At 40.2% G+C, this 126,483-nt stretch overlaps 1 protein-coding gene across 1 annotated transcript; it reads left to right on the top strand.

Annotated features, from left to right (window-relative positions):
- Positions 1 to 18,825: 18,825 nt before the first annotated feature.
- LOC307044632 (uncharacterized protein) lies at positions 18,826 to 101,699 on the top strand (the record flags this gene model as incomplete). The annotated part of the gene is made up of 3 exons (XM_079689943.1): positions 18,826 to 19,180; positions 86,045 to 86,170; positions 101,599 to 101,699. The coding sequence occupies 3 exons, from the start codon at positions 18,826 to 18,828 to the stop codon at positions 101,697 to 101,699; spliced, it is 582 nt and encodes a 193-aa protein (XP_079546069.1).
- Between the last annotated feature and the right edge of the window lie 24,784 nt (positions 101,700 to 126,483).

Genomic DNA, 126,483 nt, shown 5'->3' with positions numbered 1-126,483 from the left:
TGTCTCTGAAATGTAATGAGTTACACTACTTTTTAGTTACACAGCCTGACTTTTTGTGTTGGGGGTGCCCGACTTTTTTTTTTCTCCAAAGGGGGGGGGCCTGACAGAAAAAGTTTGAGAACCACTGGCCTAACCCCACTCTACTTGTTTAGATATACCTGGGCAGGCTTTGTTTTGCCGTAGTATCCTGCCACCTGCGGGCTGCAGAGGGGCGGCGTAGTTTCGGGCGACGAAGACTGCTGTTCCGGGGGCGAGGGTGGCGAGTCAGGCGGGAGTAAGCTAGTGTCCACAACGGAGGGTAACGTGATGTCCCCATCTGACCTGTTGCTACTGTCTGCAGTAGATGCAGTGTTGCTGGCGTGGCGTTTAGTGATGGTTGCTTTAACCATTTTCGTATAAATGATTATCCACAGATGTGTGTTCATGGGCGTAGGAAGCATCCTGAATGTGGGGGGGACATTTTAAAATAAAAATATAGATTTCCTGTATTCTGGTGCATTTTAACAGGTGGTTTGATACTTTTATGTGGCTATACTAGCATGGGGAAAATGATGGGTACTAGGGGCGTACCCGTACCGAAATTATTCGGTACAGGCCCCTTCGGTTCAGTACCGAACGAATATAACGTTAAACGTAAAAAATGTAAAACGTGAAAAACTTTTTGGAAGTAATCTCAGGTGAAAAAGTTCAGACCGAGCCAAAGCTATTACAAACGCCAAATATCCTTATGTTACTAGGCTGTGTCTGCTACCTCTGTTCTCCACAGCAGGAGACATTGTTAGTGCCAGCAGATCTGACCTTTCGGCAAGCAAGTTCATTTTTCTTTAAAAAAACATGAAAATACAATGACAAGCAAGTCATAATGTCAAGCTGGCTGCTTAGGTACTAGTACAGTAAAGTTCAAATACAGATTATTTCAGTTAATCGAAATGCTGCACCTAATGTTTATTTTTATTATATTTTGTATTTATTTGAGTGAATAAATTAGCAGGGGTAGACATTAAGGGTAAAAAGTCACTGGTCCTCCGGGCCGGTGGAATTGTATTATCACTGGCCCCACCATTGTAACCACTGGCCCGGAGCATTCGTCCAAACTAAATCGACTAATAATGAAGAAAATTAACACATTTGTTGCAATAGTAATTTATGCACTAACTACATTACTAATACAACATTTGAATCATCAGTTCTTCCTCATTTTCCAGAATTGTTCAGATTTGGTTTATTAAAATAATGATATTGTGGTCATTCTTAAAAAATGTCTGCTATTATTATGAGTATTATTATTTGTATAATGCACTTTCTGCATTCCTGTCATTAGGAGTTAGAAATGTAATGGCTATGTAATTGATTTGATCAGAACCCTCATTATCCTAAACTGCTGGGACATTTCCCTATAGCCAATACCTTTATATTTTCTACTCTTCACTTACTTGTCAGCATAGGTCGGCATTGATGTACAGAGCCAACAGAAGACCTTGTTTATATTGGCATCATATTGAGAGGTGCAGCCAGTGACGCGTCCTAAAACCAGGAAGTAAGCCGCTGGTTCCCTCGTCAAAAAAAAATGGGATTTCTCCACAGGGTTTTGGAAAATAGCTGGAAATAAGGTCTGTGGAAAACAAACCTGTTTGATAAATGCACGTTTCTCTCCCTCTTCTTCTCATACTCCCTGTCACTCTCCTTTAACTGCTCCGGTGACTTTCTTTTATTTGAAGATTGATTTTTGCCCGGCGCTTGGCCGGTTACCGCTGGTATTAAAAACCTTTTGGCGAATGGTTAGGTGGCGCGATAGTCTGTAGTGAAGAAGGAGCGCGCTCCCGCTCACGGGAGCCTGCTCGCGCTGCGCGCTGCGCTCCGCAGCAAACAGCTGTTTGCTTTTCACCCAACAACGACAACCGCCTCACAAAACGCTATGTTGTAGCGTTAATAAACGAAACAATTTAACTAAATTGGTCAAAATACCAATACCACAGGACCATTTTTTTTTTTTAAACCAATATTTTTAGTGGCCCGAGCGGGCAATTGGAAAGTACGTTATGCTGGCCCGTGGTGTCTAAAAAGTGCTTCCGGGCCAGCGGGCCATTTATAATGTCGAGCCCTGTTTAACATAATGAATTGTGCTACTTTTAAAGCAAGCAACGATGTTTTCAAATCTGTAATCAAAGAGGTCCGCAAAAACGCTATCGACCAATCAGATTGCTTGATTTGACTTGTCAGTTTTATAAATATATTAAAATTTCTTCCGTTACGAAACAAACTTACAAATCATAAAATGGAAACATTTAAGATTAACCTCGACCTCCGGGGGGGGGTCTTACTCAGTGCTTGAATTGGGCCGGTACTCACTGGTACGCAGTACCGGCACTTCTGATTTTTACCCATGTGGTACCGGCACTTCTTACTGAGTACCGGTGTCGGTACCAGATGTGTTCGGGGTACCATATGTGTTCGGGGGCCGTCTCTTACCAATGACGACACGCATTGTACGCATTGTGATTGGCTGTACGGTAATTTACACAGGGGTGCTCGGGGGCAAATCACATCTACAGATCATGACGAACCGAATTTAATTATTCCTATGCTCCTAGCGTGTGAAAATGTTTGTGAAAAACATGTTAAAAAAACATGAAAACGGAGCAATGGCTGTACGCCATTGGCTGTACGGCAACTCAAGAGGATCATCATACACGGTCAAATTCCGAACATTTAAACATAGCCTACACTTCATTCTTTACTTTGTCCGTTATTATATGTAGAAGATGAACTACCTCTCTGAAAGGTCCCAATGTGTTCATTTTGATGGGCTGTCTTCTGAGTGGTTAAACATCACTAAAGATTTTCTGACTTCTGACTGCTTTGGATATAATTACACCACAATAAGGTTTTACTATCACAGTGCACTGAGATTTGTGACAAACTGTAAAGCACTTACGCATCACTGTACACTGTAAACCAAGGCGGTTTTGCCATCACTTACTGTACTGAGGCTCAGTCACTGGTACATTTTCATTTAGAAAAGCCATGTTGGATAAAGTACCATCTTATATCTGCTCCCTGATCTCTCAGCAAATTGAAAGTACTTATTGCCTGAGATCTCATGCTGTGGTTTTATTAAATGTGCCAAGTGCTAGGACTGTCTTAGGGAAGAAAGCTTTTAGATATGCAGCTCCACTAACTTGGAACAGTCTGCAAAAAGAATGTAAAATTACCAAGCTGGTACCACTACATGTTTTTAAAGCTCGGTTGGATGCTCCACAGTCAGATGCTGTTGGTACCTGTACATGTGGATAGATATGTAAATTATAATCCCTGTATTTTTTGCTGTATGATGTCCTTTTGTTGTTCTGTTGTTTATGTTTTTATGTCTTCATGTGGAACCTACTGCTGCAGGTCTCCCTTGAAAAATAGATCATTGATCTCAATGGGATTTTACCTGGATAAATAAAGGTTTTGAATTGAATGTCGAGCATTAACTGCAAGTCACTCAAATGCATAAACTGGAGAATAATTATGTTACAAGTGTTACAGAAAACATATCCAAGTGTAACAAACATCCAGTATTAACCTTACTGTTTTTTTACTAACAGTAACCAACTAATAATTTTCATGAAGTGCATATTTATTCCAAACTCACAATATATATATATATATATGTAATAAAACATAATGCACAATGGTACACAGTATCCAAACTCTTTAGGCACTGGTCAGAGGCATTCATGTAAAGCAGATCACCAGAATCCAATACTGGTAAAAACGTTGCAGAGATCAAATGTTTCCTTGTCTGAAAGGAGAAACCTAATTTTAAAACAACATTTTCAGTGTGTGACTTGAAAGATAAGTTCTGATCAATAATAAAACCTAGATATGTGTATGTAGTGGCCCTTTCAATGTCAATGTCAGTCCCTTGAACAGTACAAATGTTGGGGAGAAAATAAGTAAACTTTTTGCGATTTGAGAATATCATGAGTTTGGAGTTGTCTGCATTTAATACTAACTTGAGTTGAGATAAATGGGATGGAATAACATCAAAGGCAGACTGGAGGAAATCAAGACTTGCTCTATAGAAGAGGATGAACAATAAATAACAGTATCATCTGCATAAAAATGGAAAGCAGCATTTGAAAGATTATTCGAGATTATTTACATACAGTATATGGTGAAATTATTGGTCCTAATATGGAACCTTGGCGCACACCCTTTCAAATCAAATCAATCAAATCAAGTTTTATTTATATAGCACATTTATAAACGATTTTTGGTCGAGCCAAAGTGCTGTACAAATAATAAAAAATACCCTACAGTAAAGACATTTTACAGCTAATACAACAGCAGTTTGTTCAGAATATCAGTATGAGAAGAAAACGACACCCTTTGTCCTTAGACCCTCACATCGTACAAGGAAAAACTTCAAGAGAAAACCCACAGTTTAAAGGGAAAAATGGGAGAAACCTCGGGGAGAGCAACAGAAGAGGGATCCCTCTCCCAGGACGGACAGACGTGCAATAGATGCCGTGTGTAAATCGAGGAGATAATACATTTGCAACATAGGTAGACCGAATGTTAGGAAATGCATGCGTCTATAATAATAGGATGAATCCACGAAGATGTCAACAATCCTGTGGGAGCCTTCAGGGAGGCAGCACGACGAGACCCAGGCAGGACCGCAGAGACAGGTTCAGCCACGACCCGAAGTCCACGACTTAATCCAGGACTCAGGATAGAGGATCCAGGATGCGGGACCACAGCAAGAGGATCAGCCTCGACTCAAGATCACATCAAGACACAAAAGAAGAAAAATTTGGCTGGGTTAATCGGAACATGAGAATACACAGATTCAGACAGACAGAAGGAAGAACAACCACTCCCTTTGGAGTGATTTTTTTTAAATATTGAAGTTAAATGCATCAATCTGGTGCACTTTGAGAGCAAAATGAAGAGATATATGGATACCTCTCAACATACATATGAAACAACTGTAAACAGATTTACTTTGTCTTTATGGATTCGATTGTGGACTTGATTGTGATTGCTGCACATTATCCCTTACTTAATAAATACTTTTTTTGCTAATCTATTATATAGAAAAGTATATCATATTGATATATAATATATAATTTATTGATAATATATAATATAATCAAATATAACAATCAAAACGAAATAAGTAGTATTAAGTATTAGGGCTAAGAAAATATTGTACATGTGAAATAGTTGTATGTATTGATTTAAATTGACATGCATACGCTAAGAAAAATAGTCCGTTGTTACTGTTTGAACTAACGTACCAACGGCACTGAACATATTACATATTACCTACCATATTACGTTTTATACTTCTTACCTTCGATTTCTCTTGTTCTTCTCCTCATTCGTCTTTGTTTTTCTTCAAGTTTTATTGTATTTCTTCAAGTTTTTATCTTGTTGGTCGAATGCACTTAAGCGTCAGCTAAATACAATGTAATGTAATGATCAAAAAACCCCTCTATACTCTAGACGGCGTGGGTAAATTACCGTACAGCCAATCACAATGCGTGACGTCATTACGTCGTGACGTCGTGACGTCACTGGTAAGAGACGGACCCCGAACACATATGGTACCCCGAACACATCTGGTACCGACACCGGCAAGGTGCCAGTGCTCAGTAAAATGCCGGGACTCAGCCGCCGGCGGCACGTCATGACAACAAATATGCGCAGCCGGCAAATATGCCCAGCCGGCGGCATTTCATGACGCATCTATGACGCACCGCAGCGATAGACTAGAGCAGAAAAGACATCACATAACGTTAGCATTTCGAAAATGTTAGCGTGGCTTAATAATAGTGCGAAAAGACAGCGGTTGTCGCCGGACAAGGATTCCCTCTCTCCTTTCCTGCTGAAAGATGGTGAGTGTACACAGGGACGAGGAGTCATTTTACCAGCCGCCAGTAGGAGTCAGGCTTTACTTTCTTTTATATCCATAAAGAAAAGGTAGATCTATTTACAGTTGTTTCATTATGGACGTTGAGAGGTATCCATATATATCTTCCTTTTGCTCCCAAAGTGTACCAGATTGATGCAACTAACTTCAATATTTTTAAAAAATCTTCCCGGGGGAGCATGCCCCCGGACCCCCCTAGGGTGTCAGGTCCACTCCCCATTTATAAAAATAGCACTTTACCACTGCAGCCCTTCTAATCTCAGATACAACCTGAGTCATTTGGTTACGTACAGTGAGCCTATCTAAAATATACAGTAAAGAGACAAACCCACCAGCATTATAGAATATACTATATGACTTTGAGCCAGATACTTTTTTTTTGGCTGTATAAATAAATTGACTTGAAACAGTTGCTGATTTAGAGTACTGGCACCTTTTTTATTCCAATTCAAGCACTGGTCTTACTATAATATGGAGGAGTGGATTGAGCAGTGCCTATCTCCAGAAAAAAAAAAAGCACCTAAACTACGACATGCAGAGCTACGTGAAGAGCAGGTAGACCAACTGGAAAAGTACCACCATTCAAAAGCTTTCTGATGCGGGTCTTGAAATAAAGCAGAGAAATTATGACCGTTAGTGGCAACAGGTGCGAAAGCTCTCTCCAGAGCGACTGGAAACCCAATCTCGGGGACCGGAGAAAGTGGAGCAATATTCTCGCCACGCCAAGCAACAGCCTCGAACATCCCCAACCTATACAAGTGACCACGTAAGCCATGCTACTGATGCCGGACAGTTTTTCAGTGGATGCACAATAAACAGCAACATACACATTAATGCAAATAAACAGCCAAATAATGGATCAACGCTCTCTGTCTAATATGTTCGCTCGCTGTTAGTGTTGTTGCATAGCAACCACCTTGCACTATGTTTTGTGCAGAAGGCAACGGAGGGACTATTTTATTTTGAACATCATTATTTACTAATAAAAAATATTTAAATTAGAGTGTGTGATTTACTCAATGAGAATGGGGGAGAGACGGGCCGGCAGCAACACACGACAAAGAATTTCCGAAACTAAACAAAGTGTTTTTATTTATTTATTAAAATTATAACTACAATCCGAAAAAACAGGGGAAGCCTCGCTTCCCTTGGCCTCCAGGAGAAAACGCCACTGCCTCAGAGGTGATGTTCTTGAAGAAGCGCTGCAGTTCCGTGTCATGTTCATCTGAAGCTGCATGTGCTGCTGCTGAGCTGGAGATGTGACAGAGAGACTGACGAGGGGCGTGTGCAAAACCAATCCTTCCGCTTCGCGTCGGGCCGAACCACGCCCCTTAGCTGTGATATAATGAGCATATACCACGGCCTGTCGTGAGCTATTGCTTAAATATATAATAACTTATATTTTGTTTTTCTTGTTATGCTGCAGCAACACAAACATTTCCCAAATTGGGATCAATACAGTAATATCTTAATTAATTAAGAAATATAACTATTATAATTAGTGTAGCAGCTGACACCTATTTTCAATATGGATTAATCTACCATTTATTTCTTTAGTTCAATTTTCATCTATAAAATGTCAAAATAGTGAAAATGTTCACGATACTTATCAAAGTGCAAGGTTATATCTTTAGATGTTTTGTTTTAGCCTATGTACTGTATGTCTTAATGCTCTTACAGTATATGTGACGGTGTGACTTCCATGAAACTAATATTTTATATCTTCCCAACAGACGAGCTGACAGGAAACCTAACACTCTAACAACCACAACATTGCAAAGGCGAGTAAATGTAAATTAAAAACAATTCACAATTTTTTTATTTCTTCTTCCTTGCAGTGAGGTGAAGCTGACCTTGCACTTGGTGCCAGTAAGGATGTTCCTCATGCAGGCTGAATGTTTCTCCTTCCTTACTGACACAGAAGCCCTTGATTTGCAATGCTTCACTAATTATCATTTCCCTGGCTCCGTAGGGACACTTTACCTCCAGCACAGCGGAAGACCCTACCAGACCATCTGGAGATGCCCCCAACAATCCTGATAGGGAGAGCCACAAATCTGACTCATGGACCTGCATCTGGGTTGCAGTGGTGAATGCCCTGACGCCCTCACATTCATTCATAGTCCCCCACTGTACAGACAAAACACCATCAAGGGCCTGTTGTTGCCCTAGCACCCTGGCAATAAAGGAAGCAGTCACACGCTTTGACCTCAGGACAGCTCCAAAGTTGCTGGCAGTCAACCTTCCTTTCCTGAACAAATGCCAGTTTGGGTTGGTTCGCTGACCAGTGGTAGCCACCTGAATTGCCCTTTGTTGCTCTTCAGACAATGACATGCTTGCCACAATTGCCTCAGGTCCCTGATGCCCAACAGATTTGATAATTTCAGGAACAGTAAGTGTTTCCAAGCTGTAGTGTTCCTCTTCTGGCTCGGGGGAGAGAAGCCAAGAAATTCCTGAAAACCTGCCCCCGAGTCTGTCCCTCAGCCAGTCACGATCTTCGGAGGTGGGCTCTCTTGTCAGCGGGTTAAATTGGTTATTGGTTTCAACAGTCACATTAAAACAGTTACTAAATCAGCTTACTATCACCTAAAGAACATATCTAGGATTAAAAGACTAATGTCACAGCAGGATTTGGAAAAACGTGTCCATGCTTTTATCTTCAGTAGACTGGACTAGTGCAATGGTGTCTTCACAGGTCTCACTAAAAAATCTATTAGAAAGCTGCAGCTGATTCAGAACACTGCTGCTCGAGTCCTCACTAACACTAAGAAAGTGGATCACATCGCTCCAGTTCGGAAGTCTTTACACTGATTCCTCACTAACACTAAGAAAGTGGATCACATCGCTCCAGTTCTGAAGTCTTTACACTGGCTTCCTGTGTGTCAAAGAATAGATTTCAAAATACTGCTGCTGTTTAAAAAGCACTGAATGGTTTAGGACCAAAATGCATTTCTGACCTCCTGCTAAATTATGAACCATCCAGATCTCTCAGGTCTTCAGGGACCCCAGAGTCAGAACTAAACATGGTAAAGCAGCGTTCAGTTATTATGCTCCAAATATCTGGAACACACTCCCAGAAACCTGCAGGTCCGCTGCAACTCTTACTACTTTTAAATCCAGGCTGAAGACTTTTCTTTTTGTCGCTGCTTTTAATTGAACTATTCATATCTTAGACTGCACTGTAACTTTTATCCATGTATTTTTTCTTTTAATGTTTATTTTATTAGCTTTTCTTTTTAATGACTGATTTTAAATGCCATTTTCTTAATGTCTTTCATTTTTTGTAAAGCACTTTGAATGGCCTTGTGTTGAAAAGTGCTATATAAATAAACTTGCCTTGCCTTGCCTAATAAAGATTTGATGTGACACATACAATTGATTTGTTGATGGGAATTCATGTGAATAAATTAACTCTAGGTTAACGGTACTCTTGCTATCACTACTCACCGACACTATAAACCTTGTCCCTCATGCTAGCCCTGACAACACCGGTAAGTACACCTTCATCTAGGCTGCACTGTTACGTGTCCTGACTTGTAGTGGTTCTCTCCTCTATCTACACTCTTCTTGTCATCTTTGTAAAACGATATCAGACTGGTAATTGACACAGCCATGACTTCTAGTTCAATTCAGTGTGGCTAAAATGAAAAGCTTTGTTAAAATATGCAAGCACGCGAAAGTCAAATTCAGCTTTATTGTCAAAAATTCTACATGTGTTATACACCCAGAAATATCGAAATATCGTTTCCCACAGTGTGACATGTAAAACAAAACAAAAAGGGCCTAGATAAACGTGGTATACATTAAACAAAACAAAAAGGGCCTAGATAACCGGGGTATACAGTTTAAAATGTTAATATATTTAAAGTGTTCAAAGTGCAGTTTCAGTGCAAGTCAATTGAAACGATCTTAAGTTGGCGTGACGTTGAAGTCGTGCGACCCTGCTGCTGTACTGGATTGTAGTTCGTTTATAGCATAACGTTAGCATTTCGCTTTTGGCGACTAGATTTATGATTCAAAAATTATAAAAGTAGGGTTGACATGTGGAGATTATCCGGCTGAACAAAACGTGATCCCTCTCTTAAATGTGTGTCACCACAGACCTTATTTCGAGCTATTTTCCAAAATCCTATGGAGAATTTGCCTTGGTTTTTCACGAAGGAACCGGAAGAATTTTACTTCCGGGTTTTACGACGCGTCACTGCGGTTCTCTATAGTAGAAGTACTATAGAGTGGAATGCTGTAAACAGCATCCACATTAATAAAGAATTGAAGTACTATAGTGGAATGCTGTAAACAGCATTCACACTAATAAGGGGAAGAATAAACATTTGAAGTAATATAGTGGAATTCTGTAAACAGCATTCACACTAATAATTTTTTTAGTAAGAGTAGATGATGTAAAATACAACATGTAGTTGTGTTGCAGATTTTTCCAGAATGATGAGGGTAAAAATCCCTTGCTGCTTCCTAATCCAGCACACTCGATGTCATTGTCTGGAATCATGGCAGACGCTTTTGCTCAGGATGAGGATTAAACCCAATCCGCCATGAAGGAAGTGTGTGTGTGTGTGTGTGTGTGTGTGTGTGTGTGTGTGTGTGTGTGTGTGTGTGTGTGTGTGTGTGTGTGTGTGTGTGTGTGTGTGTGTGTGTGTGTGTGTGTGTGTGTGTGTGTGTGTGTGTGTGTGTGTGTGTGTGTATGTGTGGTTTTTAGTGTGGGTGTAATCTGGGAGCTCTGCCACACTGCCTTCTTTCTCTGACATGACAATATAGCTCTCCTGTTTCCTTTCTCCCTGCGATGACATCATTACTCAACTCAGTGCGAGGGTAAGTAGTGACCTAAGAACCTGAGGGATTTTCGCAAAGACTTTATGCATGAATCTTCACTGCAGTCAGATAACGTGTTCCACAGTTATGAAAATATGACGGATACATTTCAATCTCGATTGCTGTTTAGGGCGTTCCAGTTGTTCTGGGAAGAGGGAATATCTGAGTTCCCAGTCGGATATTTCGACTGTGAGGTGGGAGATCATCATTCAAAATGGAGTCTCTGCATATTATGAACACTTTGATAATACAACATTTGTAGCTCTTCTGTGCCACATTAAATCCACTGTACATATGGTACTGCTTATATTCTGTCAGTGGATATGTTGCTACGTAGTTTGTATCAGTGTTGTAGTCAAGTCACCAATTCACGAGTCCAAGTCACTCTCGAGTCACCACACTTCGAGTCCGAGTCCAAGTCCGAGTCACCTAGGGAGAGTCGTAGTCTAGTCCGAGTCCAAGTCCGAGTCACACAAGGAGTGTCCGAGTCGAGTCACCATTACCTGTGTTCGAGTCCAAGTCCGAGTCATCCAAGGAGTGTCCGAGTCGAGTCCGAGTCATCATTACCTCTGTTCGAGTCCGAGTCCAAGTCCGAGTCACCTAAGAAGAGTCCAAGTCAAGTCAGTGTCACAAGTCTTCATGTATTAATCTTCGTGGATATATGTGTTGAAATGTAGCTGCTGCTCTACATTGCTTTTATCCTGTCATGTTATACTAATCTGTCTATTTAACTGCTGTGAAGCGAGTTTGGCTACAATTCTTGTAATAGGTGCTATTGTGGTGCCGAGAGATGGGAGTCGGAGGCGGGGTATCGAAGCTACAAGCTAGACTTTTATTTAGCATCGGAACACACATGTAAACTACTTCATGGACGGGAAGCGAAGAACGGCGGAAACAGGAAGTCCGGCTCACTAAAATGTCAGTGCGGAACAATACCCCAACCCATAGATCCGCGGCTGAATAATGTCAATCACCACACTATACAAATATAAAGCTTATTACTAATATTAATATTATTATTATTATTATTATTATATAAATAAACTATATTTAAAATGAGTTACCTTTTAGAGAAGTGATTATAGTTGTATGCCAATATTTTCCTATGTTAAAGTTTTCGTTTTGCACTTTTATTTTGATAGTAATAAGATCGGGACTCTTATTTTGAAGGAACTTTTACCGGTTAAATCGGTTTACTGATAAAGATTTAGCCCCAGGAAGCACATGGCTAGTTAGCATGCGAAAGGACGTCATTCTGCATCTTAAGTAGCCATGTGCTTTCGTGTTATCGGCTGAATCTTTATTTATTGATTAGATCACGTCACTCTGATGATAGTTTTCAAGACAGCCATGTCTGAACTCGATCCTAAGAGTAATGTGTTACAGAGCCTTCTCTTCAATATTGTTTCCACATAACGAGCATTTTGCGCTGCTCCTTTCCAATGTGGAAGCAGAATGTGCGAAAGCATACAGCAGGATGCGCGGTGTGTCTCTAGACATCTTTAGACTGGAATAGCGGGGCCCAGTACTGAACTCGCCTCGCAGGTGCACAAGCATGGACAGAGGACATCAGACTCCAGAGAAAACTTGCTCGAGTCCAAGTCTGAGTCTTCATTACCTGTGTTCGAGTCCAAGTCCGAGTCACCCAAGGAGTGTCCGAGTCGAGTCCGAGTCCAAGTCATCATTATCTGTGTTCGAGTCCGAGTCCGAGTCCAAGTCATCGTGCGTGAGAATTCACGAGTCCAAGTCCGATTCGCGTCAATCAGTGCGCGAGTCCGAGTCGAGTCACGAGTCCCGAAAATCGGAACTCGAGTCCGACTCGAGTCCGAGTCCAGGACTCAAGTACTCCATCTCTGGTTTGTATTAACAAAATAAAAAATAAAGCATAGTTATCAACCGCTAGTGCTAACATTGGCTAGCCCGAGGTGTTTGCTAAAGCTGTAAACAGGCGAACAGCTTTCTTGCGGGCGGAAATCTTTTTCCAACTTGTGCTCCTGGAACGCAGTCATCTCAAATGTGATGTCATTCCCAGTTCCGACTTCCGAGATACTATAGAGTGGCGAAGTCACGCCCATCGACTTCCGGTCCATGGGACCTTATTTCGGAAAAATAATGTATTGAAGTCAATGGAGAGAGAAAACGTATCTTTCGATCCCGTTTGAATTGTGCCATGAATTACACATAGGCTATGATGTTTGTCAATCTTAAAAAATAATTTCCATGTCAAAAAAGTCAGTTTGTCGTAAAACTGTTGAAATATAAGACTATGAAAAATACGCAACTAGAAAGACTACAAATTCCAGAGTCGCGTAAGTGATGTCACAATTGTTTTCCTCCACTAAGAGATTGCTAAAATCAACGCCATATAGATATAATCTATCTCTATGGCGCAGGCTAAAATAAGATAACTTTAACAAGATGCCTGTGTGCTAAGTACCAGGTTGTTATCATACCAGCAATGGGTCTTGCTCGTTCTTTCGCTTCCCGTCAGATGAAAGGACCAGGAGTGGCTGGATCAAGTTAGCTACCTAGCTAGTAGCTAGCACGTTAGTTAGCATTACAGCCTTGTCATTTTTATTTGCATTAATATGAAGTAACATTAAGTAACCCAAAATGTTAAACAGTAAGAGTAGTAGTCATATTTTGTGAACCCTTTGAAGAGTATTGTCACCGGTGTGATCATTCTATAATACACAATTTAAGCCCGGGGGAGAAATGTTAACGCTAGCATCAGCGATCGCCGATCTTTTGTACTTCATGCTATCTGCACAAATGGTTGACATTAAACATTAAAAAGACCAGGCAGTTCAGAGAGAATCAAAGGAAGGCAGGCAGGCAGCTTTGCATGACATTCTTCTGGACGTGTTTCATTGTGGTGATAGTGAGGGTAGTCAATCGTTTTGTTGACAAGACAGTAGTGACGGCCATCTTGGTGACGTGTTTTGTTGTGAGAGTCTGCGAGACCAGAGATGTAGTTCATTAAGCGTTTCAGACAAATAAATGTGTTACTTCACAGTTTTACGACACATTTTTATCTTTTAAATTGACAAACATCATAGGTGTAATTTGTGGCACAATTCAAACGGGATCGAAAGATAATCTTTCTCTCTCCATTGACTTCAATACATAATTTTTTCGAAATAAGGTCCCATGGAGCTCCCCCGGAAGGGGAGGGACTTCACCACTCTTTGTTAATGCACTAATAATAATAACTTTCTCCTTAATTCCCTTTTACTTGTTCCTTTCTCTGCTGTGCTTCTTGAATAAAAACATCCATCTAATGTGTCATTATAGAGAGGTCAGAGGCCTCTTTTTAGATCCAGCAGTAGTGTATTATTGTGATGCATAACAGTTTACTAGAATACTTTTAGAACTTTTTATGTTTTGTGTAAATATTTCAAATTTTGAAGAGGGATTACAATATCAGACTCTGACTCCGCCTCTGACTCCCTTTCATAGGCTCTACACTATATTATAAAACAGGGGTATTCAACTAAAATGCATCGAGGTCCAGTTAGAGAAAATCTCCCCATGCAAAGTTCCGGAACATCAAAATGTCTAACTTGCTTCATGAATTAGTGTGATATATATTGAAGTAGCCTGTAGCTTTATCAACGTCTGCATGTAATCAACAACTGGCTGCCAATCAAATAAAGAAAGTAAAATTCAAAAACAACAATATTTATTGTCAATTAACATTGAACTCTACAGATATACAGTAAAATACTGTGGACATGTGTAATGTTCCTCTCGGGCTGCATTTAAAAATAAAATAGAGAAAATAAATAAAATAGCTTTTGAAAATATGTGCATCTTAAAAGTGTTTAATTTTAGATAAATAAAATAAAGTGTAGCAGCAGCTTGAGTTTCCCTTTTTCTTTGTTAACCGTTTCACATCATGACTTAACAGTTTTATACGATTATAGAACAATATCAGTCTTTACATATCATAACAATTGAACAGTTTTAAAGTTTCTCTTTCTTTCCCTCTTATATTGCAGTCCCTCACTCACTTTTTTTAAATTCAGTGCGAGAATTGAGCTTGAGCTTGTCCTGCCAGGAGTTTGTAAACCTGGGCTGAAATGGTGTCAGGGCCATTCTCATACACATGCAGGTGCTCATTGGTTACAGTGATGCAAACACAGGTATGGTGAAAAAAGAGAGAACTATTCAAAGCAGAAAAAAAACAGCGTAATATACCACCTGACAAAGGCCTGTGCTATAATGCTTCAATTAACTGGCTATTCTTTATAATATACTCAGATCAATAGGAGACAGAGATGTTAAGTTATAAATCAAGGGTTTCTATTATTATTTACAGCAGGGGTGGGGAACCTTTTTCCTTTCAATTTTTACAACATCCTCCGAGGGTCGTACAAATTATTGAACTCAGCCTCTGCTTAAAAAAACTAAAATCACAGCCCATTCATTTAGCCTTTCTTTCATGCTGTGCAAAGAAAAAGCAACCTCTTAATCCAGAGATCTCACCATTACTCACGTATGCATGCACGTGCACGGTTGTGGCATGACCACCAAAACAGAAAGATATGGACACAAGATGTGTGCAAATATATTTAGTATCCTATCCATGTGAACATGATTTAAGTGGGTGGGGGGGACCTAACCTCCTCTAGGAGGGTCCGGGGACATGCTCCCCCGGGAAGATTTTTTTTAAATATTGAAGTTGAAAGCATCAATCTGGTGCACTTTGAGAGCAAAATTAAGAGATCTATGGATTCATCTTTCAACAGCCATATGAAACAGAACACAGATTTTTCTTTTTGGATATTTTACAAATCACTCCCCTTTTAAACTCTATTCTTGTTATTTTTAACAACTTTTTTGTTACTGTCATATAGTATTTTATTCCTGTTTTTTATTTAGTCTCATTAATAACTATAATGATCATATCAAGGTGTGCCTGAACCTAACTGAGCTGAGGTTATTTGAGCCTCTCAGGAGAGAGCTCTCTTCCACCTGGTTGTAGAAAAGCTCTTTAAATTCGTTAGCATAGCTAGCTAACCAGATACTAATAACAACAGATCGCCACTGTGCTTACAACTAAAGACACAGCCACGCAAACACTGCGGCATGGCTCCTTATGGCTACTGCAATATTTGAAGAGCTCGAGCGGCGTTGGTGCTCTCCGTCAGCAATCATTTCAGACGAGACACATACCACGCGAAGACACGTTACGCTCGTGTTGTGTTCAAGGAACCTGTCCTTGGCCAGGAAAAACAGGTACACGCTTGTTTAATTATTTTTGCGGTCTAGATTTCTTCTTCTTTTTTTTGAAGAAGTTGGACTGACGGACGGAACTGGGGCTGTGTACAGCGAGGAACAAAGGAGCGAACCGGACGTAAAACGTTAAAGGTCTCCTGATTTAGTTTGTGAATGAATGCTTATTAGAGTTTCGGCTGGAGAGTGCGTGCGGACCTGTCGGTCAGATAACAGGCGTGTGTAAGTCCTGCATCTGTATGATACAAATGTGTGTAAAATGATACCGGGCGCTGTAATCACTGATCTGGTTACGTTATTACATTGACCACCACACCCCCCCCCACCCCAAAAGAAAGGACGTATTATTGTCTTCCCCTCATTTTTTTCCCACGCCACGCTACTGATAGGCATATAGAAAATGTATTTCATTTAAATGTTTTTCAATGCTGCTTCACTGATACAGGAAGGATTGGTTTTGCCCACGCCCCTCGTCAGTCTCTCTGTCACATCTCCAGCTCAGCAGCAGCACATGCAGCTTCAGATGAACATGACACGGAACTCCAGCGCTTCTTCAAGAACATCACCTCTGAGGCAGTGGCGTTTTCTCCTGGAGGCCAAGGGAAGCCAGGCTTCCCCTGTTTTTTCGGATTGTAGTTATAATTTTAATAAATAAATAAAAACACTTTGTTTAGTTTCGGAAATTCTTTGTCGTGTGTTGCTGCCGGCCCGTCTCTCTCCCATTCTCATTGAGTATTTTAGAAAGAGTGAAACAGCGCCCCTCTAGATGTTATGGTAAAACAGTAGATTGCACTTTCTGTTGCGAGAGGAGGCCAGCCGAAATTGGCTTCCCTTGGTGAAAAAAAATGGAGGGATTGACCAATCAGACAAGGCGCACGTCATGCCCCTGCCCACCTGTGATTAGTCAGGGCCAGCGCTGGTCAGGGCCATGCCAAGGGAAGCCAGCCGCCGCTGGCCGCTTACCTCACAATCCAATCAAATCACATCAATTTAGTGTTGCAGTGACGCGTCATAAAACCCGGAAGTAAGCTGCGCTCGGTTTCCCTCATGGATTTATATGACAAATCGACAAAAAAAGCAATGGGATTTCTCCATAGGATTTTGGAAAAATAGCTCGAAATAAGGTCAGTGGAAAACTAACCTGTTAGATAAATGCATGTTTTGTTCAGCCGGATAATATCCACATGTCTACCCTACTTTTATAATTTTCGAATCATAAATCTAATCGATAGAAGATAGATAGTGTCACTGCACCACTCTCACCGCCGTTAGAAAGTAGCAAACAACTGAAGCAAGTGCAATTATGGAGGGTTGGGATTTGGAGTATTTAATCAAAAATAATTGTACTAAACTTCTGCTACAGCAGCAACAACAAATGCAATCTGATGACAGGCCAATGCTCAAACTGGAGCTGTGTACAGCAAGGAAAAAAGGCGCTAATCGGACGTAAAACGTTAAAAGTCTCCTGATTTAGTTTGTGAATGAATGCTTATTAGAGTTTCGGCTGGAGAGTGCGTGCGGTCTATGGTGCGGACCCGTCGGTCACATGCGTGTGTAAGTCTTGCATCTGTATGATACAAATGTGTGTAAAATGAACCGGGTGCTGTAATCACTCAACTGGTTACGTTATTACATTGACCACCACACCCCCGACCTAAAATAATGGACGTGTTATTGGCTTCCCCTAATTTTTTCCCCACGCTACTGCTCAGAGAACCACACTCCTAGCGGATTGCTTTGGCCAGGGAGCCCGACCCTCTGCCACCAAATTAGTGATGTGTCGGTCGCGAACGAGCCGATTCTTTTGAACGGCTCTTTGGTATGAACGAGGGGAACCGAGTCGTACTTGGTGAGAGCCGTTCTTGTTATCGTTCAATTGTTAGTCCGCACTCACTGCCTGCCAAAATCCACTCGCCTGTTAAAAAGCTTGATTTTGTTCCCCAAACGTATTCTGTGAAGACCCGCCCCTACTCTGATTAGTAGGTTTCAGCAGGAGGAGTGAGATGGGGTGGGTCTTAACGGAATACGCGAGAGAGAGAAGTCATAACAAGTGGTAGGCTACAGGACAGGTAGACGACGTGTTTTTCGGATGGAAAATTAGCCAAAGGCGAAAACGCAGCAGCATTTTGATGCACTTCAACCAAAAAAGCGCACCATTTGTAAAGGCAAAATATCCTTTAAAGCAGGGCCAACAAATGATCTCCATCGCCACTTAAAAACACAGTATCTAATATTAAGAGTTGCGTGAATTTCATTCAAGGCAAGGCAACTTTATTTACTTAACAAATACGGAGGGTAAATTCAAAGTAGTACATTCACGGACATGAATGACATGGATATGGCGCCACCTTGTGTCGTGTTTACAAAGCAGATTATTGACATTAGGTCTGGCAATACAGTCAATCATTATCCTGGTGATTATTTCACAGACAAACCAAGTAACCCCGCCAAAAAAAACGGCTCTTTTGAACGGCTCTTTTGAACGGCTCTTTGAAAGGAACGGAGCCATAAGATCCGGCTCCCTTCAAAGAGCCATAAATCCCATCACTACACCAAATACGGTGGAAGCACTGTGGGAAGGCAGTTATGCTCAACCACTTCACGCTGCGTCAAACGCCTCACAGTTAGCTACAAATCGGAAATGGGAAATTCTAAATAAAATCATATAGGCTTCCATTGTCTATACAGCAATTTAATGAAAGTATGTATAGACGGTAAAGTACAAATACCTTCGACATAAATAACTTTCTATCTATCAACCATTTTTGCTGTAGCTGGTCACGTTTTGCTAGCTGGAGTTTTATTTTGAAATATGACACCGGACGTTTTAGCGTATGCACACTGTTAAACTTTACAAATCCATCGACAAGCCAGTCATATCTTCCCTCGTCGAGGAACTTCAGTGCCCATACAGCACCTCACTGTGTCTCTTCCTCTCGCTTCAGTTTCTCGTACCTTTGCACCACCACCGGGGTTTCCGCCGGAACGCTCGCCGAAAGAAGAGCGACATGGCCCGCGTGGTGGTTGAAGGGATGCCGGAGACGGCCGCCGGAGGAGGAGGGATGCTGAACCTACGGAAAAGCAAAGCCAGGCGGAGAAAGCGAAAGGAGTTGTTCGCCATCCAGATGTGCTTTGCCGGGGTAATGCTCGGGCTTGTCTTAGGGCTCAAGTCTGTGGCTCAGAAAGCAGGTAAGGGGCAGTTTAGACTTCCTTGTCTCCTATTGTCAATTAAAATTAATGTTTATTTTGTTAAGAGGACAGCGTTTATTCGAAGTTTTGGCAAGCAGGAACAACAGGCAGTTTGGAGGCAAACGAAACATACTGTCATGGTTATATTTAAGCATTTCTGATAATCTTTTGTGCTTTTTGTGACATTCAACATTCCTACAACAACACATTATGCCAAAATATAAAATATAGGCCTACAGACAAGGTTTCAATATAACTAATGTAAAAATATATCTGACTTTTTTTAAATCAAGGAATGGTTGTAGGCTGTAACATGTGGTTTTATGAACACGGGCACACAAATAAACAAATGCAATTGGGTACTAAATATAGTACAACCTATACACTTATAATTGAATAGGCTGTCACATGCATTAAGAAAATAAAGACCCCAATAGGATTAGTATAGATAGGCCTGTATCAGATTTTTTGTTAGGGTACACTACAGCTTTATGGGTATCAGTGCAAACATTTACAACCACTGTAAAGAACGAAACAACAACATGCCTTCTTCTTGCAGCTCAACATCTGTAACTAATAATCCCCTGGAAATGGTAATGTTGTCTCTGCTGCTCTGTGAATTACTTAACAGAAATCCACAGCTGGGTCATTCTACAGAAACGGTGGAAGTACTGTCACTTACTTTTGCAGACACCAAAATACATGACGTTGACCTAATACTCACATTCATTATATATGTTGAATAAATAGAGATTGTCTTTGCTATGGTACTAAATAAAAAATAAATAAAAAATGGTTTTATACGTACATTGCAATTTAAAAAAAAAAAAAAAAAAAAAAAAAGCCAAGTTCAAGGAACTGACTTGTCACTTTGATCATACATGGAAGTGGAGCCTATAGTTTTAATAAAAAAAAAAGAAAAGTTCAATAAATAAACCTGACACATTGCAGCCATTTTGTTAAAACGGTAGTGTTTTCTCCAAATTGTCACTGGTGTTACCGTCACTGGTGTTACTCTTCTACCTGGTAACACGTAACACCAGTGACATTCCTATACAAATAAGCTTTGTATAATGTATAAAAATAATAAAAATACTTTAAGCTCTACTTGTTGTGGATTCATCAAGTTAAGAGTTAGTTATTGCTATTTAACAGGTTTTAGATGTTTTTAGAAGGAATATATTTCAGCAGATTTGTATCACCCAGATTCCACCTTTTCTGTAGAATGACTCAGCTACAGTAAGCAGAGGCAGCTGATGGGCTGGATATGAATTTGTTGTACGTACGCCGGCAGCTTATTTTGAGAACACTGGTGACATTGACTCAATGTCAAGCTTGAGGGCAATATTCTTAACTGGAATTATCATTCTAACCGCTTATCACCTCAAGCTGGGATCTTCATATCCACTGGGTTATCAGTATTCATCTTATCATAATGGAGGTGTCAGTTATAGGGCTGCACAATTAATCAAAATGTAATCGAAAAAAATACGGACTAGGGCAACATCCAATTCCCAGAAAGTGCAATATGGGTGCAAACATTATTGATAATATTCTATGTAAAATGTTTTGTTTCTGCAAAGAATGTGTGGCCTAAACAGTATTCTAAACTTAATACAAAAACCATTGTTTTGTTACAGACCCACACCATTATCATTATTATATTTTTTCAATGATAATGGGAGTTATATTTCAAAAATGGTAATTCCCTCTAATCTAATATTCACATCACATTTGTACTATCAGTCAAAATAATCACAATTGGTTATTTTTTCCCAATTATGCAGCCCTAGTCAGTTATAACATTTAAGTAGTATAAAATAGTATGCGCCAATAATTTAGTGTCTTTGTCAGCTGCTGGGTTTTTACTAAAAATAACCAGTGGTGTCATCAGGATGTGAATGAAACAATTATTATAGCTGTATAGAATCATATTAAGGACCAGGGTCTTCTTGTCCACCTTTCAAAACACATTGTTGTTAACCTCTAGGAGTAGTACCAGAGGGATAGCATATATGTTAGGATTTTCTACTGTTAGTGCTAATGTTACTGTTGATTGCTCACTGACTGACTTTTCTTGATAATGTTCTGCTGACCATAAGGATTTTTGGGCACCGTATTATGTTCTCAGCAAGGGCACGAATCATCCTCTCGATTGACGTCTATGATTTAGAAAAGTTCATGGTATAAAAGGAGTCAGCAAGGTGCAAACATTTGAAAGATTGCAATGAAAAACAATTATCATTCTTCCATTATTTCATTATATTTAGTTGACTTCACTTATTGAACTTTTTTTTAAGCAGATTCAATTTAAGTTAACTTAAGTCATCTCAGCATGAAACCAGTGCTGCACAATTTGTTAAAAATAAGTTATTGCGATTCTTTTTGACTTTTTTGTATTGCGATTTTGATCATATTTAGATTTATTGTGAAACCCTCATGAGAACTAGGGATGTTAAAAAATGCGAGTAAGAGGACCTTGATATAAAATGTTCCCTGGTTTGCAAAATGATTTTTGAACATTTTATTTCAAACTTGATGTTTTTAGATTGCAACCCCAAATATAATCTAGTTTCAGTCAAGGTTTGCCCTTTTTGATTAAATTATGATTGATAACATTCCTCTAAGTAAAAGCGGATACTGCCTCAGCCAGAAAATTGACAAATAATTTCAGCGCCAAACTGAATGTCAGAACAATTTAACGTCAACGATGACCTTGCCTGAGAAACGTGTTCTGAGTTGCTAATTGACCAGGACCTCTTCTCATGTTGAGTTGCCCTACGGCCGCACTAAGGTTTTCAGGGTCTTGGACACACAAACAACCACTCTTTCTAAGGTGTGTGTGTGATCCTCATAGCTTCGCTTTCCCCCATGGCTCTGTGCACAAACACGTGGATGTGCACCCAACTTTCCACCCTTTCCTCCATCTGTCCTTATTTCACCACCATCCCTCTAAGCTCATGCATTCATCTACCTCTCACCTCCTGGAAAAACACAAGGTACAAGCTAAACCCAGGACAAAAGCACTAAAGGAAGGAGGATTACCCATATGAGCAAACACATGTTACTATCATCTGGAGGTTTTAATATCAGTGACCCTTGCTACTCAAGCCAAAGACCCTCCATCATCCATCTGTGAGAAATCTAAAAGATGTATGTACCAGCCAGACACATGGTCATACTATAGAGAAGCCACTAATGGCTGTTTGGTATATCTGGTATACAGCATTAGTCTCCAGATGATCTCATTACATAATATAAAGCTTGGTGGGTCCCCTTTTCCTTGCACGCTAGAGCACAGAGTGGGAGGGGGTATAGAGCGGCCGAGCACAGAAGGAGCACTTTGCGCTGACGAAGCCTCGGGACTCAGAGCCAAATTAGACAAAAAGGAAAAGAGACAAGAGTGGAGAAAAACGTGGATGGGGGGTTGTGATATGAAGAGGGAAAGTGGGAGCAAGCTAGGACATTGTCAGTGATGGGGAGGAGCTGAGACAGGACGGAGGAGTAAAGTACGATGAAGATGGTGAGATCGGTCAGAAATAAGAAGAGAAGAAATGTCCATGTTGAGATCAATGAAGTGGGAATGGGAGGTGGAAATGAGTAAGGAAAAAATAGGAGAGAGGATCGAGAGATGTCAAGTAATATGACCACTAGCGTTATCTAGGAATGACATCCCCTTTTTTTGAGACATAATAAAACCCGGAAATTAGTTAGCATTGTAGCACTCCCTGTTCCCAAGTCTTGAACTCAATGGATTTTGAATGAGTTTTTGGTTAGATGTCTGAAATAGAGTCTGTGGTCAAACCTAATTTTAGAGGTCTTGGCATTTTAGTTTGGGACCTAAAAAACATTAGTCGCCTTTAGCTCACCAGTGGTGACCTGAACTGAGGTCATGTGACCTTAATATATAGCCTAACGTTAGATATTTAGTTATATTTATTATATTAATGCTTTAAAAATGCTAAAATTGGGGTTAGTATGTGGACTTTATCCTGCTGAACAAAACGCGGAAGTATCGTGAACATGTTCTGCAACATTCCAAAATCCAATGGAAAAATATTCGTCAGTAAATGTTGCCAGTGGGCAGATTCTAACATCGACCACCAATGGACTAATTCTCCTCCCTCAGTGGTACATTATAATGTGTGATGGAATGGATTATTAATTATTTAAGTTAACTTGAATTAAAGTGTTTGCCAGATGAGATGGCTGATTGTGAAATGTGGCATAGATGAGATGGCTGATTGTGAAATGTGGCATAAATGTTCAACCAAATACATTACCAAGTAAAGTATTTAATATCAGCAAAAATAATACTTACTAAAAGAAGCATGTACAGTATGTGTGTATGATGAGTAGGCTATACTATACAGATGTAGCACTGAATTTTTGCCAAAGACCAGTATAGAGGAATGTTAAGCCCTCCCACTATTTTCCAAGAGGGCGTTGCCAGATTTTCAATTTCAGGTTTTAACCAGGAGATGGCGCTTCATTCACAAATACAGAAAGACAAGTTTCATGGACTTTCAGTTGTGTTTTGAAGAGCATTTGAACACATCAATATTTTAGATCAACTAAAGTATATCTAATCTTGTAATTCAATAATATATAGTCTTTATATATTAAATAATCATAATTATAATGTAAATGTTTACATTACACTTCTTTATTTGTTATGCTCATACTTTAACCTTTACAATAGTTTGCTTTAATATGCAGTATATTTTTGTGTTTGCTTCCTCCTGTTCCCTTTCGGACACATACTGTATGATTTATTATTATTATTAATATGAAGATATTATTAAGATAAGATAAGATGTTACTTTATTGATTGAACATTTTAGTTTAGAATGTGCTGTCCCACGGTAATTCAGAAGGCTCACAGGTCACATTCCGACCATTATTTAAAACAATAGGTGCTTTCACACCATCTACAGTTTGATTTGTATAGAGGGAGCTCTGTCAGTTTTCGAATGACCCATTTGCTTTCGGGGAGCCCTATTTTTCAGAGCACATCCTGCTACTAAATATGTCACACCCACGCTCTGTTGACTGGCGCAGCAGCGCGGATGCGATCAATTGCTATAAAAACACTCTTCTACTAATACAGACGGTGTCACTATGCCGGCGGATGTGGCCGTTGTTGAAGCCTCTTCAGGCTCTGCATCGGCAGGCCTCTCCCTCGGTATGGAGCTGTCAAACTCGACCCTAACGCCGCTTACAGCCGGCCAACTAAAAGTTGTTTTCCGTTCACGTTGTCATTTTTTGACTCCTTCGCTTCTTTGCTTGTGAATCCAAAAGCTGTGACGCTTGGCTGTTTTCGTTTTGCCATATTTTTTTATTACACAGCCAGAGTTAAAAATATATCAATATGAACATTTCAAATACCGCGCCGGCATCACCGCCATAACCGCCATAACCGTAGCAACGTAAGTAAGAATGCAGTGCCGCCACGTACAGATGGCAACACCCAGACATATTCACAAATATAAAACAAATATTCAGAAACTGTAATGAACAATAACTATTATTTATTTCAAGAACTGTTATTTACAGAAACTCAACATTTCTAATCTGTGTGACACAAATATGCACGATTGTTTTGGGCTCCCCCTATTTATCTCAAAGTCAGCCTTCTGGGGAGCTCCCTCCCTCTTCGGGGGAGCCAAGCTCCCCCTAGCTCCCCCCCATTTCGAACAGTGTCTGTGGCTGAATGGCTAGCGATTAGGTGCGGCGCATTTATCATAGGTGATCAGAGCTAACTGCCTGCCGTCAGATTTCATTTAAAAAACAGATCTGATTTTAAGACTATTTCTGCGCTCATAAAGAATGATAAGAATAAGAATAATGCGTATTGAACTGGTTTAATTAATTAGTGAGTTTATTTAACGCTAGAACCGCCAATCGGGTCAATTTGTGTGATGTGTGTTGTGTGTGTGCAATGTAACTTTTTTTCAATAAAAAAGTCCGTGACTTTTCCTGAAAGTGTGTTATGTAGCACCCTATGTTGTTAAAAATTGCATTCTAATAGCGGGATTTGACGGGTTTAGGTAGGCCTATACAAAAACCTCTGGCGGTTCTAGTGTTAAGGTAATTAGGTACAGTAGAAGCCCTTTTTTATCAGTAATGAATTTAGCAGTTGAACATAAAAGTAAACTAACTGAGGGTCACTTGCAATGACAGTGTTGTGTCTAACTGTAAGCTTGTCACTCAGAGTAACCTACCGTTAATTTAGCTGCTGGAGAAGAAAGATCAAGGGGGGAGGGGGGGAGAGCTGTGGTTGATGGGCCATTAGTTGTGTAAATACACAGCTGAGAGCTGCCGTTTCATTCAGACTGTTTTAAAAAACTGTAACAATGGACTATTTTTCTTAGCGGATGCATGTCAATTTAAATCAATACATACAACTATTTTTTAAATCAATACATACAACTATTTTTTAAATCAATAAAAACATTTTCTAGATCCATAAAAGCATTTCAATTAATATTGGGAGTCATGTCGTTACTTTGTTGAGAATGTGGCCGTGTAATAAGCGGGATAATTTGCAGCGACTTGTTCCTTATGGGGAAAATAACACCCGTCATGTGTGTGTAGAGGTGTGTGTGGTTAAAACACTTTCATGAAGTGAAGGAATTTCCTTCTATAAAACAGCTGTGGGCAGCAGTGAGTGTCACGGACATGAATTGATAGATCAAGGCAGACTGGTGCACACACTCTCCTGTCCTGCCAGGCGACACGCCCGTTCTAAGCCGTGTCCCTCACTCCTCACATCCCAAGCATCCCCACAAGTGTATTATGTTGTTACATCATTTCAGATGTTATGTTTCAGTTGTGCTCTGTCTATTTTCAGTGATGCAAATTTGTCACCTTTCGGCGAAATTCGCCGTTTTGAATCCAAAATAAGTCGTTTGTGTGATTCATGTAGATCTGCAATACAAATATTTTTGGGGTATGGGGGGGGCTGGGACCCGGAGTAATCTGCGGCCGTGAGCTGTTATGTGCCATCATGACACGCATGGTGTTCTTTTTTTATATATTATAATGAAGTACGAGCTGTGTGCTCGAGTCTTCCTGCCTGTCGGCTCTGCTCATGGATGTATAATAAGGCTCTGCTGCTCCGAAATGATGGTCTAGTTTCAGCAGCTACATTACCTACGGGTGCGTTCGTTAATATTAACTGTGCGTCCGGAGTCACTGTGGCACAGACTGGACCGCTGGTGAAAAGCTGTTAGAACGGGCTGTTCAGGTGTTCAGAGCAGAGCTCCCTGTCAGAGCGGCGATGTGAACTGAAACGTTTTTCTGTGGCAATATTATTTAAGGAATCGTTGAGCTAGCTAGCTAGCATACATTGTCACTATCTGCTAACGTTAGCTTGAGCCTTCTATTTCTAATAGTTTTTTTCATAGGCTATAAACAGAGGTGGTATAAGTATATATATATTGTACTTGAGTAAAAGTAGAAGTACTCAGATCTTGTACTTGAGTAAAAGTAGAAGTACTCAGATCTTGTACTTGAGTAAAAGTAGAAGCACACAGATCTTGTACTAGAGTAAAAGTAGAAGTACTCAAATCTTGTACTTGAGTAAAAGTAGAAGCACACAGATCTTGTACTAGAGTAAAAGTAGAAGGACTCAAATCTTGTACTTGAGTAAAAGTAGAAGCACTCAGGTCTTGTACTTGAGTAAAAGTAGAAGCACACAGATCTTGTACTAGAGTAAAAGTAGAAGTACTCAGATCTTGTACTTGAGTAAAAGTAATAGTCCCAGAGTGTAGGAATACTCTGTTACAGTAAAAGTCCTGCATTCAAAATGTTCCTCAAGTAAAAGTAGAAAAGTATTATCATCAAAATATAGTGAAAGTAGCGACAGTAAAAGTAGTCATTGTGCAGATTGGTCCATTTCAGAATAATAGATATGATATGTTTTATAATGATTGATCATGAAAGTGTTCTCAAAGCTGGTAAAGGTGCAGCTAGTTTGAATGACTTTGTATACTGCAGGGTAGCTTGTGGATTTACTCCAGGTGGAACTAAAGTCTGATTTAACACTTGATTATATTTCACTTAATTAATCCAGATCTGTGAAGTAACTAAAGGTATTAAATACATGTAGTGGAGTCAAAGTACACCATGTACCTCTGAACTGTAGTGGAGTAGAAGAACAAAGTAGCAAAACATTGAAATACTTAAATAAAGTACAAGTATCTCAAAATTGTGCTCAAGTATAGTACTTGTTGAGTTTATGAACTTAGTTACTTTACACCATGTGGCTATAAAGATAAAAAGACTTAAGCCTTGCACAGAGGCACGAAAATACATTTTCAAAATGCTCAACAGTGCTGCCAAAATTATAAACTGACTGCTCCACAATTTAAAATAAATGCTTTTATATATTTCTATTAGATGTGACTCTTTGGCGTTTCTGTTATTATTAACACTGCTGCTTTAGTTGTTCTGACTGCTAAAATCCTCTGTCATTCCGTGGGGTGGGGGAGCCGGGGGCTCGGATCCTTGTCACCTTTTTCATACCTGATGAGTTTGCATCCCTGTATGTTAAAAAGCCTCAGTCACCTTAATTCATGTAATAAAAACATCTCAGGTCTGTAACACTTAGGGGTGCACCGAATGGGAAATTCTTGGCCGAAACCGATACCGAAAATAGGAAACAGTTGGCCGAAAACCGAATGCCGAAAGGCCGAAAATGATTAATAGAAATATATATAATGTATACATTTTTTACCAATGTTGTTCAGCTTCCTGATTATGGAAAAAGACATGATTATGGCAAAACTTAACTTAAATAATAATCACTAGTATGGGTCAATAAAACATTTATTCAGCACTTTTGAATGCATACAGTACACTAATTCCAAGTCAAGTCCATTTTCTTTTCTCTGTAGGATAACTACAACAAAGTGCATTCAGAACAAAGCCAAGGTGCTTTAAAACTGCATAAACATCTAGGCCAGTAGGCCTACAACAAAATAGTGTAAATAAAGACTGTAACAGCAAGGCTTCAACAACAACAAATGCACCTATAAGTGCATGCATACAAATGTGCAAAATGGATAAATGCACATGAATGTAACTATTTACAAATTAAATTACAATTGAATTTCAAGAATCTAAATAAGGCTGTCTGTCCTCATAAGCAAAGTAGTACACATTGTATAAAGATACATAAAGTGAAAACTGGATACAAAATCCACAATCAATTACAAATTAAATTACAATTTCAAGAATCTGCAAATAAGGTGGTCTGTCCTCATGAGCAATGTAAACAACATTGTATCATTTAGATAACGAAAGTACAATACATTGAACACTGTGCTGCTGTCATTTCCCCCTAATGATAACCTGAGAGGGTGAATTATAACTCACAATGAAAATTGTTCAGGAAAGTGGGTATAGACTAGACATGTAGAAATAGATAAGCTTATGATAAACCAGCCTTGTCTACTTATTAAGGAAAAGTGGGAGGTTCTTTTTAATGAACATTAGCTTCTCTGCTTTATCAGCCATAAGTCTGTTCCTCTTCTCATCAAGCACATGAGAGGCAGCGCTGAACAGTCTCTCGCTGTCAGTGCTTGTGATTTGATCTTACTCCGCATATTTGTCCGGGTGTTTTGATTTCAAGTGGTGGAGTAATCCCGAAGTGGTGAAAGTCTTTGCAGTTACACCCCCTCGAGAAATGTCAGCTGAACACGTTTTACAAATCGCAATCCGCGCCTCTTTCTCTGATATTTTTAAATATCTCCAAGCGCCAGACATGTTGGCTGTGAGCCAGCCGCGAGCATGGTCGCGCGCCGTGCTTGTCGCTGCGTTTTGATTACGTCATCACAACAACACGTTAGCTTACAAACGTAACCCTGTTCTCTGACATTCGGTGATATTTTTTCGGTGCTAAAACCCTTTCGGCCGAAAGCCGAAAGAGCCTTTTTTTTTTCCGGCCGAATATTCGGTGCATCCCTACACTCAAAGCTAAATGTGCAATACCATGTTCAGCTATGTTACTATTTATAATGTTATTGTTGTTACATCAGAAGATGTACATATTGAAATGATTTCTTAACTTACAGTAGGCTATTTTTTACAATGTGTGTTGGAAGGATTTATTAAATTACAATGAATATTGTCATTGTTGAAGGCTTTTAGAGAAGGGTGAACTATAAGCCTGAATTACATAACATTTTATACCTAAAAACATAAAAGCCACAATAAATAAATCACAATTATTCTAGTTATTTTTACCTCCCGTATTGCTTTCAACCCACCAGCTTTTATGGTGTTGTTACGTCACTAACTGTAAGCTTGTCACATACAGTCTATGGTCACTCAGAGTAACCTACTGTTAATTTAGCTGCTGGAGAAGAAAGAAAGGGGGGGAGAGAGCTGTGGTTGATGGGCCATTAGTTGTGTAAATACACAGCTGAGAGCTGCCGTTTCATTCAGACTGTTTAAAAAATGGTAACAACGGACTATTTTTCTTAGCGGATGCATGTCAATTTAAATCAATACATACAACTATTTTTTAAATCAATAAAAACATTTTCTAAATCCATAAAAGCATTTCAATTAATATTGGGAGTCATGTCGTTACTTTGTTGAGAATGTGGCCATGTAATAAGCGGGATAATTTGCAGCGACTTGTTCCTTATGGGGAAAATAACACCCTTCATCCAGGTGAGGATCCCTCCGCTACACTTTGGGATCCTGATCGACCTACGAAGCTCCATTAAAATATACATATTTTTGGTGAATTACTGAGTTTAGGCACGTTAATAACGTTTTAATGAAGTTGAATACAGTATATTCATATGTGTCAGTGATTTCATGTCAATTCGGCGAACATAAACATAAATGATCGTGGTGAAGATGACGATTAAATTAGGATTAAAAATCGATAGCCGGGCTGCATTTCCTCCCGTTCGTTTTTTTCGAATAACAACATTATTTTGTTAAATAACAACATGGCGATGTTTTGTAAATGATTACATGTCTCTTATTTAGCACAGTAGTATGATATCCGTGACATATGGATCTTAACAAAGTTCCGCTGTACATCCAGCATACTGTATCTCACTTTATTTCACATGAGCTCCAGTGTGGATCCCACTGCACCCCCTGGTGGATCAATGATCCATTGCAGCTGGCTTCATTATAATTACATTTATCTATCACGGGGTCGGTCTCAAGTCAAGCTGGAGGTTTTCCCTTGAGCGAGGGCAGATCACGTACCAATCACGGCCCTCGCGTTTCAAATTGTCTGAAATGAATCGCTACATCTGTAGGTCTCAAGGGTGTGTCCTAACAATTGAGGATGTTAACGTGAAGTGTGACAAACTACACTTGATAGTGAAATCAGCAACTTTTTAAATATGTAAATGCAATATGTGGTTAAGTTAGCACAGGCATTTAGATTTAGAGAAGTTGCATTTCCCTCTTTCTCTGTGTTGAAATAGTCCTTAACATTATTATAATACACATTAAGGCTGCATTACAGTATTAATTCGAAGACCTCATTTTGGGGTTTATCACTACAAACAAACATTATAAAAAGTATTTGCACTTCTCCCAAAACGTCATTAATACATAATGGAAATAAATTGTTAGATGTTGAATGTAGTCACAAATGTATAGTTCCATGCCCAGTATAAAGCAGTGTCCACAATCCAGTACAGATACCAAACACTTTAGTTTTAGATACCAAGCTCCATTAAAGTCTCACAATCAATGTGCTTATGATGTAAGGTTAGGGTTAGAAAAGCTATATGTAGCACCTTTATTAACGTAATTTTCGGACTATAAGCCACGCCTTTTTTCACATTTTTCTACGCTGCGCCTTATATAACAGTGCGGCTAATCTATGGATTTTTACAGCTAACGGCCACTAGGGAACCTCCTAAATCTATGGATTTTACAGGTTACAGTCCACCACCTTTAACTTTATGGGTTCTATGGCCGGTCCGCGCCCCCCCAAGCGGCGGGCTCCAGCAGGAAAAGCTGGAGGCCGGAAAAGAGTGAGACAGGTAGCGCGCAAAAGTAAAAGTGGAACCGAGAGTGGTACGAGAGACAGAACGAGAGCAAGACAGACAGACATTACGAGAGCCAGACAGTTTGTCCCCGTACCACTGGTTGAAAACCACTGCTAGAGATCACTGCCGGTACGTGCGCTGGGAGCTCACCGTTTAAGTTTGAAAGTTGAAAAGTTTGTCTGTCTGAAACGCTATGTGATACAGTACAGTTTACACAGCACATGTTCTGTAGTTACTATTGAACTAAATGCTAACACTTGAATACGTTATGCAAATATGCAACTTGTTTGTTGAAATGTTAATAAATGGGAGCTTCCTCAAACAGCCATCTCTTTCCCGACAATCCCCTCTGTGCACGAATCCTTACATATGGTAATTAAACATTAAAACACCTGCGGCTTATAGTCCAGTGCGGCTTATATATGTACACATCATTCAATTTAGCTGCTGCGGCTTATATTCAGGTGCGCCTTATAGTCCGAAAATTACGGTATATTGATTCTATTAGCTGTTTTTTGGGCTTGTATGACACTCAAACCAGAGACATATCTGTTGTTACACCAAGTCCCTCTTTGCTTTCTCTACTCTTCTACTCTCATACCTAAGCTGGCATTAACAAAGACACAAACACTGAACTTCCAGAAACAGGACTGTGTCTAATTCAGCTGGATCTGGGTCATCCTGTGTGAAGAGAGAGCCACATTCCCCCAGTGTGACACAAACAACCTCTCTCACCTATTGCCATGCATCCATTTCTCCCTCCTCCGTCTACTCTCTCATTTACTCTGCTCTCAACCAGTCCTCTCCTCTTCATTTCAATGGCACTTAGGTATATCCCCCTCTAGCAGATTATATTCCCTTTTAGAGGTGCAGCTACGAGGTATGGTTCTGGCCCAGCTGAAAGTTAGCATTGCAAGAGCTCCTTTGACTAAAATCAATGGGATAATTTCGACTGGATTTCAAAATATACAGTATATAAAATAAGGCAACACACATTCATGGTTTTATGACTTTTAAAGCATAAATGCAATCGCCAGATGTAAGATAACAACGGTCCGCCATATACTGTTAGATTTGACCAAATCCAGGTCGAAAATATTTGAAAATAACTTTAAGCTATGAAGGAACTACATTGTGGTCGCATTACTTCATGTAACAGTCACTTAGCTAAAGTCGGCTTATGTTCGGTGTGATGATGTTTTATTGTTTCAATTAGACACTTGTTAGCAACCGCTTTTTTAAGACAAAGTCAAATCTTCCGACATTCACCAGTGGGGTATTTTTCTGAAATGTTATGTCGTATTGACCAGTGCAGCTTTATCCTATAAGACCTTGAGCTGTCAATCAATCAAATAATTTTGTACTTAGGAAATAATGCACCTGTGTGATTATAATTTAAATTGTGTGTGTAAATGTACAAATAGTCACACATTTCAGGTATAGACAGATTATTTTCTCCACTTTGCTGTGAGTGACTTTGCTGAGCATGGAGGAAGTGACCTTCACCTGCGCAGAATGTTATAGTTGCACATCAAGGTTACCACAAACAAACATAGCCTTTAAAGAGCGTTAACATTTCTCACTTGAAAGAAAAATATAGACACCATTGTTCTTTGCACTGCTGTGAAATGAACAGCTCCATGACACACAGCAAGTATGTGTGTGTGTGATAAACGAAACAGTTAGAAAATGAGGTGCAAATGGCTCACTGGTGTTCATCAGGGACTACAATATATGGATTTCTCTCCCTCTCTTCTTCCCTCATTTGCTTTGTATTACTTGTGCTTCATTCTCCTCTCTTTTCTCATTCTGCCTGCTCTCTACACCCCTCTCCATCCGATGGTCGTGCAGCACTTCATTATAGAAGCGCGCTTTGTGGAAGCGAGTCCTAGCTCGGATAGATGGCTTTGTGTTGCTGAGCACCTACAGACTCTCTCTGGATTAGGATCCTGAGAATAATATTGTCAATTTGTTACTAATGATGGACAAGAGTATATAGACCCTTGTTGTAGTGGCTACATCATAAAGTAATACAACTGAAAATTAACCAAAAAATAAAGCTGGGAAAAGATCACTTTAGTGGAGTGGTGAAGGGATGACATATTTTTCTAGGCCGACCAGGAAATTAGCATTGCACTTGTTCAATTTTTGGAGAAAATAACAGCTCCTTGGCAAACAGAGGATAATGATACTTACAGGTTTAGTTTGAATGATAATCAAACCAAAAAATGCCACTTTTGTAAATTCTTCAAGGTGGAAATTCTATCACTAGAAGTGTTAAGTTAATATTTAGCTGTAAAACACAGACACCGCTAAACTAAAGGTGTTTAAAACCCCTAAGGCTTCAAAATTCGGAACCGAAATGCTCAAATGCTAACTAATTTGAACCACTTTTAACTTTTTAGCAGTTAACAAAATACATATACAGCTCTTGTATAGTTGTGAAAGGCAAGAAAGACCAAAGATATAATACAATAGATCTTAAAAGTAAGAAGCTAAAGTAAAAATGTGTGCATTGTACTGCAATATATAACATGTATATAATAAGGGTGTAACGGTTCACAGCATTCACGGTCCGGTATGTACCTCGGTTTTGGGGTCACGGTTCGGTACGGGTTCGGTACAACAAGAAAAAGTTCATTGTCTTTCTGGTCGGAGACAGTGTCCAAGATCACATATGAAATGAAATTGAAAGCAGGTTGGAGCCACTAAAGACAATCATGTCTCCGCCTTATAAGTCTTTACTGAACTGCTGTCTATAGTGTGTATTGACTTTGACCGTCTAGTCATTGTTGGTGATTTTAACATCCATGTTGACAACCCCCAGGACAGAGGGGCTAATGAACTGTTTTGTGTTCTTGATAACTATGGACTGACTCAGCATGTGACGGAGCCCACGCACAATAAGGGGCACACTCTGGACTTAATTATCTCAAAGGGTCTTAATATCTCTAAGGTTGTGGTGACTGATGTTGCACTCTCTGATCATTCCTGTGTTTTCCTTGAGAGCTCTATTTCTGTTCACACAAAAGTTCAAAAATACCTCATTCACACCAACGGTGTTTCACGGCCGGTTCGGAGCTTTAGCTTGAAAAGCACCGGGTTTTCCTCTTCACACCGCAGCGGCGCAGCCTCTTAGCTCCGGAATCCGGTTCATTTCGACCAAAAAATTGTCCGACCAGAGAAAAAGCACCATATACGTCACGCTTATGTCAAGGTGGGGGCAGGGGCAGGGGCGGGATCAACTCCTGAACAACAACAAAAAGCCGGCGTTTTATCCAGTTTGTACACAACGATGGAGAAACTTAACAAGCAGCAGTGGTCCACTGAAGAGACCAGCTACCTACTGGGAATCTGGTCTTCCGAAGAGGTACAGAGGAAGCTGGAGCACAATCGGCCATTGTTGTTGTTGTCGGTGTCAGCTGTGAGGGGTCTCCGCGCGGTTTGGCTTTATGAAGCAGGCACGCAAACGGTTACGTCATGACGCAAACGATGACGCAATGACGCAGCACCAGTCGGACTCTGGGCAGTGTGAAAAGAGCCGGAGCTAAACCGAAGAACCGTTTCTGAACCTGAAAAGCTCTAGCACGGAGCTTGAACCGGAGTTGCGTTGGTGTGAAGGAGGTAAAAGAGGTAACCACAAAGCGATATTTAACTGAAAATACGAGAGAAATGTTTACTCAGAATGTTTCTTCCACACTTGCCCCTGCTAACATCTCAGTAAATTATCTAGTAAATCATTTTAATTCAAAAATTTAAAATGTTATAGATGCCATTGCTCCAACTAGGGTAAAGGAAGTGACTGGGAAGAAAATATCTCCATGTAGAAAGGCCATGACCGTGAGAACAGAGAAAAAAGAGAGTCGAAAAGCTGAACGTAGGTGGCGAAAAACAAATCTCCAGGTGCACTTTGAAAGCTATAAAGAGAGACTTGGCCTTTATAATTTGGAATTCAAATTTCCCCGACAGTCTTTCTTCTCTGGTATCATTGCCAAAAACAAAAACAACGCACGTGCCTTGTTTGCTACCGTCGACAGACTAACTAACCCCCCGAGTGTCAGTAGCCTCGGAGTTTCTATCCACCAGGGCGTGCAATGAATTTGCCTCCTTCTTCACTGACAAAATTCAGAAAATCAGACAAGCAGTCAGTGCCTCTGTATCAGGTACAGCAGATGTGTTGTCCCTGTGTCCACTTAAAATCAATTCAAACACCATGACACAATTCCATCAGATTAATGATAAAAACCTAGAGGACATTATTCAACTTCTGAAATCCTCCTCCTGCTGCCTTGATATTATTCCAACAGAGTTTTTCAAAAATGTTTTTCCTTGCATGCCCTCTGATCTACTTCATATAGTAAACAAGTCTCTTTACTCAGGTGTTTTTCCACAGGCCCTGAAAACTGCAGTCATTAAACCGCTCTTAAAAAAGCATAATCTAGACGCTTCAGTAATAAACAATTACAGGCCCATATCAAACCTCCCATTTCTAGGAAAAATCATTTAAAAAAGTAGTTTTTCAACAGTTGAGTAATTTCTTGCATTTAAATAACTGTTTGGATGTGTTCCAGTCAGGTTTTCGCCCAAACCACAGCACTGAGACTGCTCTTGTAAAGGTCTTCAATGACATCCACTTAAACACAGACAGTGACAGAACTTCAGTGTTAGTATTATTAGATCTCAGTGCTGCGTTTGACACTGTTTACCTCAAAATATTACTAGACCGACTAGAAAACTAGGTGGGACTTTCATCAACAGTACAACATTGGGTCGAATCCTACTTAAAGGACAGAAACAACTTTGTTTCTATAGGTAAATACAAATCTGAGTTGACAAATATGACATGTGGGGTTCCTCAAGGCTCCATCTTGGGGCCTCTTCTCTTTAACATCTACATGCTACCACTGGCTCAGATAATGAAAAACAACAAAATAAGTTACCATAGCTATGCGGATGACACACAAATGTACGTAACAATTTCACCAGGAGACTGCACCAATTCAAACACTGAGTAAGTGCATTGAACAAATCAATGACTGGATGTGTCAGAACTTTCTCCAATTTAAAAAAAAAAAGAAAAAAAAAAAGATAAAACTGAGGTAATGGTTTTTGGAGCCAAGGCAGAACGTATAAAAGTTAGCGCTGAGCTTCAGTCTGCAATGTTCAAAACAACAGATAAAGCCAGAAATCTAGGTGTAGTCATGGACTCTGACCTGAGTTTCAACAGTCACATTAAAACAGTTACTAAATCAGCCTACTATCACCTAAAGAACATATCTAGGATTAAAAGACTAATGTCACAGCAGGATTTGGAAAAACTTGTCCATGCTTTTATCATCAGTAGACTCGACTACTGTAAAGGTGTCTTTTCAGGTCTCACTAAAAAATCCATTGGAAAGCTGCAGCTAATTCAGAACGCCGCTGCTCGAGCCCTCACTAACACTAAGAAAGTGGATCACATCACTCCTGTTCTGAAATCTTTACACTGGCTTTCTGTGTGTCAAATAATAGATTTCAAAATACTGCTGCTGGTTTATAAAGCTTTGAATGGTTTAGGCCCAAAATAAATTTCTGATCTACTGCTAAATTATGAACCATCCAGATCTCTCAGGTCTTCAGGGACTGGTCAGCTTTCTGTCCCCAGAGTCAGAACTACACATGGTAAAGCAGCGTTTAGTTATTCTGTTCCAAATATTTGGAACAAACTCCCAGAAACCTGCAGGTCCGCTGCAACTCTTATTACTTTTAAATCCAGGCTGAAGACTTATCTTTTTGTCGCTACTTTTAATTGAAACTGAGCTGTTGTGTTCATCAGTAAAGTGGAACTTCTGTGTGAGCTATTCATATCTTAAACTGCACTGTAACTTTTTATTCATGTACTTTTTAGTCATTTATTTTTTCTTTTAATGTTTCTTTTATTATCTTTTCTTTTTAATGACTGTTTTGAAATGCCTTTGTCTCAATGTCTATCATTCTTGTAAAGCACCTTGAATTGCCTTGTGTTGAAAGGTGCATATGTATATAGATAAACTTGCCTTGCCTTATATCTTTTTGTCAGAAGTAAATTCATTGTAAGTTTTGATTTCCTGTCCAGTTCAGTTGTATATTGTGGTTGTAGCATTCTGTAGCTGAAGGTGCTTCTGTGCGTGACTGACATTTACCCCTAGAATCCACAGAGTCAGTCTGCGCCACGTTACGGCCGCGTTATGGCCGCGTTACGGCCGCGTTACGGCTGCGTTACGGCTGCGCCGCAGTGTCCGCAAGGATCGTGGCCACTCTAGTCAATGGGTGCTATTCCACCAGACGCGCCGTGTTACGGCTCAGAAGCGTCCCAGAAGCGTTGCGGCGCTGGGATCCGCTAAAAATAGGATTGAAGTCTATTTTTCGACGCACCGCGAGGCATTGCAGCAAGTGGACCGGTCAGAGCATCCGGTCCATCCCCAAAATAAACTAATTTGCAGACCCTATCCCTCCGTAGTCTTTCAAGTAGGAGGAGGAATGCCAGCGTTCTCCTCCGGTTTATAGGCACTGTGTAAATTATATATATAGAATAATGATGATGATGAATGCATTTTTTTACCACTAAAATACAGCAACACATCTTTGATTCATGTCGTTTATAACTGGGATATTACAATTATTATTATTAACTTTGTCTGTACAAAGTAGCCTGTCCAAAATAATATGCCCAAATCAACAAAAACTGCAAGCCGGCAGGAAAGACGCTCCGCTTCTGAAATGCTTCTGAAACGCGCCCGGTAGGGTATGACGCCGGACCGAAACCGCGGCGCAGCCGTAACGCGCTGCAGACGGACCCGGTGGAAACTAGGGGTTAGAGATGCTAAGTGTCATTGTTCATGAGGCTTACTGACTGCTGTGGATTTCTACACTTTGGAGCACAAATGTCCATACAAAATAGGAAGCCAAGCCAAATTACACTGAAGATATATACAACTGCAACAAAAGTAACAAACACAATGCAATATTCTTTTCAATTTCAAAGAACACAAAATGGGTTGGATACATTAACAAATAACTATAAAACAACAATACTGTAGAATAACAAAATGAAGGTTGGGCCCAATATGGTGGCGCGCTAGACAGAGTTGTTTCTCTCTCCTCCGCACAATCTTACTAATCCTGATATAAAACCAACAAACTACGACAAAGTGAGCAATATAGTTGCTAAAGAAGACCCTGATGCCCCCAAAAAAATCCGTTAGAGGTCGCGGAAAAGGAAAAGCCCAATCTAAAATAGATTTTGGCCCGTCCATACAGGGTGAAGAACCTACAGCTAATGCTAACACAATGGCAGATGGGAATGTTGGGAACGCCGAAGATGAAGTAACTAGAAACTTGCCAATTCTCAAGGCTATCAAAGACCTAAAAACAGACTTCTCCATCAGACAGGATGGAGTATTGGCTGCAATTGCTGGAATGAGGAAGGAGGTTGGAGAATGTATGGAACGTGTTAACAATGCAGAGTTGCGCATTTTTGGCACAAAGGACACCATCATCCACCTACAGGCTAAGGTACAGAATCTCAAGAGTAAAAATAAAGTCATGGAGGACAAAGTTATCGACTTGGAAGCAAGGTCCAGAAGTTCTAACCTAAGGCTGGTAAATATGCCGGAAAAAGCGGAAGGCGACGACGCCTGCTTATTTCTGGAAAAGTGGATCCCGGAGGCCCTTGACATCCCCTCGCTAAACTCGAAGCTAACCCTGGTACGCGCACACAGAATTGGTCAGAGAAGCGATCCAAATGTCCCCCCGAGGACACTGATCATGAAATTCCTGAATGACAGAGACAAGATGACGGTGCTGAAAGCGGTCAGAGCTAAAAAGCTACTATTCTACAAAGATAGGCCGGTCCGGTTCTACCCAGACCTGGCGGCCGGGATACACAAGAAGCAGAAGGAATTCAACTTCGTGAGGCACAAACTTCGCACCATGGGGATTCGATACGGCATGCTTTTTCCTGCCAAATTGCTGGTGACACATAAAGACAAAACACAAACTTTCGAGACTCCAGCAGACGTAGAGGCCTTTATCAGGCAAACCGAGGAGGAGGTGCCGGGTCGAACAGGGCTATGAGGCCAAAGAAATCGCTAGCTTGCCAGAATAGCTCCCGTTAGCGTACGGGCTACAAGGAACGGAACATTTAAAAACGGCCACCTTTTCTTTGTTGCTACATTCTGATTTGAGTTGAGCAAGGTAATCGCTAAAATACTGAATATTTCTATACTTTCTATATTATTTTTAGGGCCGGGACTTTAACGCGTTAATTAAGATGAATTAATTACACAAAAATTAACGCGTTAAAAAAATTAACGCATTTTAATCGCACTTATTTTTGCACCGCGGAACGTTTCTCACTGGATGAGTTTCAGGGGTACCGATTATTCTGGAGCACCAACTAACGTTCATGACTTCAGACAACAACAAACCACAGTGAACAATAGTCAAACATGAACGAAGAAGCTGATGAGACCGCTTTGGTTGGCCCCGTGGATGGGACATTTTGTTTAAAAAAAACAGACGGATGGAAGCGTCGATAAGAGCACGGTTGTTTGCAAATTATGCAAAAAGGAATTCGCATATCACCGCAGCACATCAACCTCAAGTATCACCTCAATGCAAAACATATAGCAGTTAGCGTGGAAGCTAGCGTGGACGTTAGCCCGACTCGGAGTACAAGGACCCACACCCAATTCGGGTTGATCAAACAGTGGCCTATGCAACAGAGAGATTTTATTTTTCATCAGGATATTGGAAGAATAGGAGGGATTGAGGTCAATCACTGGCACTTTTTTATTTTATTTTAAATGGTACACTTTATGTTGAACTATTTATTATGTTGTTGGTGCAACTGGCACTTTATGTTGAACTGTTTATTGTTTTGGCCAAGGTTATTGAGAGAGTTGGACTGAAATTGATAAGATTTTTTAAATCAACTGTTGGTAAATCAACAAAGTCTGTTATGGCCTCTGAAGCAACAGAGAGATGTTTTCTAATAGTCAGGGTTTCCAATGTTCTGAATGTACTTGAAAGTATTGTGTTTTACTTAAAAAACAAAGTGTTATCGTTTACAGAAGGTCTACAGGCTACCTGAATCTCTGAAATGTACTATATTCCTAAATATGCTATTGCTACACTTTATGGCAAAAATTGCACTTTTCTGTTGGTCTTGGTTAAGTACCACCTTGAAAAAAATAAACAATGTTTTGTTGCTTAAGCTTATGTATTCAGTCATTATTCAATGGTATACTAAAATCCATGTGAAAAAAATTGCTTCTCACCGTTCTCAGGTCAAATATTTATGTGATTAAAAATGCTATGGTTCATTTGGGAAAGGACACCAGCCGAGCTCCCAGACTGGGGGCTAACGCTACAGATAGCTAAAGGCTAAGTTACTCTTTGATATCTCTTTGTTTTTGCTTCACCTCAATGCAGGTAGCCGTTAGGCATATAACTGTGACAACTTTATTTATGTTTAAAGGGTTATGCACACGTTGCAACGGTATAATCACTCGAATGATTGGGAAAACATTACGTTAGTAAAGTTCTAGCTGAACATCGGTTATTTGATTGTCAATGTATTCCTGTTTTTCTAATACTCATAAAACATACTCCCGAATTGATTACTTTTTAGTTTCTGCAAGTTTGGTATGCAAAGTTAAGGATTGTATGTATGACAGTATTCTGATTTCGGATCATGCCCCGAATAGTATTGTGTATGTAGACCCAGGGCTGTTGAGGGATCCTCCCAAATGGGAATTCCAGCACAAATGGTTACAGGACTCAGACCTAATAGCCTTTGTGGGAAAACAAATTGATCTATATTTTACGCTTAATACCTCTGAAACTTCTGCAAGTACCAGGTGGGAAGCGTTGAAGGCTTATATTAGGGGTCAGATTATTAACTTTACGAGCTCCAAATCTAAAAAAGCCAAACAAAAAATACTATTATTAGAGTCCAAAATTAAAGCCATGGAAAACACCTATTTTAGAAATCCCTGTCCTAAATTACATCAAGAATGGTTACTATTAAGAGCACAATATAATGAAATGTCAGCCTTTAAAGCAGCAGCTAATTTACTGAAGCTTAAACAATTCATCTTTGATCAAGGGGAAAAGTCAGGTAAAATCCTGGCATGGCTTATAAAACAAATTCAAATTGAAAGAACTATCACTGTGCTGAATAACGACAAGGGGGAGACCGTTGCAGACCCTGTGGCAATGAATGGGGCTTTCAGGGATTATTATGAAAGATTATACAGCTGAGGGGACACTGCTCCAGAGTCCATTCTTAGATAGCCTCACAATTCCCAAATTATCGGATGAGGAAAGTTTGAAATTAGAGAATGTATTGTCTTCGGAGGAGATCTCTGAGGCTGTGAAGAGCATGAAATCGGGGAAAGCAGCAGGACCGGATGGCCTTCCCATTGATATCTATAAAAAATTTGAAGCAAAATTAAAGGCACCCCTTTTGGAAATGTTTATTGAATCTATTCAAAATGGAATACTACCTCCCACCCTGAGAGGGGCGCTGATCACACTCTTGACAAAACCTGGGAAATCAAATGACAAGTGTGAAAATATGCGCCCTATAAGCCTCCTAAACTCAGACTTGAAGATACTTTGTAAGATCTTGGCAAGAAGACTGGAAGGCCTGCTGCCGGAAATTATTAAAGAGGATCAAAATGGGTTCATGGTTGGCCGTCAGGGATTTCACAATGTGAGACGGGTTTTGAACATTCTACATGACCAAAGGGGGGCGCCGGATACAGCTCTCTTGGCATTAGATGCTGAAAAAGCTTTTGACAGGGTGGAATGGTCCTATTTGTTTGAACTTCTTGACCGCTTTGGCTTTGGGGAGAATTTTTGTAATTGGGTAAAACTTTTATACAACGACCGGTATGCAGAAATAATGACCAATCATATCAAAGCCGATAAGGATCGGTAGGGGCTGTAGACAAGGTTGTCCTCTATCCCCCCTTCTTTTTTTAATTGCAATTGAACCATTTGCTATTGCTGTGAAAGAGCACACAATGATTTCAGGAATACATGTGACAGGGTTTGACCATCGAATAGCTCTTTACGCTGATGACGTGATTCTCTTCCTTAGAAATCTGGAGAATTCTATACCGGCCCTTATGGATCTGATTAAAGGGTTTAACCATATATCGGGTTACAAAGTAAATAATTCAAAATCCTCCATCATGCTCCTTAACTCGGAGGAAAGATCTAACCCACCCAAACATGTTGGCCATTTTAGAACAGTAAATACTTTCACTTTCTTGGGTATTCAGATTGTTCCCAAATTGGAAGATATTGTGAACTCTAACTATAATCCGACTATAGCGTCAATTTCCAAATCAGTTGATAGATGGTCAAACCTTCCGATCTCTCTAATTGGTAGAATTAATATACTCAAGATGAATGTTCTCCCCAAGCTGTTATATTTATTTCAAAACATCCCCCTGCCACCCCCACCAGATTTTTTTCCTAGAATGAAGAAAATGTTTAGTAATTTTATATGGAATAACAGACGCCCCAGGCTCCGTTTGTCTCTCTTGTACTTGCCTTATGATAGAGGAGGATTACAGTTCCCTAACATGTAGTGGTACTACTGGGCAGCTCAGCTGAGAACATTGATGTTTTATTACACAGAGGAGAGGACTCCGGCATGGAGGGATATTGAGTCTTGCTCCTTAAAGCTCCCACTTCCCACTTATCTATATTCTGACAAACCTAAAAACCTTAAAAAAAACTACACCTAACCCTATAGTTAAAAATATGATTGGTGTCTGGCAGGAAGTAAACAAATATATGAACGAACCTTCTTCTCTCTCCTGGTTCAGCCCGATCTGGGGAAATACTCTTTTTGCGCCAGGGAATTCCGGTTCCGGTTTTAGACTATGGGCTGAAAAGGGGGTGGGACAGTTAAAAGACACTTTGGAAGTGATAATGGAAAGTTTTTATCATTTGAGGAACTTTTCAGTAAATACGATATCCCTCGTAAACATTTTTTTAAATATTTGCAACTCAGGAGCTTTGTAGGACCGAACCAGGATCGACTCATGCTGGCCCCTCCTCTGTCCATATTGGAGAAAGTTTTAATTAAAAAAAAAAGGGAAGGGTATCATATCTGAATTCTATGATCTCCTGCTGGCGTTCTCCTCAGAATCTTCGAACTCAAGACCTAATGCCTGGAAAAATGACTTACAGGAAAATCTAACATTGGAACAGTGGAGCACAGCTTGTAAGGCGGCCCAAACACAGACGGGTAATACGCGTCTAAAGCTTCTGCAATACAAGTGGCTAATGAAACTGTATATTACACCAGAGAAACTGAATAAATGTAACGCTAATATCCCAGACACGTGCACCAGATGTGGGGAAGGAAAACGCACACTGTTCCATTGTCTATGGGTATGTCCAAGAATAAAGGAATTCTGGGAAGAGGTTAGGGTAACAGTACAGAATATTTTGGTGATCAGCTTAAAGCTGGAACCAAAAATGTTCCTCCTTGGCCTACTGTATATCCGGAGGGACATAACATACAACGTTATAAACAAGTTTTTATAGATATATGTTTATTACAAGCAAAAAGAGTGATTGCCTTAACATGGAAAAAGTTGGGCAAACCAAGTATTGCACAGTGGTTTAGGGAACTTTCTTTATGTCTGCCTTTAGAAAAAATCACTTACATTCTCAAAGACAAACAAGAACTGTTCCAGAAGGTCTGGGGACATTTTATAGAGTATACCAAGAACAACAACCCATCTCAATTTCTGAACGAACCTGGGGCAGGATAATGCTATAATATGCTATAATATGTTAAAATGTAAATTACTGTAATATCCTCTGTAGAAATACGGTCCTATTGCTGGAAAACTGGATGGTTGCCAATGTATTAGTGCCCTTGTTGTATGTACCAATTTAATTTAATGTTGTTATTTTTCTTTAATGTAAAGTAAAGTAGTTGTCCTGTGTATATATGTATTGCTTTTGGCTCTATGTCTTCGTCCTATGTATGTGATTTTTTGTAAGCTGAAAATCAATAAACATATTGATAAAAAAAAAGAATAACAAAATGAATGCAGTGAATAAACCGAAATACACGTGTTGAAGCGGTTCGCTGCTGATTACTACGCAGATTTAGACATTACAGCAAGAGTGGCTGATATGGATCAAATCCTCCCTATAGATGGATGGATGGATAAATGCTGATATATACATTTTCACAGAAGAAAAGATTTATCTAAATTATTGAAACAATACACTATATGAAATGTACAGAATAATAACATTTAGACATATGGCACTAACATTAAAATATGTGCAAAGTAGCTGTTTTATTAAATAAAAAGTAAATCCAGGTATAGTAGTGTAATTACAGTATGTGCAATTCAACTAAACAATTATTCATCAATTAATCAGGAATCCATCGTTGGATGGATGGATGGATTTTTAACAGTCATTGCAATTGATCAAAAAAAATGTTAAAAATATAATAAAGGAAAACATATGCGTATCGTATCCACGATATTGAAAGAATACACAATATAAAATAAATAACTAATTGTGCAAAGTAGCTATTTTAAAATTCCAATTGGATCCTGTGAGATGGTGTAAGTACAATTCTAAAAGTATATGCATATTGTTCAGGGTTATTTTATTTATTTTCAGGGTTCAGCGAGGACACTTGGTGTAGGCGTTCTGCTGCTGTGACACAGTCAGGGTAAAAGGATCTAATAGATGGTGTGTGTTTTCTTAAAGGAATTATTTGAGAGATCATTATGGGAAAAGTTACTGAGAGTTGTGAAAAACATTGTTCAAGCTGCCCAAACTCTACCATTCGAGAGTCTTTACATCTTTTTCTTTTACATTTAATTATGTATTTCCTGTGAGTTAATTAACTAACTCTGTTCATACAGAAACACATTCACTAGGGGTGTAACAGTTCACAAACATTTCGGTCCGGTACGTACCTTGGTTTTTAGGTCACGGTTCGGTTCGGTACGTTTTCGGTACAGCAGAAAAAAATTATCACAAAACATAAAATATATATATTTTTATTATTATTAAACTGTGAATAATCTATTCACTCAAATAAATACAAAATATAATAAAATAAACATTAAGGTGCAGCATTTCAATGAATTGAAATAATCTTTATTTGAACTTTACTGTACTAGTACTCACAAAACCCTAGTTACCAGTACCCTAGTTTTTAATTATTATTAAACTGTGAATATTCACTCAAATAAATACAAAATATAATAAAATAAACATTAACGTGCAGCATTTCAATGAACTGAAATAATCTGTATTTGAACTGTATGTACTATTACCTAAGCAGCCAGTTTGACATTATGACTTGCTTGTCATTATATTTTCATGTTTTTTAAAGAAAAATGAACTTTTCCACATTGCTTGCCAAAAGGGCAGATCTGCTGGCACTAACAATGTCTCCTGCTGTGGAGAACATCCTCTCGCTAGGGACAGAGGTAGCAGATACAGCCAGGTAGCGCTTTGCTAACATGGCAACATAAGGATATTTGGTGTTTGTAATAGCTTTGGCTCGGTCTGAACTTTTTGCGAGTGGTGGAGGCTTAAATGCTAGTGGGAGTTGGGTTTGCACTTCAGTCTTTTGGTATCGGTGATTTTCACGTTCGGGTGATGCCTTTTCAAATGAGTGTGCAAGTTTGATGTATTGCCAGCCGCGTAACCAATTTTAATTGAACAATGCCGACAAACAGCTTTGGTTCGGTCCACCTGTCTTTGTCAGTCATCCTTGTACGTAACTGCGAAACCAAAATGTCCCCAAACCGGAGACTTCAATGATGTTGGAGGATTTTCGAGTTCAACTTTATCTGCGTTCGCCATTTCGACAGTTCCTCAAATTACTGACTAAATTTGAACGCATCCCTGTGACCAGCTCTCACAGTATGCCTCTCGTCCAATAAAATGACTTGCTCGCTCTATGACGCGTTGAACTCAATGTGAGCAAATTACTCTGAACAAAATTCTCCCACACCTCAACGCTCCTCCGCTCACTTCACTGGCTTCCAGTAACTGCTAGAATCCACTTCAAGACAATGGTACTTGCGTACCATGCTGTGAATGGATCTGGCCCTTCTACATCCAGGACATGGTTAAACTGTACATCCCAGCAGGTGCATTCCGCTCTGCATCGGCCAAACGGCTCGCTACACACGCACTGCGAGGGGGACCCAAGTTCCAATCTGCAAAAACAGGACAGCAGAAAGCCTACACATCTTCCGGCGCACACTGAAAAACTCATCTCTTTCGACTCCACTTCGAGCGATAGAATTACTAACAAAGAATTACTAACAAAGCACTTACTGTATATACTAACCAAGGACTGGCTTATCTAAAGCCAGTTGAGTAGCACTTGAAATGTTTTGTCTCTATGAAACCTGATGTACTTATATGATTCAAGTTTGTATCTTCCTGGTCGAATGCACTTATTGCAAGTCGCTTTGGATAAAAGCGTCAGCTAAACGCAATGTAATGTAATTTCCAACACATCTCTAAGCGGTTGACCAATCACAAACGAGCCAGCCAGCTAACCATTCAGAGCAGACTGGGCTTTGGTTTCAGACAGAGGGTGAAAAGAGGTGCTGCAGCACAGGCAGTATGAGAAAGATAGAGCTTTTGAACATTAAAGCGTGGAGACATACAGATATGAACCTGAAAATTACAACAATATGACCTCTTTAAAATGTTGTTTTACTGTTCATTGGCTCCACTTCGTAGCATAATGACTGATATTTAAAAAATATACCTTGCTGCATTTAGAAAAAAACATTTACATTTCTTCAAAAACAGCATCCTGCTGTGTTTAGAAGTGCAGATGAGGGACTGAAAATGTTGCTAACTGTAAAACTAAAACATTTAGCTGAAAGATGCTAAAACGTGGTGAAGAGCTGGAGGAACTGCAGATTCCATGCACATAATAATCTGTATTCCCTTCTAATGTAATAGAACTATTCTCTACTTACAGTTTTAGGTGAAGTAGACTACAAGTACAAGCACTTCACACACATATATAAATCACAGGCATCTCGCAAATAATGAGGTTATGATAAGGTTTTGGTTGATTCCAAGTCACTGCCCATGTTTAATTAAAGCCCGGAGATGAATAATTAATCGAAAGCACAGCAGATCCACTATGTAACAGAGTAAATTACACTTTGAACTGTGGGGGAAAAGTTTGGATGACAAGCTATAGAGCAGTATGGGATCATGTGGTTGATGCCATACCTCTCTGCTGGGTGTATGGACACTGTGAGCAGCATCATTTCATTTTGAGTTCATATTGTGAGAAGTGGTTGGAAGAAATGGTCAGGATAGAAGTTAACCCTAAACCTAACCCTGTGATATGCTATGATATAACCCTAACCCTAACCTTGGGACAATATCTTATACTAAATCCTCCAGTACAGTAGGTTGCAGTAACACTATCAATCCGCTATGAAAAGACAAAACTATTGGAGGAAGCTGAAGGAAGGGGACGCTGAAATGATTAAAAGAAGAAACATAAATAGCCTGTAGAGTGGTGAAGGAATATGCCCTACGTTAATATGTGCAGATAATCCTGCTGAACAAAATGTTTCTTGCTTTTTGCAGTGTCGAATTCCAAAAATTCCATTGCTTTGAGTCGAGGTATTCCTATTGAAGTATCAGATTTGTATTGACTTTGCTTACATCGGTAACATTGTATCAGTTGAGCCCATGTATCAAGAAACATTTTCAGTTGTCTGAGGAGAAAAGATGAACACTTCTATTACTTATTAAATTACACCATAGTATGATATGTGAAAGTATAATATAGAAGTGTATAGTTTGGCATAGTATAGTCTGTGATAGTTCAATGTTTAGTATGGTTTAACCAGTTGAGCCCCAAGCCTGTTTTTCAGGCCTCAGGCTAAAAAATGACATTCTCAGAACAATTGACTATAATATCTTCACTTCTAAAAGGGGTACATTTAATAATATTTTTTCTCAAAGCAATTGTAAACCTGTGTGTTTGATGTGAGTTGGATGTTGAAAAGTATTTTCAAGTAAATTCAGATTGAACACAGTAAAAAAATGTAAATTATAGTGTCCGTCCAAAAAAAACAACATTACTTATAGTGAAAACCACCCTTGAATGATGGGATAGTAGACTAAAAGCTTTATGAATCCAAACTATAACATATAAGTATCCTGTATCAAGATTGATGGAAAACAAGTGACATTTTACCTTTTTAGAGAGATTTAGAAAAAACAAAACACTTCTGGGGTAATTTGGGTGCATTTTCCATATGTCTGGCCCCCCTCGGTCTATTTTGATGATTGACACCTCTTTTTAAACATAAGAGCCAATAGAATCGAGGGGAAGTTCCTAAAATCCATCTAAACATTACCCATTGGTGAATGAGTGATGCATAGCCAGAATTCCCAAAACCGGAAGCTGTCATACACTCTTGTCGCAGCTAATATGAAATCTCCGTTATTGACATAAAAAGGAATGATGGTTTATCAGTAATCATTTCAAAATGACAGACACATTTGATTAACCTATGGATTAACCTTCAGCAGCGTTTTCATCGTTTTGATTCCATTGAACACAACTTTTGATCAGAAAACAACAAAGGTAAGACGTTTTTAGTCGTTTTGGCTCTGTAAAGCTAATTTATTTGTTGTTTGTTGTTGTTTTGCCACAAGTTCTGATTGCTCAGTGATGATACTTATATGTCTGGAATCTGTGGAATCTCAGCTTGATAATCGATATCTTGTTTGTGCAGATCCGATAAGTAATAAGGGTATTTTAACATGAGTTCTGTGCTAAGTGTGTTAGCATTTCTTCGCTCAGGGCTAATTCAGAGCCTTTGTTATTACCCTTTTGTTTCATTTGGCTAAAAATTGTTGATATTGTCTGAAAGCTGAGTTTCTTCCCGTTAAGTGAGTATGACACATTCATAGTTTATTAAATGTTAAGAAGCCCTCAGACGCTGTTTCTTGCAAGATGTTGCCCCCGGTACCGGGGGCATGGGGCTTAACTGGATAATGAAGTATAGGGTAGGATAGGGATGGGTATTAACAAATACTGATGGCAGCACCGTTTGTCCAGCACCTTATCGGTATCCCGATACTGACCAGTGAGTTACAGGTATTAATTTATTAGGGATCGACCGATATGGGTTTTTCAAGGCCGATACCGATACCGATTATTAGTAATCAAGGAGACCGATAACCGATATTTGGAACCGATATACATTTGCAGTAAAATCAGAAAATCTTGGTGTCAAAATGTAGAATAACAGAACTTCTATGAAATGCCTTTTTATGTTTAATGAACTTTTCAACATTTTAAAACTGGTTTCCTCACTGTTAGCCTGAGTAAAGTAAATTAAGAAAAAAAAAAAAAACTACTAAAAGTTGTTCTGAACTTCTGATATTTGAGTCTCACTCATTTAGTAGTCCCAATTCAGCAGCACCAGATTGTGGTGCAGAAAGCAGAGTTGCTGCAAGGCTCCACTAGCAGCCGTCACAGTCCCAGTCGTCCCAGCGTGTCACAGTTTCTCCACTGCGAGACGCTACCCGCTCTTCAGTGTTGATTGACACTTCAGTAATAGCCTATCAGATAGCGCTGTGGGCGGGACATTGCTCGTGAACAGTGGTGACTGCAGCCAGAGAAACGGCCGCATCAGAGCCAAAGTCGTATCGGCAATTTGATTAAAAAAAAGGCCGATACCGATAATCTGTAAAATGCGGAATATCGGCCTCGATAATCGGCCAGGCAGATAATCTGTCGACCCCTATAATTTATAACAGGTTCTCAATACCCATCCCTAGGTATATGAAATTGTCCCATAATATTCAAAAGTAAACATGGAATGCCCTTCTTCAATTGTCATGTTTTGTCCCAGCAATAATATGTTTGTGTCCAAAGATATTCATTTTACAGTGACACTAAAACAAGAAAAAGCAGCATAATGAACCTCACCTGGAGAGTTTGAGATATATATAAGGTGTGTTTCTGTATGTGTCACAGTGTCCCCAATTTGTTAACAACAGCTTAATCTCTCACCCTCAGGAGCCTTTTCTCACATTTTCATAATTGCATCATATGGTTACACACACACACACACACACACACACACACACACACACACACACACACACACACACACACACACACACACACACACACACACACACACACACACACACACACACACACACACACACACACACACACACACACACACACACACACACACACACACACACACACACACACACAGTCATCCCATAGTTATGATGAATGGACAAATCCAAGCAAGGGTCACTGAGTGTGTCTGTGGGCCCTTTACTGTATTAGATCAAGCTGTGATGAAATATTAGGAGCTATTTTCTATCTCTCACTCTCTATCCCATCGCTCCATTTCTCCCCAAATACGCCCCAGCTAATTCATCACCCAGCTCAAAGCCTATTTTTGTTCCCGCCATGTGTATTCTGGGATCTTCGCACTGCTCAGAGAGAAAGATGAAAAGAGGGAAGAGTTAAAGAGCGGGGTCCATCCCTGAGAAGTGGTGCCATGGTATAAGATTCTGTAGACCTGCTGTCTTTTTTACGCCTTACTTTATCACTTGATATTCTCCTCACTTGCTTCTTTCCACATTTGTAATTACTTTTGGGCAGTATAACAAACTAGGTGTTTTCAACTTTTTTTGAAAATACCTAAAATGAGAAGCAGACTACATCATAACTATAGGCAAATGAAATGATGTTGTCCCAATCTTTTTTCATTGTTGTAAGGTGTTGATCACAGTAAATCCTACTAACTGTAGTGTTGTCGGTCTTTGCAGAGACAAAAATTATCGGTAAAATTGTCTCGTGTTCATAAAAATACAGTGTCTCATCCACCCACATTTATAATATGAATACGGACTTCTTATTATCATCGAATATATTAGGGATCAATCAAAGAGTGTTTACATAGGATGCATACTATCAACATCAATGATGTATAACATTTAGAGTCTAAGACATAAAACTGTGTCGCAGGGGAACAAAAAGTCCTCATTAAGCATTTATTTGAGGAGCTTGGCAAAGACGTGCCATACCTCTCACCGGCCCTCTACATTCTGCCTTTCTATTCAGAGTCCCTCCATCCACATTATAAATGTAACAGACCTGCTGCTTTCCCCAAAGGCTACAAGTATAAGTCTGGCGGTAAACCTTTTCATTTATTTGCATTCAATTGATACAATTGAAGGAAGAAAAAGCTTGCAAATCCTCTGTCAACAGCTAGTTGAGGCTGTACATACAAACAGCAGCGTATTTTCGCTAGCTGAATGCTATCAGCATGCTTACAAGATCTCATCTCATTAAGATGACACCTAAAAAGTTAAGCAGGTATCTTTTTTGAGTGGATAACGTTTGCTATATTAGCATGAAAGTAGTGCATGTGATTTTGGTTGTTGTATTTACAGTAGTACAAATACAGAGGTTTTGACCTAAACTTAGGTAAACAAGGGATCACCAATGTTGTTACAAAAAATCCTGGGTGGAACATAAATGTTGTATCAGTGGTTTTAGCAATCCAACCAATAGTTGTTAAGATATTTATCTCCGAACCAAATATGTCAACTTCATTTTGGGGCAACATGAAAAGCCGGGTGATCACTGTAGTCATTAGGATACATCGTCTGGGAACCATGAATGTCTCTATAAAGTTCTGTGCCAGTTCCTCAAGAAGATGTTTAGATATTTAGCAAGTTGAAAACTTTGACCTGTGTTAAAAGGTCATCCTAGTATTGCAGTATGATTCCTAATCCGAGGACCATATCTGGATACAATTTCACTGCAATCTTTCATGTATTTGTGAAGATATTTCAATCTGGACAAAGTGGTGAATAGACCAACGTTGCCATCCCTAAACCCTGGACTCTAGCATGGATAAAACCTTAAAAATAAAAATGGTAAACTTTAGGTAAATCCAATCAAGTTTACGCTTGCTTTGTATTTTCTTGTGGACATTGTTCTAATTCAATAATCAACATCCTTTAACATTTCTTCAGGAAGATAAACCTCTTTCAGCCCACAGCAGCCTAAACACTGCAATTTACTGTTATACTGTGTATATATTTTACCCCTCTCAGACTAAAGACACGTAAAACAAGTGTTTAATCCAACTTCATTTATTTCTGAATGATTTAATTTGCTCTTGTTGATGAATGTGAAGCTGACAATTGAGCGGCCCGACCAAGCAAGGAGGCAGAGGCAGAACGTCCAAAAATACAACCCGGTGTGGGCATTTATTAAATGATCACAATGACACACAGCCTCAATCCTGCTGTTGTTTCCCTGAGCACAGCCTCCAGGATCTCACACACACTCCCTCCAAACAGAAAAACCCCAGAGCCTAAATGCCCAACCCAATCAACCCAACAGGACACAGGTGAGGGGGGAGGAGACAACACAGGGCACCAGGTGCACACAATCAACGGCAACAGACATGGGGAAAGGGGAACACATTTCAAAATAAAATACAATAAACACTACATCAATAAATAGTATAAATTGTATAAAAATGTGCACATACAGTATGCAAGGCCCAAAGCCATCAGTCCACAGTGACGAAGTTACCTTCGTCACAATGAAACAGTGAGATTTGTGATTGAGCTATCCTTCACTGATTTGCCTGCAAGGCCCGGACCAATGCAAACACAATCACAGTTAGACCCTCCAGAAAAACGCGGGCAAAAATCCTTGATTATGCGGGCTAAAATCCTTGATTATGCGATTAAACATGCAGGGTTTTTATGTGATTTTATGCGGTGAAATTGCGGGAAGTTGCGAAATATGCGGAAAGTTGCGAAATATGCTAAATATGCGGGAAAAAAGAATAACAATTTTTTTAAATATTGGGCTGTCTTATTTATTCTCTCTCACACACAACCTGCCACTAACGTTTAACCCCTTTACTATTCAATTAAACAAATTCAATGTTTATTTATTGTAAAAGCAATTGGGCTATTTTAATCTCACACACACACACACCCCCCCTACCCCACACACACACACACACACACACTTCTCCGCCTCATTCTGTTTTCATTTACTCGTTCGTTATCTGACCAGCTTCAATCTTGTAGGCTACTCGCCTCATTTCTTGTAGCCCTCGAAAGGGTTTTGGAGGTTGATGCCTCGGTGAATGTGAGTTGTTTGGCTTTCTTGTCCGCAGCAGCAGAAAGCATTTTCGAATATTTGAATGAATCAAAGTGGGTCGTCACGTCGATTTTCTCTTATGCTCCAACACACAGTTGCACGGGGTGCAGAATAGTTTCCCCCCACTTTTTGCCCGGTCTTTAGTAGAAATGTTCGTCGGTAAATGAGATGGATTAGATTTTTTCATCTTGGTGTTTTCTCTATCGTGTGAGCTCCACACGTTCACTCTATACAGTGTTGTTTACATTCTGTGATGCGCGAGCTGATGACGTCACGTCAAGACGAGTTAACTTTTCTTTTTCTCAACTTTGTGTGGAAAAATGCGGGGATTATGCGGCCTTTTGATAAATATGCGGCCTTTTAAAAATCTGCGCCATTTTGCTGATTATGCGGTAAATTCTGCGATCGCAGAATCGCGTTTTTCTGGAGGGTCTACACAGTGCTGTTCACCTACTCTTAGCACAGCCAGAGGAACTCAATATGCTTTTAATTACTCTGGTCAAATTGAACATACTCTCAGGTGACTTTGAATGAGATGTGTCTGTGTGCAGATGTGTGTTGAAACAGTTGGAGAGAAGCTTATGATGGTATTAATTAGAAAAGCGTATTTGAAAAGACAAATGTGCTCAGGATATTTATCTCCTCGCTGGAAAGATAATGAGTGGAGCTGTTGACTTATCTGCCTCTTCATTCAGAAAAGTCGCTTTTTTCATTAGATAGGGTGTCTGGCTGCCAGAAGGCAATCAGTTAACGTCTTGCTTGATAAAAAGTTGGATCGGCTCTACAAAACATTATATTCTAAGACATTTTTAAGCTTTTCATCTCAAACCTCTTGTTAGCCACTGACAATGCACCATCCACAATGCACCATTTTTGGATAATGTAAGCAGATACTCCCTGATTACATAACTATCTTGTCTAAAGTCTTTTCTGCATTTGATCAACAGCTTTCACTGAGTGTGTGTTTTGTCCAGTCTTCTTTTCCTCTGAAGCTCATACATTATTTGTGCAGGAGCATTCATGCAGCAAGTCTTCGTAGAGGCACTACAAATCTGGTCAGGTTATGGACCTGGACTTTTCTTGCTTCACGTGCGCTTGATTGACAAAGGGATCATGGCACTTATGTTATACATTCACAAAGTGTGACATCAGTAGCATCCTGGTGATATCATGTGGGTTATTGTATGTGACATGTGTATTGGGTGAGCTGCTCATGCAAAGAGACATGGATCTGCTATGGGCCAGAAAGAAAGAGTGGATTTAGTTCAATTGGCTGGAGGAAAGGTCAGTGAAGTTAAATTAAATTGAATCAGAATGAAGATTATTATATGTCCCTAATTTCTCTTCAAGCATTAGTGTTTTATAAATAAGAAACAGGACTTTCTTCAAAAATGCCACTTGGATAATGTTGCCTCATTATTTTCGGTCCTTTTTGTATCTTTGATGTTTTTGTCTTTGGCTTTACTGAAAAGGATAAGCCTGTTTTTGTTGTTACTTCTTTCTACAGTTACATGAAGATAACATATTCTTTGAAAAGCTTAACAATAGATTCCTGGTCCTGTTATCCTTTCAACCGTCTGCAAAGGAATTCCTTCAATAACTGTACACCGCTCAAATGTTCTGCTTCACTAAGGAACATTTTACAATAGAAGGCAAATGGAAGATATATTTTGATTGCACTATAGAAATGTGGACATACGGTGTATGGCCTACTACTGTGGCAAAACCATTATGTACTTTAAATACCAACAGTATGTCTAATCACCTGATTGCTTTTTGTAGTACACTATGGCCATGTGGCATTTCCTCAACAATAAAACGGCTTTGCGTTTTTAACTGTTTCTATGACAGTAATATCACATATGAAGGAATATCATCACCCCAAAGCTTTTTATTATGCATGAATGGGCTTTAGCACTCTCAAAGCAAGGAGGACGATCCATGAACGGAGATAAAAGTATAATGCTGATTCGCAGTAACATTCAGTGTCCGCTTGCCCGATCAGCTTAAACTAATAGGTTATTCGGTAGTTGTTATGATACTATAGTGTAGTTTCCATCTGAAAAATACATATAAAACAAGTGTCCAGCACTTTTCTGAAAAGTTGAAATATCTTTAGCTCAAAGCACTTGGATCGGCTGCACAACAAAGGCGGACTGCTCATAAAGAAGGCACTAGTTGCAGTGTGTTGAGGTGACCTCATGCGACGACATATACTCTGTTCCCATTGAGAACGAGAAAAGACGCTGACTTTCAGAAAAAGGTACTATTTGGTAAACAGGCCCTAATAGATCTTGGGGATGTTTTAATGTTTGTTGAATGCTGTACAGTATGTAAAAACCCCTGACACACATTTGTGATATTGGGCTAAATAGTAAAAATTATTGATAAAATGATTTGGAAGTGGAGTTACTCCCCTGGCACTTGGTTACACACTGCTCAGGACTGGTTAAATGTAGTGATGGATACATAGTCTCAAATATTTTTGTTGGAGCTTATATTGTTTTTATGCATTTCTGTTTCATATCGCTTTAAAATGTTGTCTTAGTTTCGGAGCCTTTCATTATGAGCATTAATATATCTGTGTCATTTAATAATAATAATAATACATTTTATATCAAAGCGCCTTTCATAGCCCCAAAGGACACCATATGATGTGATAAGGAAAGCTGTCTCAAGCTGTTATTTAAAACATTGAATGAATTACGTACCTTGTTCAATCCAACCCCTCAACTTGCAATATATAACCAATTATACAAAAAATAATAATGCCTCTCAGCCAAAAACTGAGAAATGTTTTTCACAGACCCAGAAAACCAGACAAGAAAATATTGAACTCTATCCAAATCAATTTTGAACTTAGAGAAAACTGTTAGAAATCAATAATACAACTTAAAAAAAAAATAAAAATAATAATAATTGGCTGACAAGATAATTGTGCTTCAAATCGTCCATATTGGCAGATGCCTGGGACTTTATGTATGTGAGAAAACTAAACAACTGACAGTCTCCCTGCCTCTGAACCTCCTGCCTGGGTAGCATCTACAGACAGAGAGAGAGATGAGAGTGAAGCACGATGGGAACAATGTGAGATGACAGCGCTCTAACACACTCACAGCAGACGCCTGACACTTTCAGCTAAAGACACCATTAACAGTGTGTCACATTCGTTAAGTAACAGTAATAGAAACCTTGTGTGAGCTTTGAATGTATTGATTGCCATATGTTTAACCCATGAGTATACAGTATATTAGGGCTGCACGATTTTGGGAAAAAGTCTAATTGCGATTTTTCTGACAAATATTGCGATTCGATTTGCGATATTTGTTTTTAAGCGACCCAACGGAAGTTTATTGTAAAATGCGGCCATATCTCCGGCTAGGAAGGTTGTATCAACGTGCTCCCGTCTCTAGCACCCCCGCAGCCCGAGCTACAAGTGAAAGAACTAAACTGACATGAAACTTCCGTTGGGTTGCTTTTAAAGTCAAGCTTCAGTTTAAGATTCACCCTGTAATAGAAACATGTGATGGAGCATTACTAACCTGACTCAGATGGTGTGTTTCACCGAACCATCTAGGAAAGCTCCATTGGAAGCCATTTGGAAAAGGGCAGTCACTTTCAAAAATACTTGGCAGGTGATTGGATCAATCTGTCTATCACCTTCTATGATGGGCCACTTCTGATTGGTTAAAAATGGCTGGTACATGTGGAGCACAGCTCTTCTGATTGGTGTGGATGACTGACACACAAGAAAAAAAAAGTACTTTTTTTTTTTTTTTTTTAAAACATCACAGGCTTTGCGATTTCATAATTGCATCATTTCATAATTGCATCATTTCAAATCGCGATTTCGATTTAAAATCGATTAGCGTTCAGCCCTAGTATATATACAATTATACATATGTTCAAGGTTCAAGGCTTTTATTGGTCATACGTACATAGCTACAGTGTAGTTATGACGATGAAAATCTTAGGTCACAGGCCTCCTCCAACAGTGCAACAGAAAAAATAGTGCAAGTAGATACAAAAAGTGAAAAGTGAAATATATATGTTATATGTTGTACATCCAAGATGAAAAAAATAACTAGCATCATTGTCAAAATAACATAGGAAAGTATTGAGCTTGCAGCAAGTTACAACACTATTGCATTGTACAGATGTAGCACTTCATTTCAGACTCCAGCTTACAGCTTCCTGCCTACAACCTGCCTAAGACCAGTATAGAGGAATGTTAAGCCCTCCCACTATTTTCCAAGAGGGCGTTGCCAGATTTTCAATTTCAGGTTTTAACCAGGAGATGGCGCTTCATTCACAAATACAGAAAAACAAGTTTCATGGACTTTCAGTTGTGTTTTGAAGAGCATTTGAACACATCAATATTTTAGATCAACTAAAGTATATCTAATCTTGTAATTCAATAATATATAGTCTTTAATAATCATAATAATAATGTAAATGTTTACATTACACTTCTTTATTTGTTATGCTCATACTTTTCCCTTTACAATCGTTTGCTTTAATATGCAGTATATTTTTTTTGTATATTTTTGTGTTTACTTCCTCCTGCTCCCTTTCGGACACATACTGTATGATTTATTATTATTATTAATATGAAGATATTATTAAGATAAGATAAGATGTTTTAGTTTAGAATGTGCTGTCCAACGGTAATTCAGAAGGCTCACAGGTCACATTCCGACCATTATTTAAAACAATAAGTGCTTTCACACCTTCTACAGTTTGATTTGTATAGAGGGAGCTCTGTGGCTGAATGGCCAGCGATTAGGTGTGGCACATTTATCATAGGTGATCAGAGCTAACTGCCTGCCGTCAGATTTCATTTAAAAAACAGATCTGACTTTAAGACTATTTCTGCGCTCATAAAGAATGATAAGAATAATGCGTATTGAACTGGTTTCATTAATTAGTGAGTTTATTTAACACTAGAACCGCCAATCGGGTCAATTTGTGTGATGTGTGTTGTGTGTGCAATGTAAAAAAAATGCAATAAAATATGAAAGTCTCCCAGTCCGTGACTTTTCCTGAAAGTGTGTTATGTAGCACCCTATGTCTTTAAAAATTGCATTCTAATAGCGGGATTTGACGGGTTTTGGTAGGCCTATACAAAAACCTCAGGCGGTTTTAGTGTTAAGGTAATTAGGTACAGTAGAAGCCCTTTTTTTATCAGTAAGGAATTTAGCAGTTGAACATAAAAGTCAACTAACTGAGGGTCACTTGCAATGACAGTGTTGTGTCTAACTGTAAGATTGTCACTCAGAGTAACCTAAAGTTAATTTAGCTGCTGGAGAAGAAAGATCAGGGGGGAGGGGGGGAGAAAGTTGCGGTTGATGGGCCATTAGTTATGTAAATACACAGCTGAGAGTTGCCGTTTCATTCAGACTGCGCTTTGGGATCCTGATCTGCCGACGAGGCTCCATTAAAATATAAATATTTTTTGTGAATTACTGAGTTTAGGCACGTTAAAAACTTTTTAATGAAGTGTGTGTGTGTGTGTGTGTGTGTGTGTGTGTGTGTGTGTGTGTGTGTGTGTGTGTGTGTGTGTGTGTGTGTGTGTGTGTGTGTGTGTGTGTGTGTGTGTGTGTGTGTGTGTGTGTGTGTGTGTGTGTGTGTGTGTGTGTGTGTGTGTGTGTGTGTGTGTGTGTGTGTGTGTGTGTGTGGTCATTTCAGATGTTATGTTTCAGTTGTGCTCAGTGATGCAAACTTGTCACCTTTCGGCGAAATTCGCCGTTTTGAATCCAAAATAGGTCGTTTGTGTGATTCATGTAGATCTGCAATACAAATATTTTCGGGGTATGGGGGGGTCTGGGACCCGGAGTAATCTGCGGCCGTGAGCTGTTATGTGCCATCATGACACGCATGGTGTTCTTTTTTTATATATTATAATGAAGTGCGAGCTGTGTGCTCGAGTCTTCCTACCTGTCTGCTCTGCTCATGGATGTATAATAAGGCTCTGCTGCTCCGAGATGATGGTCTAGCTTCAGCAGCTACATTACCTACGGGTGCGTTCGTTAATATTAACTGTGCGTCCGGAGTCACTGTGGCACAGACTGTACCGCTGGTGAACAGCTGTTAGAACGGGCCATTCAGGTGTTCAGAGCAGAGCTCCCTGTCGGAGCGGCAGAGCGTGATGTGAACTGAAAAGTTTTTCTGTGGCAATATTATTTAAGGAATCGTTGACCTAGCTAGCTAGCATACATTGTCACTATCTGCTAACGTTAGCTTTAGCCTTCTATTTCTAATAGTTTTTTTCATAGGCTATAAACAGAGGTGGTATATATATATATATATATATATATATATATATATATATATATATATATATATATTGTACTTGAGTAAAAGTAGAAGCACTCAGGTCTTGTACTTGAGTAAAAGTAGAAGCACACAGATCTTGTACTAGAGTAAAAGTAGAAGTACTCAGGTGTTTTACTTGAGTAAAAGTAGAAGTACCCAGGTGTTGTACTTGAGTCAATGAAGTACTCAGATCTTGTACTTGAGTAAAAGTAATAGTACCAGAGTGTAGGAATACTCTGTTACAGTAAAAGTCCTGCATTCAAAATGTTCCTCAAGTAAAAGTAGAAAAGTATTATCATCAAAATATAGTGAAAGTAGCGACAGTAAAAGTAGTCATTGTGCAGATTGGTCCATTTCAGAATAACATATATGATATGTTTTATAATGATTGATCATGAAAGTGTTCTCAAAGCTGGTAAAGGTGCAGCTAGTTTGAATGACTTTGTATACTGTATACTAGCTTGTGGATTTACTCCAGGTGGAACTAAAGTCTGATTTAACACTTGATTACATTTCACATCATTCATCCACATCTGTAAAGTAACTAAAGGTATTAAATACATGTAGGGGAGTAGAAGTACACCATGTACCTCTGAACTGTAGTGGAGTAGAAGAACAAAGTAGCAAAACATTGAAATACTTAAATAAAGTACAAGTATCTCAAAATTGTGTCCAAGTATAGTACTTGTTGAGTTTATGAACTTAATTACTTTACACCATGTGGCTATAAAGATAGAAAGACTAAGCCTTGCACAGAGGCATGAAAATACATTTTCAAAATGCTCAACAGTGCTGCCAAAATTATAAACTGACTGCTACACAATTAAAATAAATGCTTTTATATATTTATATTAGATGTGACTCACATACAGTGTCACATACAGTCTATGGTCACTCAGAGTAACCTACAGTTAATTTAGCTGCTGGAGAAGAAAGATCAGGGGGGGAGGGGGGAGAGAGCTGCCGTTTCATTCACACTGTTTAAAAAACGGTAACAACGGACTATTTTTCTTAGCGGATGCATGTCAATTTAAATCAATACATACAACTATTTTTTAAATCAATAAAAACATTTTCTAAATCCATAAAAGTATTTACATTAATATTGGGAGTCATGTCGTTACTTTATTAAGAATGTGGCCATGTAATAAGCGGGATAATTTGCAGCGACTTGTTCCTTATGGGGAAAATAACACCCGTCATGCAGATCAGGATCCCTCCGCTACGCTTTGGGATCCTGATCTGCCGACGAGGATCCATTAAAATATAAATATTTTTAGTGAATTACTGAGTTTACGCACGTTAATAACGTTTTAATGAAGTTGAATACAGTATATTCATATGTGTCAGTGATTTCATGTCAATTCGGAGAACATAAACAGAAATGATCGTGGTGAAGATGATGATTAAATTAGGATTAAAAATCGAGAGCCGGGCTGCATTTCCTCCCGTTCAATTTTTTTCGACTAAACAACATTATTTTGTTAAATAACAACATGGTGATGTTTTGTAAATGATTACATGTCTCTTATTTAGCACAGAGTATGATATCCGTGACATATGGATCTTAACAAAGTTCCGCTGTACATCCAGCGTACTGTATCTGACTTTATTTCACATGAGCTCCAGTGTGGAACCCCACTGCACCCCCTGGTGGATCAATGATCCATTGCAGCTGGCTTCATTATAATTACATTTATCTATGACGGGGGCGGTCTCAAGTCAAGCTGGAGGTTTTCCCTTGAGCGAGGGCAGATTACGTACCAATCACGGCCCTCGCCTTTCAAACTGTCTGAAATGAATCGCTACATCTGTATGTACTGCACATACTGTAAGCAGTGATATTGCTATTGCACAACAGTGTTGGTGTGTGTGATGGTCTACAAGGCACTGTGCTGATTCTAGAGCCCGGTAGATCATTCAAATTTGTACCACTAATAGTCATATTGATTTATTGACAGGCAATCGCAAGGCTTAGCTGGTGCGTGTGTGTCTGCGGTGTGTCACATGCATTGAGTGGAAGTCACTCAGCACTTGTAGAAAGAATGTTTCCGAATGTCTGTTCCGTGTAAAAGTACAATTCGCAAAAGCACATTGACTATTTGGAAAAATCCTGTTATGGCAGCATGGACTGATGCTCTGTGATGTATCTTAGGGACAATGTGCAGCGTGCAGGGGATTAATGAGAGGATAACAGCGACCCACCCAACATTATCCTGCTTATAAGTAGGATACTTACTAAATAAACCAACCATTTGATTTACAATACATTGCATTTAGCTGACGCTTTATCCAAAGCGACTTACAATAAGTACATTCGACCAGGAAGATACAACCTTGAAGAAAACAGAATTATATAAGTACATCAGGTTTCATAGAGCCAAACATTCCAAGTGCCTCTCAACTGGCTATAGATAAGCCAGTCCTTTATTAGTATATAAGTGCAGCGAGGGTGCAGCGAGCCGTTTGGCTGATGCAGAGCCAAGTTCACGTGCTGGGGTGTACAGTTTAACCATGTCCTGGATGTAGGAAGGGCCAGATCCATTCGCAGCATGGTATGCAAGTACCAATGTTTTGAAGTGGATTCTAGCAATTACTGGAAGCCAGTGAAGTGAGCGGAGGAGCGGAGTGGTGTGGGAACATTTTGGAAGGTCGAAGACCAGACGAGCAGCTGCATTCTGGATGAGCTGCAGAGGTCAGATGGCACATGCAGGTAGACCAGCCAGGAGGGAGTTGCAGTAGTCTAGGCGTGAGATGACGAGAGCCTGGACCAGAACCTGCGCTGTTTTCTGGGACAGCTTGGGACGTATCCTCCTGATGTTGTAAAGCGTGTATCTGCAGCAGCGGGTTGTAGCAGCGATGTTTGCAGTGAAGGACAGTTTGTTTTCTAGGATCACACCCAGATTCCTTGCAGTCTGAGTCGGGGAAACAACAGAGGTGCCGATGTTGATTGTCAGGTCAAGAGTGGGACAATATTTTCCCGGAAGGAAAAGCAGTTCAGTCTTGTCAAGGTTGAGCTTGAGGTGATGAGCAGATATCCACTGAGAGATGTCAGCTAGACAAGCAGAGATGCGTGCGACGACCTGGGTCTCTGAGCGGGGAAAGGACATAATTAGTTGGGTGTCATCAGCGTAGCAGTGGTATTAAAAACCATGCGGGCTAATGACTGATCCGAGCGAGTTTGTGTGAAAGGAGAAGAGGAGAGGACCAAGAACAGAGCCCTGAGGGACCCCTGTAGTTAATTGACAAGGGTCGGACTCGGACACTCTCCAAGTTACCCTGTAGGTACGGTCTTTGAGGTATGAGGTGAGGAGGGAAAGTGCAGTGCCTGAAACTCCAAGTCTTTGGAGAGTGCAACGGAGGATCTGATGGTTCACCGTGTTGAATGCAGCAGACAGGTCCAAAAGGATGATGACAGAGGAGAGGGATGCTGCTTTAGCAGTGTGCAGTTCCTCAGAGGCAGCAAGGAGATACTGATAAATCAATTCTGATTTAAAAACCATTAACTTAGTTCAAAAGATGGTCTGTTCTATGGCGTACCATGACTGGAACTACGGGGACCCCTACGTTACTTAAAATGTCGGCAGCACTGATCAAGGTGTTTTATAACTGTCCAAGTCTGTTCACACTTTATTTTCCATTAATCAGTCTTCCGGTTAGTGTTTACTTCCTGCCTGTCTTCTTCTATTGATTTCTCTGAAGTCCATCGCTCTGTCTTTTAAACTCTTTCCTTCTCTTATGCTCTTTTTTTCTCTTTACTGGGGACTGTTAAATCCAACTTATAACACAAACCCAATATATAATACAGTATTCAAATAGTATTCCATGTTGCTTTTTGTTAAGATATCAGATGTAAAACTAGTCTAGTTTTTCGTCCACTTAAGATGTTAAATTGACCGGTCTTCTTTCAGTGGATTGATGACCTTAAAGTAGAGTGTCCTTAGCAGTGGTCTGCTATCAAGAAATAACAGATCTCTGAATCTCCAAATTGACCAATGAGAATCAAAGTATTTAACCAAACTTTGCAATAATGGGGCATGAACCATATGTCTCTTAAATAATAAAATCCTCACTTTGCCTTGATATTTGACGTCAACATTTCCTCTAAAGGAGAACATTGGCTCATGCCAGCGCAATGTATTCTGCAGCTGATTACAACCTACCAATTGTTTCCTATTATTTTAACCTTCTTATCAATACATACTTACTTTTTTTTAAAGGATTAATTTAGTGTATTACAACTTGGGTTTAATTTTAGGAGCTGTGTGAATCATTTCAGCTGATAACACTGAACTCCAAAAAGTCGTGCTCTAGAAACAAAAAATGAGTGCACTTGAAATCCTTCCTGGGTAATAATGCAATCAAAGTTTGTATTTGTTTGCCTGTTTGGCCTGGCTTATTGTATATCTCAGGATAAACATTTTTTTAATTAAAAAAGCCATGAACAGTAGTCAATTTATTATGAAAATCAACTATTATGTAACCTTGCTAATTCACTGGATGTATTTATGTAAATACAACCCAACATAGTGGCTTTGATGATCTGCTGAGTCATCCCCTCCTCTGTCCATCTCTCACATTAGCTCAACATTTAACATGACTGTAAAACCTTCTAAAGAGAAGTATTTACAGTCAGCTGCAAAGTGTGGCAAATCATCTTCACTCATACACACGTGTAGACACAAGAGTGCAGCATGTAGTCTAACCTTTCGAGCAGTATTAGCTTTGATTGTTTTAGATTATCCAGTATTTCTTTGTCAGAGGACTGTTTGTTGATGGTTCAGTGGATATCGGTTGCTGATTTTAGCTAATGCAATTTGAAATGGTTATCACTCTGGGTTATTGGCATCTGGGGTAAAATACAGGTAATTTAGCGTTACTTAAGGAGTGAAATAAAGAACTGGTTCACTTGCCACAGCCGTTACATCCATCAGTCAAACTGTCCTTTTCAGCCTTATTTCCTTTTTGTTATGATATGCATAGTAGATCTGAAGAGCCTGGAATACATTTACTTTAGTGTTGCTAAAAAAAATTGAGTATTGATGTTCTTTTGGCTGGCCATAACCATGATGACATTAGATACAGATTTGTGGTGATTTTGGTGATCTTTTAACCTTTCATCTGAAATCTTCATCAGGCACAGATTTATACTGGACCAACATCGAGGTCTGGTTCATAAAAAAATATCAAAAACTAATGGACTAATGTATGATTGCATTTGTGTTCAACAGAAGATGAACCCTTTCCAATTTGGACAATCTGTTAGCTTTAAATATGACCTATTATTATGTTTGGTGTTTTCCCTTTCCTATGGTGTGTTATATAGGAAGGTAGTATATAGGGAGGTCTCTCCCACACACTCCCCCCCCCTGCCTGAAACACTTCACTGGGGTTCTTTGTTTACTTCCGTAAGATATTGATTAATAACCACCTGCGCTTCTATTGGATAGCGCTCCAACACATTATACATGATAGGCTAAGGGACAGGACATTTCCATCACATCTCTTATGGGTTGGCCAATCACAACAGAGCCGGCCAGCTAAGCAATCGGAACAGACTGGGCTATTGGTTTCAGACAGAGGGTGAAGAGAGGCAGTATGAGAAAATGAACACCAATATGAACCCGAAATGAGCATATGTCCTCTTTAACCTTGCTTCACCATGAAACCAATTTTGCATTAAGGTGCAGAAAATAGCCTATTTCATATCCCTCTCCGCCCAAACCTATTTTATGCAGAGACACCATGGTCCTTCCTCTTGCTGCAACCTTAGTAGAAAATAACCCTTTCGATTGCTTTAGTAGATCAATGGCCTCTATGTTTTGGATTTTCTTTTTTAAATTAGTGCAACATTATATTATGTGTTACCCATCTAGAAGACTTTTTATTATAATTTTTTTTCTATTCATTCAGCATTACATGTTCTTTTCGGACTTAATCTCTGAATAATATTAGTTGCCAGTGTTTCCCCTAGGATGGAGTCATAGCAGCGGTGCTAAGGCACGTGGGCCCAGCATAATGTGAGCGTGGAGCGCGTGGCATTTTTTAGTGTGTGTGAGTGCGAAGTGTGCCCCGCCAATTTGTTTCTATGTGTCTGCCAGCACAAGAAAGGCTCTTGAGGCCTAGTACCAGGGCCGGTTCCAGTCAATTATGCTGCCCTAGGTGAGATTTTATATATAAAGAATAAATGAAAAATCTCTACAAAAGACAAATACACTACAAAAACAGAAACTTATTGACATAGGTAATATACATCAAAATGGCTTCAAATGTATTCAGTTTTGTATGAACATGTTTTAATTGGGAGGTGTACGTCACATCTCTCGGGGGGTCCGGGGGTATGCCCCCCCGGGAAGATTTTTTGAAATAGTCAAAGTAAAATGCTTCAATCTGGTGAACTTTGAGCAGAATTACTAGAGACCTGATCTCGGGGGTACAACTTTAAACACCCATATGAAAAAGATCGGTTTACATTTTAATAATCAAATAAGTATGTGAACATAACCAATAACCTACCATAGCCAATAACAAATAAATGTAACTTATTTTATTTTTGTTGTTCATTTATATCTTATTTTACCCAGTTAACATTTATTTATTTATGCATATTTTTGTATCTCTCCAATTTTAAACGATATTTTTGGTTTACTGTCCTATAGTATACATTGGAATGATTTCAAACCTGTTTTTATTTATCCTAATAATTATAAAGGAGTCCCTTGGAAATATGTTTTTACATAATTTGTGGTCAAAACGTTTGAGACCCACTGAGATAACTTAGACTAAAATTAACTATCTAAACATTCAGAGAGTCCTTTACTTCACTGAGCCTCTCAGTCTTACAGGACAGCTCTCCTCCACCCTGGTTGTAGAAACATCTACTTCTTATATCCGTTAGGGCAGCTAGCACCAGATTCTAATAACAACAGCGCCGGTACCGGTGCGCCCTCTCTCTCTCTCTCTCCCTCGCTCGCTCTCTCGCTCCCACACTCGCACTTTGGCTGTGAGCAGCGGGCGCCTGATAAGCCAACATCCCCCACTTTCATCACTTACAGCGCCCATCGTACAGGGCAAATGAAAATTGTAACCGGGGTGAAAAGGGTGTTACATTTACTTAATTATGAATGTTGTTACATCAAGGCCGAAAATTAGGATGAGCAACAACGGTCAAAAATGTTTTTTCCCCTCCCAGAGCTACCAGCGCAGCTTCCCCCAGATTTGGCGACCGCCTATGCCAAAAATCGGCCCTGCCTAGTACATACAGTGGCAATGTCTCAAGATTTAGCAAAATTACACCTTTATTGAACATACAGTCACATAAATACTACAAATCCACATAACAAACAATAAAAAATGAAAAAGGGCACTTATTATTATTTTAATAAATACAAAAAAAGTTAAAAAGAATATATACAGCGGGGCAAAAAAGTATTTACCGTAATTTTCGGACTATAAGCCGCGCCTTTTTTCCCATTTTTCGACCCTGCGGCTTATATAACGGTGCGGCTAATCTATGGATTTTTACAGCTAACGGCTACTAGGGGACCTCCTAAATCTATGGATTTTAAGGTTACAGTCCACCACCTTTAACTCTATGGGCTCTATGGCCGGTCCGCGCCCCCCACCTTTAAGCGGCGGGCTCCAGCAGGAAAAGCTGGAGGCCGGAAAAGAGTGAGACAGGTAGCGTGCAAAAGTAAAAGTGGAACCGAGAGTGGTACGAGAGACAGAACGAGAGCAAGACAGACAGACATTACGAGAGCGAGACAGTTTGTGCAAAGGAAGTTTTCATGCACAAACCCTCATTATGGAAAACAAACGTAGAAATGCATATGATGCAGATTTAAGTTAAAGGCAGTCAATCTGGCAGTAAAAGAAGGAAATAGAGCTCCTGCACGTACCCTTGGCATCAATGAGTCAATGGTGAGACGTTGGAGACGCCAGCGGGAAGAACTGTCTCAATGCAAAAAGTCAAAAAAAGCTTTCAGAGGTAATAAAAGCAGATGGCCCGAACTTGAAGACTTTCTTGAAGATTGGGTGAACACACAGAGAGCAGACGGCCGAGGTGTTTCCCCCGTGCAGATCCGACTGAAGGCCAAAACAGTCGCCACAGAAATGAAAATTGAAAATGTTAGAGATGGACCATCCTGGTGTTTCAGATTTATGAGACGTAAGGGACTGTCCATCAGGGCGCGGACGACTGTGTGACAGTAACTCCCTCCCGACTACCAGGAAAAAATAACAAACTTCGGCGAATTCACATAAAGAAAGATAGAGGAATATTCCATCAGACCGGACCAGATCATAAATATGGATGAATTGCCTTTGACGTTTGAACTGCCTCTCTCTAGGACTGTTAACAAGAAAGGTGAATCGTCCATCACGTTGAGACCCACTGGCCACGAGAGAACGAATTTCACTTGTGTTCTTGGCTGCACAGCATCTGGATTAAAGCTTCCGCCAATGGTGATTTTTAAGCGGATTACAATGCCAAAAGAAAAGATCCCGAACGGCATCTCCTTTAAAGTCAACAAGAAAGGGTGGATGATGGAAAGCGTAATGAAGGAGTGGCTGAATGAGTGCTACGTCAAGCGCCCTGGAGGATTCTTTCGCCAAAAAAAAGCTTTGCTTGTTTTGGACAGCATGAGGGCCCATATAACAGATTCTGTGAAAGCAGCCATCAAGAGCACAAACTCAATTCCAGCTGTGATTCCTGGGGGCACAAAGAAGCATCTGCGGCCACTCGACATCAGTGTCAATCGTGCGTTCAAAGTGGCACTACGCGTTCAGTGGGAGGCGTGGATGACTAGCGGCGATAAATCATTCACCAAAACTGGTCGCATGCGAAAAGCAACTTTCGCTCAAGTTTGCGAGTGGATCCTGACAGCGTGGAGGAGTGTCAAAACATCCACGATCACCAAGGGGTTCTGAAAGGCTGGACTGCTGCGTGATGAAGAGGAGGACGCCGCCACAGCTGAGGCCCTTTACAGGCTGTTCGATTCCGACAGTGACGAAGAGGAGTTTGTTGGTTTTGAGAGCGACAACGAAGGAGAGAGGAGAGTGGCTGACAAAGCCACCCTGAGCCTGTTCGTTTCCGACACTGAAGATGAGGACTTTGGTGGTTTTAGTACGCAGGAAGAAGACGAAGATGAGGATTAATGACTTGACTTTTCTGGTTACAGCCGTGTACTGCACCTTAGGCTAAAAGATGAAGACGAGGATTAATGACTTTTCTGGTAGGCTGATTACCGTATATTTTAAGCAGCCGCGTTACTGCAACTTTAGGCTTACGCGCTTACTGTCGTGTTACAAGTACTTTATTTTGCACTTTTAAAAAAACACATTTAATTTAGCCATAGATATTGCCTCGTCAAGCGCTGTAAGCTTTGTTTTTTGTTATGGTACTACATTAGGCTATAATGTAGATCAGTGGTTTTCGACCTTTTTCATGCCAAGGACCCCTAAATTGATACACATTTGGCCGCGGACCCCCAATTGAAAATATTTTGTGCCAGGGACCCCCAGAAGCAAAGATATTAGTTAATTTTCTCTAGCTGCCGCTATGAGCTTGTTGAGCTTGTTAGAGCTTCAAAAATAGCCAAAGCTAAGTGGGTAAATGATTGTGACGCTATTAACTAATTTTGCTGGGGAACCCCTAGCACTCCCTCAAGGACCACTGGTGGTCCCCGTACCACTGGTTGAAAACCACTGCTGTAGATCACTGCCGGTACGTGCGCTGGGAGCGCACCGTTTAAGTTTGAAAGTTGAAAAGTTTGTGTGTCTGAAACACTATGTGATACAGTACAGTTTACACAGCACTGTACATGTTCTGTAGCTACTATTGCACTAAATGGTAACACTTTAATACGTTATGCAAATATGCAACTTGTTTGTTGAAATGTTAATAAATGGGAGCTTCCTCAAGCAGCCATCTCTTTCCCTACAATCCCCTCTGTGCACGAACCCTTACATATGGTAATTAAACATTAAAACACCTGCGGCTTATAGTCCAGTGCGGCTTATATATGTACACATCATTCAATTTAGCTGCTGCGGCTTATATTCAGGTGCGCCTTATAGTCCGAAAATTACGGTAGTCAGCCACCAATTGTGCAAGTACTCCCACTTAAAAAGATGAGAGAGGCCTGTAATTGTCATCCTAGGTACAAAATGAGAAAACAAATCCAGAAAATCACATTGTCTGATTTTAAAGAATTTATTTGCAAATTATGGTGGAAAATAAGTATTTGGTCAATAACAAAAGTTCATCTCAATACTTTGTTATATACCCTTTGTTGGCAATGACAGAGATCAAACGTTTTCTGTAAGTCTTCACAAGGTTTTCACACACTGTTGCTGGTATTTTAGCCCATTCCTCCATGCAGATCTCCTCTAGAGCAGTGATGTTTTGGGGCTGTCGCTGGGCAACACGGACTTTCAACTCCCTCCAAAGATTTTCTATGGGGTTGAGATCTGGAGACTGGCTAGGCCACTCCAGGACCTTGAAATGCTTCTTGCGAAGCCACTCCTTCGTTGCCCGGGCGGTGTGTTTGGGATCATTGTCATGCTGAAAGACCCAGCAACGTTTCATCTTCAATGCCCTTGCTGATGGAAGGAGGTTGTCACTCAAAATCTCACGATACATGGCCCCATTCATTCTTTCCTTTACACGGATCAGTCGTCCTGGTCCCTTTGCAGAAAAACAGCCCCAAAGCATGATGTTTCCACCCCCATGTTTCACATTAGGTATGGTGTTCTTTGGATGCAACTCAGCATTCTTTCTCCTCCAAACACGTCTAGTTGAGTTTTTACCAAAAAGTTCTATTTTGGTTTCATCTGACCATATGACATTCTCCCAATCCTTTTCTGGATCATCTAAATGCTCTCTAGCAAACTTCAGACGGGCCTGGACATGTACTGGTTTAAGCAGGGGGACACGTCTGGCACTGCAGGATTTGAGTCCCTGGCGGCGTAGCCTTTGTTACTTTGGTCCCAGCTCTCTGCAGGTCATTGACTAGGTCCCCCTGTGTGGTTCTGGGATCTTTGCTCACCGTTCTTGTGATCATTTTGACCCCACGGGGTGAGATCTTGCGTGGAGCCCCAGATCGAGGGAGATTATCAGTGGTCTTGTATGTCTTCATTTTCCAATAGCTCCCACAGTTGATTTCTTCACACCAAGCGGCTTACCTATTGCAGATTCAGTCTTCCCAGCCTGGTGCAGGTCTACAATTTTGTTTCTGGTGTCCTTTGACAGCTCTTTGGTCTTGGCCATAGTGGAGTTTGGAGTGTGACTGTTTGAGGTTGTGGACAGGTGTCTTTTATACTGATAACGATTTCAAACAGGTGCCATTAATACAGTTAACAAGTGGAGGACAGAGGAGGCTCTTAAAGAAGAAGTTGCAGGTCTGTGAGAGCCAGAAATCTTGTTTGTTTGTAGGTGACCAAAGACTTATTTTCCACCATAATTTGCAAATAAATTCTTTAAAAATCAGACAATGTGATTTTCTAGATTTTTTTTTCTTTCTCATTTTGTCTCTCATAGCTAAGGTATACCTAGGATGAAAATTACAGGCCTCTCATCTTTTTAAGTGGGAGAACTTGCACAATTGGTGGCTGACTAAATACTTTTTTTCCCCACTGTATATATATATTTTTTGGGGTTCCTCGCTGGGGCCCCCTAGCAGCGGCGCGCATATTTCAGCAGCGGCGCTGCGCCGCCAGTACTTGTATATAGGGGAAACACTGAGTTGCTGTATGTATAATTCTGTATGTTGCAGTATATTACTATAGTCTCATGACACTTTGTCCATGGTGACCTTTATTCCCAACATAAAACACATATAATATTTTGATCAACACTGGCGCCTGATGCTAATGTAATGTAATCATGTATGAATATTTATGTATTTCTGTGATTGTATAATGTATGTGTTGTATAATATTGCATACAAAACAGCAACCTAGATATTGTATGTCCTATGATGGGGAGCCAAGGATGTTGGAATCACGTGTAGCATGTGGCAGCGCTGCATAGTAAGAGCCATGTGCTCGTGGCCTGATTCTTCTTTCTCCAGGGACAAGGTTGTATCTAGCACTCACCAACAAAAACACACACACACACACACACACACACACACACACACACACACACACACACACACACACACACTTTAACAGACTTGTGAAGGCCCTGCACACACTTATACAGTATACAAATACATACACACTTGCTACGTATAAAAAAACCACAGATGCACAAGGACTCAGATGTGCTCACATGCATACACACACATGCCTGCCAAAGCAACCTAATGAAGATAAAGTAGCTAATCAAACATGACAGCGAGGAGCGATGGGCGGCCTTGATACGTGACGTTACGGGGTCGACTTGGACGTACAGTATAGACTTTGGCCAATATAGGACAGTGTGTTAGTGAGAGACAGAGATGAATGAATGAGTGTAGTGGGGAGGAAGATGTATCAAGATATGTCAAGACGCAGATGAGTATGTTTGAGGTTTATTCCATTGCCCTTGTCGTTGATTCCCCTGGAGTCCCATGAATCACATACACTGCTGACCAAATCTATAAGGTGGGTGATTCTTCAGGTACAGCACATGTTGGCTAACTCCAAGCTGTCGGAAATCTAGTGAAAAATCCATATACATTTTTGTATCCACTTAATATTTACCTACTTTCTTTCGATATTAGGGTTAGCGTTATGGCTCTCTTTTTAGCTGACTCACTTCACAGGTGCACATACCAATATGTTCGTTCAAGCAAACACTATAGTGCGTCATCTGAAAGTAGTTACTTGGTGTATCAAACCCACAAAGAATTCTGCAGTCCTTATCATCTTGCTACTTAAGTGTCTTTCACGTTATTGTTTTCTTTTTTGGACTTTTGGCTACATACAATGTCAGCAAAACCATTTGGTATTCTTTAGGGATCACAATTAGTACCAGATTTTATTCCAAAGTCAGTAGTCGTCCAGCTGTCTTGCTAGGTGGCTCAGGCGGTAAATGGTCCTTCATCAATAGGTAGGTTCATGGTTCATAAACCAAGTCCCTGTGGTCAACATGTTGATGTGTCTTTGGGCAAGATACTTAACCCCAAATTGCTAATTGTAGGAGTTTTAGCCTTATACTAAAACTACTCTGAAGTTTTAACTCCCGGGAATGACCTGGCTGACGCACTATTCTGTGCTTATAAGATACAGCTTGTTTGTTACTGAAGAATAGTTAGGCTTGTTAGTTTCATCAAATACATTGCATGTACTTTCTTCGTGTTTGTCATAAAGTAGCATGAGTCCTTCTCCAGTCATATTCCATTCATTGATGGCCCAAATAATCCTTTTATTACTTACAAAAACTTGCATCACAGCGGTCAAAAACAGCATTCCTTTTTGGGGTCAAACAAATCCAATCATGTGAAATTAAGAAAATATAAATACCTGTGCCCTAGGTAGTAGGACAGACACACCCTTTGCAACACACCATCGTGACAGATTGAACTTAAACATGACCCATCCTAAGATGGCTCTTACCCTCATCATAAATCTTTTTAATTGAAGGGGGAAAAATACTTGTTCTTAAAAATGTCCATCGGTGTTCACATGTGGTTAGGAATAAGGTAATCTTCATTTTCCAGTCTTCCATGTTGAACTGGTACAATACTGATATAACTGTTGGTGTGTGTACCTGTGTGACGAACCCAGTCTCATAAAAATACGTGTAATAACTACATTGGTCCACAACGTAGGACGTAGTGTTTCTACAAAATGCCTCTGAAATTGTAAGATCCCTACGTTTTTTTTCACCATTCATTCCAATGGCTGGTGTCTATGTCACGTGATCTTCACATTTCTCCCTGCAGAAAAAAAAAACATGGCCGAACTTCGTTTTATTCTCGGTGTAAAATGCCTATTTTAAAGTTAGTTTGGCCATTAAAATGCCTTTTGATGTAATTTGATGCGAGAAATATGAGTTGTTATTTCAGAATTATGTGTGCAGTGGATGTACATGATCTTTAGTTTGCTAGTTATTACGAAGATTACTTCAGGAAATTGTGTCTATACAACGTTTTTATTGTTACCAAGGTGGTTGCTAGGGACGCTGCTATCGATATTATTTCTTTTCTGTTGTGTAAAATGGTGTTATCTTTATTGCTACCCCCTTCCCCGTCAATGTATAGTGTTGGTCCACAGCGCAAACGTATTAGTTTAACAAAATCCGCATCTAGAATTGTGGCATAGTGTGGTGCCGAGAGATGGGAGCCGGTGGCGGGGTATCAAAGGTACAAGCTAGACTTTTATTTAGCATCTCAAAACACATGTAATCAGCTTCATGCCCGGGAAGCGAAGACCGGCGGAGACAGGAAGTCCGGCTCACTAAAATGTCCGTGCAGAACAATACCCTAACCCATAGATCCGTGGGTGAATAATGTCAATCACCACAATAGATACGTTATTTTCCCCTGTGCAATTCTCCATTTACTCAACAATAACACATAATTATCCTTGTGTTTATTTATTTTTTTGATTAATAAACACAAGTTGGAGTCCGTCAGGACCGAGGGTCGGAGCAGCTCATTTGCTTTTCAGAATATTACACCCGGAAGTAAGTATTCTCTCCACTTCGCTTGACAAACCCCGTGATAGTCCTCAAGCTCTGTGATTGGAGAGTGTGCTCCGAGGGTTACGCCGGGCGTCGAGCAGCACTTGAAATGGGATGGAACCACGGCAGACTGTCCAAAACTGGATTTGAACGGGTCCACCGCGGTCCCCCCCTCCCCCACCCCGTCCCCAGAACTACACATGCTGGCTATTGTGTTTCCCAACATGTTCTCTAAAAAAAAAAGCAAGCGCACTCGGAATAAAGTGTTTTCGGTCTGTTTCCGGTATTTGTTTATGACGATTTGATGTGAGATGTGACATGTGAGACTGGAATTGCCCAGGGGAAAATAACGTATCTATGCCACCATTTTAGATGCAAAATTTGCTAAACTAATACGTTTGCGCTGTGGACCAACACTATACATTGACGGGGAAGGGGGTAACAATAAAGATAACACCATTTTACACAACATAACAGAAATAATATCGATAGCAGCGTCCCTAGCAACCATCTTGGTAACAATGGAAATCGTTGTATCGACACAATTTCCTGAAGTAATCTTCGTAATAACTAGCAAACTAAAGATCATGTACATCCACTGCACACATAATCTGAAATAACAACTCATGTTTCTCGCATCAAATTACATCAAAAGGCATTTTAATGGCCAAACTAACTTTAAAATAGGCATTTTACACCGAGAATAAAACGAAGTTCGGCCATGTTTTTTTTTCTGCAGGGAGAAATGTGAAGATCACATGACATAGACGCCAGCCATTGGAATGAATGGTGAAAAAAAACGTAGGGATCTTACAATTTCAGAGGCGTTTTTGTAGAAATACTACGTCCTACGTTGTGGACCAACGTAGTTATTACACGTTTTTTTTGTGAGACTGGGTTGGTGTGACTGGGTTGGTGTGACTGACAGTTCTGCACACATATCTGATAACGTGTGTGTGTGTGTGTGTGTGTGTGTGTGTGTGTGTGTGTGTGTGTGTGTGTGTGTGTGTGTGTGTGTGTGTGTGTGTGTGTGTGTGTGTGTGTGTGTGTGTGTGTGTGTGTGTGTGTGTGTGTGTGTGTGTGTGTGTGTGTGTGTGTGTGTGTGTGTGCGTGTGTGTGTGTAACTCAGTGTTATGTCATGCACCTCCAACCCTCTGCATCTTATCTATTACATCACATCACCATAGTAACCGCAACATGTGTGATGCATTCTGCTTCACTGGACCACCAGTCACATAAAACACTAAGGTTTGTGCGTGTTTCAGTGTGAGTGTCTCTAACCATTACACACTGGTTGAGTGTACCTTCACTCTGTTGATTATTATTGCATGTGTGTGTGTTTGCTGTCTAAGTCACAGTTAAGTTAATACGTAATGACAGGCGATAGAAAGGATTCCTGAGGGCTCTGTTCAGTATGTTTCAAACTGGAAAGTTGTTCAAATGTCTTTTAAGGTCTCACACACACACACACACACACACACACACACACACACACACACACACACACACACACACACACACACACACACACACACACACACACACACACACAGATATTGTCTCAGGGGAATAGCATACAGTAAGAGGGCAAAAGCACACAGCTGTAGAAGCTTTGGCACTGATTAAGCTTGGCAGATTTCACCCTTCAGTTCTCTTTGTAGAACAATACACACTGTGAGAAAGTGTTGCTGCGCAGCTGTTCATTGTGTTTGTTTTAAAATGTTTTCTGCAGCTGATAGTAAAAGCTCACTCATGCATAGAGGTTCAGGTTAGTTGTATTTGTCCAGGTTTTAGGAAGTCTCTGACATTTCACAATACAATGGTTGGAATGGGGTTTTTTGATGTCCTTCCCTGTAGTGTGTATAGGCTTCTGCGCTTTAAAATGGTCTGCAAAGGCTAAAATCCCTGTGTTCCCTCCAGAGGGAGTTTCTCTCCACTCAACCCCCCCCCCCCTCTGCCTGAAACGCCTCCATTGGACTCCTTCGTTTGCTTCCGGATTATAATGACATCACTATATAACCTTGCCCTTCTATTGTCTAGCACGTCAACACATTGTACGTGATTTGCTAAGGGACTATTCCAACAAGTGGTTGATAAATCTAAACCAGCTAACCAATCAGAGCAGACTGGGCTCTGGTTTCAGACAGAGGGTGAAAAGAGGTGATGCAGAAAATTCACAGAAGAAACACAAAAAACAAATATCTACCTAAAAACGAGCATAATATGTCCTCTTTAATTAGTTTAACAGCAAAATCCCTGTCCATGTTCCCAGAGCACTCACACGAAGGTGAAGCTTTTTTGTAAAAAGAGGGATATATCTTTTTGGGGCTAATCTTAGATACCCTACACATAACTGTATTTCATCACCTCACTGATGCAAAAAAAGAAATCCTATAATAAATCCAGGATTGCTAGAAAGCAGTCCTGCTTATTGAACAGCAACAATTCACCCAGTCATATCCTGTATACCCCAGGTATACTATATATCAGGGGATCCCAACCAGTCGATCGCGATTGACCGGTCGATCGTGGGGAGATTCCCAGTCGATCGCGAGATGTGTCTAAAAATAGAACAACAATATTCTGTTTTATCGTTAATGTCCTATAACATAATCTTCCTGTGCCAGAATAATGCACTTGAACGCATCTATGGAGTCAGATTTGGGTCAATATTCTAGCGCACAAAACAAGCTACTCACGAGCGGAAAAATGTGCTTTTACACGCGCATGAAATGACCCTCGCGCGCAGATTAAACCCCCACGAGCAGAGACAGCCCTCCTGCTCGCTCGCGGGAGTGTCAGCCTCACTCGCTCGCGGAGTCTGTCTGCGCGCGCGTGAAAAGTTTCTGACACTTTGGGGCGGAGCCACTGGACTTTGATTGGCAGCTGCCAGGAAACCTGGAGTTGCCAGGTTTGATAAATGCCTGAACTACCAAGAGCCGAGGAGTGACAGCAGCAATATCAGTTGGACGAGATTGAATGGTAAAGATGTCCATAAAAAAACATTATATTCGTAAAGTGTACAGCTAATATATAGTTTGCAAGTCATGTGGCTGAATGTTTACGTTTGGAAGGCAGCCTTTCAGTTAACATCAGTGGGCCACAGCCAGCAAATGATGGTGAGAAGCTAAACTATCAATTAATGATGTCAATTACAGGGAGTGTGATTGTTGAAATAGGGTGTTAGCGGTATTGCTTTTCAAAGAAGAATGACAACACTGTAGATCACAAACACTATGGTTTATCTTTTATTCACAGGCAAGTCAACGTTGTCGCAGTAAAAGTCCCAAGATAGCTCCTGGTGCAATACAATGTTCCCTTTCAGTGTTTTACTATTAGGTTTGATGTTTCTCTATTAATATTGCTGCTGCATTAATGTGTATGTTGCATGTTACTGCTGTAGATGTGTTTCCGAGCCGCTCCAACGAGAGTTACAACGAGAACGTGACGTCATATTTACACAAGACGGATCCTTTCTAGCCATAACGGTACGTCCACACAGCAGCTTTGAAAAAATCTTGAAAATCATGGAGCTGGGCGTGTCTGAGAGCTTGGGGATTTTTCGCGAGCAACGCGACCAACAACCAATCACATGAATCTCCCGCCCCCGGCATACAAAGCAAAAAACCCCGGGATTTTATGCAAGCAATATATGTATATATATATAAACTCCCCAAACAGGCGAAAACCTACTAGTTTCACACACTGTCTCTGCCACCTCCCTCCATGCCTGGTTCCTCCGGTTTGTATCCCGGTAAATAGTTCTGGTCGTAAAGAACCGGGTGATTTGCTACCGTAATTTCTCGTTTGGAATATGAGGAAATGAACTGCGGTCTGGCTCTCCCAGCTTGCACGCGGTTTGATTGGCTACTATGGTTAGCGCTTGTACTGTCAGATTTGCATAAACGGGATTTGATTGGCTGATGCTTCCAGCTCAGCTTCAAAAGTTGAACATTGCTCAACTTTTGAATGAAAATCCTGAAAATCCTGTAAATCTTCGCTTCCCCACAATGCAGTTTGGCGAAAAGCGAGGCAAAGTGACGTCACTCCCATTCAAAGTCAATGGGCAGAGAAGCGTTGGAAGATTTTTTTTAAAGCTGCTCTGTGGACGTACGGTAACCGAGCAAGAGGACTGTCTGCGCGCAAGGGTCATTTCATGCGCGTGTGAAAGCACATTTCCCGCTCTTGAGTAGCTTGTTTTGCGCGCTAGAATATTGACCCAAATCGGACTCCATAGCATCAAGGCTTTGTGATTGGCCGGCGTGACCCCATGTGTCGGGGCGTGGCTGGTGGGCAGTGGGCACTATTTGGTTGACGTTGTCCGTATCAACAGGAGTGACAGTCCGCACACACACAAGACTGCAATTATGGCAGAAGCAAAAAAGCCCAACATATATGATTTTCACTCCGAGTGGGAGGATGATTATTTTTCTATTTATTCCAATTCAAAGTCCATCTGTCTCATCTGCAATGCAAGCGTGGCTTTATCGAAGAAGGGTAATTTAGGAGCTACATTTCAAAACAGTGCACAAATGCTACGAGACGGAATTCCCTCCTAATTCTGCCCTATGCTCCCAAAAGGGGAGGGGCCTGAAAGGACAGCTAAATGCACACATGGATGTATAATAACAACTGGATACAGCGTGGGAGGCGGGGCCTCATTCATTCCTATGAGAGTTGCTCATTGGCGCATGATGATAAAATGGCCCAACTTTTAAAAGAGCGAAACGTCACAGATTACCCGGCATGCCTGAGAAGTACCCGTATGTGCGCCCATAGCGCATGCGCAACTTTAACCAAAATGCTTGTTCACATCAAGCACGTCAATTTGCGTACACGTAACAGCACCGCACGTTCATGAGAGCATGGTAATGGCTTTTTTTTATGATGGATTTGATATTAATGAGGCGGCAGTTAGCAGCTAGCGGCTAGCTAGTAATTATGCTAATGTGCACATAAGTCGTTATGTCCTTATATTACGCTGTAACAGGATCTAATGATATCCAAGCAACAGAGCTTAATTTAGCATTAAATAATTATTGCACTGTATATATATATGTATATTAATATATATATATATATATATAATATACAGTGCATAAGCTTCTCGGTACAATAAGAAGCTTCAGGGACGTTAATCTAACGTCGGTAATATTAACTTTATTTAATAAAACATTTACGGTACAACATTTAATCAAACAGCCCATGGAGTATAATATTTTACAAATGATGAATTACAGCAAACATGTGCAATATATCCATTATGACAGCTCGGTGGGGTGGCAGTGAGACGATATGATTACCATGCTGTCATGAACGTGCGGTGCTGTTACGTGTATGAAATTGACGTGCTTGATGTGAACGAGCGTTTTGGTCAAAGTTGCGCATGCGCTATGAGCGCACATACGGGTACTTCTCAGGCATGCTGGGTAATCTGTGACGTTTCGCTCTCTCAAAAGTTGTGCCATTTTATCATCATGCGCCAATGAGCAACTCTCATAGGAATTAATGAGGCCCCGCCTCCCACGCTGTATCCAGTTCATATTATACATCCATGATTTTCACAAGGCCCAACAACAAGAGCAAGGCTGTTACCATAGCATCTTATCGTGTCAGTCACGTTCTTGCGAAACACATGAAGTCTTTCAATGACGGCAAAGTTGTGAAAGAAGCATTCCTGGAAGCTGCAGATGCGCTTTTTGGGGACAGTAAAAATAACAGTAGCATTTCAACAGGTTTTTGATATAATAAAAACTCAAGTTAGATACCGTTATTGATCAGCTATAAGTTTTAGTTTGTTTGAACTTATTCATTATAATTATTGTACAAAATTGTATAAGAATGCAAACTTAAATTGATTATAGTCTATTATCGATTCAGGTTAAGAAACTAGTGTTGCTTGCATCCTATTTTAAAGGCATTTATTTTTATACTCTACTAAAATGCAACAAAAAAAGGGTTTGATTCTATTAATGTTGTCTTTTTTATTGCACTTTGGCAGCAGATTCCTGTGTAGCTTCAGATCTGAGTTGTCTTATTAGTAAGCATAATTTATACTTTTGTAGCAACACTATTTTGATATAATGGCAAAGAAAGGGTTCAGAGTCTTTTCTTTTTTTCCTGTGTCATATGTGGCAGCCCTGTTCAATGTTTCTTGAAAACATTACCCACTGTAGTATGTGACCTGTGAATAAACTCCAACTCTGTATCAACAACACTGTTGTGTAACTTCAGTTAAATACTTGTATGTGTGTAGATTAGAAAGGGGTAAGATAAAGGATCTGCAGTATTTTATTAAGTATTCATCGTACAAAGGTCAGTTTTATACAAGTAGAAGTGTGTATTTACCTGGTAGTAGGCTGTCAGTAATGGCTAAACCTCTCTATTTGGACTGGTAGATCTCGGCAGACTGGCAACTTTAAAAGTAGCTCTCGGTTCAAAAAAGGTTGGGCACCCCTGCTATATGTCTATATATTAACAATAGATACAAAAAGTACAGAACTTAATGCAAAGAAGTACAAAGGTTCAAGGTAACATGCGGAGGACTATCTTCCGGAATTCTAAATTCAGCTTTGAAAATATTTGAAAATAAGGTAAATGCATTCAGCACATTAAAGCATGTGAATATAACTTTGTTTCGTTACAAAGAAGGCTTTACAGCACATCTTTATTGCTCACATCAATGTTGTCATTGCCAATTGGGACCAAAACCTTTTTGACCAAGCAGCAAAAAGAAGCCAACTAGAGAATGCAATTCCTGAAGAAATTGCTCGTGGGAATGCTTTATGCTGAAAAGCTCACGCTAAACTGCTATGCTGAAATGTGAAGAATTTAGATTGAAATGATACATGAACACTGGGGGCTTGAATGTGTGAAGAGAGAAGAAAAGAAAGTAAAAAGGCTTGGAAAAGCAGCGGAATATTTGAACTGCAAACTTCTGAACTAACTTGATGTCGAATGATCTGTCGCCATGGCAACAACATTTGATGACACCCCATAATACGCTTAGATTCGTTGATGGCTGCATCGTTACCAAACCTGTGAAGTTTTGGGGCGTTTGGAGCAGTTTCACTGAAGTTATGAGAAAGCCGTGTTTCATGGCAAGCATTGTGTTGCCATGGCAACGGCATTTGAAGAAATCTCAAAACTGTCCCGTATATGTCTTCACGGCTGGACTGTTAGCACACATGTGAAGTTTGAGCACTTTTTGAACATTTTCATAGGAGTTATATCGACATCATGTTTTATGGCGAGGGATGCGTTTCCATTGAAACGGCAAATGGTGAGATCTGAGATTTCGCGTAGAGCTGTTGAGGCATGGACCGCTGATATACAAGTGAAGATTGGGGGACGATTGGACCGTGTTGATTGGACTTAGAGCAACATCATGTTTCATGGCGAGTGGTCCGTCGCCATGGCAACGGCATTTGATGACACCCCATAATACGCTTAGATGCGTTGATGGCTGCATCCTTACCAAACCTGTGAAGTTTTGGGGCGTTTGGAGCAGTTTCACTGAAGTTTTGAGAAAGCCGTGTTTCATGGCGAGCATTGTTTTGCCATGGCAACGGCATTTGAAGAAATCTCAAAACTGTCCCGTAGATGTCTTCACGGCTGGACTGTTAGCAAACTGCCATCTGAAGTCTGCTGCTCTGAGCATGTCAGTTGGAGCGATGACATCATCGTGTTCCATTACACAGGTGTTTATATTTGAGCTAACGAGGCGTCCAGAGATCAAAGGCTTCATTGTTCTGAATGAGAGATAAACCTCTTACATGTAAAGGTTTTGTGTTAGAACCGTAACAGATATCTGTGAAATTTCAAAACGTGAAGCATGTCAAGGAAGTTGAGTATCTGAAGTGTAATCTTTGTTTACTTTCGGGTTAATAATGTGGCCTTTTTGGCAGTTTAACTAAAGGTGTGCGGCTGCTACCGTGAGGAAATATCTGCCTGAAATTACAATGGGGTTTAATGGAGGAATGTTGAAAGTTGTTGTCACTTCATGCCCTCAAGAGGCATTTTGTTTAATTATTTTGCTTAATTATTTGTCCTTTTTCAAGCTACAAGATGTTTTCCTACATTTGTCATGGGTTAGGGTTAGGGTTAGGGTTAGGGTTAGGGGTTAGTCTCAGGAATGTAGGGTTTGGGAATTACGGCTGTTTTAAAAAAAATATATGAAGGCAAATTTCAAGATTTTCTACCCTCTAGTTGTGACATCACGCACTCTAGTTAATGTTAAAATGTGAAGAAAACCTCTAAACAAAAGGTCTGAACAATGTTTAATATCTCTAAAAGTAAGAATCAGATTTAAAAGTTGTTTTACACGAATAATGTCAGAAAGATGTGTAACATTTTAAAGTTAGAATGAGGTTTCTGAGTGAAAGTACGAATGAACAGTTAGCAGTTGAAGTCGCATGAAGATTTGTTGAAGTTAAAGAATTTCTCCATTGACTTCAATGGTTAAAAATGTGATGTATTATGGGATGTATCTCTGGAATTATGAAAGTTATGAATGAGAAAAGTAATAGCCATCGATTCCCGACCGAGCTGAACGTTTTGATGTTTGAACGGAGTTTCTGCGATGTTCAATGCGGGAGAAGAAGCGCGGCAAAATAAGTCGGCGGAATAATAAACTTTTCGTCCGTAGAAGAACAGTTAGTTGGAATGCTGTTAACAGCAATCAATTCTTTTTACTTTGATCTTTGCACACAAAACATCTTAAACACATCAGCCAAAAAGGAAGAGGGTGAAAACAAAATGTAACTAATTGGGTTGCACTGATCCTTTACATTAATTACCTTGTTTAAAATAGATATGGTGGTTATACAAAATTCAAATTTCCTTCAATTGGAAAGGGGCTCGTTACAAGATAATAATCAATGACAATAATTACTTAGGAGGTTAAACACTTTCTCAGGGGTTCACACCTTTGTTGCATTGCACCTCTTAGACTTAAGGGGCCTTCGTAAATAGTGATGAAGTGCCTTAGCACACTCTGTACTGTGATATTCAGATATTTAGAGCAGCATGCTTTCGTAGCAGGAGAGCATAATATTCACTGAATGTGCGAAAGTGATATTTGTTCATACTATATAATGAAACTTTTTGCTAGCTAATTAGCACACGTTTCTTCTGATTAAACTGTAGCTTTAGTCTAATTTAGCTAATGGCATCATCATCTCGTACATCATCCTCACTGACAAGCATGAGACACTTATTTTGTATTCTACATATGGATTGTAATGTTTTTGTGCAGAGTATCCCCCCTAGGAGAAAAAAACTAGTCCTCAGATGGTAGCCAAGCTACTGTAACTCATCCAAAGCTCTTCCACTGCTCTTGCTGATGTAAGGTTGTCGTGCAGTGAGATGGATGAAAGAAGGCTGGAGCCACACGAGGACGATAACGCAAACGGACCGCAATCGTTATCAAAAAAGTCTTCCAACAGGCACCAGAAACGTGTCCGTTCACACGAGACCATTCAAAAGCGCCGGAGACGCTGTAGTACATTTGCCAGGCCTGTAAGTGGCGCTGTAGTCCTGCCACAAAAGCAGCGAAGAAGACTTCCCGTGCATGGTTGCCATGGTTGCCCTTCTGTTTATTCTCCACTGTGGACGCTCTGGCTTTTTTTCTCCCTCCCCGAGGCAAGCGTAAATCGAACTGCTGTAAATCTCTCCGTTAGTCCACCAGCAAACACCCACCTCTCCGCCTCTTCCAAGGGATGAGGGTGCAGTGTTTCGGTTAGTTTTTCTTTCGCCGGTCAACATGTCCGTTAAAGTTTAAATCTTCCGGACAAAATTAGAAAAGTGCCGGTCAAAGGTCTTCTTTGTTATTTATTGAGTTTTAAAACAAATGAATAACGACTCTATATAATAATATAAGATTAAAAAAAGGAGCCTCTCTTTTCCTCCCCCTCTTCTCCCAGCAGCTGATCTCTGAGCAGGAGAGGTGGGGAGAGGCGGGGCTATTGCGTCATCGTTATCAGGACATGATCTTTATAGGGGCGTAAACACGGAGCCGTTTGCAGATCTACCCACCTTGGGACCCGTTATCGTTTTCTGCGTTTCCATGTCGGCCTCGTGTGGCCGAACCGTCCATCTGATAGTGAACTGTAGCAGATACGACCGTTATCGTCCTCGTGTGGCCGGGGCTTAAGACTTGGGCTAACCTAGCCCCATGAGATCAGAGACTGTTGTGCTAGTTGGATAAGAAGAGGACAATTATTTGCTTATATAAATGGTGCTCGGTGGTCAAAAATAAAGTTGATGGATAATGTGTTGTTAATATTGAATTGTTAATGTTCGAGATCTATATTAACTAACAGTAAAAAACAGTAATATTTTTATCGCTGCTGTTTACATTCCTCCTTAAGCAAATTCAAAAAAATACAATCCAAACGGCATGGACAATTCAGGAGTGGGGGGGCTTGGTACTGAGCTAGAAACCGCCTCTGGCCCCCCTCGAAAATAAATATTCATGATAATACACTTTTTGAATGTGTGACATCAAAGAGTGTGCTGTAACTTTGGCAAGAAAAACAAGATTGTCTTTCTTTTGATAATGTAATTTAATCAAATTGTGTCAAGTCATTGAAACAAATTCTGTCTCTAAAACAAATACCAATCCTGTTTTGTTTTTTATTGTGGCTATGACTCTAGACTTGACAAAATATGTTGAAATCTTGTGCCGTCCCCTTCGTCTCTTTTTCGCCTTTTTAAATGTGACCTTTTTATAAAATAACGTGCCCCAGTACAGCCCCCCAGTCAAAATCGTCTAGAAATGCAACTGCAAAGGTGCACAAAAATAAATGGACAATGCTAAAAACTGTATTTTAAACCTGACGACCTGGTCCTTGAGACTTTGTTTTCGTTCTCAGTTATTAGCATGACATATATTTTCAAGCAAATGCACTGCCATACAACAGCAGCTACAATCATCTATCTGAAGAATCCTGTTCTATTCATTCTACCAACTGCCTCTGATATGGCTGTTTGCAAAAACCTTTCATGTTTCTACATTTTTAGAAATATAGTCTAGCTATGTACTATTTATAGAAGACCTGGCATTCTCTGCACCTAAGTCAAGGCCTGTTGCATGGTGGGAAAGGAGATGGGTCGGAGGTGGGGCGCTTGAGGATACCGTGACCTAGATGACTGAGCTGGAATGATTGGCCTTGCGGCGCTCAACGTGCTGCCATACCAATGGTCCCGCAGGATCCTGGTTACACAAGATGCATGTCTCATCTGCCTTTGTTCTGTGGGGACGAGGTTTGGAGTGTTCAGGAATGTCAATTAAATACGTAACTACGAGCTTCTGCATCACAGCCATTGTTCTGTTTCTGAAATTGAGTGCATGAGGGGCATCGTAAAATGCATCTATTTTAAGAATAAGACGTCAGTACCAAATGTATAGCTGCAGAAATAAAAAAAATGGTTTTCTTTTAAAGTATTATTATTTTGCTAGATAAAACCGAGATTCTCAAATGCAACGTGATGCATTCAGCCTTTTCAACAAGCAAACTGCCCTGGGATAGAGCTGTCACTAATGGTTTGTTTGGTCATTTGTTTGCAGGGAATAGGTTCTTAATGAAACCATTCTAAACATTCCTCCATCTCTTTTTATTTCTTTCTGTTTTTTTCTGACTTTTCAGGATATTACGTTTCCAGTTCCATGGTTGAGGAGGGTCTGAAGTGGGAGAGTCGTCACCTTTTGCAAGAAGTCTACGAAAATGATTCAAAGCTCTTCCCAGAGCCGGAAAAAAACTGCACAGACCCAGGTAAGACTGAGACTGAGATCCATGCAAAAAAAATACATGGCACAAAAAGCTCTTATTAGTGTATGATACATACCAACTGTATATTACTGTAGAGTTGCCAATCTCTACTATGTCTTATCAGAGCCAAAGCCCAATATGCCACATTATATTTATTTATTTATTTTGGCCAAAATGGTATGAAGTATGGCTCTTCTTCCTTATTTCTTTCTTTGGATATGGTTATAGACTATAAAGGTATTCCCCAGAGAAGCGTAATGGGACCACTTGTGTTGTCACTATGCTGTTCCGTACTACTGCATGTTTTTTTAAATGATTTTAACAGAGTGGTGTTCACTACATATTAGGGATGTAACGATATATCGAATATCGCGATATCGCGGTAAATAGATGTCTCAATACCGTCGTGAGACTGACAAAATATACTGAGATTTTTTTTAAATGTTTTCTTTTTTAATTAATTTTTTTTTTTTATAGTTTAAAAAAAAAAAAAACTTTATTTAACCAGATGGTCCCATTGAGATCATCGATCTCTTTTTCAAGGGTGACCTGTCCAACATGGCAACTAGTAGGTTACAACATGAACATAAAACAACAGATAACACAAAAATACATTGTATTTACAGGGCTACATGTACATACCTAGAGACATTGACAAGTACCAACAGTATATTTATATCTCGCCATGTCAATAAGCCTCACCTTCTTGGCAAAAACTGTATTGTTTTTGAATTGGTGGAGAGACAATGCACAGTTTGACCCACTGCTGTCACCCATGGCCAAAGCATATCTCTCTGTCCCAGCAACATCAGTACCAAGCAAGAGAGTTTTTTCCACAGCAAGGGATATTGTAAACGCCCAAACATCCCAGCTTCTACCTGGAAATGTGGACATGCTCATATTCATAAAAGATAACCTTCATGATGCTGAGTGAGTGAGTTAGTGAGTTTTAGAGTTGAGTTACTTGAAAAACTAAAGTGAAACTTGATTTATTCTATTGCAGGGTCTGATTATTATATTGTTGACACTTTAAAATACTACTATCCTACTAAAATACTGTACAGATCAGATGTATTATTTAATAAATAAATTTATTTATTTTTTATTTATTCAAAATCGCGATAAATATCGTACCGTGGACTTTTTATCGCGATATTATCGAACTGGGAGTTTTTGGTATCGTTACATCTAGGGATGTCCCGATCACTTTTTTTTGCTCCCAATCCGATTCCGATCATTTGATTTTGACAATCTGCCGATACCGATTTTTCCCGATCCGATCTTTATGCAATGCATTAAGAAAAAAAAAAAAGGTAACAGATAACGGCTGGTGATCCAATGTGATGAGTTCAGCTATTTTGGCTGTTATTTCTTGGCATTTTCACTGTTCTAGGGAAGTTTCTCTTTCCTTTTAAAAGTCTCTGAAAGTGTCGGTTGTTTCAGTGCCGTTACCTGAGTGGCCGCTGTGTACTCATCGTGTTGTTGTTGTTGGTGTTTGTTTCTCAGGTGGCGTATTAGATTGGTCGTGTTGAACGTAGCTCTGTTCTTTCCACCACGCGGAACCTCCGCCTTGCAAACATTGCATCTGGCTGTTACACTGCCTTCACTTTCAATTTTATAATACTTCCAAACTCCTGACATTTTCTCTGTCCCGACTCCCGAGTCACCAGCTGAACGTAGCCTCTCGTTAGCTTACTGCTACTATTAGACACTGCGCCCTGCCCACTCTGTGGCCAGATTTGAGAGAAATAACCAGGTTCTTTAAAGAGCCTGTGACAGCCTCCCAACAACTGTTGTGCAATGAAATATTGGGCTAATCTCGAACCGTCAGTTTAAAAAAGAAGGTGCGATACCGTTCCGATACATATCAATAATTTCGATCATCGCGGGGAAATTCCTTCGACTCATTTTGAAGTTTTGGGGGAAGCCGGAAGTGACGTCAATGCGGGAATGCTTCACTGTGCGGCGAGAGAGCCAAACAGGACAAAGTGTGTTTTCATGCGTAGAAATGGTGAATTACTAAGTTTAGGCACGTTACTAACGTTTTAATGAAGTTGACTACATTATAGAAACCACGGAGTAGAAGATGATGATTAAATTAGGATAAAAAATCGGTAGTGAGAGCTGCTGAATTTCCTCCCGTCAGATGTGATATAAAAACAAATCGATTATTTTTGTAGTTGTAAACTCAAGTGGATGAAACTACATTTATTGCTCTCATGTCAATTCGGCGGAAATATGATACATTAAATGATCGTGAGGATGATGATTTAAAAATGATTTGTTTGAGCCGGTCTGCATTTCCTGATGAGAAAATAAACCGATGCTTTTTGTAGTTGTAGTACACCAACATGGATTAAAGGTGTGTTTTTTTTACCACAATGTTGGGGAAATTAATGGACAAAATGCACGGATTATGATTATTATTATTATTCCAACTCCGATCGGGACACTAGGTCAACCGTTTCCCCGCAGCGAGGCTCCCCCCATTTGACAGTTTACGTGGGCTGGGCTGGGTGCTGTGGCGGACTGGCCATCGGGACGAATCCCGATGGGCCGGTACCGAAGTCGGCCGGTCGGATAAATCACGAGCACGTCCCCCACTCCCCCCGTTGACAATTTACTAGCGGTACCGAAGTGAAGATTTTTAGCCCCAGTCCACCACTGGCTACATGACCGTATGATCGCCCATATTGACGCACCTAATTCCTAAAATTCTAACAGATACAACATAAACCGATCCTTCAGCCTCATATGAGCTCTCAGGCACGTTTAAAATTAAACTTTCATCGCTGTCTGAGCCTGCTGCTGTGTGCGCCATCGTGCGTTTACATGCAGATGCTGGGATCCTGAAAGGTGCAGCTGGAGCACTTGGCCCGCAATGACGTCACACATAACTTGGCGGTATTTGAAGAATCCCCAAGAAGATCCAGAATATGGTCAACATTGAAGGGCAAATTAATGGTTATCAAAGTACCAATATTCAAAATCAGTTCAGTAACGGTTTTCAAGGGGACAATATTTACTCAAATTGATGGGTTTGGATGATGGGGGAAACTCGTGTCACAGGCTCTTTAAGGGCCGTTGGTAACTTTAAGACTATATAGATATATCTATTCTTTATATTATTACATAGCCTCAGCATTTGATAATTTTTGGTCAAAGTAATAACTTAAAAAATAACTATCTCTGAAAGCTGAAGTCTAGGGAAAATAACTGCAAGCAGATATTCAAGTGTAGAACACTTGTACAATTTATTATAACAATTTTATAACATAAGGTCTGTGAGAAAACCACATGCATTAATGTACATGTGCAGACACAAAAGGGACTGACGTCCCTAGGGCCAATCGCAGAATGTGCCCTAGCGACATCCGACTGGAGTTGACAGAGAGGGTAACATATTCTGTTGAAAATGCTGACTGTATCTTAATTCTTGGACTTTTCTTGCTTTTAATGGTGGCTGATGCTAGCAAACTTGGCTCCGTGTTTGGCGTCGCTGTTCCATCGTAAATTGTATTCCCTGAGCACTGCCAATGCTTTGTAGCAGCAGCACACTGCCTGGAGTGCCAAATAAGGTCACCAAATAAGAAACATTGTGGGACATGCAGTTTATGGACACCGTATTTCTATAAAGCGGCATACAGTTCTATAATAAGGAAATTATATTTTTTGTAAACTGTCCCGGGCCACATAAACTGAGTGAATTAATTAATTTAGCTGACGATTTTATCCATAGTCACTTACAAATGATCAATACCATAGACATGCCATCAGGAGCAATATTGGGTTACCTATCTTGCCCAAATAGACTTAAACATATCCACTGCAGGGACTGGGAATCAAATCACAGACCCTTTGATTGTTGGACTTATCTAGCACCTCCAACAGGTCAATGCTTTTTATCATCCCGTAAAATATCCACACACACACACACACACACACACACACACACACACACACACACACACACACACACACACACACACACACACACACACACACACACACACACACACACACACACACACACACACACACACACACACACAACCATACACTGAAAATGTCAGGAGAGCTGTCTACAGAGAAGCTCGACTGACGGTAAAAAAGGAAAGCACTTCCTCTGTGAAGCAGCTAAAGACAAACCGGGAGAGAGTGTGAGGGAGATGTTGGCATTCAGATGAAAGCGGATTAAAAAAAACTTCTCCCAGGTAGAAACCCTATTTTTTTCTACAATAGACGAAATGCTGCTGTTGTCACGCTGCTCGTATCTCTATGTGTCAGATCCCTTTGTGCGTACCAAAAGCTCTCATGTTGTATGTTTGTGGTGTGTGTGTGTTTTCCCCATGGCGCAGAGTGTGTGAGTGTTTTCCATGTGGAATCCTGGGGCTTTACAAGGCTGACGTCCTGCCAAGCATTCTCTTGATCTCATTGTAAACACACCGCCCTCAACTAATGCTGCATACACACACAACCACACACACAAACACACACACACACACACACACACACGCACGCACACACACACACACACACATACACACACACACACACACACACACACACACACACACACACACACACACACACACACACACACACACACACACAGCGTTCCTACTGCCTGCAGTTAGGGGTGCACAGACACCGGATTGTGCAGTCTGCAGACTGAATTTATACGGATGAGTTATATTTAGACAGCACATAGTTTATAGCCTGTTTCTGTTTGGTTACGCTTTGTCTGCTGAAACACTAATTATCTTAATAGGGATTATTCCTGCTTTCCTGCACTAAAAGGGCCCTTCAAAAAGTGGTCCTTATGCCTCACTCGCACTCTCTTTTTTATTCTATCGCTCCATTATCATCTGTTCAGCTCTCTTGTCCCCCCAGAGCACTCGCTGTCTCCTGCTTTTTTGTGTTTTTCTATCTCTCTTGCTCTTTTGTAACATAAAATCAGCAATTTCAAGTTTCAAGCCTTAAAGATACAGCGCAAAATGAGGAGATGTACGCACAAGCATCTTCCTCATGATGTGGAAACATTTGCATGCAATAATCCTTCAAAACAAACATTTGATCCGATGTGGAGAAATTCAATGATCTTAGAAACAGACAGAGTGGTTAATTTGAATTGTTTTATTTGTTCCTCTTGCTTTGTTCATATGGCATATATGGCAGCATCTGTCTCTTCCGCTTCCTGTCTGTAATTGGTCAGATCAATGACACTTCCTCCTCTCCTCTCAGCACACACAGTATACAGACAGGGTGAATGCATCCATACACACAGAGGAGTACATGTACACAGACAGACTTCTAAAGGCAAACCCGCTGGAGGACATTCAGATACAAACACACACACAGACACCCTTGTATGTGAAAAAAACAGCTGTGCACACATAGTGTTTTTCTCTCAGCTCATGTCTGGCATGGCTGTGACTTCTTTGTTACATTACATTACATTACATTGCATTTAGCTGACGCTTTTATCCAAAGCGACTTACAATAAGTGCATTCGACCAGGAAGATACAACCTTTAAGAAAACAGAATCATATAAGTACATCAGGTTTCATAGAGCCAAACATTTCAAGTGCTACTCAACTGGCATTTAGAAAGCCAGCCCTTTATTAGTATATAAGTGCTTTGTTAGTAATTTTATCGCTCGAAGTGGAGTCTAAAGAGATGAGTTTTCATCTTTGTTCTATCTTTGTCATTTGTCATCCTTCTAAGGTCAAATACTGACACACACACACTCAGCTATGATTTGGCATTATATCAGCGGCGTGTCTTGGATTAGAGATAATCGTGTTTACAATTACTGGCTTTCTCCTTTCTGCTCATGAACCGCAAAATATAAACTCTGCCTTATTGGCATTTCTGTGTTTCTCAATGTGTGTATGTGTGTATTTGTGCCAGTAGCAATGACCTCTGTCTGTCATTTCCCTCTGATTCAATAACCCTCCATCATACAACATCAGCACTGACAGATCTGGATGTCTGTAATGCTTGGGATCCAGCCGACTCCTAACTTGCCTTATCAGTTGCATGTTAGCTTACAATGCTATATGTCAGGTCTTAGTTAACCATAACCAATGATTTGATACAGTCAGATTTGAGACATGATATAAAAATGAGACATAATAAAAGAGTTATGTTTCTTTAACGTTGAGTCATGGACTGGAGTGTCTGTGCAGTTCAGCTGACACATCTCAGTTTTACTCTTGATTAAATATGAAATATCCACACTAAATAACCATGTTGAAATCTAAAAAGTTCAACAATTGATCCAAAACCCCCAATAACACACAAAACCCCTCAATTATGTCCAAATGAGGCACTCTGTTGTTGAAATGTTGTCCATATACTCTATAATGCTAATACATGATTATTTAAGCAGCTTGTGCTTATTATGCATTATTATTCACACCGCAGTACTTTTCCCACTTTAGTTCATCAGAACTCTTTAGTTCTGATGAAAGTCCCTGGGGAAGGATTAGTCAAATGAAGCTGCTGACGTCACTTCTTGTTCTTCTGCTTTGGGTTTACTGGCAGGCCGCAAACAACTTCACGGCGTATACTGCTGCCCAAAATCCCCTGCCGGAAGTCCCCGGAATTAGGGAAGGCTTCAGTAGAAGCTGCTGGGACCCAGCCAATCAGACATAGGAACCTTTTTCTCCAACGAAAGTCCCTGCTCTCTAGCAGGGACGGAAAAGAGGGTGAATAGGTTCTCATGAACTAATTTTAGATCCGGATTATTTTGGTGTGAACGCGACATTTCGGAACTATATCGGAATTAAAGTGGGAAAAGTACTGCGTTGTGAACGCGCCTATATGGAAGTTAGCATCCAGCAGTTTCCAGATGCTTTACATTCATAACATTAAACTTCTTGACCAGGATGATCCACTGGTTATTTTTATGGTATGTGGAAGCTGTGGGATTTGATCGACACTTGTGTTTGTGATAACTTGTCTTAAAAAACGCATGGTCAGTTGTCCAACACATTTGTCTGAGCAAAAGGTCATAGTCCACAGAGGATCAGTCCCAATGCCAATGTTAACTTTCTGACCGTTGCTGCTGCGTATATACATTTAAATGTGAAATACAGTTTAAAAAATATGTACAAAAATAGATCATGGAATCCAGGAATTAGAAACCCTGAAACTGTGCTTGCATATATCTCTCTAGTGTGAAGTGCAAAACATTGTTTTAGCACATTATGCTAACAAGATAGACCTTTGGTTTGTTACCCATGGTAACACCTGCAGACATTTGTTAGACTTGTTGGTTTATGAGAAATGCTTAAGCATTTTGTATGCTCCTCCATCCTAAGATGTTTTACCTTCCAGTTAGTATTGTCAGTGCTGTTTCCTGCTGCAAGTAAAATGCTCTGCAAATGTTAATTATTTTAAGAACCCAGGCCCTGTCTCGCAGCACAGCATGTGTGCTGCAGGTTTTCCTAACATGCAGCTATTATCTATTTAATGGGACTGTTTTGCCTTTTTCCATTACTGAACACTAAGGCAGAGAGAACCTAAAAGGCAAAGTGATGGTCTATTTGGATACAGTTCTGGTATCTAAACATGACTAAAACTGGATTTAATACAACATTCAAAGCATTTCAGTCACAAGGAGAGGAACTTGATAAGTAAAAGTTTTAAATCTCTACTGTTCTCTATAGATTAAACAAATGAACTTTTCCTGTTATATGACGGGCAATGAATGAATCAATAAATGAATAAATGAATTAAAGATTAAGACACAGCAATTACCATTTTGTGGATGCTAACATTCTAACTTCAGAGCATTTATCTCAACACACAACTGTTAGCATGGCTGTAACCTAGACTAAACATCAAGGGCATGCTAAAGCTGAACAAGACATACAGGAAGTAAACAAAAGGAGGCAGCAGGAGACAGACAGGAAGTACATCATTTCAGGACCAACCGAGGAAGACAGACATGGGGGTGTTTCTCAATGTAGAGGAGGCTTCCTTGGTACCTCTGAGTCAGGTCCTTCAGAAGCGAGGCAAGAATCCTTCCTAGCCTCGAAAAACAAAGAATTGTGGAACAGGCTAACAGGTGTGCAGTTGTGCGTCATATGCGAGGCCCCGCCTTAAATGGAGCGCGATTTCCGCCAAAGATTTGGAAATTGGTCCGTGTGCAAAGCATTGTGGGGATTTTAAGACCGGAGTCTACACATGTGGAGCCTCAAAATTTCCCGCAACGAAGTACGCCGGCCTCGGTAGAATTCCAAGTATCCTGGACTCGATGACGTAGCATCCTTGAAATAGTGGCTCTGGAGCAGCTTTCCTCGACATTGAGAAACACCCAGGGAGTAAACACATAAGGGAACAGAAGAAGAAGACAGACAGGAAGTAATCACTTAAGGGAACAGAAGCTACATGTAGGCCATGAAGCTTGTGTGCTGACGATGACATGTGTTCTCCCCATGGTTCACCCCCATGCAAGTGTGCATGTAAGTATGTGTGCGCATGTATGTGTAATTATATGAGTGTGTTTACTAAGCCATCTGTCACTCCAACAAAGCTCACTAGGCATGTCAGATACTGCAGGCCAGCTAGGTGTGTGTGTGTGTGTGTGTGTGTGTGTGTGTGTGTGTGTGTGTGTGTGTGTGTGTGTGTGTGTGTGTGTGTGTGTGTGTGTGTGTGTGTGTGTGTGTGTGTGTGTGTGTGCGTGCGTGCGTGCGTGCGTGCGTGCGTGCGTGCGTGCGTGCGTGCGTGCGTGCGTGCGTGCGTGCGTGCGTGCGTGCGTGCGTGCGTGCGTGCGTGCGTGCGTGCGTGCGTGCGTGCGTGCGTGCGTGTTGGGGGGCGGGGTGATCTCTGTCACTCCATATCGCATCACTTGCACAACATTATCTGAGAGTCTGAGACAGGAAAGGAGAACGTTAGCAAGGAGAACCACATTATGCAGGATACAAAAACAATTTCCTTTAAATGTGATGCAGTTGGCTGAAAATAAGCAAACATGGTTGATCCAAACGCAGGTGCATTTTTACTAATTTAGTAAACAGTCTTACACCTTGTATATCTTTCGAGTACATTGAAAATGTTTCCCTACGTAATTTATCACATGGTTTGGTATCATTACTGCAGTTCAGCGTGGCTACTTTTTATTTAGCGTAAGCAAATAGAAAACAATACTGTATTACTGACAGAACATTAAAGGAGACCTATCATGCTATATTTAAATGATATAGTGTATGACCATACCTATATAAGGTATATTTATACATTTTATTTTTCAAAATACCAAACAGATCATTTTTTAGCCATGCCTCGTTTTGCTCATTTTCGCTCTATTCCAAGCCTGTCTTTGAAAATCCTGAGCAGCAGCTGACCACGCCCCCCTGCAGAAGAGGGGGGCATGAGCCGGCGAGAGTCACGTTACCATGTTCGCTGTGATTACGAGTGTGGAATAAACATGTCATCTCAGAGCAATGCATGTGTTCAAGCATATTATCAATTTGATCCAGAAACTGACCCTGAAGCAGCGGAGGTTTTGGTGGAGGTGCAAACATCTTGGTTGCAGCAGGACGTTTCTGAATGGTTAGATGACAACATACTTGTCAACCCTCCCGATTTTTCGCGGGACACTCCCGATTTCATTGCCCTCTCCCGGTTTCCTCCCGGGGTCATATTTCTCCCGCATTTCTCCCGATTTCTGACAAAATCAGATTTACACACGCTGTTTCCACTCAGACTTTAATACAGCTACACCATTGTTTGGTTTCTATGGTAACACGTCTCTTTAGTAATGCGCGCAACTCAAAGTCTGAGAGGGTGAGGCAGATATTCACCGAAAACAGAACAAGAATCGACAACTACTCTACTCTCTGCTCACTCCTTTCCAGTGTTGGGTGTAACGCGTTACAAAAGTAACGGAGTTACAGTAATATATTACTTTTTGCTGTAACGAAGTCATGTAACGCATTACTAATGAAATGTGGGTAATATATTACCCGTTACAATGCTCAGTAACGCAGTTACAACACATTTTAACCCGAAATTAAATGGTGTTTTGTTTTTTAAGAATGTACTAACATAGCGTACGTTCCGACACCGGACAAATTGTGCGGGTAGATCAGTAAACCTGGTGTTTACCCTTCAGGCTTCGCGTCGAGATCTTCGGGGAAGTTGAACGTTATGCAACCATTCAAAAAAGAGAACGTAGCAAAAAATACAAACAACAAATTGTGTCAGGTGCGCGTGACCTGCTCCGCTGCGCGTGCATCATTTCCAAAGTGCTTCCACAGCAGTGACACACATCTGATCTGTGGATAATCATTTATACGAAAATGGTTAAAGCAACCATCACTAAACGCCAGCAACACTGCATCTACTGCAGACAGTAGCAACAGGTCAGATGCGGTCATCACGTTACCCTCCGTTGTGGACACTAGCTTACTCCCGCCTGACTCGCCAGCCCCGGAGCATCAGTCTTCGTCGCCCGAAACTACGCCGCCCCTCTGCGGCCCGCAGGTGCCAGGTATATCTAAACAACTACCCGCCTGTACAGTGGGGTAAGGTGGTCATTTTGCAGCTTGTGGTATAAAAATAGACAATGGCTAGAATATTCATGTGAAAATAGTACCATATTCTGACATGCCTGTAGAAATGTTGGGTCAAAAATAATGCATACAATAGCACAGATGCCTTCACCACGAATGGCTACAAAAATATCTCATATCCCAAGCTTATTATCAACGAGCTGATGTTGCAGCTGAAATGTTCTCCAGGTCACAAAGTCAACCTCACATGATGATGTGATACCAGTTTTCAAGCACAGTAAATATTCTCTTCCCAGCGTATATGATGGGACCAAGGTGATGATGTAGTAGGCTACATGGTTTTAATAATACTTTTGCCTTTTCAATGTTTGCCATTTCAAACCATGAGCATGGTTTAAATAATATGTGCCTTGATTTACAATATGTTAACCTTCATTATAGTCCTTGACAGCGGTCTGTACTGCTGTATTAACAACGTGTCACATGTTAAGAATTTACAATCAGAATGGAGTATTCAACAAAGCCCTGTAATACAAGTTGTTAGTAGCCTTAAGGGCCTACACAGTTGATATGCTATACCACATTGCCCTTCACTGGATGCATAATGAGCTGCACTAAACTACATTTTAGCATTTAAAATACCTAGCTATTCTTTTGCGGTTATTTTGGTGAAAGTAACTAAAAAGTAACTAAAGTAGTGTAACTCATTACATTTCAGAGACAGTAATATTGTAATGTAACTTATTACTTTCAAAAGAGAGTAATAAGTAATATGTAATATATTACATTTTGGAAGTAACTTGCCCAACACTGCTCCTTTCCTGTAAAATACAGGTCCAGCCCACACATATGCTCCATCAAGGACGGTGCTACAGGCCACAAGGCAGTGCACTTACAACTAAAATAAGCATGTTAATGTTAATCTAACAGCTCCGGCGATCCACTAGCGCACCCCCCCCTTCCAAATTTTGCATTTTGAAATGCTCCCGATTTCTGAGGTCTAAAGGTTGGCAAGTATGGTTGACAAGCTGTTGTCCCTATTTATTTTACTCTGTTTGTTACGATGCTTGCTACTTATTCCGTTAATATGTTGGCTAATTAGCAAGAATGCAATTTGTACAGTTTGTAACTTAGAGTTTGACCCAGCAATAACGGCCCGTCTACACTACAGGCATCAAAAAATCTTGAAGCTGGGCGTGTCTGAAGCTTGGCGATTTTTTGCGAGCAACGCGACCAACAACCAATCACATGAATCTCCCGTCCCCGACATACAAAGCAATAGCAATGTTAAAACGAAGTAAACTGGATATAGACTCTCCAAACAGGCGAAAAACCTACCAGTTTCACCCACTGTCTCTGCCACCTCCCTCCATGCCTGATTCCTCCGGTTTGTATCCCGGTAAATAGTTCTGGTCGTAAAGAACCGGGTGATTTGCTACCATAATATCTCGTTTGGAATATGAGGAAATGAACTGCGGTCTGGCTCTCCCAGCTTGCACGCGGTTTGATTGGCTAGCGCTTGCACTGGCGGGATTTGCATAAACGGGATTTGATTGGCTGATGCCAAGCATCGAGCCTCAAAAGTTGAACATTGTTCAACTTTTGATGCTGATAGATGCTCGTGATGCTTGCAAAGCCATGCCATGCTCCCCACAATGCAGTTCGGCGAAGATTACAAATCTTCTACGTCACCCCATTCAAGTGAATGGGCGAAGCGTTGAAAGCATTTTTCGATGCCTGTAGTGTAAACGGGCCGTTAGTCTCTGAAAGGCGGGGAAAAGTTGTGTGGATAGAGGCAGAGCGCAGCGGCAGGCAGAGGAGCAGGCTGCGATACCCCCCCCCCCCCCCCCACAGAGTGCACCCAGAGGACAGGCTGCGTCACCTCACTTTGTAACCCAGGAAAGGAGCAGGAATCCTGGGTACGTGAGTGTTAAAAGTGCATTAAACTGTTTTAATCCGACAGCCGCTGATGTGCACGGAAGTCTGTCCGTTTCGTTAACATTTGAATAGCCAAATGGACGGAAATCCGTCCTACAGTATATGCGAATGAGAGGTTTGACAATGCACGTGGCCGTGGCTCATTCCCCTGATATGTGGAGAGTTGACCAATAAGCGGAGCACCTCTTTGTGACGTAGAAAAGTGTTGAAATCTGGATTTTTTTCAGATCCGTTGCAGCCCCTTTTTTAGAGATTTGGCTAAGGAGGAAAATAGAGAGGGTTGTGTTTTCTGTCACTTGGTGAGTTCCCTGGAACACCGGGGACACATATTCATGTATAAAAGACGTACAAAGGTGCATTTTGCATGATAGGTCCCCTTTAAGCATTGTTGCACACAGGTATGAGATAAATGTTTCAAAACACTTTATATTTGTTGGACTTGACATAAATAATTTTCATTTTTACATACATTTACATTTTGACTAATTATAATTAAATAATAGATTCACTTTTGGTACTGTGGGGGAAACCTCTGTAGTAATGGAGAGTCAGGACTCAGAGAGACACAAGGGGAGCTGGAGCTTTGATGGCAAACACTGCTGGTTTATTTGGAGCTTAGGCCGGAGAATTCACAAGACAAGTTATAGGGCCACTGTTTGACCAAACGGTTGAGATGCCACAATCAATTCTGAAGAACCCTCCTGTAGTTCCATGTTTTAACTAGTTCAGAGTGTAATAATCAACATTCTTTAATAGATAGACTAAACAGCTGAGGACACTGAATCACATTTGTTGTCTCTTATGGCTCGGGGTCATCTACACCTCGAGAAGGATGTGTTCCAGGTACAACAATAACTATCTCTGACAGAGTTGCCCGGTCACAAACTGGCAACATCAACAATATGCTAGGGCAGCCCTTATGGGAGATAACGGCTGCTCAAGGTTGGTCAGCTGCGTCAGAGGGCAAAGGAGGACATGGATGGCAAAATATTCCCCAACAGGTACCTTAAGTATATTTTGAGACTAATCATTTTGTACTTAACTGAATAGGCCCTATTATGCAAATGTTCAGGTTCATATTTGTATTTTGTGTCCTTACTATGACATGTCTCCATGCTTTAAAGTTCAAAAAGATCTTTATTTTCCTCATACTGCCTGTGCTGCAGCACCTCTTTTCACCGTCTGTCTGAAACCAGAGCCCAGTCTGCTCTGATTGGGTAGCTGGCCGTCTCTGTTGTGATTGGTCAACCGCTTAGAGATGTGCCGGAAATGTCCAGTCCTTAAGCCCAGGGGTTCCCAAAGTGGGGGTCGCAAGATGATTACAGATTATAAACATTTTTTTAAAATGATTAATAATAACGTGTGCATAGATATTTTTCAGGGGCGGACAGGCCATCTGTAGAATTTCCCCGCCGTCGACAAATCACTAGCACGTAGCACCGGAAATATGAAAAGGAGCGTAGTTACATACGGTTAATTAACCTCCAAGGAAACGACTGATTAGCTGTTTGTCCCCTGTGACTTTAAACAGCTATTAGTGACATTTAATATATTCCTTTGTGGGATGACCTTTGACTTTTTGGGCTGCAGGTTTTTTTATTGAATTGAACAGTATTATAAGGCATGCACTGTAACCATTTGGCTATCATGATCTTGAGCATTCCCATATTCTAACTTGGCATCTCACAATTTCCACCCTTTCTGTTAACGTCCCTCGGTATCATACCAATTATTTTATCCAATGTTAATTATTTTAACAATCTGCCTCACAGTCTGTCATTGCAAAGTCTGGATAGCCGCAATTAATTTTTGGCACTGGTTGAGTCCAGTGCAATCACATCCCATAGCTAATCTAGTATACATCTGGGAAGTTGGTATGCAATACACAATAAATGTAACATACGATTACTAGTCTTGTTCTTGCATGCCACTTTTCTGGGGAAAATGTAAAGCAAGAACATTATCTGAATGCCATCTTTTTTTAGGATCTACGTTATGGATTTAGGTAAAATACTCTCCAAAGCATTATCCAAATTCAAACTAAGAGGAGGTCTAATTAGTCAGACAAAGTTGAAACCGGGTCACATACCACAGTAATTATACCAAATTATTTATAGCAGACTCTCTAACAGATTGAATTTCCCCTTTAACCACAGGAATTTACTACATACATACAAGATGCCCTTGTAGACCCCACAGAGGATAGGATGGTAACATGGCGCCCACTGTACAACCTGCAGCTGAAGTCACTATAAATAGTCTGTGTGTGAGTGTGTTTATTTGTCTGGGTAATGGAGGTACACTATTTAGGACTACTCTGCAGCTCAGGCAAATCTTCAAATCTTTTGCTGATGGGAATAGACCCTCCTCCCTTTGCTGCCATGGCAACCATTGAACTGTGTGACCTGCCAGTGGATTTTATCTCTATGTGTGCAGGGGTTTGTTTTGCAAAAATAGAAGAGAACACACACCATGTCCAATGCATATTTCAATACTGCACATCTCTCTTCCTGTGCATGTGTGTCTCATACATGGACTTTTTTGTATCTGTATCTCAGTTGATGGTAACAGTGCACAATGCCACCTGTTGGCATACCAGAGGCCTTGTAGCGGTGCTTGTCCGTCTCTCGTGCCGCTCTGCATTCCTAAGCTCCACGGGGGATGTTAACATTTCCAAACTCTCCCAGTGGAAACGAAAGAGCCGGAGCTAACAGACCCAAGTCAGAGGGTTCAGGGGGAGAGGGACATTTACACTGTGATACAGAATATAATAGAGATATTTGGTTATGGAGATTTGCTGTGCAATATTAAATTGCATTACAGATTTCTTCTAAAGCAACTTACCGTATTTTCCGGACTATAAGTCGCACCTGAGTATAAGTCGCTCTTATAAAAAAAAGTGTTGTTAAGAGAAAAAAAACATATATAAGTCGCTTCGGTGTATAAGTCGCATTCATCCCCTGAAGTCTTCATCCTCTGTGTCACTGTGACAACTCCGGTGTCAATGAAGCAGCATATCCTGCTCCGGGCTGTCCTCAGACTCACCATCAGAATCAGCTCAAATTAGACCTTTCTGAATCCCAACAGGATGGTGTCGGTCGTTACTGAAGCCCATGCTGTGTCGATTCATCCCACAACATCCTGGAAAGTTACGTGACACATCTAAGTTGCCGTGACTTTTTTCTTCTTCGGTGGTACAGCAGTTTTCAGTTGTCACGATTGTGCCATCTATTGGCCGGAGTTTGTACGCGGTCAGACAAAATTCAATATATAAGTCGCTTCGGAGTATAAGTTGCAGGACCAGCCAGACAGGTAAAACTTGGACAGGACTTATCCTGTTAAGCCCTGAGCCTGTTTTTCAGGTCTCAGGCTCAAAAATGACATGCCCAGAACAAATGACTATATCTTCACTTCTAAAAGGGTTAAATTAATAATCTTTTTTCTCAAAGCAATGATAAACCTGTGAGTTGGATGTAGAAATGTCAGTCAATATAGATGTTTTTATTTTAAAGTAAATTCAGTAAAACCCATTACTTATAAACTATAACATATAATAAGTACCCTGTATCAAGATTGATGCAAAACAGGTGAAATTTGTCCTTTTTAGAGAGGTTTCGAAAAAAAGAAACCCACCTCTGGGGTCATTTGGGTGTATTTGCCATATCTCTGGAACCCACTGGTCGATTGTGGTGATTGACACCTCTTTTGAACCATTAGAGCCAATAGAATCAAGGGGAAGTCCACCTACATGTTACCATTGAGGAGTGAGAGTGATGCACACGCAGTTTGCCCAAACCAAAAGCTATGTTACACTCTGAAAACTGAAAACTAGGCTTATTGCCATATATATGATGATGGATTATCAGTAATCATTTCAAAGTGATACAGAGACATTGGATTAACCATCAGCATCGTTTATATGCGTTGTAATGCCATTGAAATAGGGCTGCACGATATTGAAAAAAACTGACATTGCGATTTTTTTCCCCCTGCGATATACAGTGGGGCAAAAAAGTATTTAGTCAGCCACCAATTGTGCAAGTTCTCCCACTTCAAAAGATGAGAGAGGCCTGTAATGTTCTTCCTAGGTACACTGCAACTATGAGAGACAGAATGGGGGGAAAGAATCCAGGAAATCACATTGTATGATTTTTAATGAATTAATTGGTAAATTCCTCGGTAAAATAAGTATTTGGTCACCTACAAACAAACAAGATTTCTGGCTCTCACAGATCTGTAACTTCTTCTTTAAGAGCCTCCTCTGTCCTCCACTTGTTAACTGTACATGGCACCTGTTTGAACTCGTTATCAGTATAAAAGACACCTGTCCACCACCTCAAACAGTCACACTCCAAACTCCACTATGGCCAAGACCAAAGAGCTGTCAAAGGACACCAGAAACAAAATTGTAGACCTGCACCAGGCTGGAAGACTGAATCTGCAATAGGTAAGCAGCTTGGTGTGAAGAGATCAACTGTGGGAGCAATTATTAGAAAATGGAAGACATACAAGACCACTGATAATCTCCCTCGATCTGGGTCTCCACGCAAGATCTCATCCCGTGGGGTCAAAATGAACGGTGAGCAAAAATCCCAGAACCACACGGGGGGACCTAGTCAATGACCTGCAGAGTGCTGGGACCAAAGTAACAAAGGCTACCATCAGTAACACACTTCGCCGCCAGGGACTCAATTCCTGCAGTGCCAGACGTATCCCCCTGCTTAAGCCAGTACATGTCCAGGCCCGTCTGAAGTTTGCTAGAGAGCATTTAGGTGATCCAGAAGAGGATTGGGAGAATGTCATATGGTCAGATGAAACCAAAATAGAACTTTTTGGTAAAAACTCAACTAGACGTGTTTGGAGGAGAAAGAATGCTGAGTTGCATCCAAAGAACACCATACCTACTGTGAAACATGGGGGTGGAAACATCATGCTTTGGGGCTGTTTTTCTGCAAAGGGACCAGGACGACTGATCCGTGTAAAGGAAAGAATGAATGGGGCCATGTATCGTGAGATTTTGAGTGACAACCTCCTTCCATCAGCAAGGGCATTGAAGATGAAACGTGGCTGGGTCTTTCAGCATGACAATGATCCCAAACACACCGCCCGGGCAACGAAGGAGTGGCTTCGTAAGAAGCATTTCAAGGTCCTGGAGTGGCCTAGCCAGTCTCCAGATCTCAACCCCATAGAAAATCTTTGGAGGGAGTTGAAAGTCTGTGTTGCCCAGCGACAGCCCCAAAACATCACTGCTCTAGAGGAGATCTGCATGGAGGAATGGGCCAAAATACCAGCAACAGTGTGTGAAAACCTTGTGAAGACTTACAGAAAATGTTTGACCTCTGTCATTGCCAACAAAGGGTATATAACAAAGTATTGAGATTAACTTTTGTTATTGACAAAATACTTATTTTCCACCATAATTTGCAAATAAAGTCTTTAAAAATCAGACAATGCGATTTTCTGGATCTTCTTTTTCTCATTTTGTCTCTCATAGTTGAGGTATACCTAGGATGAAAATTACAGGCCTCTCTCATCTTTTTAAGTGGGAGAACTTGCACAATTGGTGGCTGACTAAATACTTTTTTGCCCCACTGTATATTGCGTTTTTTTTAACTATATTTAACCGGATGAAGGTATTGTCTTCCTGTGCCTCACTCATTTTTTACCGGTGTTTTGATGGTCTGCAAACTAGCGGGGCGGGGCCTGCTGTGAACTGATCAAGAATGATTGTGATTGGTGGTTTGCTGTGCATGCAGAGCCTGCATGTCACTCACTCAAGTACCCCTGACATGAGAGCCACGCAAGTTTTCCTTTTGTAGCAAGCAGCAAAATAATTGTAACATGACGTGTTTGAGTTAATTCACCTACTTAAGCGCTGAGCCTGTTTTTCAGGTCTCAGGCTCGAAAATGACATTCCCAGAACAAATGACCATATCTTCCCTTCTAAAAGGGTTAAATTAATAATATTTTCTCTCAAAGTAATGATACACCTGTGAGTTGGATGTAGAAAAGTCAGAATCAATATAGATGTTTTTTATTTTAAAGAAAATTCAGATTGAACATAGTAAACAACTCTAAATTATAGTGTCCGTCCAAAAATTCTTTTTTACTTAGTGAAAACTACCCTTGGATGATGGGTTAGTAGACTAAAAGCTTTAGGAATCCAAAGTACAACATATAATAAGTACCTGTATCAAGATTGATGCAAAACAAGTGGCAAACAAGTGGGGTCATTTGGGTGGATTTTCCATATCTCTGGCCCCCCTTGGTCAATTTTGCCGAATTAAATCTCTTTATAACCGCTAGAACCAATGGAATCGAGGGGAAGTTCTACACACACCAACACATGAACAAATAAGGAGTGAGAGTGACGCGTAGCCAAAACCGGAAGCTGCATACACTCTGGTGGCTACCATTAGCAGCTAACTTTTGTGCTCCGATTTTTACATAAAAATTGAATTATGGATTATAAACAATTGCTTCAAAGCCACAGATACATTATTAACCTATGGATCAACCGATTCAGCCGCGTTTTTTCTCGTTGTAATGCCATTGAACACGTCTTTTGATCAGATTGACAGCTACGATGAGATGATCTCCCGTAAAAGCTCCCTAAAGGTACGTGTTGTGATGTCTGTGTTTGCTTCCCCTGTCGCGAGATCGGATCGCTTAGTGATGATACTATACTTAAATAATCTGTGGAGTCTGAGCTTTAATTGGATATATTGTATTTGCAGTTTTGATAATTAATAAGGGTATCTTTATTTTGAATTCTGTGCTAAATTGCGTTAGCATTTTTAAAAAAAAGGAATAAGCCCGCATGTCCCTGCGGTGTGAATATCGTGCATGCGCATATCGCGGTTATCGCCATGACACGATATATCGTTCAGCCCTACATTGAACACAACTTTTGATCAGAAAACAGCAAAGGTAAGACATAATTGTCGGCTTGGCTATACGTAAAGTGAAGTTCTGTGTTGTCTTTGCCAGCCTTCGCTGCCGCGGGTTTTGATCGCTCAGTGATGATACATATACCATTGGAATCTGTGAAATTTCAGCTTTCAGGTGATATCTTGTTTGTGCAGATCCGATTAAGTATAAAAGATCGCTAACAGGAGTTATGTGCTAAGTATGTTAGCACTCTTTCTCTTAGTGCTAATTCAGAGGCTTGGTGATAGACTTGTGTTTTGTTTCGGAAAAACATTTTCATACCGTCAGTTAGCTGAGTTTCTTCCCGTTAAGTGGGGATGATACATTAATAGGTTTTTAAATGTTAAGAAACCCTGAGACACAGTTTCGTGAATAGCGAATAGCGCCGACGGGGGCTACCAGGCTTAACAGGTTAAAGTCCGGAAAATATGGTACATTTGTTGACTGCAAGGGCTGAGGGTTGAACACACGGATCTTCCTCTGAGAGTTGCTCAGTGGCGCATTAAGCCAAAATGGAACGGCTTTAAATTCAAAAAGTACAAAGGAGTTGGACCCATAAATCATTAGCTAGGTTTAATAAGGGCTATACAAATTACCGTACTCAGTGTTTCCCCTATATACAAATAGTGGCGGCGCAGCACCGCTGCTGAAATATACGCGCCGCTGCTAGGGGTCGCCAGCCAGGTACCCAAAACAAAAACTTTTTTTTTTTCTTTAATTAAAATAATAATAAGTGGCGACCCTTTTTCATTTTTGATTGTTTGTTATGTGGATTTGTAGTATTTGTCCAACTTTGACAACATTGCACTGATAACCAATATCAAACCTGCTCTTAGACAGATCATCTGACAATGTTTTTCTAAATCTTGCAATCAGTCGTGAATATTCGCCAAGCTTTAAGAACAACCTGTCTAGCAAGGAAATGCAATGAAACCTGGCTGTGTCATTTTCTTGTTTTACCAGGGCCTATGTAGTAGATTTGGGTATATATATTAGAATAATTTTAAAAAATGAGGGCCTCAGACACTCTTTCCACCAACCTCCTCCGTGAGTGTTGCAATAGCTCCGTCTTCGCTTATGACAACAGATATTATTTGCACAACCCAGAGTGACCTACTTTCACTTGTCACACAAAAGAACACAAAGGCTAGAGACACTGTGAAAGATAAATAAAACATATTTTGGATTCTCGTGAAGATTTCTGATGCATTTCACGTAGAACATTATTTGGTTCTATGTCACAACAACTCGATCCTCTCCTCTACAACTTGGTTTATTTTCTGCGTCTCCGCTCAAATGATTTATTTAGTTCCAGTTATATCTATCATGATGCTGTTGCGGTGGTGTAGATATCACTAGTTCCAGGTCAAAAATTAAAGATGATATCCTGACCAGCTAAAAACACATACTCACAAATGTGTATATCCTGTGTATCTAAACTTGCTACACTTGATTGCTATGTTTCTTTTGCTGAAACTCTTTCAAACCATTTACATAAGGCTTGTTTTTACTGGATTTCACTGAGAAATATGCACATCTGATGATCACCTCGATCTTGTGTTTCGCACATGTCAAAAGTTGAAATTATACATCAGCAAAGAGAAGCACAGTGGGGGAAAAAGCTGCTGATAATGCTTAGAGATCAGCCAGAGTACATGAATGCGCACGCACGCACACACACACACACACACACACACACACACACACACACACACACACACACACACACACACACACACACACACACACACACACACACACACACACACACACACACACACACACACACACACACACACACACACACACACACACACACACACACACACACACACACACACACACACACACACACACAAACACCTGATATGTCTACAGGGTGATGTCATGATTTGCAGCATGACATCATGTAAATGCTTCTATTTCTGACTCGTAAAGCAAACACGTGAGCAGAAAAAAAAGTGAGGCCTAGTCTTTATTTTTTAGGTTTAAATCATGCTGTACAGGAAACAGGGTCACTGGAGGCTCAACAGGCAATAGTTCGTAAACCTGAGCAAGAGAAAGTAACTCTGTCTATGGAGGCCTGTATGTATTGTGTATTTTAGTGTGTGTGTGTGTGTGTGTGTGTGTGTGTGTGTGTGTGTGTGTGTGTGTGTGTGTGTGTGTGTGTGTGTGTGTGTGTGTGTGTGTGTGTGTGTGTGTGTGTGTGTGTGTGTGTGTGTGTGTGTGTGTGTGTGTGTGTGTGTGTGTGTGTGATATAAAAGGCCCATCTGTTTATGTACAGTAGACACCATGTAATGTATATGTTAAAAGCACAGGGGGGGGTGTGTGTGTGTGTGTGTGTGTGTGTGTGTGAGAACAATGCATCTGGACATGTGTGTCATCCGCATGTGTTGAGCTTTATGAAGCTCTACATACGATAATGGTTTAAGAGGATAGTGTATTCCATGTCAAGAGGGCACATGCTAAAGAGTGCACATGTAATCTCCCTGTTGGTCCGAGGAGGATTGTGATGATGTCATGGTATTAACTGATGTGCAGAGCATCCAGAGAGGCAGACGGCTGTGTGACAGAAAGCAGATTCGTAAGTTCAGAGAGGCCATTGGAAACACAACTGATGTGAGTTCCAGGGTCAATAGAATAACAGGAAAAGTGACTGAAATTGATATATCAAATATTTATGCATATTCTATATGTTTTGGATAAATGCGTTTCTGACTTTGGCGTTCCTTTAACAATTACTTAAAAATATGTTAGTCATGGGGGGATTTTTTTAAGACGTAATAATCAAGGAAGTCTTTAGAATACCATTTGTTGACCGGGACTTTGCTGCAGCACAATAGCTTATTCCGGTATTTCTTATTTATTAAAAAAATTGTATTTCCTTTAACAAATACCGCATTTACAGCGATTGGGATATTGCGCTAGTCCACATTCCTATGCATTTTTTATTTATTGTGCAGTCTTAGATGCTACATTGTAATTTCAAGACAAAATTCTTAAAAAGGTGCATGTTTCCCCAAGCTGAAATACATCTGATATCCTGGTTGTTAGGTATAGTGATGTTCTCAATAGACGCTTTCACACCGCAGTACTTTTCCCACAAAGGTTCATCCGAACTTAGTACAGATCGCGTTCAGACCGGAATAAGTCCCTGGGGGAGGATTAGGCAAATGAAGCCGCTGACATCACTTCTTCTTCTTCTGCTTTGGGTTTACTGGCAGGCTGCAAACAACTTCACGGCGTATACTGCCACCCGAAGTCCCCGGACGGAAGTCCCCGGAGTTGGGGACTTGCTTCAGTAGAAGCTGCCGGGACTTCCAGCTGCTTCTACTGAAGCCTTCCGAGTAAATCGCCAGAACGCCGACACCTCCTCATCTCCAACGCTCCCATGTTTTCTTTTGTGTTGCCATAAGTTAGTCTCTCTGCGTTTCTGCGCTGAGCTAATGCTAATAATGCCAATGCAAGGATAATAAAATGGCGGCTTCACAAAACCTTTTGGGAGTTTTACGGGGTGTGGTTTGCAATCCGCTCATCCAATCAGACATAGGAACCTTTTTCTCCCACGAAAGTCCCTGTTCTAGCAGGGACGGAAAAGGGGGTAAAAAGGTTCTCATGAACTCATTTTGGTTCCGGATTATTTTGGTGTGAACACGACATTTCGGAACTAAAGTGGGAAAAGTACTGCGGTGTGAACACGCCTATTGACGGCAGGGTTCATTGAGTTTGCTGGGTAGAAGTAACAATGCTGACAACTTCCTGCATAGCTAGCTACATTCGTATAAAATAATGACAACAAACGATGTAGCTCGTTACAGTTGTGAGATAAGACCATTATAGCTGTAGAGGTTGTTGTTAGAGGTTATTTTAGCTACATGTTGCCAGACCCAACATGGAACAATCTATCAGAATCCAACTCTAAATGTGGCTTTAGGCAGTAGAACTGTCTTGACTGTTGTGAGTGAAGCTTATTCCTTGTTAAACCTTCTGTGTGAACTTCAACCCAGTCTTACCCCTTCATTTAATAAACATGGATATTGTGGTTATAGAAATGTAGACAAAGCCTGTTCCTGAGATCAAAAATGCTGAACTGAGTTGTTTCAGAATAAATTCTCCAACGAAGTCCAAGGGAAAGGGAATCGCTATAAATATGGTGCCAGCAATGGAAAAAGGCTGGTGCAGGATTGAGTCCTCAAACCTTGAAATTACTTAGCATTTAACTACTTTTTGCTCCCTTGTTTCAAAGTCAATTTTTCTTCGAAAGTGTTTCTGGCTAGATGCCTGAAATGAGGTCAGTGGTTAACACAAACACATTTTCACGTTTTGTTCAACGACATAAATACAACAGTAAATACTCCACTGGTAAATGTAGGAAGCTTCTGTGAGTCATAAAAACAGCGGTTGCTAAACAGTCATCATCATCATCATCATCATCATCATCATCATCATCATCATCATCATCATCATCATCATCATCATCATCATCATCATCATCATCATCATCTTTATTTAAAGAGACTCTTGGTCCATTATTACAAGACATACAACACTCAAATATAAATGTCAAACTCAATCCATTCAGTGACGAAATTAGATTACTAAACATCATCACACCAAACATCATCCTCCTTTAGCCTCGGCGGGGAGGCTCAGCCATTCAACCGTGACATAGTACGATTATAGCCAATGCTCCAATTCAAACACTGAGTAAGTGCATTGAACAAATCAATGACTTTATGTGTCAGAATGTTCTCCAATTAAAAAAAGATAAAACTGAGGTAATGGTTTTTGGAGCCAAGGCAGAACATATACAAGTTAGCGCTGAGCTTCAGTCTGCAATGTTCAAAACAACAGATAAAGCCAGAAATCTAGGTGTAGTCATGGACTCTTACCTGAGTTTCAACAGTCACATTAAAACAGTTACTAAATCAGCCTACTATCACCTAAAGAACATATCTAGGATTAAATTAATTAAAAAATTAATTATTTGGAAAAACTTGTCCATGCTTTTATCTTCAGTAGACTGGACTACTGTAAAGGTGTCTTCACAGGTCTCACTAAAAGATCTGTTAGAAAGCTGCAGCTAATTCAGAACGCTGCTGCTCGAGTCCTCACTGACACTAAGAAAGTGGATCACATCACTCCTGTTCTGAAGTCTTTACACTGGCTTCCTGTGTGTCAAAGCCGCCAGTTGATGGTCACTGATCTAAAGTAACAGACAGAGAATTAGCACTTTTGAAACAGGACTGAAACAGAGGGGATTACAATGCACGATCCGTTTGGTATCAGAGACATGTTTTGTATATATCTGAGACCTATAAAGAAATTAAAAACAGTATAATAGGGGACCTTTAAGTTAGCTTTTTATTTCTGGCAATTGCATTTACTCTTCAACTATCAAAAAGTGATGTTAATATGTGGAGATTATCCTGCTGAAGAAAATGTGTTAAGTGGAATCATAGGAGTGTCTTTGCCAAAGTGCTTTGTTTTCTGCAATATTACAAAAGCAATGGAAAAGTCTCATTCTATGATACAGAATCTGCCAGAATGGATTGAGTTTGACATTTTATAGAGATGTCCCCATTCCTCAGGCACATGGGTAGCAGGTGCATGAGGAATTTGCTACTCTGTCCCAGGTGAAACTGAAGGATCTGTCTGTAAAGCCTCAGAATTCACAGATGACTCATTAAAACCATGGTTACTAAAACAGGCACGTCCTGTTGACCAGCAACACTACAACACTGCAGTGTGTATGTGTTCATGCACTAAATTATTCTCACAATCTCTACACAGTTGTTGTATCATCTCCCTGCCTCTCTTCACACATCTGCACATCCACTCATTCTGTACAGGGTGCCTCTCTGTGTTTGTCACATACTCACTCATTGGTGAGCAATCTCCTCTGCTTTGAGCAGCGGGGGGGGAGGCACAGCTGAAGAGGGCTAAAACGCTCTCACAGTGCATTAACACTGGGATCTTTTAATAAAACAGCATCAAGGGAGAGTGCGCCTCTGTGGATAAAACTGGATTGGATACATTTTAGCTGTCTCAGAAGTAAATCTCCCTAATACATTGAGCTAAAGTGGACTTAAATATCTGACACTTTCAATAACTATTGGATGTCATTCCACCCTTAGAATAATTGCAACTCTGTTTTGTTCTGGTCGACATAGGGCTGTGTAAGAAAGACTCTATTATGCTTATTGGGCTTTTCCCTTTCCTGTTATGTAGGTTTTTATGCATGTAAATGGTCTGCAAAGGCTAACATCTCAAAGTTCCCTTTTCCCTTCCCTTATTTTAGGACGGGAAAGGTACGGCATTACAGCCATGAAAGCAGCAGTGATACATAACATTAAGAAATATATTTGGCAATTATCATACTTCATCATCCACAGGTAAGATACATAATATTGATTTGACCAAACTGTAAAATATGAGTCCCTGTTCAGTGCAGGTCATAATCAGATTTTGTGCTGCCCACGTTTGCTGCCCGTCTGATTAAATGCCAGCATTATCTTCTAACCTTAGGCTGGGAAGTAGCACGCACACACGCACGCACGGTCGCACGCACACACACACGCACGCACGCACATATACACAAATACACAAATACGTACAGGCCTCCGTAGACACAGTTACTTTTATCTTGCTCAGGTTTACGCACGATTGCCTGTTGAGCCCCCAGTGACCCTGTTTCCTGTACAGCATGATTTAAACCTCACTTCTCTTTTTTTTCTGCTCACGTGTTTGCTTTACGAGTCAGAAATAGAAGCGTTTACATGAATATGACGTTTCCCTGGGGGTGGGGGGTTCCATGGTGATGAGAATGCTGAAGCTATTCTGACGATGAAAGGAAAACTATTACAGTCAGAGCTTGTTAAAAGTCAGAGGTGAACTTTTCATTGTGGGGAGGAGGGTGGTGCCATGGGAATGTGTCAAGGGTACTGTGAAACCAGAGTCATGTCTTTGTCTTCAGCTCGCGGTTATCTGCTGGGTTTTATTCATAAAATAAGCGCTGTGCAGCTCATTTGGTAGAACTAGGGGACCGTCTTCATGGGCTCATTCCCCCAGGTTAGATTTGAACCCAACCCAGTGACTATTTACGTGCGTAATCCCCTGTGTGTCCTCTTTTCAACTATGTTTCCCCAATAAATGCACTGTTGGTGCCAGATTAATGAAAAAAAAGAAAGATGCGAAGAAGCATCATCAATAGAGTGACGGTTTCATTGGATGTATTTCTTCCTTTGAAATCAACTTCAACAAAAATAAAGCCTAGGCCATTTCCTTTTTATTACAACTATTACAGCTTTTTATTAGGAAAAAGCACAAATCATAATTATATCACGAGTGGAGACCGTCTGCTTTTCTATTTGAAATTACAAACATCACTGGCAGCAACACATTGCAGCTGTACCAAATAAATGTTATTTCCTTGGATGGGATTCATTTTATTAATCCCCAATGGGGAAACTATAAAGAACACAATAACCAATACATCAACAATATGTCATTCACACAAAATAATATTCACTTTCCCTCAAGCTCTAAATATGGTTTCTTCCAAATCCTGAAGGAGAGATCTGGCCTTTAAGTTGCTAAATGTTCATCAGCTGGCTGCTAACATTTGCTGCCGGGCTGGTAGTGTTCACTGGGTTTTTAGGGCTTTTTCAATGAAAACAGCTGATTTCTGTGATTTGAAACAATGTTGAAGGGCAGAAAGTGAACCAAAACAATATATTGGCTGGCTGTGAAACCAATGTAAAACCGAGATAAAAGGTTTGATAGAGCTGAGGGGAGAGTCAGACCCCATTTCACACGCATTCAATTAATTTAACGTGTCCGTTCACGTGAGACCGCTGGATACGCTGTAGTACATATGCCGCCACACAATACACCAAAAGCAGCGAAGAAGACCCCGGAGCATGGTTGCCCTTCCGTTCATTCTCCGCGGTGGACGGCATGTGCTCCTGCTGTAAATCTCTCCGGTAATCCCCCAGCAGATAAAAAACACCCACCTCTCCGCCTCTTCCAAGGGACGAGGGAACCATGCGGCAGAGTTTCCATAAAAAAAAATGGTCAACATGTCCGTTAAAGTTTACATTTTCTGGACAATATTAGAAAAGTGCCGGTCTTCTTTGTTATTTATTGAGCTTTAAAACAAATTGATAACGACTCTATATAATAATATAAGAATACTAGATACTAGATAAGAATACTAGATGGCAGGCCAGAACATAATCAAAGGCTTATTTAAGTAATTGATTGTTAAAACATGTGACACGTTCCAATGCTTGGGGGGGTGCTAGTGAACTGTCACCGGGGGGGGGGAGCCTCGCTGCGGAGCCGTTCTGTGATTCTACAGATGGCCAGTCCGCCACTGCTCACAAGCTTATTAAGATCCAAAGCTAGTGCGTTTTCAATCAATGCTGAGTACAGCCAAACTTGACAGTCTCCTCTCTGTCATTGTAGACCGAATACTTCTCGTTTTGCGCCGACCCGTTCAAATGACAATCACATTTCCATGCTCGCGCCAGGGCCAGGGGATGGGGTTACAAGGCTCGCGTCTTGTGCTGCATTCACTTGCAATCGGACATTAGGGATTTTCTCTCATAAATGTCCGATGAGCCACAAGTTTTCTTTCAAAACAAAGCTGCCAACTGGGGTGGCAGCATATGCACCATCACCCCTCGCCTTCCATGATCAAGCGGCTTCTCCGATTTTGTTGTCAATGTTTTGACTGAACTTTGTTACTGTTCACATATAAGTAAACATTACCTTTGAATGATTTAGTGATCTGGTGTTATTTTTTTCAAACCGCATGTTGGCTATTTCAGCACCACGCGCTGTCCACCTACTTATTGATCCACTATCGGCGCGGGCTACACACGAGAGAAAAGTAGGAGATACAACCCGTTTTGTCCTTGTGTAAACGGCACCTAAGGAGCATACAATGGAAATACTCAAGTAAACTACAAGTATCTCAGAATGATACTTGAGAACAGCACTTGAGTAAATGCACTTAATTACATTCCAGCTTTATACTGTGAATGGCTGAGCTCCAGGTCACATTTTTAGATTACGAAGTTTACTTTATATTGGAGGGGGGGAACACATCCAACATTTTCTAAATTACTGACAGGCATAAGTTATTCAGTTATTGAAAAAAAAAAGCCTACTACTACACACATACACACACACGTGCGTGCACACACACACACACACACACACACAAATACACTTTGTATTGTATTATTGTATTGTATGAGAGAGGTTCCAGGTTGAATTGAGGGGAATATTTGTAACGTTCAGAGGTTGTTGTGTTTAATATTCATGAGCATATTTTTCATTGTTGAAATGATAATAAACAAACATTTGCATAAAGCATATTTGTCCACTCATATGTTGATAAGAGTATTAAAAACTTGAAAAATATCCCTCTCAGGTACATTTAGAACAGATAAAAAATGTGCGATTAATTGCGATTAACTATGGACAATCATGCAATTAATCGCGATTAAATATTTTAATCGACTGACAGCCCTAGTAAATATATAATAAAACGTACTCCTCCCACACTGTAAATGTATTACATGAATAAAAGGTGTATACATTTAACATTGTACTTAATACATTCTAGTTCTTTGTGAATCTTGATATTACCATGTAAAAAGTATGAGTTAATTAAATATATTTTACTACACCAAAAAGTCAGTTATTGTAGTGTTCCCTCAACGCTGTGATAACAACAATCATAGCTGACACATGCAAACATTTCGTGAGAAGAGGCAACACCAGCAACCTAGAAAAGTACACACTCGTTTAGTTCATTGTCAAATATTTACAGTGGTCACTACAGCGGCGTCTGGTTTGTTTAGATATGTTCGGTACACTGAAAAAAACGGGGTGTAAGATTTACTTAGGAAAATCGAGGTAAGAAAACACACTATAGGCTATTTCAAGTAGCCTCTACATACAGTTAAGAAGTGTTACTAAAGGCACTTAAGTAAACTTTACTGTCACACTCAGTTTTTGTAAGTACATTTTACTTACTATTGTATAGTAGATTTGACTTAAGATTACATTTGCATCTTATTACAAATCTCCAGTAAAACATATTTTGCTTTTCAGGTTGTTTTTACTTGCTATTTTTATCTTTTATTTAATAAATATGTAGGTAATATTTAAATACAGTATAATCATCAAATGCAATTCTTATTTAATAACACTGTTTTACACTAAGGCTACTACAAAAAATGAAACAGTAGACACTTTTAAACAACGCTATTCTGCCCCCGCTCCCGTGGCTGGGCAGACAGACAACAGGTTCCCAAGAAAAACTCTGCTTCAGAAGTTCCGTTTTAAAATGTTACTCAGAAAGCACAGTAAAACTTACGGTGGCCGGCAGGTGCAAACGCTGCACAACGGCCCAAAACGCATACATAAGCAGGAAACACCTGCAAATAATGAAATGAAAAACAAACAAACCCTGAAAACAAATACAACAGAAAAACACTGCATTTACAGAAATGATGCAAACTAAATACAACACACAAACCCCGAAAACAAACGCAACAAAAAAACGCTGCAAATACCAAAACGATATGCAAAGTCCAAAGCACGTACAAATTCCAAAACACATACAAAAAAAACATTACGGAAGTGCTCCAGGCCTTTAGGGGGCGCGCTACGTGGAACAGATTGATGTCTGACCAGACATAGAGAGAACGAACAAGAGTGATGGAAATCGGGAGGAAACAAAGTTCATTTAAGTGGAGAAAGATATAAGAAGGTAAGTTTTGTTTTTATACATAGAGCGTCATATTTATATAGCTAGCGTTAGCGTGCCTAACTACTACACCAGCTGAGGAGAGCTTCACGTGAAGAGAAGATAAAGTGAGGGAAGAACATTGTTAAAAGAGATGACAAATCAAGTGCAGGCAAATAACACGGGCCATAGTGAGTACCGCGGAAAAAGGACATTTGAATTCTTAGCAGTTTGTTTATGTATGTATTTGTGTATAGATGTTGCAACTATACAGAGCTTTAGCAATTGCCTGTAACTATGGTCATGCTAATAAAGCTATTGAATTTAATTGAGAGAAAAAGAGAGAGAGGGAGAGAGAGAGAGAGGGAGAGAGAGAGAAGTGACCAGTTGTGAAGAGGGACAAAGTAATGACAGGAGAGTAGTGTGCATTAGACATGCTCAAGAACAAATATAGAGAAGACATTCAAGGAGAGAGAGAGACAAAACACAGATTCAACAGTAAACATGATGTATCTTTCTATTTATTTAGCTAACCACTATTTAGACTGTGTGTTTTTGATTGACTTGATTAAATGGATTTACTACATCAATGCATGTGTTTTCAGGCTGCCATGTGTTGTCCTTTCTGTGGCCAACATCTGGGGACAGTTCAAGTGTTCTGTGGCTCCTGTGGCAAACATGTACAGTTTTTGGCAGAAGTTGAACACAACAGTAAGTTCACTTTTTTATTGTATCTGTTTCAAATGCAAGAAATAAGGATTCAACACACTACTCTGTTTAGAATACTAATTAGCAGATGCATACACTAGTTATCAGCATGAAGGACACATTTTTTCATTGTCTGTTTATGTGAAATATATAGAAGCCATGATTAAATTGTAGACCAATGCATGATTAAATACACAACACAGCTTATAGTATACATTCATTATTGTGTATTAGTTCTATCTTTATAGAGAACATTATACATTTAGAATCAGATTTTGAGACAGTGAGCGGCTGGGAAAGTCACACCACCATGGGGCACAAACAGTTGCTGACGTGATGTTTTCTTCGCATTCTCAGGCATTCCATAAGGAGGGTCAGGAACTCACGCTTGGGACCACCAGTGTCCCCTCCATCCTCAGTGTGTCCCTCATCATCAGTGAACTTAACTGACATCTCATGAGAGCGATCTAATGAGGCACCTTTGAAGCCACGGATTGCTCCATCCCACACATTGGCTCTATTCATATTGAACCTGCTGCAAGATGTATTTGTTCTTTTTGCAGAGAGTTCTGCAACAATGTCCTCCGCAGTCAGGTATTCTGTGCTGGAAAAGACAAAGTGACCTATTGTAATATTAAATGATGAAGCTAGTAATAAGATTTACAGTATAAAATAGAAAGATTAAGTGGTAATCGTAACAATTAATACCTTTGCTCCATTTTATCTTCTGGCTCAGACTGGCTATCAATAATGATAAGTGCATACACATGTGTTTAGTTGCTGCTGTGAGAAGACAGTTGAATAATTATTTTCAAATACATAATATATGCATGACAGTCATATTTACAAAAGGATGTCGATCTTCTTGTTTTTTTTTCAACACATTGGGTTCTAAACTGACTACAGTACTTTTTTCATAGTCCTGCACAATCCTTGTAAACATTTGAAATGGATGCAACAAACAATATCTGATCTTTGAAAAATATTTGTGGGTGTTTTTTGTATCGTCTTCACTAAGATGTCAGATGTTGTGGGTCTCATTTGGAAATATATGAAAGTATAATTGTTCTGCTTCCTGGCAATGTTACCCACTGTGATTGGAAGCTATACAAACAAACAAATGTAAAATAAAGATACACAGCAAACAACTGTGTCACGATGCAACTGTCAACATCGTTTACCTATAGAAGTGGTTCTGACCCGGGGCAGACTGGACCTCTTCCTGGAATGGGGTTGGTTCTCCATCCTATTTTTACCCAGGAAATAAGTGCACACAAAGGTATTTATTGATTTCATGTTCACATATTCAAACCTACATGGTATAATTACATTTTTAATTAGTCTTACCCGATCAGACGCTGGTTGTGGGTGCCTGAGAGGTCTGATAAAGGTAAACAAAAAATATATTCAAACTACTGTACTGTTAAAACATTCTGCTTCTTGTGGCACAAAATAATATGTTGACAATGTTTTATTTTACCCTGGCAAACTGTTGTCCATTCGTGGAGTGCTCACTTTTGGAACATTTGGAATGTCCCACACCTGCATACACACAAATGACTGACTGAAATAAAATAAATTCACTTTAATTAAGAATAGATGCCACGATAAATCCAAACTGACCAAGGTACATTATATTGTCGACCGTCCTTTAACTATGGGCTCAGAACAGTCTCATAGTTTTTTTAGACTCCCCTGACGGTCAGCCGATTCGTACTTGTAATTTCTCTCATCTATAGCCAATCAGATGTCTCCTCCAGTCTAAGCCAATCACATGAGCGTGCCCCCACGAGGGTAGGATTTCTTGCGTTCATGACACTTCATATACGCATTATGCGCAGTCCGGTCAGCTCGCTAAACAGAGGGCGGAGCTTCAGGTGATCATGCAGAGCTGCGTGTCTCCGTCAGACTCAGCAGCTGATCTGATCTCTCTCTCGCGTCCGGTTACACTTCACTCGCGTTTATGACCATATCGATCAGATCCAGCTCTCCTGATCGGCCTTTATAGAGAGCACCGATCAAACTATTTAGAGTGAATATCGGCCGATAATGACCGGCGGGGCCGGGCTCCCCCCCGTTGTTCACTGTCTAGCACTGGCTTCGTAGTGCACTGGTCGATTAGGCTAAGCTAACCTGTAGATGCTCCCTCCACACTCACAACAACTTCATACAGACATAAATAAAGCAGCTGTATTTGCCATACAGGAAACACACATTTAAAACGGTTTTGCCTGCAGTTACAGGTGTACACACATAATGTATATTATATTTATATTCATCAATGGTTCGGAAAGTGGCGCTGTACCTTAATAATATAACGGCTTGTATTTGCGTGCATTTCCTGTTCGGAAAGTGGCAATGTACTGAGAGTGGAGGTGTCCTGAGATTAGCGCCTGCAGGCAGGCTCCATGGACCTGTCAGTTCCGGACTGCGCAAAATGCGTACATGAAGCGCTACGTCATGAACGCAAGAAATCTACCCTCGTGGAGGCGCGCTCATGTGATTGGCTTAGAATTGAGGAGACATCTGATTGGCTACACATAGAAAAGATTACAAGTACGAATCGGCTGACCGTCAGGGGAGTCTCAAAAAAATCACACACGAATGCACAGCGATCCATGCACAGAAAGCGGTTTGTGTTTGCAGGTTCAGAGGTTTTAAACGGAACACAAATATGTGTGGATCAAAAATACACATTTAAAACTTTTTTCTGTATTTGGATTTTATTTACATGTATATGAAACGGAACACATTTGTGTGTGCATTGTAAAACACAAGTGTGGATCCGGAAATACAAGTGTGAATCCTTTTGCGGATCATGAAATACAAGTGTGAATCCTTCTGTGTGCATGTGTGTATTATGAGACTGTTCTGAGTCCATATTTAACTCTCACATTAGGATTTACATTGGGGCACAATAAACCAACTCCTCTCTGCACCTAATATATCTATATGACGTCAAGAGTTACATTTAGGTGCACAGTGCTTGTCTCTTGACAAACTCTTTTACCAAACAAGCTAACGCTAGCTGGGTAAATATGACGCTCTTTGTATCAAAACAAAACTTACCTTCTTATATCGACTTTTTCCACTTCGATCAACTTTGTTTCCTCCGGCTTCTATTTGCAGCACTCTTGTTCGTTCTCTCTATGTCTGGTCAGACATCAATCTGTTCCACGTAGCGCGCCCCCTAGAGGCCTGGAGCACTTCCGGAATGTTTTTTTTTTGTATGTGTTTTGGGATTTGTACGTGCTTTGGACTTTGCAAATCGTTTTGGTATTTGCAGCGTTTTTTTGTTGGGGTTTGTGTGTTGTATTTAGCTTGCATCATTTCTGTAAATGCAGTGTTTTTTGCTTGTATTTGTTTTCAGGATTTGTTTGTTTTTCATTTCAGGATTTGCAGCTGTTTCCTGCTAATGTATGTGTTTTTGGCCGTTGTTCCGCGTTTGCAGCTGCCGGCCACCGTAAAAAATGGACACACAAGAAAATGTACATTCATTTCAAGCATAGCAATCATTTAACATATCATACATTTCCCGCGTGTGTTAACAACCATATAATAAACAATGCGTTAGCTTAATGCTAACCCCTACGGGAAATTACATTGAAAGGCTAGCGGTTAGCATACATCGTTCCAACTATGAATTCATAGCAATATTTCCACAATTTAACAATGCACCCCTCACAAATACTCTTCATAAACAATGTTGAAAGAACAGAGCATAGAGACACATACAGGCGTTTTCTTAGACACCAATGCAGAGTAGAAACGTGCGTCTGAACACATGTAACGGCCCCTACGGCGGCATGTATTCACGCTTCAAGTTTACATTAGCAAGCCTCGCTAACACTCAGAGCTAACCTGTACTGTAGAGCACATGTGTTTATAAAGCAGGAAATAAAAAAAGGACCTCACCTTTTTTCAAGCTAAGGACCCAAAATCCGCTTTTCTCTAACAAGGCTGCAAAAGAGGGGTATGAGCAGTATGAGGCATGGCTACAATGGGTGAACGGTTTTAGGCAAAAAACTTCACACACATATTTTGTATACTGTATATGGCCCTACTACCCAGGGGGCAAAACCCAATTTTTTAGGAAATCAGACATGTAATGTTGTAAAAGGTTGTCCACCAGAAATGATATCTAGGACCTTCAAGGATCACAACCTGGGTGGACAACCCGGTCAACTCGCTACTGGAAAGCTACAGTGAGGGTCCAAACAATGCAACCCAAAAAAAGTCAAACATTCTGGCTCGATCAGATGCTATCATTCTCTTTCTGATTGAATATCTCTGTGACAGTTCATGGTAAAGACAAACTGAGCCAACCTATTGAAAGAACAGAAAATAAGCTTTCATGTGATGCCTTGGTTAAGCCTGTTCTCAATAAGGCCACTAGATGGCGCTGTGCCTTTTTTGTCTCTCCAAAGCTAAATCCATTTCAAGCAATGCACTTGTGGTCCTCTGGATTGTTTGCTGTGTTCAAAATGGGTACATATACTTAAAAGATTATTTCTATATAACATATTGAAGGGTTTAGATTAATATACACAAGGTTTGCTGCCCATGCTAAGTTGAATTGATTCAATGTTTACAGATTTTCCAGCAAGTGAGAGGATTTTAAGCTAGCTAGCCAGCATTGTTACTGTAAGCTAAAATTCTTTAAAAATGTGTAAATCAGTTGTACAGTATTATTCATTTAATCAATATATATATATTTATTATCACTTGATTAAGTGTTTCATGTGTGTGATCTTTTTGTGTGTGCACTGCTGTATGGATCAATACCATGCCACCTTGACATGCACACTTTAAAACCTCTTGAGCCCGATTGCCCCCAGACGCAGCAGCGAGATATTCAATCAGAAAGAGAATGATGGCTTGAATGAGATATTCAATCAGAAAGAGAATGATGGCATCTAATCCAGACAGAATTTGTGACTTTTTTTCATATAGGGGTTGCATTGTTTGGACCCTCACTGTAGTTTTCCACTAGCGAGTTGACCGGGTTGTCCACCCAGGTTGTGATCCTTGAAGGTCCTAGATATCATTTCTGGTGAACAACCTTTGACAACATTCCATGTCTGTAAAATGACTTTGCCCCCTGGTTACTACCATATACTTTTCCAATATAGCATAATAGGTCCACTTTAACATTTACTTGGTGCTATGATTTAAATGTTTGCAATGGTTTACCGATCCACCAGGTGGAGCAGGGATTCCATCTTACACAATGTATTGATCTTTTCTTATGATATTTGATCTGAAGGTATGTGCTCCCTAAACCGATGCAGAGCATGCTCTAATAGGATTATTTACATATCATGATCATCTGGGCCCAGGAGTTCAAAACTTGTAATCTCAATCAGATCCGATCAGATTTTGAAATCCCATTTTTTGTGAAGCAGGATCAGACAAGTCGGCCAGATTTTGTCCCTGGAGTTCAAAGCAATTCAGGATAGGATCAGCCTGATCCAGATTACGACTTTTCAAGATGACTAGATCCTGAATATCAGTGCTTTAATCCTACCGATCGCCATCTAGTGGACATGAAAAATAATACAAGGAAGAAAAGAGACCACATTGCAGACATCTATTGTCCGCAATTACTTTTGAAAGGTGATGACAGATATACTTTTTTGTTGTTGAAGGTATTTTTTCTTTAATCTAAATTACATTTGTGATTGACAATCTTTGTTGTGATACTTTCATGAGCATAAACATTTATGTCATCAACATTTGGTTGAAAACAAAATAGGCCACCACAAACGTGACCAAAAAATGAAAAATAAAATTGATTTGCCATGAAGGCTAAAAATTGTGTATTATTTCAGTTAACAAACGTTGCCATCTTATTTATATTGAAACATATTTTTAAATAAATGGTACCGTACATTTTGCTCTGGTAATCCACTGGAAATCCCCCCCTCTGGTGGGATCAGGATAATCCAGTTTTTTGGGATCAAACCAATCCTGTGTTGTCGGTTTGAACTACCCGTTTTGAAGATTTGATCCAGATTAAAGCGTGGATTGGATTTCCTGATCTGGTCGGATATCAAAGTGATCCTAATCCTGTTTTTTGGTTTTGAACTCCCCAAAATCCAAATCTGATCTGATCAGATAGGGATTAAAAGTTTTGAACTCCTGGGCCCAGGTCATAAGGATGTGATACTAAAGACAATGACCAACAAAGATGTCGGACTGGAACATTAATTCAAGCTAATCTAATGGCGGTCTTAATGGGTGTCTCTGGTCCCAGAAATGTTCTACTGGGAGGGGAAATTGTAAATATTCATGGGCAGTGTTCACATGTTGACATCGCCTGGGAGCCTGGAGTGCTTTGATTGTTTTTAATTATTAAAAGATGTGCAGAGAGAGGCAGCTAACCCTAATGCAAAGTGCTATTTGGAGGTTATTTATGCTTAACGAAAATGGTATAGTATCTATTCTATTACACCTATTATACATAAGAAGCTTTTTTATCTAAATTAAAATATGTCCAGATTTTCTTTATGACATCACTATGTAATAGTACTTTTATTGGCTAGCGCATGTTACGTGAGGGGAAGGATATCTCTAAGCTATTGACCAATCATAACATAGCAGGCCAGCCAACCAATCAGAGCACCCTCTGTCTGGTTTCAGACAGAGGGTGAAAAGAGGTGCTGCAGCACAGGCAGTACGAGACAAATAAAGGGCTTTTTGAACATTAAAGCATGGAGACATGTCCCAGTAGAGGCATTGGAACAGTTTATTGAGGAACAGAGCAGAGGGCAGCTCAACCTCCACAGTTCTCTCTTCTCCTCCTCTTGTTTCCTTTCAAAGTAATTTCAATGGATTCCTTGTTTCTGCACATTTGCACATTGCTGTAGATGGCACGATCCATTATAGAGTTTATTTGTATTTATTCCACAATGATGCTGGTAGGTGTTTTACAGGAACTAGTTGTGTAGAGAGACAACCTCTCTTCGTGCTTCCCCCTCATTTTCTCTAATTTCTACACTTTTTTCCTGCTGATGAATGTCCGATGTGTTAGGTAATACCACCCACTTACCCGTAAGCACTTGTGGCAGAAAATAAGTGCAACCACATGCTGCCGTGTGTGTGTGTGCGTGCGTGCGTGCGTGCGTGCGTGCGTGCGTGTGCGTGTGCGTGTGTGTGTGTGTGCGTGCGTGCGTGCTTGCATGTGTGTGAGGTTCAAAACACAGTGTCAGTAGAGCCAGGGTTGTGTGAGTTACTTTAATAATGTATTGCTTTACATTTACTATTTACCTGTAAAATAAATGTAATCAGTAACCTAATTTGAGTATCTAAATATAAAAGTAATGTAATCTGATTACTGTCCGTTACTTTTGGATTACCTCAATATCAAATGCAACACAAATAAACAAATTTTTCTTTTACTTTAGTGTTTTGTGTAACAATGTGATCTTAGAAAAGCAGGAACCAAGATATTTAATATCAGAAATGTGTCCTCTGGTCAGAGATTTTATCGATAGGAAATGCTGCCTTTCATTCAGCATATTTAGCAGTAGTCTATGCACCAACACTGAAACACATGAGCAGATACTATAGTTTAAAAAAGCAGACATAAAATCTCAGCTGAATTAAAGACAGAACAAATGAACCAAAGAAAGTCAAAACCATAAAGCAGATTCAGGCAGTAGGCGTATAGATTCACACTTAAAGTATTATCCTACAGAACAGTACAGCTGACAGAGAAGAGAAAACATCTGATCCTTTACAACAAACACTATATACTCTTTCTTTTTTGTTTTACTAACATTGTAATCCTGCTAGTGATCTGCCATTTTTAGAAATGTATTCAGTAACCTGATTACATCTTTTGTATGTAACTGTAAGTGAATACAGTTACCTTTTTAGATATGTAGAACACCCAACACAAAACGAATATCTAATACCTATTATGTAAAAAAACAACATCTAAAACCCATTAATAAACCAAACAATTATTTTAATATTGATGAAGAACAATGTAAAAAAGTAAGCAGTTTGCCAATAGTGGCCGTTGTTCGTTTCCCTCTACACACTGTATGTAAATGCATCTCTCCATCACAACAGATGCTAACCATGCTTTGTGATAGATTGAGAGAAAGCCATTTGTCATATGCAGAAAGCTGCGTCTTTTCTGCTGCTCTTAAACCCCCTTCAGATCCCTTTAATGATGTATAGGATTTAGAGGATAACTCTCCTTTTCTGTTTGTCTCTGTTTCTATTGAATCTGCGCAGCTCTTATGCAATGCTCGTGGCATTACGTAAGTGTTGGGGGCGGCAGTGACCCGGGTTGGGGGGGTCAAATGTTGTTCCTCTGCCCGTAGAGGAGTGAAGTGCCGTACTTCTCCGCCCTGGTCAATCCACATTGATCTCACACAGCTTGGGGATTTGCGCGTGGCTAAAGCCTCACATTTGTGTCGTTCTCATAACCAAGCAGCAGTCATTTATTGTGCATTATTTAGAGTATTTCATTCAAAAAGTATTTAAGCCAAGCTATACGGTACTTCATGACATTTGGAGTAGCTATAAGTCGCATATCAAATAAAAAGGACTAGTTCAACAAAATAAAAAATAAAAATCTAATTAGATATAATCTAGTGATCCTAAATTTGGAATTGCAATTGCATTGCACATGAAATAAAAAGGAGATCAATGGTAGTACAGTAAAATAATAACATATTTACATATTGACAGTGAAGATGTAGATCTTTAGAATATCTGTATTGAATATACAATATGCTGAATGGACGTACACTATGATAGGCATGATAGATTTACTTAAAACTTGTTTCGATATCTGAAATAGTCCTTAGTTGACTTTGTATAAGTTCATCAAAACTATGTGCACGGCTAAGTAAATGTATTTTTTTTATTTTACAAATGTGCAACTATTTACCTGTGTTCCCAAACAATTCACATTTCTTTGAACCTCTGTGCAAAACTTTTAAAAAATTGCCATGTGTAAATGCCCATGAAAAAGTGTCAAAGAATACCAGAGACAATTAAGGCTCATACAAAAGCCAGAGGTCCATGAAGAAAAACAAATGAAGTGAATTACAACACAGCTACAGTACACGAACATGCATCATTCATAAGTAGAATAAGAAGCGGATTGTGTTAGATAGGGTGATTAACCCCGCTCTCCCATTCACACATTAAATTTAATGGTTGGAAGCTAGCCTGGGAAATCAGTTAAAGAGGACGATTTCTGCAAATTTTCAGGTAAATATTTGTATGTAGTGCCTCTACTATGACAAGTCTCCATGTTTTAATGTTCAAAAAGCTCTTTATTTTTGCACTGATTGGTTAGCTGACCAGCTCTGTTGTGATTGGTCAACTTCTTAGAAATGTCATGTACAATGTGTTGGAGCGCTGGCCAATAAAAGGGCCAGTGTGTCACTATGTTACAGAAGGAAACAAAGGAGTCCAATGGAGG

This window comes from Notothenia rossii, assembly GCF_949606895.1.
Source record: "Notothenia rossii genome assembly, chromosome: 6".
NCBI lineage: Eukaryota > Metazoa > Chordata > Actinopteri > Perciformes > Nototheniidae > Notothenia > Notothenia rossii.
Note: the sequence above shows the minus strand (reverse complement) of the source record. Positions and strands in the feature narration are given on the sequence as shown.